Below are 140,159 nucleotides of genomic sequence, written 5' to 3' on the forward strand. Positions count from 1 at the left end.
GATTTTGGGTGCATGCAGGGAGAGAAGAGGAAGGTGAAGTCGCCTTGCTCAAGTGGAACTCCGCATGTGCAGCACTGAATGAAACACTATCACTCTTGGGTACCGATTCAGTTATAACAATGTCATCTACTGCAGGTAACTGGTGTGTGTGTGAGAGAGAGGCAGGGGGGATGGCAATCTATTTTACACACTTCAGGGATACAGTGCTACCTCAGGTTACATACGCTTCAGGATACATACGCTTCAGGTTACAGACTCCACTAACCCATAAATAGTACCTCAGGTTAAGAATTTTGCTTCAGGATGCAAACAGAAATCTGTGTGGCAGCAGTGGGAGGCCCCATTAGCTAAAGTGGTGCTTCAGGTTAAGAACGGTTTCAGGTTAAGAATGGACCTCCGGAACGAATTAAGTACTTAACCTGAGGTACCACTGTATTGACATGGGCCATGTGCATAGGAGAATCAACAGCCAAGCTCCCTGGAGGCTCTTAAGAGGTAAACAACTTCCTGCATTGCAGGGGGTTGAACTGGGTGGCCCTTGAGGCTCCTCCAAATCTATGAACTGAATTATGGCAGGTTCCAACATGACAGCAGCACAGCAGCACATCCATGCAAGCCAATGGGGTGGATGAATCGTGCCCATCGGACTGATGTTTGATAATTCCACTACCAGCCCAACAGCCAGCCACGCCAACACTTACCCGGAGGAACGGCGATGTTCATGCTTGACAACGTAATCAGTTCTGAGGTAGTATTTTATTACAATGACAAGCATCAGGTAGCAGGCTGCCAAAGTACCAAGGATGCTGGAACACACAAACGGAAAAATTAAAAGACTTTGCCTCAAAGGAGCTCAATGCTCCCCTGCATTCAAAAGGGCACCGTAGGGTATTTTACAGTAGGGATGTGGCAAATAGAAGCAAAAACAGCAAAACTGCATCCAGGATAGAGATTCTAATTAGACGTTCCAGCAAATGAAAAGCTTTTATCCTGTGAACTAGAAGATGCTTACGTTGCCCAGAAGGACATTCTACAAACAGGAGTCACCACTGGAAAGGTTCCTCACCTCGGTAACCACACACCTCAATTCTGATGCTGGGGACACCTGTAGATACACCTCATGACGTGCCTTAAAAGAGGGAAGGGCAGCCATAGCTCAGTGGTAGAGCATCTGCCTTGCAGTGGGAAAGGTCACAGGTTCAATCCCCAGCAATTCCAGGTAGTTGAAGAGCCAACACTAGTCACTGCAGGCAGTGCTGAGCTATATGGACCAAGGGTCTGACTCTGCATAAGGCAGCTTGCTATGTTCCTAATGGTGAGGAACCACTGGCTCTCCAGACCTTGTTGGATTACATTTTCCTATCATGATAGCTGAGGCTGCTAGGGGTCAAACAAAATTATTGTTTAAAATGAGTTCTGAACAACTTAATATTTTTAAAATTCCTAAGTGGTGTACCAACAATGAAAATCAGCACAAAGGCAAAAAAAGAAGATAGAACAAGAATCCAGTGATACAGGGTACCTATCTGTGCAAAAGGATAGGTTTAGACATCTGAAGCACATAACTGATGATGGTTCACATACAGTATCTAGTTGGTCAGAGTGTTGGGCCAGGACCTGGGAGACCAGAGTTCACATCCCCACTCAGCTGGGTGGTATCACGTGATTCGTCATGTGACATGTCACACGACTGCGCGCCCTCAATGTGGGGGGGGGAGGGCAAGTTGGTGCCCCTGCTGAGCCCTTAGGAGCAAGTTTGTTCACCATTTGGCCCAGTCTCCAGGCCACAAAGATCACAAGAACAAGAACAGCAGAGCTCTTACCTTGTGTATTTCTGGAATCCAATTTCCCTTGGAATTGAGAGGGGAAAGATAACCAAGGCACACAAAGCAGACAAGGTGAAGCGATGGTCCGTGAACCAATGCTGACGAGAGATGCCACCACTCAAGGTTTCATTAGGGTAGAAAGAATCACACACTGGGGGGAAAGGGAACATAAGGAGGCAATGAGGCTTTCCTCGTTGTCTGGCTACCAACCGAGACGTATCATGCAGCTACCAACAGTGGGGTGGGGGACTTCTCCATGGCGGTGCCATGTCTGTGGAATTCCTCAGGGGTGACTGGTGGCCTTCAGGGCTGGTGGGACAGAAGGCAGGGAGTCCCAGAAGTAAGCAGGTGGCACCAGAACTAATGACATGCAAAACCAACTAATTCAAGTTCTGCCTCCATCCACCTCCCTGCCGAGCTCTACAAGGGCAACACTGAAACTAAGGGGGAGGAAGCTGACAGCCAGGGCCATGCCCTGGACTCCTTTTAAGTAAGGAAGCAGGCAGGTGGGGGTTTGCGGAGAGCAGGCTGAAGTTGGTGGGGCAGCACCCTATTTTTCCTAATGGATTCTACTGGAATTCCCTCCTGTCTGGAGTAAGTCAGGCCCCTGACTCTGATGAGTTTTGAGCACCAGCTTAAAACTTACTGTATTTTTCTCTCTGTAGGACACACTTTTTCCCCTCCAAAAATGAAGGGGAAATGTGTGTGTGTCCTGTGGAGCAAATGCAGGCTCCTTGGCTTCAGCGATAGCAACGCGAAGCCTCCGAAGTGCAGAGGGAGAGCTCCCCCTGTGCTCCAGAGGCTTTGCGTTGCTTTCACTGAAGCCCCCGGAGCGCAGGGAACTGCCACTGCGCTCCGGGGGCTTCAGGCAGCTATCCGCAAGCCTTTGGAGTGCCGCACGAGTTCCCACTGCACTCTGAAGGCTTGCAGATAGCCGCCTGAAGCCTGGAGAGCGAGAGGGGTCAGTGCACACCGATCCCTCTTGCTCTCCAGGCTTTGCTTCAGTGGAGAGGCGCTGCACAGCGCCTCTCTGCACAGCGTCCCTTCAGCGAAGCGGGAGGAGAAATGGAAGGGGCTCCGTTTCTCCTCCCGCTTCGCTGAAGGGGCGCTGAGCAGAGAGGGGGAGAATTTTTTTTTCCTGTTCTCCCCCTCCTATGTTCCGGTGCGTCCTATGGTCCGGTGCATCCTATAGAGTGAAAAATACGGTACCTGCTCACTCAGACATTTGCTGTCTATTAATTCACAGGCTTGGTATGATGCATTAATGGCTTCCAGTGATTTTATTATATATTAATATGCCGATCGTGTTGTCATTAATTATGCACAAAAACAGCACTGGTATTATTTACACAAAGAGCCGCATAAAAAATATTATTAAAAGAGGAACAGCTGGGGAAAGAACTCACATTTTTCTAGCTGGTCTCCCACGACTCTAAGAAAGGCCACCGAGATCATGAACAGGTTCAGAATGAAGCAGACTTCGCAAAGCTTCCCAATGGCAGCCCCACAGATCTCTCTCACCACACCCTGGTACGTTGTCTGGGTGCTGATGGAGGCAGCATAACCCAGAATCACCAAGCCACTAATCAGGAATATCAAGGAACCCTGCCAAAGGGAGAAACACCCAGAGACAAAGAGGAGAGAGCCGTGAGCCTATAGAGGAGTAACAGGAATAGCCATGATCAGGGTGAACTCAACTAAGCCGGCAAATTAGGCAACCTTCCTAGAATTGGATGCTACCAGTGCCTACTAGCCACCATGCCCCTGTGCAACCTCCAGCGTGGGAGGCACTGTGCCTCAGCATGCCAGTTGCCAGAATACCAACCTGGTGCCCTCCAGGTATTTTGGGCATGCTGGCTGGGGCTGATAGGAGTTGTAGTCCAATGCATCTGGGGGAGGCTGGCCTAACATAGCAAGACGAAGCAAATGCCTCACACGGGTTTGTTTGCAACAGGACCATGAAGGTCAGAGATTACACCAGGAGTGATAATCTCAGAGGTTCGTGTTTATGGAAAGATAAGCAATGACCCAGGGTGATCCAGCAACATCATCATTTCATGGCCTCTGCAAACACTTACGTGTCCTTTCAAATCCATGGAGCTGGAGCACACCAGAGAGGGTTAGGAAAGGACAATTCAGTCTCTCATGCCAGATTTCTAAATCAGTTTGCTGTTTCATTTTACTCGCAAATTATCAGCATTTTTGTGTGCATTTCTTCTAACATAGACATTTATGCAAGCAATATTCCCTAATAAAGAGCGTTTTTGTCTGTTATATTCAGTAGCATATTGGAGAAACTCAGCCAGATGGGTGGGGTATAAATAATAGTTATAGATTATTATTATAATACATTTCCTTCACCCTGCACGCACACACACGTGGAGAAGCTCATTGCTAAATTAAAAGATGTGCGAGTTTTGAAGCGGAAATGTAGTTTTGCAGGACAGGAACCCAACCAACTGTTTTAGATTTTATTATTATTACTGTTATTGAATTTATACCCCACCTTTCTAGAAAAATATACAAGGTATCTTACATACACAACTGACACAGTAAAGAATAAGGTCAACGTACAACCTGAAAATGAAACAATAATGTAATTCTGTAATGTAGGAATCAAAACTAGGAAACTGTTTTCCTGCCCCACCCCCCGCAAAAGAGAAGAGTACTGCGTGTATTTGCAGAAACCACTAGAGAATCATCTGCACATCAGGAATTGGGGAGAAATCCTGTTCAATTCAAGTGAGAGTGCAAATCAACCAGATTCCCACTTTCAAAAACAGTAAGTGAACCTAAACACAGCATTGCCCCCAAATTCATGCTCCTCTGAATGTTGTGATGCAAGTGCTCCATAAATAAAGTGAGGTGGGGAATGTGCATTTGAGGGAGAAGCGTGCAAAATAATCCTCATATTAGGGAAAACAACATGCAAAAATGCATAATATTTAGGAAATTTGTTTGCAAAAATGCATCAGGCACAATTGCATACAAAAATATGCTGACAAATTTTCACGAAGACTTTTTAATGTATGTGCAAATTGCTGCAGAAATGGGGTGTCCTGAACTTATGAGTGGAAAAACAAGAAACTAAAATTAATAGATTTCCCCATCCCTATCCACATACCATGGCTGGGAGGGGAGCTTTGCAAAGCAAAAGAAGGCAGTACTAGGTAGATTAGAAGTAAAATAAACTATTAAAAATGCAATGAGGCTTGCTTCCAAATCCTCTTGGCTAGGACCAGACCCTCAAAGCCTCCACCCCCCTATCTATTCCAGCAGCCTGTCACTCTGCAAGAGATCTGGATGTCTTTCCTTTGGCACTTACCAGCTCCACAAGGACAGCCGGGGTGACTCCTCCAGCCTTATTGAACGCCCAGGGGAAATTCAAGAGCCCTGCTCCAAGGGCAGATTTCAGCATGATAAAGACAGCCCCAGCGGAGGAGAGATTGGGGCTACCTGACTCCAGAGTAGGCTTGGCTAACAGGGTGATGCTCTCTCTAGCCAACTCCTCCATATCTGAAAGAGAAGGAGGACCAGGGAGTGGTGGGGTTAGTCTCTTAAAGCTGGGCAAATCTAAGCTGACTTGAAACAGGTAACAGATTCCTCCGCCGATCTTTGGTGGGATCAATCCATTTATTTTTATTTTTTGCTTTGTAAAAGGACTAAATTTCAGAAGCATTAAGACGAAGTGAGGAATAGAGTGCAAGTTTCTTGTCCTCTCCACCCCCCAGTCTTGGACTGAAGGAATGGCATGCAATGTATATCCATGTTAAAAATGAGCCAAGCCGTGCTCAGGGCTATGTTTTCTTCCAGTGGCTGCTTAATGGAATTAGCAGGGCACCAAGAAAGTAGCAACGATGCTTGAGATTCTGCAGGGAGATGTTTGCAAACAGAGTCCAACAGAAGCAGTTGAAGGAGCAAGGAAGAACTGGGACAGGCATGTGCAACAGAGCAATGCAATGCCCTTGATTCACTGTGCAATTGTAAGCACAGCTCGCAAATGCTCAGGGACACCTCCAGCTACAAACAAATTGTGTAGCTAGTCTTTCATGAGCTTTACAATGTAACTGTTAGAGGTACAGCCAGGTTTCCATCCCCCCCCCCCCCCCGTTTTACAACCAAAAGGCTTTTGTCAATTAATAGCCACACCCTCAAGGGGAATCCAGAAATGCAGGCAGCTGCATCAGTCCATTATTTATATACATGCCCAGAGCAGCACTACAGTGGTACCTCAGGTTAAGAACTTAATTCGTTCCAGAGGTCCATTCTTAACCTGAAACTGTTCTTAACCTGAGGTACCACTTTAGCTAATGGGGCCTCCTGCTGCCGCCGCGCGATTTCTATTCTTATCCTGAAGCAAAGTTCTTAACCTGAGGTACTATTTCTGCGTTAGTGGAGTCTGTAACCTGAAGTGTCTGTAACCCAAGGTACCACTGTATAGGTAAAGGACCACTGGACGGTTAAGTCCTGTCAAAGGCGACGATGGGGTTGCGGTGCTCAACTCGCTTTCAGGCCGAGGGAGCTGGCATTTGTCCACAGACAGCTTTCCAGGCCATGTGGCCAGCATGACTAAACTACTTCTGGTGCAACGGGACACCATGACAGAAGCCAGAGCGCACAGAAACGCCATTTACCTTCCCGCCACAGCGGTACCCATTTATCTACTTGCAGTAGCGTGCTTTCGAACTGCTAGGTTGGCAGAAGGTGGGAGAGAGCAACAGGAGCACACTCCGTCACAGGGATTTGCCTTCCGATCGGCAAGCCCAAGAGGCTCAGTGGTTTAGACCACAGTGCCACCCACGTCCCTTACACTATACAGCACTAAACAGCATGATGACCAAATAATCAGAATTCCCCAACCTGCCAATAAACAGTCCATGTGGGCCACTTGCAAACAGGGGCGGCCTGTCATATTTTTCCACCTTCTGTCCCTTGCTGCGACCACACTATTTCTGCCACCACTGGAACTCCCCCCTCCTTTTACCAAGTTTCTGTGAGGGGGCATTCCACAAGGCCTTGGAGCTTGTCCTTTCTGTCCCAGGGTCAAGTGTGACAATGCTGCATGCTAGAATGCCCCCCCCCCTCGCCAAAACTTTGTGAGAGAGGAGTGTTCCACTGCTGGCAAAAGTGGTGGGATGGGCAGGGTGTATAAACCAACAAATGCATATATCAAAACAGGCATAAAAGAAAAATAAAGAAAAATCTAAAAGGCAATCCTATTTTTAAAAGGCAGGATTAAAACATCCTACCCACTCAAAGAGGCCACAGATAATTAAGAGCTAAAGGCCTGGCAGAAAGAAAGAAAGAAAGAAAGAAAGAAAGAAAGAAAGAAAGAAAGAAAGAAAGAAATGCTTTAGCCTGGCAGTAATGATGATGCCAGGTGAGCTTCCCCAGGGTATTCCATAAGTGCGGAGCCACCACTAAAAAGGACAGTTGTTGTGTTGCCACCCTCTGGACCTTCTAGAAATAAAATGTTGCAGTTTAAAAAAGGACTTACATGTGGTTAAGTTACACCGAGTGAAGGAATAATTCATATAACCCAGCAAATTATCAACAGGATGCTAAACTGTCGCTCCCAAATGAGAGAGGATGACAAGTTTATATTCAACTGTGAAATGAAGCCAAGACAGCATCCTAGCCCCACTTACCTGGGAGTAAGTCCCACTAAATTCAGTGATATTTACTTCTGAGTAGACATGGCTAAGATTGCAAACCTAGATGGTTTTGTGATGGGCAATTATCCACTTCATTAACTTTGCCTTTAAGACTTGTTTTTGCTGCAAAGGACGAACCCCTCAGAACATTCATTCATTTTGGAAGGGAACACAGAGGGAAGGAAACTGATTAGCAAATATCGGTTGATGGCTAAGATGTGTGTTTTTACTATGATACAGCTCCCGTTGCTTGGTCCCTGCTCCTGCCAACCTAGCAGTTCAAAAGCACATCAAAGTGCAAGTAGATAAATAGGTACCGCTCCAACGGGAAGGTAAATGGCGTTTCCGTGCGCTGCTCTGGTTCGCCAGAAGCTGCTTAGTCATGCTGGCCACATGACCCGGAAGCTGTACGCCGGCTCCCTCGGCCAATAAAGCGAGATGAGCGCTGCAACCCCAGAGTCGGCCACGACTGGACCCAATGGTCAGGGGTCCCTTTACCTTACATAATAAAAAATAACCCACCATATCTTTCTGGAAGACAGACTTAATGCAAAATAAACCAACTGCAAGAGAATGGAAAATATAAGACGGAACTGCAAGTGAATGTTGGAAGTGACTGAGGTGCGTTTGTACATCCCTAATCTGGGCTGTATCACTTAGGCTATGCTACTGCAAGTGGAAGGAGGGCTCACAGGGCACACAGAAAAATAAAATTCTACACAGCTAGAAAACCAGCAGATCTGATAAATGGCTAGGCCAAAACTCTTTGTCCCTGTTGCACAAATGAAAAGGGATTATTTCATTCCACTACTGTATGCTTCCTCGTAAAGCAGATATTGCCATGATTTCCACATCCTCCCTACTCAAATATTTATTTCATTTATTTAGATGGTTTATTTGCCACCCTTTGCACAAAGCACAGAAGCACTTACAACATGGCAACCATTCAAAGGAATCTTGCAATTATGCATAGGGCCCATTGTGTACTATATTACAATAAAAACTAAAGGCTGTATTCAACCAACTTTTACTCTGAGTAGACCCATTAAAATTATTGACCATGACAGAAATTAATGGGCCTAAGTTAGTCATGACCATTCATTTCAATGGGCCTACTCAGACACAACTCAAAAGTTTAAACCATACCATAATAAAACAAGGTAACAGCATATATCTCGAAGGAGGAACTGGCAGTAATTCCATATTAATTTCATCTAGAATAAAAACAAGCATGTTTTTGTCACAACTAAAGCAGCTTCTTCTCTTGAAGAGCATTTATCAACAGCTCAACCATCTTAATTCATTCTCCTATTTTCCAACCATGTGACCTTTTGATCTTGGTAAGCAGGATAAAGAGACTTTAATCAGCTGCTATAAGGAATTATTAATGGCTAATTGTGTCTGTCATCCCAATTATATATTTGCAACCTAAGGTGTTCCTGGCCATTTAAAGTGTCCTTTGCAGCCTTCATCATTGTGAGCTGCCACAAAGGAATGTGGGCATAATTGGCTTGTATGATTTAGAAATTAGTCATTGGGCTGTAAAAGGTGCACTCAGCCAATGAGAAAGTCTCACCGCGGACTGGCGCACTTTGATACAATTTTGTTCTGGTTTTTCAAAGGCTCTCTGGAACAGCCTCTAATCTTTCATTAGTGACACTGTGGAAAGATCCATCTGCCAATTAGCAGAGACTTGAAGAGAAGAGGGCGGCTTGCGATTCTCACTCTAAATGAAAATGTATCCTTGTAGTCAGAATCCCAACAAGGAGAGCAAACTACTGTATTTTTTGCACCCTAACACTCACTTTTTTCCTCCTAGAAAGTAAGAGGGAATGTCTGTGTGTGTTATGGAGGGAATGTCTATGGGTGTCATGCCTACGGATTTTCCTCCTCTAAAAACTACTTGTGTGTTATGGTCGGGTGCGTGTTATAGAGCAAAAAATACGGTAGTACTCACTGGAGAAATCATAGTACTGTGGAGTTGGAAGGGACCCAAACAATCATCTAATATCAACCTCCTGCAAAACAGCAAACAGCTAAAAATCCATGACACGTGGCCACCCAACCTCTGTTTAAAAACCTCCAATGAAGGAGAGCCCATCACCTTTCAAGGTTCCACCATTAGAAAATTATTTCCAATATTTAGTCAGGATCTCCTTTCTTGTAATTTGAAGGCATTATTTTCTGTCTTACTGTAGGTTTTGTTTCATTTTGAAAAATACCATTTTATTTTATGGTTTATTATTGTTTATATTTTGAATTAGATATATATGGGGGCACCAAAATATTTTAAGTGCTTAGGGCCTCTAGAGGTCTTAATCCAGCCCTGCACCCACCCACTGGATCAGTTCCTGAGAAACCTGTTTGTACATATGATGCCTGCAGAAAACAGTCTTTGGCTGTACAGCCCATCAGCCAATGGGTGGGTGAAGCCTCAGACACTTTGATTAACTCTTTGCAACCCTCTGCGCTCTGCCAAATATGGTCCCCACAGGAGATCCAGATCAGGAGATGGTCCATAGAGCCAATAGAGTTCCCCTTTCCTGCCCTAACACGAAGACCCAGATAGTTTTAACTGTACTATTTGAAAGGCTTTCCAGATCAAGTCCAGTTTAAAGGTAAAGGATCCTAAGAAGGGAGATGAGGTGGACTCTGAAATTGCCCACAAACAATGAGCACCTGGACAGGGGACTGAGAAAGAACACAGGACACCTGGTGGTCATAGTTTTCATAACTGTGTTCCCCACCCCAATTTAAATTGTAGCCATTGTTTCTAAAATAGGTATGGATTTAGAAGCAATGGCTAACATTTAAAATGAAAAACATACATGAGCATACATACAGATTAATATATGCATATTTCATGCAAATCTTTATTTTTTTGCAATGAGCAACTGATTACCTTAAGACCACCCTTATGCTCCCCTCCCTTCTTAACCTGCTCTTCTCTACATTAAGCCATTCCTCATGGTCAATACTTCCTTCATGGCCATAGCTACTTAACTCCTTTTATGCCTCACCCTTCCTCCAAGTTGCTCAAGATGGCATACACAGACTGAGTGACCCCAGTTTATTGCATTAGAAAGAGATGGACCATCCCAAGGTTGACCATCACAGTCCACAGAGGGATTCAAATCCAGGTCTCCCCAGCCCAAGTCCTCGGGGATGGGGAACATGTTGCCCTCCAGGGGTTGTTAGGCTCAAGCTCCCATCAGCCCCAGCAAACTTCACCAATGATCAGGGATGATGTTAAACCATAGTCCAACAACAGGAGTTCCTATGTTACTGCTCTAGCTGCATTACTGCCTTAGCTTTCCTAACATCAGACCAGCAAGCAGTCTTACAAGAAACCTTCCATTATTGCCCTTATTAACAGAGCCAATCCAAATGAATGGATGAAGTTTAGCCATGTTTACAAAGTACTGGGGGTGGGAGAGATTTTAAAAAGAGCACACTCACACAAACGAGTATCATTTCCAACTATGGGCAAATCTTTCAACTATAGGAGATGATATTGGAGAATCCAGCACAGAGCCTCCTCAGCTTCACTCTTAAGAGAAAGTGCTTTTCCCCCTGCTAGTTATTTATAATTGCACCAAGTAAAAAGTTTGGTATGCAAGATGTCAGCCTGATTAGAGATTATTTAATCATTTTTTTTCTGCCTTCGTTAAGCTGTTTAACCTCTGCTGTAATCCTGGCTGAGCCAATGACTTGCTGGGTAACCTCTGGCAGGTCCCTTGACCTTGCCGATCCTTTGTCAACCTAGCTGGAAAATTGGTTAAGCTGCCAACTTCACAGGAAGGAATGGGGGAGGCCAGGAGGGAGGAGACGACCCTCTTCACAAATCATCACCATGATACACACATCACATTTTTGAATCTTCTGACTATACAAGAAGCAGCAATATGGCTTCAGGATTTCATTTTATTTTTAAAAGAAGAAGTTTGAGCCTTTCCACACAGGACAGGCACACACTGATAATCATCCTCGTCATTTCCATTAATTTATTTGTGAACCACCTTCCACACATATGTCCCAGGGTGCTTCACAAGACATATCCTTGAAAGCAGTTAAAACAGCTATAAAAACAGTACAAGAACAACCGAATATAACTTCAAAAACAACACATAGTGGACATCTAGGCCCAGAGACCTTTTCATCAAGCTAGAAAAGCTTGGGAAACAATGTAGGAATGAAAATCACGGGAGACGAGTCTATTTCCAGAAAAATTGGATACTGTCTTATTTATTAATTAAAATTTATATACCAGTTGATTTTTTTGAAAAAATAAAAATAAACCCTCAAAGCTGTCATATCTCAAGATCTAATGGTAGGTATATGGGTGATTTTCAGGTTTATTAAATTTATATCCCAGCATTACTCTCAAAGGAGCCCAGATCAGCAAATATTTCCAGGTCCCAGAAATTTATATAACAAGAAGAAGATTGAGTGTGAGTGTGTGTGTGTGTGTATGAGAGAGAGAGAGAGAGAGAGAGAGAGAGAGAGAGAGAGAGAGAGAGAAAGAAAGAAAGAAAGAAAGAAAGAAAGAAAGAAAGAAAGAAAGAAAGAAAGAAAGAGAGATAGATTTCTCTATCCTAGAAAGATGGGACATCCAGCCAGGTGAGAGAAGGCCCACCCATTTGCTTCTGAATCAACAGAGTTCACTCTTTAAGATGCTGCTAATAGGTACTGTTCTTAGGGCTTGTCCCATGCCTAGAAAACATCTATCTGAGCACTCAGTATTTGCTTGACCCATGCTTTCTAGGCACAGGTCCCCTTGCCTCACACTCCTTTCCCAGGGAAAACCCACTCTTTAGCACTAAATCAGAGCAAATGTTGATCTGGAGAAGCCCCAAATTGCTGTTTGCTCCTCCTGAGAGAAGTTTTCCCCAGGGAAAAGTGTCAGGACAAGAAGAAGTGTGGATGAGCTTTCAGCTGAGCAGCTAAGGCCACTTTTAAGGCTTGACTGGTTCAGCAGGTTTTCTCTTACAGATCCAAACCTCATAGATACAGAATCACAGACCTGGAAGGGACCCACAGGTACCATACAGCCTGACACCCCTCCCCCAAAATAAAGTATAACAATATGCTCTCACAACGATGAGTTACTTTATTCCATAGTAAGTGAAGGTTACCATTTATGTCTATCAAAACACCACACTTCACAAAATCAGAAGCTGCCTTGATGCAAGCCAGACCTCTGATCCATCTAACTCAGTACTGTCTACTCTGCCCTAAAAAACAACATCCCTCCAGGAATTCAAAGGGTTACTCTACAAAGAGATGCCTGGGAACTAAGGGAGAGAAGATTGTCACATGCCTTCTGCATCCCTTACCCTAGAGCTACACCACACCCATAAGGGTCTTGAAGCATACATGTCCCTCCTTTCTCCACCCCTTAACCACCATGGACATTTTGCTTAGCTTGTAATGAAAGTATGAAACACAACCCTATTCCACCACATCCCTACAAGACAGAAGGTATCTACAACATAATTACAAAATAAATATTTTGAAAGGGATTCACCAAGGAGGAGGATTCCCGTCCCAAGAGTCAATCTTCCTCATTCTTTCTCTTGCAATAGATCTGTGGTGCTAAATGTTTAGGTTTAGTAAATATTAGGATTTAATTAGAACTTGTATGTTATAACTGAGATATGTTATAAGACAGTTTCATTGTGTATTAGAAGGGGTTTATGTAAGGTGTTTGAGGTGTTTAATTAGTGTTTATGTGTAAAGACTGTGTCAGACCTTCAGAATATAATCGAGAGCCATTTTGATACTTTTGAGCATCAGCAATTAGCATGTGAAGAGTTAATTAACCTAGGTAAATGTCCTAAGTGTGCACCAGTCTTTAATCCTAGTCATTGATGAAGTCAAGTGACCTTTGTTAGGTGATGCCAGAGAGGATTAACCATTACTACTTCAAAACATCAAAAGAACCAACCATTAGAATGCAAATGAATAAAGGAGGTTTAGGTTTTAAGAACAGCAGAATTAGGAAATATGGGACCAGGAAGGAGGAAAGGATTCACGCTTGTATGTGCCCAGAAGACCAAGACAGGTGGCAGAGCAAAAAAGGATGTCGGCGATGCAACTGTAAGGATAAGCTAGAACCTTTTGTGGTGCTGCTGCTGTGTGCTCATTTGGAGACTAAGGGTTGTATTTATGTGTAAAATAAACCCTATATTATTAAGACACTAGCCTCCATTGTGCCCAATCTCTCCAAAGGAACACAGACCCTGGAACCCCACTTGAGTTAGCAGTGATTGGAGGTGGCACTCAACTTTCGTAATATTCTATTACAGAAACTGGGGAGGTACATATGCATGCTTTGAAACATAGTATCTGCAGACTGGGATGGATGAATCTTTCCATTTGGCTTTCTCATTTTTCCAGTCAAGTTCAGTTCCCCACATTTCCATATTTTTTTGGGGGGGGGGAGAAAATTGAGAAAATTCATCCATGACCTAATGCACATTTCTTCCACTATTCACTTTTTGTAGGCTATTTCGCTGAATGTACACTCCAATATAATGCATTTTAGTGTTATCTTAACATATGCATGTTTATGCACACTTTCACACAACATATACTTTTTTAAAATACGCATACTTGTGCTGGAGAACCACACCACAAATTTCAGAGGTATTAATTTCAAAGGAAAGCTGCATTTCAGCTCTAAGGCAGTGTGAATTAAAGAAATTCACATATACAGTGGTACCTCGGGTTACATGCGCTTCAAGATACAGACTCCGCTAGCCCAGAAATAGTGTTTCAGGTTAAGAACTTTGCTTCAGGATGAGAACAGAAATTGTGCTTCGGTGGTGCGGCGGCAGCAGGAGGCCCCATTAGCTAAAGTGGTGCTTCAGGTTAAGAACAGTTCCAGGTTAAGTACGCACCTCCAGAACAAATTAAGTATTTAACCTGAAGTACCACTGTAAATACAAAACTAAATTTCCCCCTATTGTACAAGCGATAAACTTGCACACACGAAAGGTCTGCTACAGATCAGGCATCTCAAGCAGCACCATCCTGTATTCCCAGACATCCCCCCCCCCCAAAAAAAACCCACCCCAAAACCACCATTTCCCAGGAGGAGGCTCAAACATGCAGCTACAAGCCTTTGCCTGTTGTTTATGGACCCCCAAAAAGACGACCGGAGTTTTCTCCTCCTCCTCCTGGGTTAAAATACCAGTACCTCCTCTCTTCTTCCAAGCACTAGGCTCACACCCCGAGCAGGAGACAACCAGCAACACCCACAACACCGCAAACATATTTAAAGAAAAAAGGTGCAGGCAAAAGACAAGAGTTAGAGAAGCGCAAAGTTATCCGATCAGTTTCATTAATATATAGAGAAAGAGAGAGAAGCAAGCAACTATACCCATGTTGGCCATGAACACCTTTTCTGCAGCATTCAGAGAGGAGAAGAGATATCCAGGACTAGTCCCATCATGGAGGATATCCTTAGGAAACTCCAATATAGAGGAGGGGGTGATCTTTGCTCCTGTCTCCTGACTTTAGGAAGGGGGGGGGGGATATAGTTTGTCTTTCTCAGATTGAAACACAATCTCTCCCTCCCCATAGCCACTCCCTTCTTCCTGCCTTCATGTTCTGCTTGTGGACAGTGGGCTATACCTTTAGCCTCCAGCTGTATCCACTTGCTGGCTTAATCCTTGATTAGCTTAGCTCCATCCATCCCTTGCAGACCTGGCAGCTGAAGAAGGCAGAGTTGATTTTCTCAGCCAGGCTGTTTGTTGAAAAAATAAGAAAACATCTTTAAGCATTTTACAAACACTGGAGCTTGGGGAATATTCAGCAGGATTAAGCTGGCTCATTTGTTTCCCACCTCCTCCCTGAATGATGACATGGGGGGGGGGGGGAGCTGCACCAGTGGAAACTCTGCCTGCCTCAAGATTTTTATGCTACATACGCAGAAGTCGTGTCCTTGCGTCTCAGTGATAATTAATTGGTTTGTTAATTCTAGAATTTCCACTGTCTTTCCAAAAAGTCATCAAGAAACTGTTTAAAAAAAGAAAAAAGAAAGATAACTCCTCAGGCATTATTAAATAATAATCCAAAAATAAATCACAGCCCACACTAAAACTCAAAAGCAGTATAAATTCAATCTTTCTTTTTAAATTCAACCTATTTTTTTTCTGAAGATGCACACTGAAATAAAACCCATCTCCACAGCTCATGTAGGAGTATGGAGGCCAGAGATTATTCCACTCCTTGGATCATTACAGGTAAGATTGTCAACTGCCCACAGAAATATGCCAGTGATTTTTTAAAAGCAGATTTTCCAGCTGCACAAGTTTCCAGTCACACACTAAAAATAAAAGAAAAATGCCAAACCAAGAGAAGTGTGCTTTGCTCCTTGTTTCCTTTACCCTGGATCAGTGGCAGTTTCTCGACAGGAGAGAGTAGTTCTTATTTACTATACAGTGACTCCAGCAGACACATTTAAAAATGAGTACTTTAAAGGTATTTACCATTAAAGGATGCAAATGCCTATTACCTGACAGAAGAGGAAGATGAAGAGGTGGCAGCCCCAGCCAAAAGAAGGTAGCAGCATTTTATATGGTTTGGGCAGATTGTCTTAAGTATGAGTTACAGATAGGTAGCCGTGTTGGTCTGCCATAGTCAAAACAAAAAAAATTCCTTCCAGTAGCACCTTAAAGACCAACTAAGTTAGTTCTTGGTATGAGCTTTCGTGTGCATGCACACTTCTTCAGATACACATGCACACGAAAGCTCATACCAAGAACTAACTTAGTTGGTCTTTAAGGTGCTACTGGAAGGAATTTTTTTTGTTTTGTCTTAAGTATGGAAACTGAACACATTCTGCCCTTATATAATTGGTATACAGTATATGCTTTTCCTGACATTGCCTGCCTTTAAGTACTTAATAAGCACACACACGTAACACATTTAATTCCCCTCCACCCCCATTTATCAAACCACACATTTGTGACCAACTGCACATTAAAAAAATACTCCTTCAAACATGCCCCAGGGTATATGTGTGTGTTAAATATCTGGTTACATTGCCAGAATGCTGTGCAAAAGCGAGAATTCATGACTAGCTAGTTTATTTTATTTAGAGGCAAGCTGGGTGGGCAGCCAAGAGACCGTCTAAAGGAATTAAGCTACCAAGTACCCTTCTCTAGAAAGAGAGTTTTCCCAGCTAAAATCTGGATTGGAGACAGAGCTTTATTGGTTCAGAAAAGGGGCTTCTGCTAGCCCATTGGTATTTTTGGCTTCTTTCCCACCCCCGCCCCATCTTAAACACAGTGTGTAAAGCAGAAGTTTGGAAAGCTCCGTTTTTGGTGTGAAATGAGGATCCTTGCAGTTTTTACTTTTGTGGAGTACAAAAATGTAGATAGTGGGGGAGGAGAAAATTACTGTAAATGCATACAGTACTTACTTACAAGAACACCTGCTTTAGCTAATGTTCTGTCTTAATTTCCAACCAGTGACATATTTGCTCATTTGTTAAGACTTTGTATGTGCGTGTGTGTGTTTCAAATGACATACTCCAAGAGACTGTGGCTTAATGACTTCACCAGGGGTTGCCACTAGGTCTCAGATCTGGGCCCCAAAATCTCAAGGTCTGGGATGCTCCTGTCCCGACAACCCTTGAGTATCTGTAGCACCCAGGAAGACCTTACTCAGCCCCACAATCTCCATAAACTGATCTCATGGCTACAACATCCAACCACTTTTTTTTGTATTTTTGTCCTTCTCCCCACCCCACCCGATTTGTGTTACATCTTGCTCAATAAAGAACTCTGAAGAATTTAGAAGCTAGTCATAACTTTGTGACCTTTTTGGTTGGCCTTCCTAAAGATATTACCTTTCCAGCATTATCACCTGCCCACTGCTGCAGCTCTGAGGGCCCTTCAGTTGGCCTCTCAAACTGTGCCTTTAAGAGTTAAAAGCTTTACTGAAAGTCCCCTCATTTCTGGTTGGGCTCATTTTTTTTCTTCTTTTTTTAAGAGCCTGACAAGCAGATATTTGGCAGACGGTTGCTTTTCAAAGCATGCAGATGGGATAGCTTCAGCTGCTGAGTTCTTGAGCCTATCGCACAGTTGAGTTTTGAGGCATAGCAAAATGTAAGAAAAAAGAACTCGATAAGCTCCTGTTAAAGGGACGGTTTCAGTGCCTTGCAATTTGCATTTCATTTATCCCGGTTTTGAGAAATACAACCCTCCAGATCTCTCTGTCTGGCAGGATATAAAAGTAATGAAGTAAATAAATGCAACACCCTTCCACGGCTTTACTTTAGTCCTTGATACTGAGTAGTCACAGCATGATAATCAAGAGGTGCATGGGTGGTAAAATTTCTCTCCCCTCCAACATCTTTAAAAAACACAAAACTGAATTTACACATGCCAAATTGGATCCCAATTTGAAGGCATGTGAAATTACAGAAACTTATTGCAATATAAGTTGCACCTCAGCGCCAGACCATGTGCAGGGATCTTACCAGAGCTGCTGTCATTCAAAGAAGATACCACTGGGACTCACTGTGTCAAATGAACCCGGGCTCTGGTACAGCTCTCTTGAACCAACCACAAGTCGTAAACCATAAGCAAAACTTGGTTGCAGTTTGTGGTTTGGTTGCAGTCTGTTTTTGATTACATTCTAAGGAAAGCCATGGGTTAAGTTCAGCACAGCATCAGAATAATATTGGGGTGGTGGAGGTGGTAAGCCGCCACTATTTCCTGTCCCAGAGTCTGCATACTTGCATGCTAAGCCATGGTTTAGCTTAGTGTGCAAGCCAGGCAAGTCTATATGGCAGTCAAAACCCAATCAAAGTGCTTATGTTCACAAATGCAAAGGTTTGCTTCCTACCCAAGCTTTCAAGGAGGAAAAACTTCTATGCATTTTTGTTTCAGCTTCGATACAGGTAACATATTTATTGGAAAAAATTTCTCCACCAACAATGGTGAAATCATGCCAAAAAATTACAAAACATCATGGTAAGTTGCTTTATAAAAATAAACAGAAGGATTTTGCCACACTGATTTGTCCCCTTCTCCCTGTCAGTTTTGCATTTTTGTCCTTACAGCAGGATGTTGTGAGTTCTATTTCTCTTTGTAATATATAGTATTAGAAAATTGCATTCCATTCAGAAAAATGGTTCTGCTATCAGATAGCCAAGAGCCTTCAAGAGGCTCTTCTCCCAAGTTCTCCCTAAAATAAATATAGAAAATAGCCTCTAATGAAAAGGTTTGGTCAGTTTAAAAGAAAAGGAAAAAAAGGTCTCTTTTCCTCCCTTTTTGGGAAATAGAACAACATATCGGTTCTTTTTAAATAGTGCTCAAGGCTTTGGTGGATTCAGCTACTGAAAATAATAGTAGTTTTTTTATAAAAAAATCTCGTGATGATCCACTGAGTTTTTGTTTTGTCAGCAGCCGAAGAAAACACGGGTTCCTGCTTGAATCAGTCACCAAATGCCAGGCACAAGCAATCTTGATTAGTAACGATCATCATAATTCCATGAAGCAGCCAGTAGAAGGTAGTCTTTGGCAACTGTGGTCAAACAGATGGTGTCTTTGGTAGGTGACCCTGCTGTATAATTTGTGGCCGCTTGACTCTGGGCTTCCGTCTCTTTGGCCTGCTCTTAGCTTTGATCTGCACCACAAAGAAGGCCAGGACCACCATAGCACCGAGTAATGCAAAGACGGGTATCGTCCCTCCCACATCCTGGTTGTACCGTCCAGGCATTATTCCTGTATGGGAAAGGGAGGAGAGTAATGTAAGCAAGCTGAGGATGCATTAACCCATGGGCAAACAAGAGTTGTAGAAACTGCCAGTCTAACTCAGAGTAGACCCACTGAAATTAATAGTCGCGGCCAACTTAGGCCCATTAATTTCAAATGGGTCTAGTCTGAGCAGGACTTGGTTGGATACAACTCACTGATTTCAACCACGGATCACTTCCATGAAATTTTATTAAAGCTGATCACTAAAAGCATAGGCCTGCCTAAAGTTTCCCTTGTGGGGGAGACTACCAGTTTGAAAATCAATGTTAGAATATGAAACACTGAACCTACTATGTGCCCTCCTCTATTGATTTTACCTGGCTGTAAAGTATCCCAGAACTATGAACTCTTCCTTGCCTGTATGGAGAGTGGTACACATCTGGCCGCACCCACCACTAGCATGTGGCCCCTTGGAGGCTGCCCATGAGAAAATGTGGCCCCTTGGGCTAAAAATGGTTTCCCACCCCTGCTCCAGGGTGTTCTTTGAGTTCACATGGGGGGTGTCCCATCAGGGCTAGGCATCAGGGGGGTGTCCCATCAGTGCATAAACAGGGTATGTGCCATAGAGCATTCCCCAAGAGGAATTTCAATGGCAGACATACAGGGGCTCCTTATCAGACTACTCTACATAGAAAGTGGCTACAATGAAAGCTAGGAAATATGAAAACTACTTTTCCAAAATATCAAAAGCCAGAAATTTCACAAGCTATGCCTGTGAACACTGTGGGCAGGTGTGCTAGCACTAATTGTGGCCAAAAAAATACAAACTAAAGAGGCATAAATGAGCTGTAATTTTGATAACTAAAAGTTGGATCAAGATGATTCCAGATGTCTCTGCATTTCTTCTGCATAGGTGTGTATGCTTCTATCTCATTTAGGGTGGTGTGATGCACTGTGGGCAACAGGTGTTCCACCATTCTGGCACCTACCCCCTGGAATATCCCAGGCTCCACTTTCTCCAGGTGACAAAGGCCTTACTTGGGGTCGGTTCTGACGGAAACTTGGTAAAGCCACTTTGTCCAGGTCGATTGACAGTAACTTCTGATGTTTCCATAGGTTGCTGGAAAAAATGAAAGCATCCAGAACTATTTGTACACTGAACTACTAGTCAATCAAGATTGCTAGAAAACATTTTGAATATCTGAACATTTCAGTGGGCCTACTCTATGTACATCTTAGGTGGGATACAACTAGGATTGTAAACTAGGTCAGGCAGCGACTCAGCCTTGTTTGGCCAGAGCTGGGCAGTGGCACATGGAAACTGCAGAGACTGCCGCAGTGGACAGAAGAGCCTCCTTACATCTATAGGTCAGAAGGGGTCAGGTGATACTCCCCAAATCTTATGAAAACCCCTGGCCTGTCTTGATGGTCTGAGCAACTGGGAAGTCAGTGCATGCTGGGTACACACATTTGCTTCACCTGGCCTCAACTGCAAGGTCTGGCATTCCATGTTGTTTCACTTCTAGATGGTGGGCCTTAAATATTAAAGATGGCATTTTCATCTCCACAATTAGGAGAGCTAGAAACTACTTTTTGGGAGGTTTCTTGCGAATCTGGTGTGTGAATTCAGCTAACTGCTGGTTCTATGGGTTTTTTTGGGTATGTTTTTAATTCCGTTTTAACAGTATCATTCATATGCCTGGAAAGTTAATCAGACAAAATACTGTGTTGATTGAGTACCATATTTATTACATTCAAAACTGGAAACTGGAAACTAAAGGTGGATTTAGCAAAATCAGAAATTGCAACCTGGGAGCCGTTTCGTTCAGAGGCTGTGGCTTCGCCCAAGACAAATGAGGACACGCTGGGAGTGAGCGGGGCTTAGGGTCACGCAGGTGAGCCTCGAGCACCTTCGAATATCGATGAAGATGGTTACCTGAAATCATACAGCGAAACAGTTATACCAGAAGATAATTCCCTGCCTGCTGCCCGTGCTGTTTTCTAAGCATGAGGAACACATCTTGCCATTCCTGGAGTATACACGCCCTCCCAAATTCTACAGTAGGTGGAGGCACGGAGCAAGCGTTCTGGTTGGAGGGCAGATACATTTGCCTCATGCTTCTCATGGAAGGAGTCAACCTGAAGTGGGGGCCAGATATTGGGAGAGTGTCCAAGAGCCTGCATTTCCACTCCCACCACATTTGCATTTGACCCCTGCCCGTTATGAACCCTGCCAAACAGACCGAGGCAGGTAAGAGCAGTAAACTAACCTGGACCTTGTGTTCATCATCTGAGGTCCTTTCTCTGTGTGCCTTCTCTGAGGGAGATCCAGAAGCTGGCAACATGAGAATGGGCCTTTTCAGTGATAGATCTCCCACTTATGGAATGGTCACCTTGGGGAGACCTGCCTGGGTCCACTGCTGGCTACATTTAGGCACCAGGCCAGGCAACAACTCCCCCCCACCCCAGCCAGATTATTGGCCTTTAACTTAAGAGATTTTTAGACACTACAGCCTCTTAGTGTACGGAATGCTAGACTGCTTTCTATGTATATTAGTGTTTTTAGTTTGTTTTAGCTTTATAGTGCTTTTGATTTTTGTATTACAGTGGTACCTCGGTTTACAGACACTTCAGGTTACAGACTCCGCTAACCCAGAAATAGTACCTCGGGTTAAGAACTTTGCTTCGGGATGAGAAGAGAAAACGAACGGTGGCAGCGGGAGGCCCCATTAGCTAAAGTGGTACCTCAGGTTAAGAACAGTTTCAGGTTAAGAATGGACCTCTGGAACGAATTAAGTTCTTAACCCGAGGGACCACTGTACATTACACTGCAAGTTGCTTTGAATTTGCATTTTGTTTTTGTTTTTAAACAGCAACTAATAAGTCTGAGAATAATAACAATGGGACCATCCACCCTACTCCCAGGCCAAATACTACCACAGCTCATCTGTAGCAGCACAAATCAAATGAAAATCACCTTCCATTCGCTCTGGAAGAGCATAGCCTATGCCTGTTGGAGGTCGTTGTCTGTTTTCTGAATGGCTGAGGCTTGGTGGCATAACTCCATAAGATGTGTATTGAAGAAGAGAATCAAGAAGCCAAAAGCAATCTGGAATTTAAGAATAAAAATAAAAAACAAACCAACTCCACACATTAACTACACTGATTTACGCTTTTAAATCCACTGCTGCCACCTGTTTTCCCTTGACACTGTATTGCTGCTGTTTTTCTGTGCTATGCTCCTGAAGCTCAGCCCAATTCTTTTGCTGGGACTAAGAATGGAATGGGGAATGCTCTGAGCCTGGGTTTCAACTCCCATCAGTCCCAGGCAGTGTGGCCAACCGTCAGGGATGATGCAGCTTTAAACCATGTCTCTGATCTGCTCAGGACTCCCATTTCTATAATGCAGGCTCCTTCAGAGGTGGAACAATAGCCATCACCATGGTTTGTTAGTTCAAAATGCAAATGCATTTCAAACCTTATTTTCTGATTCTGGTGTTGCCTATCACAAACAATGGTTTAATGTGATGGTTCAGACACTAAAGGGAAGTTAAGCTTCCATCACAATGGCTTAGTGAGCTGTTGGGATGGAGCCTCAATGCCTGTCTTCTATGCCTTCACGGCATCAACCCTGTGAAAGGAGAAGTCTTATCCATGGCTACCCAGTGAATTTTAAAATGTTTGCTCTCTTTCATGTGAATTGACATGGTGCAATAAAGTCAATCTAAGCTGTTAGAAAGAAGGCTTTCGTTTACAAGAGCAATGTTTATTAATGCAGCAGAACAGGGCTGCCCAGAGGGGCATCATAATTGTTTTCAGCCTTTAAATTGGGAATAGTTATTTTTAGGCACATATCTTTTTGGCATGAACAAAAACTACTGTGCTGGGGAAATTTTAACTCGCCAAATTTTCAGACCTTGGAAATCTAGTTTAGCCTTCACAGACCATTTTAGAACAGTTCAAAAAACATTGTCTGACAATTCCCACCCAGGATAGCAGTTTGGTGGGAATGGGAGTTAATCTGCATAATCCTGATGTAACTGAAATGCTCACCTTTGATTTTTTTTAATTAAAAAAACCAGAGGTCAGACACGTTTTTAGGATTTACAAATCATATATGCGAGGAATTTTAAACACAGCTAAGCTCACTGATGTCACAGCAGGAGGTACTGCTTTCAATTTGCAACATGAAAGCCAGTCTGATACTGTATTTAAAGCTATCCTCTTTGACTGATACAAAGAACTCGGCGCTGAATTTAAAGGCATCCTCTGGATGCTGACCTGGTGTTTGTTTCCAAGCCCAACTGAAGGCACTCACACTGGTGTTCAAAGCCCTCCATGACTTAGGCCCAAATGGCCGAAAGACTGCGCTGTTCCCTACAGACCTTCCCAGGTGTTAAGATCAGTAGTGTCTCGAGGGGTGGTAACATGGGAGAGGGCTTTCTCTGTCACAGTGGTGGAATTCCCTCCCAACAGAGGGGCAACTTGTGCCATCGTTATTCAGCTTTCATTGTATGCTAAAGACATAGCGCTCCCCAGGCCTTTGATCTGTTTTACTTTTCTGTAGTGATATTTTGTTTTAAACTGCATTGTTTCTGCTGCTGTAGTGTATTTTGGGACCTTATGATGAAGGATGAGTAAGAAATCTAACAATTAATTATAGGGATCAAAATCCCTAAATTCCCTATATTTGGTATGAAAGCTAAAACACAGGAATTGCAAATTGAAGGCATCAAATGAAAGCTGGACAGTAAATAATTTCCAACCATAGTCATATATGGAGTAGACCCAATGGATACAATAGGTCTACTCTGAGTATGACAAGCCTTCAATATCATCCAGAAATGTAAAGCGTTTGAAAAAACAGTAGAAGGAATAGTTCTGAGGGTTCTATTAGATCTTCTGGTCCTATGAATTTCCCACCCCCACATCTTTGCATGGAACCATTCATTCAAGGAGTTTCTTTTTCAAGTCCGAGTGAAGTTATTCTGTCTGGAAGCTGGAGCAGGAGAAGAAATCAGCAAGTGGTAGGAAACCGCTAAAGACAAGGTTTACTCTTTAAGTCTTTAAAAAATTGCTTGTAAATTTACTATGCAAATTTGCTATGCAAAAGTAACAGCACTCCATGACTAATCCCAAAGAATCTTGCAATTATTAACTCTGAATCACCTCAAATCAGATCATTTCTTCTCAGTAAATCTTTTTTCCTAGCTTGTAAGATTGAGATTCTTTTCTGTCTCCTTCTCTCTCTCACTCATGAACAATTCTTCCACTAAAACTGCATTCCTGTGCCCAATTACTGGGAGTAAACCTAATTGCCCTTTGCTTCTGAGTAGACATACATAGGATTTTGCAATAAGAGACCTGCCACTAGCGAAGGTGGGATTTCAACTTGTTCTACTGCAGATATGAAGTCATTTTACCATATGGTAGGGTGGCTGTCCGCTGTGCATTGGCATTGTGACAACAGACTTTAACTTACACGAGTAATGGGATGCTTTCTTAGCAAACGTAACACACCTTTCTGCCTGTGGCTATCATCCAAGCAATTTGAATCACCGTACAAAACGATTCTGCCTCCACCTTCTGAAGGAACTTGGAAAAGGCCCAAAATGGGGACGTTTTCTATTATTGCAGTTTCCTGCTTTAAAACTTCAAGACCTAGAGGAAAGGGTGGAAAGGAAAATTGTCAAATGGCAACATCCCAATGATCTTGCATAACTTGGGTAGTCAAAAAGCACTGACTCTCAAACAAAAGATTTAAGACGCATTACACTTCTACAGGATGGGTGTGTCCGTGTGAGAACAAAATGGAAAAACCCTCCCATCGCCTTAATCCTATGTATCTTCATTTATATAATACTGCACCTCTGCACTTTAAATGATTTCCTATGGCTTCCAAAGGACAGAAGAGTTGTAATTCTCATGCACATTTATGTAAATGGATTTACAGTGGAAATGTGGAGTGTTGGGGAATGCCCATTGCTCAGTGGTAGAGCATCTGCTTTGAATGTAGAAGGTCCCATGTTTAATCCTCACAGGCACCTCCTGATAGGCTTAGGAAAGACTCCCTGCCTGAAACTCTCAAGAGCTTTGTAAAATGGTTAAACATGATCTAAACAGGTTGCAACAGGACTGAAAAGCCAAATACAATACCACCAAATTGCCATCATTCTTTATTTTGCTTCCATGAAAGATAAGGGCAAATAATGAGCAGCAAGCAATGGCTATACAAGAAGGCAAATGTACTTTTCATTATAATTGGAACTTTCTGGTTTATCAACAGTCATAGTTAATGGTTCAGCATAAAAGGAAAGAAGATTAGGAGACTAATTTGGGGAAACCATTTTTAAAAAACCAAAAAGCGACTTCCATTGTCCTTTCTCTGTTATCAAAAGAATTGTAGCAGAGTCCTTGTATCAAAGCTGCACGTGAAGAGAGCCACACGTGTGTGTTGGGAGAAGAGGTCAAAAGTGATTAACGGAATAAATAGCAGCTCTTTTTCTTGCTCATGAGAAACTGCAAGTTGCTTTTTAAACTCCAGTGATTTTACAAAGCAGCGCTCCTGATGCAAGGCTGGAGGCAGGAAAAGGGCTATAATGCCCAAGGGCTAAGTGCTGTGGCCCTCTAGATGTTGCCAGACCCCAACTCTAATCAGCCCCAGCCAGAATAGCCAACAGCCAAGGATGGAAGCTGTAGTCCAACAGCATCTGAAGAGCCACACGCTAGCCTCCCATGCTTTACTGTCCATAAGTAAACCCATACCCACCAGCTCTGCTCTCAGATTTTGGAGCTCTTTGGGCGGGGGAGTGTTCCTGGGATGGGGTGGTTCTTAGGGCAGGAAATCCACATCTGGAAACCCACCTGATTCAAGTTTGCAAACAACTTTACCCAAAGTTATTTGGAAGCCACTTAGACCTTCAAAGTGGTGAGTAAGGATGTGGCTGTAAGCCTTTCTGTGCAACAGTTTTGGACACTTTTGGACACTTTGGATGAACAAAGATCAGCATGGAAGGTGGCTCTTTGCTTTTATTTTACTTGAAAAACTAAGCGAAAAGTTAACCCCTGTCATGCCCAAAAGAGCTGCTGGAAGTTAAATTATACAATGAACCATAATTCCGTGCCTACCTAGGAGGAATATGAAATGAAATGCAGCTCTGTACCTTGATCCTTAAAGGTCTGTGCAATCACAATGCCATCTTCTGGAAACTTTGCAATACTACATCCAGAGGCGTAGTTCACTGCAAATAATAAAAAAGGGAGCAATTCACCAAGTCTAGCTTATAACTAGAATCTTGCAATCATAACTTGACTGGTGGATTCAAATCAGCCACCCCAACCCAGCCACACTACCCTTTTAATAGCTTTTGGGCCTATGCTGAGAAAGCTCTTGTGCCTTCCTTGTACACGTGCATATAGGATTGAAGCCTAAAACGTCCCACAGACTCCAACTCCCTTGTCTGCCTCACTATTCCCACTGCTATTATTAGTTATTGCTCTTGTCCTTGTTATTATATATATATTACCCGCTCTTCACAAGAAGGTCCCAGGGTGGGTTACAGAAATAAAAATAGTGCATTAAAATAGCTTAAAACAAACTACAATCACAACTAGGGTGGGTCATTCATATAAATGAGTCTCTCTCTCTCTCTGTGGATATAGATACAGATATCTCCAATGTTGAAGGCCAGGGTAAAGAGGTGCATACACTGAACACTGTACAATTAAGATGTCAAATGCACCTCTGTGGGAATGGAATCCCACAACTTAAGGGCTGGCACAAACAATGCACTATCCCAGGCCACCACCCACAATAGCTTCTGAGTGGTGGAGCTATCAAGGTGGCCCCCTCTGCAAACATCCTGTCCATCAGTCCTCTGGTAAAGGAAAAGAGAGCCTGCTTGGGTCAAACTACACAGGGCCAATGGACACCATCAACCCCATGAGGAGGAGAGTGAGGCAAGCAAGCAGAGATATCAGGGCCTGTCCCAGTTACACTGCCCTCTACCTACCCTACCCTATCCACCCTGCCGCCCGTGTGTGAACCTTACTTTCTGTATGATTTATTTTAGTATTTTAAAATTGTGTCTTGGTGGACTGGTGGCATATAAATGCAATAAATAAATAAGACACCCAGTTGACTTACTTTCATGACTTGCCATGGTAAAATCCCCTTCATACAGCCCGTCACTAAAGGCCATGCCCCATACCGAGAGAAGATCATTCAGAGCTGGAATATTAGCTCCCCCAGTATCAGGCATCCACCACTGCCTACAAATGCATCACCACAAGGCAAGTTATCACAACCCAGAAAACACTGTCATTTCTTTGGTGGGTAAATTTGAACTGCCACGACCCACACCTAATGTCCATGCTGACACAGTAATCACCAAAGACAACAGGATTCATATTTGGAGAAGCCTCAGATATGCAGAGGTTTTACGATATTCCATGTGCATCTGCCAATGACTGAATAAGTTTGCCTAGGCCTCTTTTAAAAAAAGAAAAACAGCTGAAGTTTATTATTATTATTGATTAAACTTCTCTACTGCCCTTCATCCAAAGAACACAGGGTGGTTTGCAATATAAAAGCACAAAAATACATACCATAATAACAAAACAAAAATAAGTCCCCCACCAGTTTTTGAACAAAACAATATTTCATAAATTCATTTAATTAGCCAAAGGCCTGGGAAAACAAGAATGTTTTTGCCTGGCACCTAAAGGTATGTAACTAAGGCACCAGGCGAGTCTCCCTGGGGAGAGCATTCCACAAACAGGGAGCCATCACAGAAAAAGCCCATTCTTGTGTTGCCACCCTCCAGACCTATCGCAAAGAAGGGACACAAAGTAGGGCCTTAAATGATGATTACAGGGTCCAGGTTGCTTCATATGAATGGAGGCAGTCCTTGAGGTACTGCGGTCCTGAGCCACTTAAATATTCAGATTTAACTTTTTCATTTTTGTACTAACATTTTAAAGCTTCCCTACAAGTAACAAACTACATCAGCCAACAACCACTTGATTTTGAAATCCTCTGACTGACCATCTAGAAAATTCTGAAATAAATAAAAAATCTACCTCTAGGTGAGCTGTATAAAGGACAATATAGGATACAGCAGGCAATGGCTTCAATCTGGCCAGTTCCTGAATATCCATACCTTGTGTTTTCATCGTAAAACTTGACTTTCCTCATCACTGAGGTGTTGTACCAATCACTGAATATTATGAGTGACAGTCCATTGTCAACATCCCTCCTCAGTTTAGTGATTTCTTCTGGAAAATACTCTTCCTCACTGTCCACCATCAATAAGGTCCCTGCAGGAAAAGGGGAACAACAATTCAGAATGACAAAAACCTGCCCAACATCACTTTGCCCCTTGCTTGCTCCCAGACCTTTTTATAAAGGGAGGTAGAACAATGCTTGGCCCAACTTTTTGCCTCAGAGAGCAGGTAGCCAATGATTCACATCCTGTCCTTTCTCTGCTGAAATACCGGGTTCTCTCTTTGACTAAAGACAGTCACATTTATCCTCCTTTCTTGGCTTCTGTGCCCCTTTTCAAGCAGCTTTCTGGCCAGGCCTACCTCCTCTCCTCTCACTCCCAAGTCTCATGTGGTGATTTTCCTCTGGCTTAAGGAAACCAGCAGCCTCCATTTGGCTCCCCTTCTGGTTTTGGCCTTACATCTTTTTTTGGCCATCCCATCCTCAATTTGAGAGCTTGGGCAAGCTCGCCTCCCCAAAACTGCCTTGATATATAAACAGCAAGCTCACAATTACTTACCATACTGACTGGCATCAAAACAAGTGAAAGGTGAACCGAGAACTTCAACGAAATACCCCATACTTCTCAGATGTTGGTACATATCCCTGAAGTTTGTGTGGATGTGGTCACCGTTCCTAAATAAACCAAGTGAAGTATGTAACCTGATTTTCTTGTCATATTATTTTCTAAGGTTTTGGTATCTTAAAACAATAAATGTGCACAGTTTATGGACAAAGCCTATCACTTGTGGTTCAGGACCATTGGCAGATAAGAAGGAATATACCGTATTTTTCCCTCTATAACACGCAGATTTTTTTCTCCTAAAAAGGAAGGGGAAATGTCTGTGCGTGTTATAGAGCGAATGTGTGGTCCCTGGAGCCGAAAAATCAAGCAAAAATCAAATCGCGGCGCTGCACGCTGCACAGAGAAGCGAAACCTGAAAAGAGGAAGCGGCTGCTTTCCTGCATTCTGCCTCAGGGTCTTACTGCCCACCCTCCTCTGTTTCGTTGCTGTGTTTGCTGAAACGGAACAAAGAGCAGGGAAAGCCCCTCCCCTCCAGGCAAGCAGAGGGGAATTCCTCTCTGTGCTGCTGGGGGAGAGGGAGAGAGAGGGGGGAAGGGAGATAGAGGGGGGAGGGGGAGGGAGAGAGGAGGGGAGGGAGAGAGAGAGGGGGAGGGAGGGAGAGAGAGAGAGAGAGAGAGATGGCTGGCTTGGGTGGGGGGAAACTTTTGCCTTTCTTTCCTCCCTCCCGCTAAATCCCTCTCCTGCATTCTTAGCCAGCTGCTTCTCTGCACACCCCTCTCATGTCCCTTCTTTGTTTTTCCTTCGCTCCCCACTTAAAATGTGGTTACAAAGCATAGATCCACATGGATCCTCAGGATCTTTGCATTGGGTCACCCCAAATTCACCATCAGATCACATAGCATGTCCATGGCTACAGCCTGCACCAAAAAAATCACGCACCCACTGTTGCCTGGGGCTGCAATGGTGCAAAAACATGGTTACCAAGCATGGATCCACAGGGATTCTCAGGATCTTTGCATTGGGTCACCCCAAATTCACCATCAGATCACATAGCATGTCCATGGCTACAGCCTGCACCAAAAAAATCACGCACCCACTGTTGCCTGGGGCTGCAATGGTGCAAAAACGTGGTTACCAAGCATGGATCCACAGGGATTCTCAGGATCTTTGCATTGGGTCACCCCAAATTCACCATCAGATCACACAGCATGTCCATGGCTACAGCCTGCACCAAAAAAATCACGCACCCACTGTTGCCTGGGGCTGCAATGGTGCAAAAACGTGGTTACCAAGCATGGATCCACAGGGATTCTCAGGATCTTTGCATTGGGTCACCCCAAATTCACCATCAGATCACACAGCATGTCCATGGCTACAGCCTGCACCAAAAAAATCACGCACCCACTGTTGCCTGGGGCTGCAATGGTGCAAAAACATGGTTACAAAGCATGGATCCACAGGAATTCTCAGGATTTTTGCATTGGGTCACCCCAAATTCACCATCAGATCACATGTCTGTGGCCACAGCATGAAGCCCAAAAATGATACATCCACTGTTTCATTCAGAATGTTTTTTCCCTTGTTTTCCTCCTCTAAAAACGATGTGCGTGTTATGGTCAGGTGCGTGTTATAGAGCGAAAAATACGGTAATTTGAAATACTGTGTGCATATAATAAAATATTAAAAAAATATTTCACAAGGTATGAAGAAGGGGGGGGGGGTTACCCTGAAGGCCACATTTCCTTCCAAGTGCCTGCAGTGGAGAGGGCCAAAGAAAAAACTACATTTGTACAGTAGGCTGGTTTCCATACATACCCCTCTGTATTCTTCATCATAAAAACAAGAGGCATTTACCAGAGTTTAAGGAAACATTCAGCAGGCATAAACATTTGGGTTGCAAAGCCAAGTCAGTGAGATATATGGCTTGGGGGGTTGTGCAACAGCTTAGCGTCATGGCTTAGCGTCATGTGTGAACCAGACCACTGCCATGTTCAATGACTTTATATCTTGCTTAAAGCAGAACAAATCCCAATAGGGATTTATTTTTAGGATATATTTGGGGGAGGACAAAAAAGGAAAATGCAAATTACACAAGTCATTAATTTGAGGATGTAGTTTACCTCTATTACTGTCACAATGACAAAGACCTATTTTCTTTCTAAGCTAGGATGAAATACTGTAATTTGTGAATGAACCAGATTTTCATGGAATGTCAGACCTGAGTTTATAATTTCCCCTAGAACTACAGAAGATTAGGCAAATCTCCATGTTATCTTGAGAATTGTATTTCCTATTTTGTCAATGTCATTACATGACAGTATCATCATCATCACCACCAATTATCCACCGTTTACCCTAAGGTCCCAGAGTGGGTTGCAGCATTAAAAACAGTATTAATAACAATTTCAAACAGTAGTAATGGTCAGTAATGCACAAAACACACACACACCAGTCTAAGGGATCATTCTTCATCCTCAAATTATCCCTTGGGAAATATCCTGGTGGATAGCGGAGATTGTGATATTGATCCCAGAGGACACGCTTACTACGTGGGGGTGTTGGGATAACTTTCACTTTTATTGGGAGTTTCACGGTTGAAGTCTGTTCAGCGCCAGCTTTCGACTGAAAGAAGTAGAAACAAAAAGGAGCCTGTTGTACTGCAGAATGCTCCCCCAAACAAAATCCAACTACAGAACATTCAACTGATAAATATTTTTTAAAGCTGTCATTCAAATACATTCCATCCCACCCCTTACCACAACCTGACAATCTCACAGTATAATACTGCGATGTAGTGGCTTGAATACGGAAAATACAGCTTAAAAACCCCAGTAAGCCACAAAGCTCACCAGGTGACACTAACCAGGTCACTCTCTCAACCTTGCCTATTTTGCAAGGTTGCTCCAAGACTACAGCACCACTCCAGCCTCCTTGGACAAAAGGCAAGATACAGACGCTGAACTATTTCAGATCTTGTGCTTGTATTTTCCAAACAGTATTTATGCCATGTACTGAAAGGAAGGATTTTGTGTTCAAAATCAGCTTGTAAGAAGAGATCATCAGCTGTCCAGAGAAGAAATCTTCAAGAGTCACACTAAGTGTGTCCAAGTACCTGGGCAAGACTAAAGCACTCCTTTGGGTCCCATGGACTTTAAAGCTAGATGATGCTGTTTCGTTCCTTTGTTGTTGGTGCCCACACCCCTAGCGTACATCAATATGCCCAGTAGGTTTAGATCTCAAGGCCAGCCCCACTTGGTATGAATTAACAAAAGCATTTATGAAAGCAACCACAGACTGGGTGAGGAACCTTTTTTGATCAACCTTCCAGGAGGGCATGTCAGTGGTGGACAGAGCTAGACACAAAACTGGGCAGAGCAATGAAGGTCCATTTTACCTTTGTGCAGCAGACTAGTTCGTGTAGACACACTCACCCCTCTCTATCCTCCATCCTTTATCCAGCCAAGCAAAAACATGCAAGGGGTGTGTGAAGCAGGTGAGAGGTGTGGTCTGGGGTGAGTGGGTGTGGCTGAGAAACAAGAGTATGGGCCAAATAGAGTCCTGAGTGAAAGACAGGCTGGGAGGGCTGCAACTGGCACCTGGACTATGTGTTTCCTGCTGCTGGTCTAAGAAAAGCACATGGTCTGGCAGAGCCACAACCTTCAGAATTCTATGTCAGTTTTCAGACATGAAAAGAGAACACACTTGCCTTTTGCTTGATCTTTAAGCACCCTAATTCAATCATCTAGCTACATTTCATGCTGCTGTATCAATAAGGGATGCTAAAGTTATATTACTAGCATGTGTTTCTCTCCTAGTTGCATTTATTTTTTTGCTCAGTCATGTGCCATACTGTGCTAGGGTAAACAACAGCAGATTACGGCTTAATAAACAGCAAAGTAAGAAATACCTCATTTTCGGCCGGAGAGGAAACAGTGATCATGACGTGTCCTTGTGCAATGCCTTCCCATGAGGCTGCTTTCTTTGCAACAGAAATAGAAATTGCTAGGTACCCTGACCAAGGCCATAAAACGGGGGAATAGGAGAAAGCCACCTCAATGTAATCTCCATTCTGTGGTAAATAGGGCTGCCAGTCGGGCTAGATAACACAAAACAAAACATGGCTTGGTTAAAACACTGATGGAGATATATATATATATATATATATTCATCAAGTGTTCTAATGAACAAAATGCATTACACAGCCATCAATAGGGATCATGTTAGTTCAGAGTCTCATATATATATATATGAGACTCTGAACTAACATGATCCTTATTGATGGCTGTGTAATGCATTTTGTTCATTAGAACACTTGATGAATAAATCACCACTTCCATGGGCAGCACTCAAGAAAACTCAGCAATGCATTTTCTGGATCTGCTCTTCCTTACTAAATAGGAATGACATCATGTTTGACCTGCAGGTTAACAAAGGTGGACTGGAGAGCCCTTTTGTGGCATCCTGGAGGCACAGGCATGAGGGAGAGAGAGCAACATGATGATCAGTATTTTGATATACGTTGTCAATTTCCAGAGTGTAGTGGAAGTATTCCATCAGAACTGGATGCAACAGTCAGGCAGACTGCTGGTCTTCCTGTCCCCTACAACCTTAAAATGCTTATGCTGAAAGCTTACAATATAAAAACATGGAATCATGTACCCAATTAGCACAAAGTTAAAGCCATTTAGGGATTGCTGTTGTTTAGTCGTTTAGTCGTGTCCGATTCTTCGTGACCCCATGGACCAGAGAACGCCAGGCACTTCTGTCTTCCACTGCCTCCCGCAGTTTGGTCAGACTCATGCTGGTAGCTTCGAGAACATGAGAACACTTAGGGATATATGTTGACAAAATGTTCTGTGCTAGAACACTGTTGAGCTAAAGAATGCACAAGCAGGTTGCTGGTAACTTTGTTGTGCAATATATTGCTGAATCTGTTGCGCAACAGCATAACTGATTCCTCTCTTGTGCAATACAAAAACTCAACTGTCCTCTAGCTCAAGAGGTTTTATGCCAGCAGACAGAATGCTGGATACAGCCCCATGTTACTGCATTCATCAAACCACTTAACTGTTCTCAAAAATTAATTGTCATGTTACCCTAACAGCAGATTTTGAAATTTCTTGTATAAAATTGAATGAGGGTGAATGGACTTAAGTTTCAATGGGATGCATATATTTAGGATCAGGTCTTCTCAAAACATCTCATTTACAGGAGGAAAGAGAAGCTAACATTCTGTAGAATAAGGTTCAACTCTTTCAAAGTCTACCTTGTCTACGATTCTTCCAGTGACTCCCATTCCATTAAGGATAGTAACGTTCACAATTGTTGGCATGCCTCCATAGTAGATAGGTTGGGAGCAGTACGGCCACATGTAAGGGCATTCCGTCAAGTCGATGTAGCTCGGACTCAAACTAAACAGTCAGGAAAAAATGAATACATGCATAAATACAGTTAATAAATAAACACGCTGTGAGCCTAAAAGACCAGTGTTTTAATCTTCTCCATTAAATCCCAGGCTTTAAAAATTAAAATTGAAACTGTAAATACACCAGGCAGAGTCAAAGATGCTCGTATTATTTTGAATCAATACAGTCATGGAAATAATAGCAACACACTTTTTTTTAAAGCATAAATAAATAGGGAAGACTGTTTAGTACAGAGGTGGACAGACCTCTGGCTTCTTGAAACTACTTTGTTTTTTACTAGAACCCCAAGATCTACTTGCCAGAACTAGGTGCAAAAGGCATAGACCATGTTCACACTCCCATTTACTGTACACTCAACTGTGTTTCCAGTACTCGATCGCGTGTTATCCAAAACACATATGCATCCTTTTCCTGCTCTTATCAAATACTACTGTTTGATGCAATGTGTGTCTATCAATGATACAGAATGATGGGACTTCTAGGGCATTCATTTTGGGAAAACTAAGATGGTGGCTACAATGGTGGCCTCTGGAATCCTGAAGGCAGAGACCTCAACATGTGTCACTAGCAGTGGTGAGTCCTAGCAGGCATCACCATCAGCAATGGTCCCCAGCCCAAAGTTACTGTATCATGATGCTGGACCACTTGCCAGGGTGTTAATTTGCACAGCAAAATGCACCTCCAGCTCTTGACCACAGTTGAGAATATGGTAGCCTCAACCATACACAAGCTTAGCTCATTCTTTTGCTGTTTTGTATTTAAAGTGCCAAAGGTACTAAGCACTGTATAACAGTTAAAAATCACAGGCCTTGCCTGCAGTCTTACAAACTTGATAATAAATATTTTTTGTAAACTGCTTGGAGATTTTCTTACAATCAAGCAGGACATATATTTTGTTAAACAGATAAATAATTTGCATTTTTATTTATCTCTAAGGTTTGCCTTAGACAATTCTAATTAGGCAAGTGTAAACTACTGAAACCAGCTCCATCAGGCTTTCGGTAGCAGCTATTACAGCAGGTTGCAGCTGTGAAGAGATGAGAAGCAGGGCCATCCCATCAGCTCTCCTGCAAGACCAGCTCTATCAAGCTCCTCCCATCCCTAAACTGCTTTCATAATAACTGGTCATTATAAGAACTATTTAAGAATTGGTGCCTGTGATTATTTACCACCACCACAACCCTTCCTGCCCTCTTTTGTGTTGTGAGCTTTTGATTGTAAGTCTGAGGGCAGGAACTGTTTTAATTGCCTCTACGTTTTTTAAAACCAAAAACCCCTGGATAAGCCTTTTCAGTGAGATGTGGGTTAAAAGTGCTCACAAACAAATAAAACAGCAAAACCTTCGCTTAATCACAAAAGACGTTCAGAGATGGAAAAAAGCTGGTCAACTTAAGTTATCTTGGCTGTGCCGATGCATTCTTTGGTCAACATATATTTCATAACATAACCAAAAAAAAGGTTTACTTTTGAGTTGTTAAAACATGCATTCAGTCTTACCTGGCCTGTGGTTTATAACTATTGAGAATCTGGTAGGCTCTGAGAAGATCAAGTTTGCCATGCCCTTGCTCAAACATGTTGACCCCAGGAAGTCGTCGTGCGGATGCAATAAGGGCCTGCTTCATACTAGCTGGATTCACCATTTCACGCTTCTGGACTGTGCTAAAAATGAAAAATAGTTGTAATGTTATACTATTGTCCTGGCATCAATCAAGCCAAGCTGAGGTTAAAAATGAATCACAGCCTTGTTGTAATAATTTATTTTATTACTGCAACCTTTTCTAGTACATTTTACTGAAGTAAACACTGGAGAAATTGGTATAAATAGTACCTTCTCTTAAACACACACACAAAAAGAAGTACTTAAAATTTTGCCGTCTCCTTTACTACCCCAGGAATAATTCACCAATTCTAACAGAATACCAAATGAATTGGACTGCACATTGGCACAGAAAATTGAAATACAAATTTTAGAATATAAATTCATAATACAACTTCTACCAGGGCTCAGACAATTTTGTTCTACAGTTCAATCCTATGCACATTACTCAGAAGTAAATCCAACTGGATACAAATGTAGAATTTTTAAACCCAGATTTGGATATCCTGTTCTCTACAGCAATGGTTCCCCACCTTTTGGTATGGCAACCCACAAGTGGTGTTTGATGATAGTAAGACATAGTCTCAGATAATTATTAATGATGCAACCTGCTTCTGTATTTTGCCATCATAGCAGTCACTGCTGAAAAGTCTATCTCACAAACATCAGCAGCACAGGCATTGCTTCATTATCAAGTTCAGGATACTCAGTAATAATGGAGTAATTTTGGTAGCATGAAGCCAACATTCAGAAAACCTTACTTCCAACAAATTATTTTTGAGGACCCAATCACATGACAGTTTAATAAGTTCAAGGACAACTTCACGGCACCATTGCAAATGGTTTCTAAATGCATTCTAACTTTTCTTCAGCAGAAAAGCAGTTGGCAAAATTTTGACAGAGCAAATGCCAAATCACCTCTGGCTTAACTATTAACTAGCCCTGGCGGATCCGGTGATGGTTTGCCACAAGATGCTCGTACAGGGAATTGTTTTGAGTGACTATTACTGCTCGCCTCTGTTGTGCAGGTGCCTGTGTGTCAGAGGCAACCAGTTAACAGTTGCTGAAAACAACTCCCTGCATGAGCACCTTGTGGCAAACTGTCACCGGATCTGCGGCCAGCCACCATAGAACAGTTCTTGAGTCTTTTCAGATGCTTAGTTACAAGTGACAAACAAAGCATTTTAATATAGCAATGAAACAAAAAGTTGGGAAAGGTATCATTATACCAGTTAAGGATTAACAGTGATAATTACTTGTGGTCTGTGGCCAACTTGTGCAAGCTTTGCAACTTACTTTCAGGCTGTGACTCATAGGCTAAGAAATACTGCCCCTAAAGCATCAAAGTCTCTCTCAGTAAAATGAAGGTCGCAGAAAGAGCAGATTTTTTTAGCTACTTCAAATTTTAAAATGTTGTTATGAAAGAATATAAGATGGTAGGAATGTTAGATGCAACAACCAAGCCTGTTAATTTTTTAACAAAACAATTCCAAATTCATAGGACAACACAGGAAATGGGTGATCAATTCATGCAATAAGCTTGCTTGAAGTAGGACACTGATTAAACAACTATTAGTCTAATGAAGCGGTTTTATATTGATTGTAACAATTCCTTAAAAATGTTAAACCTACAGCTATCCTTTGAACTTGAAACCTGTGAAGCCATAATATCCTCAGTTCAAATCCCCCTTCAGCCACTAACTCGCAGCAACATCAAGCAAGTCACTTTGCTTGCAAACTCTGCTTACTCTGAAATCCCAGAGCATGCTGTGTTTCCAGAACAGCTTCGGGGGGGGGGGTTCATGGCTAATTGAGGCTTACTGTTCCTAAACTGGGACTAGCCAACATGGTACCCACAGGCACACATGTGCCCACAGAGGCCTTCCCTGGTCCCCACGGGGTTCCCACTCCCCCCCCCCCGCTGAAATTGTTTGTGGAAACAGCATCCTATTGTAGTCAGCAGAAAAACTTGTGGTATGCTTCCATGTGCTGTCCACAGCAGTTTCTTCAGTTTGCATATGTACTCATAGGCCCCCAAAAGCTGTTGATCCCTGCACTAAGCCAATTCATCTTTATTTAAGTAAACCTTTGTGGTGCTTGCATTCTCACTAAGCACTTACCTTACTAGCAGGGTGACAGCACCTGCCACCACAGGTGAGGCCACACTGGTCCCAGAGAGAGAGCGGCATCCACCCTTCATGCCAGAACCTCTTACTCCGGAGCCGTAAGTAACGATGTCGGGCTTGACTCTGCCATAACCTCCAGGCAGTTCCTTGGGAGGAAAACAAAAGAATTTCTGTTATTTATACAGCTTTTGCCAACTTGGTATCCTCCAGATGTTTTGCACAGCAACTCTCATCAACCCCAGCCAGCACAGCTGCAGTTAAAAACATCTGGAGGTCGTTAGGTTGGCAAAGCTTGCTCCAAAACAATAGGCAAAAATCTTGCTGTTCTTTTATAAACTCAGCATTGGCCACAATTTTTCAGATTCTGAGATGATTGCCGATGCTTCTTGTTGAATGTCACTATACGCCCACCACACACACTCACTGCTGCTATCAGAAAACAAAAAAGAAAGGACAACAGCAAGATTTTTTTATTAACTTGAAAACTATTGTTTGCATATTACAAGGAAAACTGTCTACTTCCTGAATCAAAAGGTAACTTTGGGATGCTTTGAGATGTTACTGTAGTATTAATGTATCATATGCATCATCAACAAGATGATTTTAAAACTTAACAGAGAAAGATTCTGCATGTTGAATTTATTTTTATGTTCAATGTTATCTATGTATACAAACATTTTTATAAACATATTTGTATTTTTTAATTAAAACATGAAGCTGCAAAAACAGTGGGTTTCTAGTTCTTCTGGCACTAGAGGACTGAAATTACTATAAATGCACTCAATTCATTACTGCTGGTGCAACATCATCATGAGTAAATTTATTCAGTCACAATGCACTGTGTCTCCCAGCATCTTTGCAATATAAAACTTTCCCATAATAATGATAAACAATTTCCTACTTACGAATAATGGGCCCTAACCATTATTCTGATTTTTCTGATTATATTGATTTTTTATGCGAATTTCCTTATTTAAATTTATAGGCAATCCCAAAGACGCAAGTCAAGGAATAAGAGGAGGCAGGGCTGGAAAATTAGCAAAGCTAAGTAAAAGCCAATCCAGATTGAGTAAGTTCCCACAGCCTTTCCTGTCTTAACCCTGCACCGAACAAGTAGGTCTTGCATGCTTCCCAAAGCTGCTCATGCTTGAAGATGCTTACCCAAGTGGTCATTCCCCTTGATGAGAACCGAGCAATGTTATCTTCAAAGTCAATGCCGCCTACTCCAATCACATCCATCTGGTCAGCAGGATTGTTGAGTGTGCTGAAATTAGTGTTGAATTGTTATTTATCACAGCCCTATCTCAGCTTTCGACAAGAAGATGAGAACAAATCTACATAGTTCTGTTTCCCACCCTTTACTTAATCCTCCCAGGTATTTTATGAGAGAGACACATAAGAGAACAGGCCTTGATCACCTGGTGAGCTTCACAGCTGAGCAGCGATTTCAACCAAGATTTAGAATCAAGGAGTCAGACAAGGACTTATAAAACATATATTATTTATTTTATTAGATTTCTTACCTACCCGTTCCTAAAAGGACCCAGGATCGGTTGCAACAATAAAATATACAATCATAAAATGTTTGTTAAGCCACTTTGTTAAACCTTACCTGCCTTGCTAAGTACCTGTCATCAGAATGAGCTCTGTTGCCATAGAAACAAACCCATCTTTTTACATTTTTTTCTGAAGTGAAAAGGTGTTATTTTATCTGTGGATGTTACTTTGAAAGAACACATCATTGGCACTTACCCATATAAAGGGCCATCATTTCCAATAGCAGAGACCATGATCACATTGTTGGCTGTCAGCTCCCATACCTGGAAAATTAAGAAACTTAGATTGCTGAAAAATACTAACAAGTGATGATGATGATATATCATAATCTTTACAACCCAGAATTACAAACGAATAACCCCCTCCCTAAGAGTCTCAGAAACCAATCAGTAACATACTACTCTAGGTGGTACCTGCTTGTATCTCTCAGGAGATGCTAACAATGAAAACAAAGGAAAACCAGGTTAGACACCCCTACAGAGGGGGGGGGGAGAGGGAGAGACCCATTTTGTGACCTAAAATTCAAAGTAACTACACAAATCGATACTGAGTTGGAATGAATGAACTCAACAAATGGATACCAGATTGCTGTAAAGGAGTATTGTCAAGAACCACAACCTTAAATTTAAATCTTTCCAAAATCTCACTATTGTAACACAAGCTGCCTGGAGGAAATGTGAAATAAATTCCTGCTGTTCCAATTCCACATTGAGGCCCACATACAAATTTATTAGTGCTAACTCAAGCAGCCTTTAAGCCACAGTTCTCACTGACATAATCAACTTCTGTTTAGGCAGCACCACTGAAGGTGGGTAACTCTCTTCCAAAGAAACCTAGTATTTCCACACAGAAAAATGGATGGGATAAACTTCTCTGTGACATGACAGTTTCCACTGCAGAAAGATCTGTTGTAGTTGGAGGAGGAGCATTTGATCATGTGAACACCGACCTATTTTGAATATTCCTTAGAGGAAAGCATGGCTGCAAAGATAATAGTGTACGTCCTAAGACCCCATGGGATGCTCCTGCCATTTTTTTTTCTTTTCTGAGCAGCCTCCTGAACCTACCTACAACCCAAAATCTGTTTCAGGGGCTTGGGTGAACCTCTAGGACAGCAAAGAAGGGGGGAGTCTTTTTTATGTGAACAGAAGGAGCCCTTCCATTTGCAGAAGGGCTACTCGGGATTATTCTGCAATGCCTATAGAGTTGTACCTTGTTTTACGTCTGGGATCCGTTCCGGAGCCCCGGCCGCTAGCCGAAAAGGATGCAGGGCAAAGTGCCATGTCTGTGCACGGAGTGGTTTGCGTTTCTGCACATGAGCGAGCTGCAAACCCAGAAGTAACCCGTTCCAGCACTTCTGGGTTTGCCACAGACGTTCACCAGAATGGACGCTAGACGAGGCTGACATTCGCAGAGGTATTACTGTACAGTAATACTTGTAAAGGCACTACAAAATTAACCCGAATGCTTCAAAGGTGCAGGATACATTTACAAAAGCCACAATCGGATGCTACCCAGGCCTTTCCTCCACTTCACACATACCTTGTCGACAAAGGGATGATCCATGAAGTCGGGACCTCCAATGCTAAGGTTTAATACATCTATCTTCTTCAAGATCGCATAGTTAAAGGCATCCAGAAACCAAGATGTGTACGAGACCTATTTAGGAGGGAAACTCATTTAAAACACTAAGCACTGTAAGAAAAGGAAAAAAAATTAACAACCCCCCCAAACCACGTCACAACCCAAAAAATCTCACATAGCTCTTAGCATTCTCAATTATTACTTTATAGAGCCACAATTTTGCTTTTAAAACACAACTCGAGTTAATTGCATAATAAAAACAAAACCTTCTTTGAGAATTGCTGTAGGTGATTTCAAAATATGTTCATCTGAATGTTCTAGATTGAAAGTCTTCAGTAGTTACCAAACTGAACAGCATGCATAATGAAGCATCTTATCTTACAAAACTTGCACTGATGTTATCTGAGGCAGCATACCTGGTTGTTAGTGAAGACTCTAAATATGTGCAGTTCTGAGTCTGGAGCAAATCCCTGGCATTCTCTCATGCTAGCAATCACACCCGCTACAAAAGTCCCATGACCCAGACCTGTTGAACATAAACAATGCTTTAAAATAAAGCTCAAAACGCTACATCGCTTTTACAGATATTTAACACAGCCGCCTCTTCTTTAAAAGACTGGGAAATTCAGGGAGGAAAACCACAAATTCAGTGGTTACTAGACAGGATGGGTATGTTCTACCTTGCTGTCAGGAGACTGTATGCCCCTGAATACGCTGCTGAGAATCACAAGTGAGTGCAGTTGCACTCAGGTCCTATTAGCAGTTGGCGTTTGGTAGAATAGGATGTTGGATTAGATGGGGCTTTGGCCTGATCCAGCAGGCTTCTTCTTATGTGCTTTTGCAGTCTCTCCTCCCTTATAGTTAGATTATAAAGTTCCTCAGAGAAGGGATGCTTCTCATGTTGCCCTGTAAAGCACTCCATACACGGATGCCACAATGAATAATAAACCAGCAATGACCAGCTGTACAATTTTAAATGTGACAAGGAAACCCTTTCTGTATACAATAAGATTAACCCGTCTAGAATATTGTGATCCCAATCCACGGTTTCATAAGCACTCTGATTCCTGTAATGGGGATGAGTTTGAAGAACACTCCCCAATACGGCTGTGAGCCATTTTATGCACAGGAACGATATGTACATATGTACATGCACCCACATGTACAAAACAGCCTCTAGATCAGGGTTGCTGATTTAGAAGTGGCATGTTTAAATGGCACCTCCAAGTAAGGATTTATATTGTGCTCCTACATGCACTTGGGACTTAATTCAACCGAAAGTTGAATTGTTTCAGAAGTACTGGCAGAGGACAGAGGTGCACGTGCCACATGAAGTGATGTTGAGCTGGAGTAAATTCACAATTTTTACCATGTGCTGCATTTGTAATGGTCGGGTTTAAATGTTTCTTGAATTATAATAATGTACTAGATCACATGCCTCCAAGGCCCGCTTTGATGGCTGAAAAATGACTTAGGCTTTTACAAATAAATGTTTAATAAATGTACAGACACACAGACCTGTCTTCAGAAACCACTTGTATAGCAAAATAAAAGTAACAATGCAGAATCGAATTAAAAACACCAGTACTAATCACAAGCTGCACTGAAGGAACCCCGAGAGCCCTAAAGTAGGGGTGAGAAACATGCAGTCCGCCATGTTTGTTGGAGCACTGGGTTGTGCTCTTGGGAATTGTAGTCCAACAACATCTGGAGCTTCTCCCTCCCTGACCTTAAGGAACAGACATTGCATTCTAGCCTTACCTATATAGCACTGTAGCACACAAATGACAATTCATTTTGTGTGGAACAAACCCTAGTAATGAAATAATAAAATAATGAAATAATGAAATTCACCATCATCCAAGGTTCTCTCATTAGTCCAGTTTGTTCTCTCTTTTACATTTTTGAAGTGAGGATGCTTCTCGCTAAGTCCAGTGTCAAAGACAGCCACTTTTACACCAGCACCTATTTACACAGAACCAGATTTATAAAATTTATAAAGATTTATAAAATTACAGATGAGCAAGAGACGTTTCTTTTGTAATCTAAAGAACATATTCCTGAATGCAAATGGATACTAAGAGGTGCATAAATCTTATCCAATGCTTAGTAAAATGTTTTCTCTTCCTAACAGCTAGCAAGTCATACAAAGCTTGCTACATATTTTCATTGAGCCTAAATAATGTACTAAGAACACTTCAGCAGGGCCAAATTTAAAGGATTTTTATTGCTTTACATTGTAAAAATAAAAAATATCCTTTTCCCCACTTGAGTATTAGCATTCTGGAAATGATTATCAATATTTATGCAGAGAAGCCACTCAAATGTGTTGCAATGGCAAATACAATCTTATGCACTATTTTGACTTTGCTTTCTGAGGTATGTATTACAGCTTGAATAAAAATATTCAAGATAAAAATATTCCCAAAGGAAAGGTCACAAGAACTAGCCTACAGGGACCTAGACATACATTAAGAAACTTATCTCCATTTTATATTGTCATGGTTTCCACAAAGAATGTATTTATTATTTTTAAAACTTCCATATCATCTGCTTTCCTAGGAACTCAAGTTGGCTAATGAGAAATAACACAAAAGATATTATTTCACAACTGCAATTTGGGGAGGATGCTTCAAACCCCTAACCTTGGCCTTCTGAGAGCTGCAGTTCCTAGGGCTCCCTGGAAAGAGATAATGACTACTGGACCAGTTCAAGTCAGTGGTATGAATGTGCTACCTTATTAAGGGATACAGATCCTCCGGAAGACTACTTGCAAGGGTATATTTTCTGCTCATAGGAATGTACTTGCTAGTCATTCCCACAACAAAAGCACCATGTCAGAAAAATGAGCTGCACACTGATGTACTCAAGTGAGCAGCCTTATTCTTTCTGTGATCAAGGGTACAAATTTCCATGAATCTCAGAATACCTGTAAAACCCATTTGCCAGAGAACGTCCGCCTGAAGCGTCTGAGCGACTTGCCGGGGTATGGCTCTCAGCAAACGCCTACTTGAGTGCCTGCCAGTTGCGTGCCAAAATCCAGAACCCAACGACAAACTTGCCCTTCTCAGAGGACGAGACGACTGCCATTTCTGTGTCCATTTGGTTTCATTGCAGGGAAATGCTGGGTCAGCTAGATATTGGAGAGTTGAAATGTTTTAAAAACTAATCACATTGTCCAAGCAGCAGAATAATAAGATTTAAGTAAATACAATGATCTCCTGCCACTTCACTGGAAGAATGACTGAGCCTACTTACTTTCAGTGTACTTGAGCGAGCGAAATACTTTTCTTTGGGGGGTAACTCGTTTGATATTGGGATGATCTTCAAGTGTCTGCACTCCATCTCTCTGTTTCTCGTTGATTTGGATCACCTCAAAATCACTGGGGTAGTCACTGGCTGGGTTGTTACGGGGTACAATCCTCCAGTTCTCTATGTCACTGCTTTTCAGAGCTCTTGAAATAAATTTGCTTCTGGCTTGGGCTGAGAAGTAACCATTGAAAGCCACAATATACTCTGCAAAGAGACCACCACACATTAGAAAAGACATCTGAATCAGAAGTTGCAAGCATGGCATTTGCAGAGAAAGCTGCGTTATAACCCTTTGTCCCACTTTACAAAAAACAAACTAAAATATCCAAGCTCGCATAACCAAGTACAATACCAAGGCATAACAACAACCAGAATTTAATAATGAGGTTCTCAAAAGGAAGACCCCTGGTTTCAATTTAGCCTGTGGTGATGTAGCACAGATCATGGCACATAACACAGAATTTGAGCAGAGGGATTGGGGTTGGGGAAATTCACAGAAGATAGGAGGGCCTGTCCAGACAGCCATCCTTCCCCTGAACTATTGTTTTTATTAAAAAACCGAAGAAAAAATCTTTTGGCATTTCCCAGGGACTACAATTAAAACTGGCATAAATGTTAAGTCTCATTACCATGTTCCACTACCGTCGAAGAAAATTCCACTTTCAGTGTAAGACGGGAGCATTCGGAACACAGGTGGCTCTCATGAGAAGAATTCCCTAGTTTGGTCCCCAGATGTTGTTTGCCGCAGAGAAGGATCGCAGTCAGGAACAACCAGGTGTGTGTAAGCCTCATGGTCATAAAGGAATAAGGTTTCATCCTCAAAATTCCATGCATCAAGTTACATGTTGTTTTTCCATGAATCAGTTCCCTCTTTTCTTTTTGGTTTCAGAAAACGGTGCCTTTTTAAGTGGATAGTCTTAAGGTTTTGTCCAAGAGAAGCAGAAGTCTTGCCTTCATGGTCTTTACCAGTGAAGCCCAGTAAACAGGCTCATTTCTTTCTGCGTTTTTTCTCCATCTTTGATTAAAGGATCCTGTCACTCAGGATTCAACAGCTGAGTCCTGTACTCCATTTCGGATAGGTGATGTAAGGCCAAAGCAGAATTGCCAAGATCTGTTTTGTTGCTGGGTTGGGGTGGTGTTTTTAGCAATGCACCCTGCAAAAATAAACATCCAATTACACAAATGAAATATTTTCTAATTTAATATTTTGACAAACCACAAGGTGGTAATAAAATACGCTGCAATTTCACACTAAAGTGCAAAACATATGCCTGGATTTTACATCAGGTGGCAGCTAACTTTATGTTCCTCTATACAAAAAATAAAATAAAAATCCAACATAGAAAAATAAGTATCAGAGGGAAGGATCCTAGCCTAACCTTCTCCATGGCAGGCTAGTTTTCTATATGCAAGCAATCTGCACATCAGCAGCAGCAAATGTATTGTAGTAGCTATTTAAAATGCACACCAAATTTTTCCAATATATGAACAGTAACTAATACAATATATATATATTTTTGAGACAACAGAATAAAACCTCATTTAAACTAAAACTGAACTGAGCACACTTTTAAACCTCTCAGAACCTACACTGGTTCTTTCTGTTTGGAGTTCTCTTGCAGCCAAAACATACAGAACTGTTCTATATATAGACTACATATGGGTAAACATCTTCTAGGAGAAAACAGATAATCTCTTGATCAGAGTAGGTTGTTAAACCAGACAAAATATTTCTCAGGTAGGGGCTCACATGACAAAATGGTTCTCCTTGTACACAAATTACATGCAGGCAAGGTGTTTGTGCAGAGAACCATTTTGTCAGGTGAGCTTCCAACTGCAATCTGAAATGGTTTACAACTTTAGTGAGAACAAGACCACAGGGAGAGCAGGGAGATCTGGCAATTAAGAAACAGAAGGTGGTGGGGGGGAGAGATATATTGTGTGTTTTCCTTTCATTTCCTTGCCTCGTCTCCTCTTAAGGGCTGCTAAATGCATTATGTTTTTGAGTATATCCGCAAGTTATCCTAAGACCCCAGCATGTTTTCCAACCATACTGAATTTCTGCTTCCCTTCTTTCTCACTCATACACTGTCATAGCCACAAACACACACAACAACAACACCATGCCTGCATGATGTTTATCTCTGAGGAGGAACCTCCACTGCTTTCTGCCTCACGCCCTTCAAGAAGGCTGCGTAGGTGTGCTTAGCTGCTTACCAGCATAGGACATTTACAAGGGTTATTTTTTGGAGGGGGGTGATTTAGCATTTTAGAACATAACCTTAGCCCTCATACATCCCACAAAAGGGAAATTTAATCAAAGAAAACAAGTAAATGCTGATTAATAGAATTCCATTTCTTGCTGCTGTGGTAAACCTGTGCTGGACTGCACTACTTCAGAAATGCAAATGAGAGGATACCTAGTATCACTGAACCCTCTGCTATGCATTTTTTTTTTTTTAGAAAATCTACACAATGAAAATTAGGTCAAAGTGAAGACCCTGCTAAGAAAACAATTTATTACATTTATATGCCATATTTCCTGAAAGGAAGTGGAACAAACACATGGCTCCCCACCATCACCATTTTATCCTCATAATGCCTGTGAAATGTTGAGCCCATTGCCATAAGAGATGGCAATGGGCTCAACACTACCAAGTGAGTTTTGTGGCTAAGTGAGGGACTGAACCCAGGTCTCTCCATTCCTGGTCTGACACTTCAACCACTAAACCACACTAGCTGACAAGCTAGTTTTCTGTGTTGTCAGGTTTGTTTATTTATTGAATATGCTTTCATATTCCCCATCTACCAAAAGCTGCCAGGTCAGGGGAGACACTACCTTAAGGTACTTTTCCTTGATATGCTAGCTTTCTCTATGTGGGGGAGAGGGAGAGAAGAGAAACAGCACTCTTCCATGATCTCTGCTGAGGTGCTAGCTGCCTTCCAAACTGTCACTTTGCAGCAGCCATTCCACTAGAGTAGACTATATAAACTATTTTCATTCTAGCTCACAGTTACAAGAACTGTAAAAAAAATGTCTGATCATGCTTATTTCTTTCTCCCTCCACATCCCTTTTCACTTGTGCATTGTGTCCCTTTTAAATTGCATGCCTGGGGGCAGAAACTATCTTAATATCTATTTCTGTATGCTGCTTTGGAAGCCTTTATTGACAAGAGTGGGCTACAAAAAAAAGCTTTAAAACATGTAAGCTATAAATAGGGGAAAGTGTTCCACCTGGTTACCCCCCACCCTTGTGCAGTGCAGCCCAGAGCAGACATTAGTGTTTTTATTATTTACTTAAAGCATTTATACCCCAGCCTTTGGCCAAAAAAACTCTTAGGAGTAGCTTACACAAATCAGCGCCAAAACAGACCCTGCCCTCAGGCTCATAATCTCAAAAAGGCATGGACACACAAGGAAAAAGGAACAGGAGGGAGGAAGTGAAAGCAAACTGTAAGCTCTTAACATTTACAGTTCTGATTAGAGTTCTATAGCTCTGTGTATGCAGATTCTGGCTGTCTAGGTGAAAAGCAACTCCTCACCGAGGAGGAAAGTGGTAGCTCCATCCATCTTGCCCTTGATAAAGCGCTATCTTTCTTTCCTCAGATGCACAGGCTCTCCCACCACCATTACAGATCCAGGAGCAGAGGCGGTGACAATGTCCAGGCTGAGGAGGCAGGGCAACTGACTCACACACGCCTCTGCAGTTATCACTGGGCAGAGGAAAGGGAAAGGACAGCAACAGCCTCCACCTGCCTTGGACTCTGGCTTTGGGCCCTTGAGCTGATTGCGCCAAGCGCCAAGCGAATGCGCAGCGAGGACAGGCCCCCACCGGGTCACCTCGGCCCACTCACTCACTTTCTCTCAGCCTCACCTCCCTCACAAGGTGGCTGTGAGGGTGAAGCGGGGGAGAACCATGCACGCCACCTTGGAGGAAAGGTGGGGTGTGAATATACGTAATCCTCTACTGTCTGCTCTGTCTGGTTTCTGCGGGCTCAGACACCCCTCGAGACGTCGTCGCCAAAGCCCCACACGAGAGCCCCCGAGGTGGGCGCCTCTCTCGATGTTGGGGTGCCCCAGACCTTGGCGAATCAAGTCGTCCGACCGAAACGTGCCTTCACCCGATTTTGGGTGTGACAGGTCCGAACGCTCTTTTAAAAAACACCACCACCACAATAATAATAATACTTTTCGGCTTCTGCGAATTCCCAGGCCGCTCAGCGCTAGGAAGTCAATGAGGACAAGGGAGCGGGATCCGCTGCGCCCGGTGCTGCCCCCCCCCCCAAATCCACCCCCCTGAAACCAGCGGCGGTCCGGGCTCCGGCTGCTTCCTTCCCCCTGCTCCGTGAGAGGGAGGCCCGGGAGGCGGCCACAGAACGGAGACGCCGCGGCTGCTCCCCCTTCCTCCCCGTCCCTGCGGGCCCGAAGCCCCCCTCCAGCAGCTCCCTCGCCCGCGTCGACCCACCGGCCACCAAAGCTTCCGCAGGGCGCCCCGGGGCGTAGCGGCCTCCCCTGGCAGCCGGGTCCGGAGCTCCGGGTGAGGCGAGTACGGCTCCCGTCCCGCAGCCCCCCGCTAACCCCACACCAAGCAGCTGGCCTGGGCTGCGGAGGAGAAGCCGCCGTCCATGAACGCGAGCCTGGCGCACGCTGGGACTTGTAGTCTCCGCTGGCCCTCGCTTCGGAGGGCGGGCGGGCGCGATGGACTACATTTCCCAGGAGCCTCTGGGGCTCTAGCGGGCTCGTTTGCGGGTCCAACGGACGGAGGCCTCGTTGGTCCCGTCAAAGAAATCGAAACTGCCCTCTCGGAAGACGTAAACAGAAGTCCTTTGCTCTGACGGCGCCACAAGAAATCTGCGCCTTAAGTGCATGGTGGGATAGGGAGCCTTGCAGGGAGACTCGCGGAGCCCTTGCACTTTTAAATGCGCAAATGGCTAGGCATTATTTGGAAGTTCCGCAAAGCTAAGGGCACGTGCGATGTAATCCTGTGCCCACGTAGTTGGGGAGCTGAAGACATAGGAACTGCACTGAATCAGATCGTTGGTCCACCTAGCTCAGAATTGTGACATTGACAAACAGCCTCTCTCCAGGATTTCAGGCACGGTTCTCTCCCACCCTGCCTGGAAGTGACAGGGATTGATACTCAGACCTTCTGCATGAAAAGCAGTTGTTCTACCACTAAGCTATGGCCCGCGTCAATTAAAGTTTTGCTTAAATAACTCAGCACTTGCTTCTTCATCCTAGAATCCTATGTAAGCCAGTATCTGCAGAACTTGGGAAGGGTCTATTCAGCCAGCAATCTCCATCTTAGAATTTACCGGTAGTCTATAACCTGATCTCATGGCTACAGCATCAGTTTAATTTTCCAATTCCTTGTTTTCCCTCTGCTGCCCAAGCTGCTTCATGTAACATCTTGCCTGATGAGGAGAACCTGAAAGCTTGTCATGTTTTTATGACATTTTGTTTGTTCTGAATACAGGTTTTACCTATCTATCTATCTATCCATCTTTTAAATGTCACAAACACATTTTCCCACACACTGAATGAAGACAGGCACCTAAATATATTTGCGGAATTCAATATAATTGAAACATAGTATAATTCAATATTTGAGTTTATAGAGCATCATTTCATGGACAAACAATATATTGTACTATTATTTCTAGCTGGGGAGACCAGTCTTCTCTGGATACAAAAAAGCAGGTGTCTTCATCAGTGCTCACAGCTCCAAACTCAGAGCACTACAAAGCACACTGACAGGAGACCACACAGATAGAAGGGAGTCACTAAAAATCACAGTATCTAGAAAATTGCTTCAGGTGTTGCTTCCAGGGAAGAAGTCAAGAATACTCCACTTGAAGAGCAGTACCCAGTTTCAGTGTAGAAAAAGCCTTTGTCTGCCTGGTGCCCTCCAGATGCTTTGGACTACAGCTCCCATCAGTCCTAGTCAGCAGAGCTGTTGCAGTCCAAACCACTTGGAGGGCACCAAGCTATGCACCACATGACCTCTCTCTGCTGCCAGCTCTTAATGGGGGTTCAGTCCCCAAGCATCCTATTCAACTTCTTTAGCATTCAGGGGACCCCAGGATTGCCCACTCATGTCCAAGTCAGAAAGAATAACTCAGTACTATGTAAAAATCAGGACCCCACAGACATCATACAAAAGAATATCAGCTTCCTAACAACAGGGTTCTTTTTTACTGCCTGCGTAACATTCTTGATGGGCCCTGCAATGAGATAGAAGCAAGATGAAGTCTCTTTTAAAAGGTACATATCATCATCATCATCATTATCATTGAAGAAAATCCATCCAATGAGAGTGGGGTTTTGTGGTAACTGTCCAACTAGGCTGCTAGATGTTATCTGTTCTCCAGCTGATATTTTTAATGTAGTTTTTTCCTCGCAAAATTGCATTTTTTCAAAATGTGCCCAATTGGCTCATTCCCCTAACCCAGAGCCATTCTGGAATGATCTGTGCAAAAAAACCCTGGAAGACAAGAGAGGAAACACAGGTTAGAATTAGCACATAAACGTATTCCTTTGGCAACAAGCAATAACAAGATTAAAATATCAGCATGAAATAAAACCCAAGAAGATCTAACATGAAGAGTCTCCTTCAGACAGTGAATCATCCACATCTCCCATTCCTTCCTTTCAGTTCATAATATAGGAAGCTGCCTTCTATAGAGCCAGACCACTGATCCATCTAGCTTAATACTGTCAACACTGGCTGGCAGTGACTCTCTAGGATCTCTGGCAAGGGACATTCCCAGCCTTGCCCAGAGATTGAACCTGATACCTTCTGCATGGAAATCACCTGCTCTGCCACTGAGCTATGACTCTTCCCCCCTCCAACTATTAATTCTCTTTAAAAAAAAATATTAAGGGATGGAAGTGCAGCAGAAGACACGAATATGCTGGTTTTATACTTTCTTTAAAAAGAACTTTGGGGAAGTTTACTACTTGAGCACTTCAGCTATAAAAAATGTTAAAACTTAATAAAGCCAACATTTTGCATGGGTTATTGCAGCTAACATGGCGTCCTTGTCTATCCCACCTCCTGTAGGCTACGATAAGTATCGGGTGGTGCACACACCCCTGGTCAAGCACCTGGCATTACAATGATGACAGGTGACCCTTTTTGCCTGCACCAACAATCTGGTGATTAGCACCACATAAGCCCCTTTGGTCCAGCTATGTTCTACTTACCCTGTACCTGATGTTATATAGGACATCAAATGTGGGCCCAATGGGACCTGGGTGACCTAAGTAAGCCTATGAGCCAGAGGTTCCTCACCTCTCCTGTAAACTTTGGACTCTGAAGCACTGTCACATGTTCTGTTAATCTCCCCACCCTGTTGCGCCATCCTTGCATTTGCCAGTACCTTCTGTGGCAAGATTGGTGGCTGAGCATGCGAGGGTCTTCTATATGTGGTGGCACCCCATAGGTGGAACTCATTGCCCTAAGATGTTCAGCTATCTTCCTCTTCATTTGCATTGCAAACTGAAAACTTTCAAGCGCCCATTACTGGTTAACATATTGAGTACTGCCCTTTGTGTTTTTCTTCATTTGCTGCTGCTCCTAGCTTGATTATTTGTGTTTTAATGGTGGGGCATGTGTTGTTTGTATGCTTGCTTTTAGATTTGCAAACTCTTTTGAGCAACTTCCTTTAAGGAGGCGGAAAGTAGGGTGTAAATGGTTCCGAAGAAATAAAAATGTATGCAGTGCAGTACTAAGAGCAGTAACTGATGCATTAAGGCAGGTGTAGGGAACCTTTACCCCTCCAGGTGTTTCTGAACTACGGTTCTCATCATTCCAGACTATTGGCCATGTTTGCTGGGGATGATGGGAGTTGCAGCTCAGCAATATCAGGAAGGTCAAAGGTTCTCCACCCCTGCACTAAGGGAAGAGATGCATTTTCCCACCCACAAGATACTACACAAAGTACCACAGTCTCTGGGTTCAGAGTCAAGACAGCTTCATGAAAGAAAAATATGTTGGCCTGCAACACAGAGAATCATACACAGGTTGCAATGTAAGAACAGCACTTTGCTTTCTGTGCTTCTTTTATTTCTTTTGTTAAGAAAATGAGAATTAAACAAATAAAACTCTATAATAAAATAAACAAAACAGGACACAGCAATAAAATTACCATATTTTTCGCTCTATAAGATGCACCAGACCATAAGACGCACCTAGTTTTTGGAGGAGGAAAACAAGAAAAAAAATGTTCTGAATCTCAGAAGCCAGAACAGCAAGAGGGATCTCTGCGCAGTGAAAGCAGCAATCCCTCTTGCTGTTCTGGCTTCTGGGATAGCTGCACAGCCTGCATTCGCTCCATAAGACGCACACACATTTCCCCTTACTTTTTAGGAGGGAAAAAGTGAGTCTTATAGAGCAAAAAATACGGTAAGCAATTAGGTTTCAAGAGCATTAGCTGACGGTCAACACACACAGGAAGCTGCCTTATACTGAAGCTAGCTCAGTATTGTCTGCACTGACTAGAAGTTTCAGAGGCAGACAGTCTCTCCCAGCTTTATGTGGAGAGGCTGGGGATTAAATTTAGGGACCTTGTGAAGGCAAGGCAGATGTTCTACCACTGAGCTACATCCCTTCTCCAAGATCACGTTCCCCAGGATCATGGGTGAACATTTGCTTCAAACGGCTCATTAAAACCAATCCAGGCTGCATGGTTCAGCCACCAAGTTAAGAAAAGTTAAGAGAAAATGTAACACAGAAGCAGCTGAATTAATGATATTACCTGGATTGAATGGAGGGAGTATCCTGGAGTCCTTCTGGATAGTCCAAGGGTGGCAATAGCCTGGTGCGCGTATTCATCTGCAGAAGGCACAAACAAGCTCTTTTTGGATAACGTGGGGCTGTATTTTGACATTTTGGTGCAGACGAAAGCTGGACATAAGCACTGAACAAAAATGCCTTGGGGAGCATACTCATAATAAAGCGATCGGCTGAAATGGTCCAGGTAAGCCTGTCAAGGTTAAGAGCAGACAATTAAGATTCTCTGGATTTAACATGGGGAAAAGGTGTGGAGAACAGACATTGGCAGCTTAGACAACCTCTCTTGACCGACGCATGCAAGGCGCAACATAGATGGCTATGGAACAAAGCCTTACCAAATCAGCACCCATCCCCAGCTCTGTATGTCTTGCTAACTGGCCAATTGCAACTTAATAATAACTGCTTTGGCATAGCTTTGCACAACCAAGTACCCTCCAGATGATTTGGACTTCAATTCCCATCAGCTCCAGCAGAAACATCTGAAAGACACCAGATTGGGGAACACTGCTACTGCACATTTAGGCTGCAGTTATCTTGGGAGTCAGTCCCATTGAACTCAAGCAGAGCTTACCATTAAGTAGACATGTACAGAATTGCTCTGTTGGTTCCTTTACGAAACGCACACCAGCGCTTTACCATTCAGCTAACAGAGCAATCCTGTACATAGTTCCTCTTTAATAAGTTCCCTTAAATTCCCATGTAAGTGTGTATAGGGTTGCAGCCTCAATTTATAAAGCTGCCTTCACTGGAGCAAAGTAGAACGCTTAAGCCAATACATTCCTGAAGCAGAAAAGCCGCCCTGGCTGCTCCTGAACCCTTTAAATTTTATCCTGCCTTCCATTCCTATACATCTCTGAGCCGGAGTTGTAGGCATCTAATTCAACCCTGCCAGAGCCTTTGCAGCAAGGATGAGGAATTATCAGACTTCAAGGACATGTTCCAGCTGTTTTAAAACACTTGAAGGGCGTGCAAAGCAGGGCTAGTGCGCGATGGTCTGAGAAGAGGTTTGAGGGCCAGAGAGCTGCATACTTATCCTGGGACCTGAGGTTTCCCACTCCACCTTCAAAAACTTCTAGTTCTCAAAATCCTTATCCACAGAAACAGAAAAAAACATTTCCATGGAGAAAGGATTCATACCTATCTCTTAGAAATAATGATTCTGATAAGATAGGGGGTAAGAAGCCTTTCTAGCCTGGCAAGCCAGATTGTTATCTCCCTCCCCCTTTGCAGGCCATGTTTGACAGGTGGGCAGATGCCAAAGGAGCATATTGCCTGCATGGGTCTTCAAGTGCCCTGCACTTTGAACATGCAGTGATCAGCCAATTGCTGGATCTTCAGAAGCCCCGTTCACTGCACAGGGCAAAACAGAGCTTTGAAAGGGACTTTGCAGGCACCATGGTAAAGGGCAGGTGGCTATGGCTTGGCTGAAATGGCCTCATAGGCCAAACAAGGAGACCTTGTGGGCTTGATCAGGGCTGCAGGGCTGGAGGTTCCCCACCTGTCATAAGAGAACACATATATTTTTATATTTTGAAACTCACCTTGGAGGCTGAATATGCCGTCATTCGTGGGGAGGGGTGGTAAGAGGACATAGAAGAAACGTTCACGATAGCGCCTTTCTTTCTCTGAACCATTCCTGGCAACACCATGTGCACCATCATATTAGCTGCTCCAATATTGATGTTGATGAGATCCCAAATTTTATCCTCTGTCAAATTGGCAAAATAATCCGGGTGATCATAGAACACTCCAACGTTATTCACCAAAATGCCAGTCTCTTTGCCTAGCAGGGCCTTCTTGATGGCAGGGTACACCTGGCGGCCCCTGCTGAAATCTGCCACAACTACTTCCGTTTCGACCTTGTAGGAATCCTCAATATCTTTGGCAAGAGCTTCCAACATCTCCTTGTTCCGGCTAATTAAGACAACATTCACCCCGTGGCATGCCAACTCTTTAGCATAGGACTTCCCGATGCCTGAGGTACAACCTGGAGCAGATCGAGAGAGCAACGAAGATCATTTTTAGACTCTGAGACTAAATGCATTCACTTAGTCAACCGATAGAGCGTTTACAAAGGGCTTATGCATTTTTATGTCAGTATGGGGTCTTCCTAAAAAAAATCTCAACAACTTTGCAGGTGTCAGGAATTTTAATTTTTGAAATATGGCAACCCTAGAGAATCTGTGTGCTCCAACTGTCTCTTACCTGTTACAGCAGCCCAGCTTCCATACAGTTTGACTAAATCAGGCCTGCTGACCAGCCGAGGAATGAAATACAACCTGATCAGACAGTACGTGTTGCTTGCAACAGTGAGGGATGTCTTCATTATGTAGAAGGCTCCAATGAAAGCCAATGTCTCTATGACACAGCTGCAGGCCTGCCCAATCTCTCTGAGCAAGAAGGAAAAGCTGTCCACAGCAGCCATGGTAAAACAGATGTCTAGAAGGGAAGAAGCAAAAGATGTTTGTAAGGAAGGAAGTATGTATTTTTTCCATTGCTTCATTTAGCCAAATCATTGACTTCATATTCCAATAGGTCATAAGATGCTAAAAATAAAAATGACCATTTCATTTTGTTTCAGGAAAACCCAAGAGCATCTGCCACATATATCTATTATTCTTCGATTAACATAACATATCCCAGTAGAAGTCAAAGTGGTTGAGAACATTCAAAGCACAATGAAACAATAATAAACAACAACAATAATGATAAACCTCTCAAAAAACAACAGCATGGTAAATAATTAAAACAACCAAGTCAAGATGCAATCTAACGTTTAAAGGAGGATGAATATTGGAGGAGGGAAGTCACATGGGTGTATTATTTACAATTCTTATTCTTTGCTTCTCTTTCTTTTCTTTTTTTGTACTGTTTTTATTTTTTGGGATATTATATGTATTTTTTTGTCAGTGTGAATAAATACTGTTTGTTTGTCTGAAAAAAAAAAGTCAGCTTAAAATACCAGGGAAACCCCACCAAACTCATACAGTCAACCGTCCTGAACAAAACTGCCTTCATCTGTCTTGCAGCACTGCAGAATGGGATGGCTTTACAAAGCTTTGCTTTCAGAAAATGCCGTTCCAAAATCAAGTATGGAGACTCTGGCTCATGTGTTGCTATTTTACTCTTTTCAATGAGACTTCCACAAAGAGCTTATTACTCCATTGCCATTATCATCTCACTGATTTTTATTACGCCAAATTTTATGCAGCCTTCCTCCTTACAGTCTCAGACAATCTGGCAACAGCAAATTCGGCAAACACAGCCAATACCAATAGTGATGCTGCCAGTCAGGGTAGACAATAATGAGCTAGGTGGACCAACAGTCTGACTCAGTGTAAGGCAGTTTCCTATGTTTCCTTGTAACCCCTGCAGGCCATTTTGAAAGGTGAATGGGGCCCCACCTGCCAATCACCTGACAACATGCAAAATAATAAAGTCAAGAACCAATGAATAACAAGAACAATGCATTAGTAAGGTTGGATATTGTCACGGCTAAAAATTGGTTAAACCACAGAGCCTAGGACTTGCCGATCAGAAGGTCTGAGGTTCGAATCCCAAGTGACAGGGTGAGCTCCCGTTGCTCGGTCCCTGCTCCTGCCAACCTAGCAGTTTGAAAGTACGTCAAAGTGCAAGTAGATAAATAGGTATCGGTCCAGCGGGAAGGTAAATGGCATTTCCGTGCGCTGCTCTGATTTGCCAGAAGCAGCTTAGTCATGCTGGCCACATGACCCAGAAGCTGTATGCCAGCTCCCTTGGGCAATAAAGCGAGATGAGCGCCACAACCCCAGAATCGGCCACGACTGGACCTAATGGTCAGGGGTCCCTTTTCCTTTTTACAGTCATACCTCATGTTACATTTGCTTCAGGTTAAGCATTTTCAGGTTGCGTCCCAGGGCGACCCGGAAGTACCGGAAAGGGTTACTTCCGAGTTTCACCGCTCGCGCATGCGCAGACGAACAAAATGACGTCACACGCATGCGCAGAAGTGGCGAATCACGACCCGCGCACATGCAGGTTGCATTCTGCTCATGTTGTGAACAGGCCTCCGGAACAGATCCCATTCGCAACCAGAGGTACCACTGTATATAGAGTGGTCAATGTTAGTGTCGGGTGTGAGTTGGTTGGATGGATGGTAGAAAGATGGTTGTGTTTGGTGTGTGTAAAAAGCTGTCGGTCCTGGATGGAGAAGAAGACTTTAAGAATAAAAGCAGCAATACTCTACAAGAATACTCTTTCTCAAAGAGTTTTTTTACCTTTGTTTTTTTACAAACACCGACAGATATTATCATTATTATTAACACCACCAACAACAATCTGGTGCCCCCCCCCCAGATGTTTTGGACTACCACATCAGCCCCAGCCAGTATCTGGAGGGTACCAGGTTAACAAATGTTGTAAAGCCATTTCAGTCTATCCTCTATGCATTTGTCCCTGACCCTTCTGCACCCTTCTTCCATTTTTCTGCAGCCAAAATCATAACCTAACCTACTTAGGAGTAACCACCACTGACTTCACTTTTACTTAATTCTGAGCAGGCAGAATTAAGCAGATTAAGCCTAAGCTTAACCCATTTTTCATAGAACTTGGAATGCCAGACAATTTTCGTGTATGTGGACTTGCATCATGATCGGATGCATATTTACTCAGAAGTAAGCCACACTAACGGAGTTTTGCTTCCATGTAACTGAGGGTACAATTTGCACCTTTGGATGAAACAATAAAGAGAGAGGTCTCTGCTGTTCCAGAAATGATCTGTCAACTTTAAATTCCTAATAATTCCAAATATCAGTTCTGCTCTTTAGAGCAGAGAACAAAATAACATTATTAAAGTATGATATTGTTGATTCCCAACCCTCCAATCCCTTCTGACCTTTGAGCTTTTGCTTCTGAGTAATACTATAAATGTTTTACAAAAAAAAAACCCAACCATTGTCTTTAAAAAACAAGTAAATCAAATTCATGGCGCCAAACCCGTTTTGCCATATTTCATTTACCTGTTCGTTTATGCACCCTGCGATGTTTCTGCGCTGCTGTCTTGCTTAATGACCTGACTTTAGTTCAGTTGGAAGGAAACCTTCCCGTTCTCAGTTCCACCCGACCCTGAGGCTATGAGGAAAATCTGGGGAGCGGATTTTCAAAATCGCTTGGCAAGTAGGCTGTTCACAGACCTGTCAAGTCGCGATCCAGTTTCCACGTTTTTGTATTGCCAGCTTTAGAAGATCAAAAGCCCTTCGTCCGCCCGCACAAGGGAAGGGTCCTGAACGCGCTGTAAAAACTAGCAGCGCAGAAAATGCTGTGTTACTTCTGTTCCTTGCATGGATTCCTCGCTTGTACATAAACTTGGTAAAAGCCATTATCTGTCCTAAAGTAAATTTTGTCCAGATGAATCTAAGTTTATTATATTAATGTCAACATAAATCCCCTTAAAGGACTCAGAGGCATCACGAAAAGACCACAGAAAGTTAAAGTTTAGCATCATAACTACACTTCTGGGTTCCAGGCGAATATGGCTGAGCGGCTTCCATTTGCGTGACAATATGATTCCTCCAGGAGCTAAAACTGCAAACAAAGCCAGTCGAAATGCTAAAAAGAGGGGGCCGTGTTCTTCCGCCCGCCCACTCCCTCACAGCACACGCAATTTAAATCTCCCTTTTAAAGTTGTAAGCGACGGGCTACATTCAAGTTAATTTGTATACAGTAGTATTAAAACCTCAGCCTAAAAGCGTCAGAGGTTGGATTCGATGGCTTCTGTGACCCCCTCCAACTTTTATGATTCCTTCTAGCAGTGACTTGGGGTTTGGGGGTCTAGAAGCTTGTGGTCTTTCTTAAACCCCAAATCTCTGATAAAAAGAATCATTAAAAAATCTGAAGGAACCTCAGAGGTCATCTGATCTAACCCCTTGCCTATATTAATGTCTCCTTCTTCCTTCGTGAGTATAGGGGCCTTTTTCCGTGAACTGAACTCGGAAAGCTTCACTATAGAGAAAACGGGATGCTGCTCTGATTCTTTTTTTTTTTAAGAGGACCATTCGGTGGGAGGACGGGCGGGGCTGGAAGCGAGGCCCTAGTGCGTCACCCAGCTCTTCTCTCGCGCGTGCGCAGAGTCGTGCCTTGGTCGGCCCGTCGCCATGGCAACGGGGGGAAGCTGTTGGAAAGGAGCCGTTGACGGAAGAAGCCGGTGTGGTTGGGTGAAGAAGGGGCTCGGGCAGCCAGGCTTCCCCCGGTAGCATCTCCTTGGTGAGAGGAAGGATGGCGAAGACACCTTGAGTGGGCAGCGAAGAAGAGAAAGAGAGGAGGGTATTAAATGGGGACAGCAAGCTGGGGGGGGGGGGGCGTGTGTTTCAAACAAAGAGGTGCTGGGGCTAAGCAGACCTGTCTGGGAGCCCCTGCTCAGTTACGTGGCGTCCGGCTGCAGCTATTGCTCCCGAGCAGGGATTGTGCTCTGCTTATGCCCAGAGAAGTATTCTGTGTTACTTTAAGTGGGCTGCTGCATAGCGCAAATCACGCAGTGGTTCTCAACCTGTGGGTCCCAGATATTTTGTTGGACTACAACTCCCATCATCCCTGAGATCTGGCCTTGCTAGCTAGGGGTGATGGGAGTTGTAGTTCAACAACATCTGGGGACCCACAGGTTGAGAAAGGCTGCTGGGGGTGAAATTTAATTTTTGCAGATTTATTCAATGAGTGGTTTTGGGTGAAAGGAATTCAATTCTGCTATTGTTTTTCTTATTGGACAACTTGGTAAGTTCATATTTGATAAGGAAGCATGTAAACTGCTTCTGGAAAACCAAAGAATTTTAATTTTGTCTTCTGAAAGTATCGGCTAATACCTAAAATAATAACAACAAATAATATAGCTGCAAGTTCTTGGCAATCATTTTTAGGTGAAGCTGTGGTCTAAACCACAGAGCCTAGGGCTTGCCGATCCCCACGACAGGGTGAGCTCCCATTGCTTGGTCCCTGCTCCTGCCAACCTAGCAGTTCAAAAGCACATCAAAGTGCAAGTAGGTAAATAGGTACCGCTCCAGCGGGAAGGTAAATGACGTTTCCGTGCACTGCACTGGTTTGCCAGAAGCGGCTTAGTCATGCTGGCCACATGACCTGGAAAGCTGTTTGCGGGCAAACGCCGGCTCCCTCGGCCAATAAAGCGAGATGAGAGCTGCAACCCCAGAGTCATCCGTGACTGGACTTAATTGTCAGGGGTCCCTTTATCTTTACCTTTATGCAATTTTACTCTTTTACTTACCCCAACAAAACTACATTATATTAATTTAACCAAAATATCTTTTAAATTCCCAAGTCATGTTGCAACTTTTTAGCACCCCTCAATTTGGAATTTGAAAGGTGAAAAATTCAACAGCAAGCAGAATAACCAACAGCGTTGTGGGCACCTTGAAAAGCAACAAACAACACTACATCTCAGAAGTCAGGCATATAAGTGAGTGTGGGACTGCGGCATAAGGGGAAGACACATACCTAGGAGTAAGCCGCATTGAATGTGATGCCATCTACCATATGATGCTGCACTGTAATGTATTTCTACAGTAGGCTACAAGAGAGGGGAGAGATGGGACCACAGCTCTGCTGGAAGACTAGCAACATTTGGCTCCTCATTCCAGCTGGCCACTACAAGAATTATGCAACTGAGAAACGGGGCTTAGGTTTTACCTGTATTTCTTCCTACATCCTCCTAGTCCTTTTCCCATTTTTTTTATATAAATATTTATTAAAATTTTTGGATACAAATGCACAAATAATAAACAACATTACTTATATCATAACGTGGTTTCATCACTTCTTTGGACTCCCTCACGTCTCCCGCTCCCATTTACATCGTTAAAAGGTTTTTCCAAGCAAATTATCAACTTGTTTACAATCTTATATCCACTCATTTAAATATAATCTAGCAATTCTCCAAAAGGTTTATGTTTTCTTTAATCTCACTTATCATCAAATTCAAATCTAATTTAGTGGTGGCCAATTATTTATAATCTAGCATCCTTCTTAACATTCAACCAAATTACAATATTTTTGTAAATACGTCTTAAATTTCTTCCAGTCTTCCTCAATCCTCTCTTCTCCCAGGTCTCGGATTCTGCCAGTCATCTCGGCCAGTTGCATATAGTCCATCAGCATATAGTCCATCAGCATATAGTTGCATATAGTCCTTTTCCCATTTTTGTCACCTGTCAAATTATGAGCCCAAGTACTTGCCATCAATATTTGTAGGCTGTCCTGGGAGCTGCTCTTTGGCAGAAAAGCCGGATAAAAATGATGTAAATAATAAATAGTGGACTGTAATTTCTTATTAAACCAATGTACTATTAGTGGGGCAGAAGAGTTAATGGACCAGCATCTTGCCACCTGTCTATTTCAGGTATGAAGGGCTTCTGGCCCGTGGGCCTATTATACCCAGCTGGGGTTCTAATTTGGTCTGCTGTGCTATTTTTCCTTTGCCAAATGCAGGGACATTTATTCATCTACAAGATTTGTATACGGCTTTTCTCACACAATGTTTCTCAAAGGGGTTCATGGTCATCATACAAAATAAAAAAAAACACTTAATTTAAAACTATGATTTGCACATACAGTTATGCTTGAATGATCTGAATAAATACAAGGTAGAGAGTTGTGGGGCATGCTGTAACTTTCCTGTTGTCTCTCAGTAGGAACACTTCAAAATGCATCCACTCAGTGAAGAACCTGGGTCAGGAGAGGCTGTTGCAGGGGAAGAGAATGGTCAAGGCATGAAAGACTGCAGGCAGGTGGACACCTGTTCCAGCAATGAGGACAACTTAACAAAATCAGGTAGTTCTTGCTATTGGAGGCTGTGTGTGTGTAACTTTTGAACATGAAGTAATTTTGACAACTCCTTGGGCTAAAATGAATGACAAGCACAACTTTCTGCCATTTTGTTAATATATTTTTTAATTTGGCAAGATTTATATAACGCTTAAAAAAACTTGAAGTGGTTTGCATACAATAATATTAAATACCAATGTTAAGGTTTAAATTAATCTATTATTTATTATTTTTAATTAAGAATAGTAAGGGGGACTGAGTACTTCCCTGCTTTGCTACACAAGCATAGGAGTTTTTGTATAGAACTGAACAAAATGTGGCCAACTTTGGGAATGTTCACCATTCTTATCGCAATGATGCCCTGTCATTTTCCTGACCTTTTCTTTTCTTGCACTTGTAAAAGCTCCAGCAAGAGAGAGAGAGCCACATATAAAACTAAATTAATGCAGACATACACTGCAGTGCAAATACAGTCCCTACAGATACAGATTCCTCTGTTGTGAACAGATGTGTATATTCTGGAATATTACATGCATGCAACAAAATGAAATGAGAGGCCTCCCTCTGGAGTGCCCATCTCTTTGTTTGAGTTAGCAGATTTAAACATCCAGTGAGCCTGTTTCCATTTGTCTGAATTTTAGAACTACAGCCTCAACTCCCAGAAGGAGAACAAGGAACAGAAAAAGATCCTGCCAATGAGCAACTGAAGTCGGAAATTATTAGGAATGACTGTGGTAATGGAGAACCAGGTAAATTACATGAAAAATATCAGTACTATAAGTTACAGACCTATGAAAGATATTGCCACATTAAATTTCCCGTCAGGATCACATACTCCTCCTGGGTGTTACTATGGGGGATTTCTCTGATCCTTAGTCAGCAGGAAAACACTAGTGCATTGCTTGCCCTCATGCTCGAAAGCTAGATTAAGTGGCTGGTATATGGTGTGATGGACTGGGTGAATGATGGGACCATGTAACTTTTATTCTCAAGTATTCTCTAGCTGGGTTATTCTACTCCACAGTTGCAAACTGCAGCCACCCTTTGTGGGGGGGGGGGGCTGGGGGAGAGACTTACTCCTGTGTCTTTATCAACTGTCTTGGTGCTTTTAAGAGCATAAGAACTGCTTTGCTGGGTCAGACCAAAAAGATTGATTTCAAGACTGTGATCATTGGGAGGCTTCAGTTTTCTTGGAATTTAATTCTTTTTTATGTTCAATTTCAGGCAAAGGAGTAAGGCCAGTCAGACCATTCATTTCACATAGCAAAGGTGGGAGGAGGCCAGAGAGAGCCTGCAGCAATGTATCTTGTTTATTTCTTGATTACATTTTTATCTCCCTTTTCTTCCAAAGAGCTCAGTATGGCATATTGGTTATACTGCAGCTATCAGTAGGTATTACTGTATGTAACAATTAGCTCATTGAAGAAACTTTAGTTTCTGCCTTTAAGGTGAATTTCCTGGATCTATACATTTAAAATACATTCTGCAATATACTGTATTTTCACATATAATCTCCAAGCACCACAGAAGAGAGACAGCTCTGTGACCAACATACATCAACAGAATGAGGAAAATAGAAATGGTGACCAAGAGCCGGCGGCTGGCTCATCCTGTGAACAATCAAACAAACAAGGTGGTTTGAGGTAATTTAGTTTTTATTGGTGGTCTTACTTTAACAAATCAGGGAATTTTTTTATAGTGCTGCCAGTCTCTTAACCATGTCAAGGTATTATGAGTAGGCTCACAGGTTACCCTCCCCAACATGAATTCCCCAGTCACTTCCCTTAACTTTAGCGTCATGCTATGTCTACAGTGGTGCTATGGTTAACCAAAGTTAGCTTTTAATTGAAGTTTGAAAACTAGGGTTTTGAAGCTGGATCAGTGTCAGTAATGAACTTGATAACATAATTATAAAATCCAGACTACTTGTTGGTTTTGCACTGAGCCTTTGTGTGAAAATTCTCTCAAGAGAGCATGCATTTTATGCAACCAGCATAAAATGTCACAGATTTCAGATATGCAACAGCTGACCAAAAATAATACCCTCTTTATTGCTAAATCTCACCCCTCGACAAACTTTAAAACAACATTCTTTAGCTATTATTCTGGCTGGATTCAGTGTTCTGTATGCAGAGCCTCTGCTTCCCCTCTGAAAGTGTAATCCAAGGATTGGGGAACTTTCTGAACCTCGTGAAAGGTGATGCAATGGGGAGGAAGTTGGTGAAAATATAAATATTAAGCAGCACATCTGCCTTCTAAATAAGCAAATGGAGCTTCTAGAGTATGTACTCTACTCACACTACTTCTTAATGTTTTAGAATGACCAAAAAGGTACTGAGGGACCTCTGCAAACAGCATAAATTGTATGTGACCCCATCCTTGAACGACACCCTCTATCTCCATTACAAAGGTAAGGGCCAATCTGCTAGCTATATTGTAGTAAAAGAACTGAACATGAACGCCTGAGAACATAGAAATATAATTTGTTGAAATATTGTAGAATCTAAATCTAGGTCAGTGTATACAAATATTTTATTAAATGTTTCAGAATCAAGTGCATGTTTCAACTCCCATCTGTTCTGGCATTCTTTGTTCAACAACAGCCAGCAGATGCCTCTGGAAGCAAACCAGTAGAACATGATGGGGATAGTCTTCTCCTGTCTCCAGCATATACCAGTATCTGGTATTGATGTCCACAGTCTTAACAGGGAGGATACTTCTGTGATTTTTGTGGTAATTCTGTAAGTGAAGATCAAGACTCAAGCTAAAGTTAGTAAGCCCAGGTCCTATGCATCTTTATGGAGCGAATCTCACTGAACCGAGGGGTTTATTTCTTTCTTTATATGGGCCCCTCTCAGTTCAATGAGATTTAGTTCATCATAAGTAAGGATTTATAGCATCTGTAAATGGATCTTTGACAATATATTTAATTTTTAAAATCACCTGTGAGAGGCTCAGATTTTGATAGGAGCAGTGGCAGTGGGGAAAGGGGTGTTTAACTCATGGTTTTCCCAATCTGAATTGCTCCTCCTCTCCCACAGCTGTTAACCCTGCAGGGGCAGGGTGTGGGGGGGATACTGGTTCAGTGTTGCTTTCAATGTAACTAACTTTCAGTGGAGTATATTAGCTTGATTGGGCCCCTGGATCTTCTTACCTGCAGCAAAAATGAAAACAGGCTCTGCTTCTTTTTTAAGATCTTCTTCAAATAACAGTTGGCTAGTTGGTTAAGCCAGTATTTGTGTACCTATGTTTAAGTAATTTTATGTGTGCAATGCAGATATCACCCGATAGAGGGACTTATTTGTTCATGCATGTTCCAGTTTGTTGGTATCATTTTTACATTGTGGTGCCCAGAACTTGACAATACTCAAGCCTTGGAGAAAGCCAAGAAAAACATGAATGGAGCTAGAGGTTGTGGAGGGCAGGCAAAGCAAAGCATTCAACAGTATTTTCTTGTCCATGGGTCCCCACTTTAAAACCATATCCCCACTCCTTTTATTATAACAACTTCATTCTGAAATATGGTCCATGTTGCCATTGTGTTTACTGCATTTTTCTTCCTGCAGGATTTGATCGTCTGGAGAACCTGGAAGAATATACAGGATTGAAGTGCTTATGGCTGGAATGCAATGGCTTGACTAAGATTGAGAACCTGGATGCACAGACAGATTTGCGTTGCCTTTATCTGCAGCTGAATTTAATAAATAAAATTGAGAATCTTGAACCCTTGGAAAAGCTGGACTCTCTCAACCTCAGCAACAATTATGTCAAGACAATTGAAAACCTCTGTAAGAATTCTAACTTCACTGAAATAAGATCCATAACCTGAACACAGTGTTATTTAGTGGTGTTACTGTCATACATGTAGGGGCACCAATGTGTTAAAAACTCAGTGCAAAGCATTTCCGCAGCAATTTCTGGTGGCTTCTGTGGAGGCAAATTTTTTTGTTTGCATCTGTCTGTCTTGAGAGACAGGTGTGTGCCTCTGGGGATGAAGTCAAATCACTGTGTTAGCAGCACTGAAGTGACCTCCCTGGGATGTAAGCCTGGATGGTGTCTATGGAGGTCCAGGGCTGCCCAGACAACAAGACTCCCCCCCCCCCCACTCCCATCAGCCTCACTGATGTGATTCAAAGGAAATCAGGACAATATACACTGAGTCAAATGGAGCAAGGAGGAACATTTTCAGCACTGAAAGTCTTCAGTGCAAACCTTTTCTTTAAATTCCAAACAGTGGAGCGAGCCAGACTGGAAACCAGTTTGGGGGGTGGGGCGTGATGGTGAGTGTTGAAGCATTTTAACGCTTAGCTCCACACAGGGTCCTTATCTCAAACGAGCCCCTGTGCCTGTAATTTGTGAAGGGAATGACACAAGGATAGTAACACAAGGACACAAAATAAAACTTGCACATACTTCGGGCCTGAAAATGAACTAATGTCTATAGTCATATGCCCAAGAGAAGCAATGCTGCAGCCTCATCATGAAGTGTGTTTTATTGATCAACTGCAGAGTAAGATTACTTCCCCCTACATCTAATCTAAATGTCCCTTCTTGAAATAAACTCCTTGCCCCTTAAACTGTTGTCATCAGACGTATCTCTATACTTATATTTAACTAATAAGCATTCCTAATTACAATTCTGTGGCCAGTTAACCTGGACCCCTATACTCTGGGACTGAACTGGGCTTTGCGGTTCCAGTTTGGTATGACTGAGGACTTTCCAGTGTTTCAGAGGACAATATGTGGGTGTGTGCATTTTAATCTTGTACAGTATATCCACAAGCAGAACTTTCTGAGAATCTTGTCCCTATGCCTAAAATGGCAATCTTGCTTGAGCTGTAATTGGTCCTGGTAGCATAATCTTGTTGCCTTTGTTATTATTCTTTAATTTATTTGGCAGTCCCATTCATTTTACTTACTCTAACAGTATCCTTACTTTTCAACAGCTTGTTTGAAAGTTCTGCACACTCTACAGATTGCTCACAATCAGCTGCAAACAGTTGAAGACATACAACACTTACAGCAATGCCCAAGTATCAGTGTTCTTGACCTCTCTCACAATAGGCTAGATGATCCAAACATTTTAGATGTCCTGGAGACAATGCCTGATTTGGTAAGCAAAGAACAACTCAAAGATTGCTTTATCTGATCCACCATTTCTCAGGCACAAAATGATTCTGTTCCACTGATCTTACTGCGCTGTGGAAGGATATATGTTGTATCCAGTGCTTCAGGGACATTAACATGCCTTAATAAAATTTAGAGTCGGGTGGTAGGAGAGGAGTTACTGTAATAAATTTGCATAATCAGGAAACAAAATCCTTGATGGGTTATGTCAATATGACATAATGTCTCTGAGTGCACCTTTTTCCTTTCTTCTGCAGGAGTAAATGAGAAGAAGGTGCAGTTACTTCAGTTATGCTTGCAGTGTAGCTATGGGGATAAGTGAACAAAAGTTTACTCAAAGCTGATCCTATGAAAATGATTTAAATAGATATATATTCAACTATTTTTAGTTCCAGGATGGCTTCACATATTGTACAAAAATAATTTCTACTGTTGTATTTTAAATTGAAGCTGTTTTGCTTTTTTTTCTTTTCTTGCAGCGTGTATTGAACTTAATGGGAAATGAGGTAATAAAGAAAATTCCTTATTACAGGAGGACACTTACCATCAGATTGAAACATCTGACATATTTGGATGACAGGCCAGTGTTTCCAAAGGACAGGTAAAATGGGAAAGGAGAGAGTGGAGAGATGACCAGTCTAAAATATTATTAGTAGCCTAATCAATTATGACTATGTTGTCTGAAAAATGGATATATTAACAACTAACATGGGGCTGTTATAATACACACACACACACACACACACACACACACACACACACACACCAGAATGGCCTGTAAGATTCTGATCCTGATCCTAAACAAACTGCTTCAGCTCACAAATGTGACAACCCACAAAACAATCACTTCAGGAGAGCAAGCTTGTGACTGGGAAAACAGAGGTAGCATAATTTAAAGACAGTCTCATTCATTCATTCACTTCGTTTGTATGCCACTTTTTCACACAAGAGTCTTGCTCTAAGTGGCTTACAACAAAGAAACGGATGCATTTTAAACAAACACCACAAAAACAATTTCTTAATAACATAGCAAAACAGAAATATAAGAACACAGAGAAAACCACATTTCAATACACAAATATAACAAGATTACTTAAACAACATGCAGCATCCAATAGCAAAAACAGCAAGGGAATTTCACAGTTTCATCTTAGTCCTAGAAACACCCCTCCCTGATGTTACTCCCCAATACTCCACAACTGACCAATCCAAATTGTAAAACGTATGGAGGAGATCCTGCTTGTGGTACTGCCAGAGTGGTGGCGGAGGTGACCCAGGACCAGGCTTTCTCTGCTGTGACACCCTGATTATAGAACACCCTCCCTGATGAAGAGTGTGTTGTTGTTATTTAGACTGAAACTGAGGACCATTTTTGGTCACTGTACATGAATGGAAGGTGGGTGTCAGGAGGCAGGTAGTTTTACATGGTTTGAAATATAATTTTGGTAATTTTAATTTTGTAATAATTATATTTATGATGTTGTGTAACTGTACCAGGCTCCCTCCAGAGGAAGGGTGGAATAGAAATAAATAATAAATAATAATAATTTTACAGTCCCACATAGCAGCACTGTTCACACATTTTTTATTACTATTTTAGTTAGCCACCCCACAACCAAAGTTATCTAAAATCCATATAATGCCATCATACATAACAATGACAATTAATTAAGCACACACCAGGGAGAGCAAATTGCCCTTTCCTGCAAGTGCAGCTGGATGAAAGGCCCAACAGCAGCACTGCACACTTTCAGGCTGTGGAAACTGCCAGACATATGAGTCGGTTCATTATGTAGAAATAAGTTCCACGGAAATTAATGCAACATCATTCCATGTGTCTGATGGTAGTCATCTTTATTCTTTCCAGAGCCTGTGCAGAAGCCTGGGCTAAGGGTGGCCGTGAAGCTGAACAAAGTGAAAGAGAAACATGGGACACAAAAGAAAGGAAGAAGATCCAAGACAGTATTGATGCTCTTGCCGCAATCCGGCAAAAAGCTGAAGAGAGGAAAAGGCAGTGGGAAATAGAAGAAAGAGATGGAACATCAGCTGACAGTGAAGAAGGTTTGTGTTTAAACTTTTGAGCAGAACTACTGTGCCACCATAGCTCTTTTGAGCATCCAGTGGGGGTAGGGTTAGGTTTAGGGGCAGAAGCACACTTGCTGAACTTGTCCCCTCTTTATGCCCCAGTTAGTTACTACCTTCCATGCAGTCAAGGATGAACTTCCCAGAAGAGGAAAACCTTCATATCCTTTTGGAAGAAAACCAATAAATCGACTGATGTCACATTGCTCAACAAAAACCCAAGGATTAGGATTAGTTGCATGCACACTTATTCTCTTTCTGTTTTGGGGCTGTTCTAGAGGAAAACCCATCTTCAAGCAGCAGCACTGAGACAGACACTACAGGAAAGGACTCATGTACTTTGGAAGTGTTGGAAACAAAGGAGAAGATTGATAAATTTGTGAAGGACAGCATGGATGCCCACAAGGAGGCTGTGGCTGAAGGAGCAATTATAGGAGATCAGTCGGGGAGACCAGAGAGTGGTCATAGAGGTCATCATGAACAGAAAGTACAAGAATCGAGCTTTGACATGCATTCAGATTTTACATGCACTGCAGAAGGTATGTATGTATGCATCTATTTAGTTGTTAGTGCATCTTTTATCCTGGAAATCAAGGTGGTCCTCATGGGGACTCCCAGACACTCTCCCATCCAGATACTGACCAACCACAAACCTGCTTAGCTTCAGCAAGGTGGCTGCATCATGTGTCCTCAGACCATGCACTAGCAATACTAGTTGAAACACCATCCATATTTTGGTTGTAGAGTTGGCTGGGGAAAAGGTTCATCCATTTCATTTCACCAGGACTCTGAAGGTGGGGTTTGTTTAGTTAGGAAAGTTTATCCACATATATAGGTAACATTCTATAGGGAGGCTGCAAAAATGCTTGCATATTGCAGCATTTCACAAGAGGGACAATATTTTGTGAGTAACTTGACTAGCAGATCTTCACGTCAATTCTGAAGAGTCCCAGGAATGTGCAGCACTCATGTAGAAAATGTCTCTGCAATTAAGATTTTGTGCAAAGTCAGCCATATAGGTTGCAGTGGGGCACCAGGGCCCCACGGGATTTGACATCTTTCTGCAGGGCCTGCAAGACAGAGCTGTTCCACCTGGCCTTTGGCTTGGACTCAGTCTGACCCCTTATATGGGATTTAGTATCTAAATTTTCCCTTGATTTTTTTTTTTTTTTTTTTTTTTTTTTTTTTTTTGCTGCCTCATGTAGGACTAGCATGGATAGCTGGCTCGGGTGAATATCTGATGTTTCCTCCCTTTATAGTCTTGATTTATGGGCTACTACTAGAATGTGGCTGCATTTTAAGCTGTATTTTAAGACGTATTTTAATTAACTGTTTTTTTCCTTTTTTCTATTACGTTTTATTGTAATTTATATTTGGTGTTAGCCACCCTGAGCCCGGCCCTGGCCAGGGAGGGCGGGGTATAAATAAAATTTCATTATTATTATTATTATTATTATTCAGTGACAGAACAATTTTTGACAGCCTTTTACTAGGGACAGAGCATAATACAAAAGAGAGAGAGCCCAGTATAACCTTCCCATTTCTATACTTTTATACCTAGATCTGTTAAGCGTTTTGTCTCTTTCATTTTTTTAGAGATGCCAGTAGATATGATGGCTACACCTGGACTTTTGCTCACTGAACTTGCTGACCCTGCAGAGATAGAACAAATTAAGTTGGATGTACCAGAGAAACTTTTTCTTGATGTATGTATTAACTGAGGGAAGAAAGGGTGGGTTATGGCCAAGATGAAACATCTCAGAAATGGGTTTTGTATTTCCACAAACTCCTAAATTTTGTATTTTAAAAATTACTTCCTTCAGTAAACTCCAGAATAACTTTAATTTTTAGGAGCTACCTGATTTGGAAGATGTAGATTTGGAAGTCTCACCAGGAGAGATCTTCACTAGAAAGGTGAGTTATTCTAATAGCACAGTGCTTTCTTAATCCTGTGTTTTTACAGTTAATTTAGGTAAATTCTTAACAGAGCTACAGCCTTTTTTGAAGATCTGGAGACTCTAGAGATATTTTAATATTAGCCAATGTGTCACTCTAAAATTCTTTAGCTGATGCCACAGAGTACATCAAGCACATATGCACAGGCTTGTATGTTCAGAACAAGTTGAAGTGTGCAGATAAAATACATGGTTGTACTACTTCAAAATGTATGTAGGAGGTGTAGCAATCAATCATGGCCCAATGGGCATGGATGATGGGAGTTATACTTTAGCAGCATCTGGAGGGCCAAAGGTTCACCACACTTACACTAAGTGCTCCATTGCAAGCCCCACTTTCTGCAGAGATGAGCTCCACTCAGGAGCTCCAACCAGGAGCTCCAGCCAATCAGCAGCACAGCTTAAGGTTCTCACATGTTGCTTTGTAGCCATGACTTTACTGACATCAGATGTGAGAGAGCTAGGCATCACTGGAAAAACTTCCTCATGGGCCAAATTAGAACCACTGGCAGACTAATTTGGTCCACTGTTGAGGAGTTAAACTCTCAGTGTGCTTTGGAAAGCAACATCCCTTAGAATAGTGTGAGGGTAGAGAGTATCAAGACTAGACTGGGGGAAATGTATGGGGTGCCTCACATTCAGTTTTTTTATGGTAGCCCAAATCTCAGTTGTACGGGTGTACGGTATGTATATATCTCAATTTTAACTTATGAGCTATTGCTGCAATCCGCTCCGGTTGTATATTTTATCTTTATGAACGCTGTTTTTATTGTGTTATGTTACATGAGCTGGTCTTTGACCATAATAAATTATCTATCATCTATGCCAATACAGACATTTTCAAGTTGGTTGGTTTTTTTTACCTTTATAGCCAAGTTCTCCAAAGATTGAAGTGATTTCTGAAGCAAGTGATGACAGAGACTTCATAGTTGAAAGAAATACAGACACTTCTAGGAATATAGAGACAGAAGAGATCCCAATCTCTATCTTTTCAAACACATGTAAGATACCCGAAGTCTGTCCAAAGGAAGCCATAGAACCCATTGTAACAGACCTTCTAACACAACAAGAGGAAGTATTGGAAGCCAAAGTACAACCAGCAAAACCCTTGATCAAAGAGATTCCAGGGCCTTTGAAACAATTAACAGATGATGAAGCAGATGAGTTAATTCCAGACATTGTGGAAAACGGAGAGAGCCACAGTGTATCCTCTTGCACAGGTAAATTCACATAGACATGATTTTGGGTCCACCTGCTTGGGTTTTTTTTAAGCCACCTGTTCATTTTTTTAATAACGGGACAAAGCACCGTCAGTATATGTGCCCTATAGGTTCACAACTAGGCTCCAGTCCAACTATGTGCTATTCAAGAAAACAGTTAATGGTAGCTTCATCTCTTTCCAGGTCCACACATAGTTAATGTGGCTGGTTTATAATTACAGCTAAATGCTTACACCTAAAGCCTAACTTTATTTATTTATTTTTAAAGTAACTCATTTATTTCAGTGGTGCTATACTTGAAGTGATACTTGGGGCCTAATTTCAATGAGCTTCTATGGATGTAGAGGTGTGTATCTTTCCCTTAAGAGATGTCCATATATGGACATCACATTTACATAGGGGCTGTGCATAGAAGAGCTGAATATGTCTCGATCTGATACACATAAAGCTTCTCCGCAGAATGACTACCACAATTATGGATTCTGCAGGCCCTGTGCAAGCATGAACTTTATGAGTGTAGGCTTCATGCAAACATGGATTTTTGTTTGGGTTTGCTTGGTTTCATGAATTGTTATTATTTTATTTTTGGTATGGTTCATTTTTATGTTCACCACTTAGAAATTCTAATTGTTAAGCAGTGTATAGTTGCCTTAAGTAAATAAATATTATGGCCAATTGGTTGCCATTAGCAAATCTAGACAGGGGATGGACATGCGCAGTGGGTAAATGAGGGACATAATTCCACATATAGAAGTTAGTCTAAACTGAACCTAGAATCTGAGCCTATGGAAGTCTTGATACAGCAAAAATCCTCCTATGACTGGTAGGTATTGCAAAGAGGTGCATCCTAGAGCATAGAATTCACACACTGGTAACTGGTGAGACCCCACCATTGCTGTCCTAGCTGGACTGATCCCATTGGATCATTTGGGCTTGCCTGACACTTGCAAAGTCCTGCATCTGGAAGGGTGTTTTAAACAATGTTTCTGCACAAGGTAATTGAGCATTTCCCCATGTGCTTTAGCTTCTCAAATGTAAACATCCAGCGATTGTTTTTTTGCTGCTTGAAATATGAAATCCTCGCTCATTTTTAAAGAAATGAGGTTCACAGACACTAACACTAATAGTTAAGAGCTTTGAGGAAAGGGGCTGTTGATAAGAAATAGTGATTGGCTTAAAGCCATATTGTGGGTCTGTGGTTGAAGAGAGATTTGACCTGGGGCCTTCCTGGCTTATAACTTACACTGCAGGAATGAACTGCAGTGACTACTGAGCGGTCCAGTTTAGACCGAATCTTAGCTGTCACTCCTGTCTTTGGACTGGCCTAATAACTGGTCCTTCTCTTCAGGAAGGTATTTGGGGAGAGTATAGCTCCTATGTCCAGAAACTAACTGAAATTTCACCTCTTAACAGGGAATATCTCTGAAGAAGATACAGAGCAGCATACTCCTGAAAATAAATGAAGACGTGTTGTATGAATTTATAAAATAGAAGCCAAGATATTTCCCATTGCTCATTAGCATTACTGCATCACAGCGAGTGCTGTAACCCTAACATTAGTCACAAATGCTTTCTGTGACACTACTTGCAGGCAAGCAATCCTGGCAAGCAAAAGTCCAGGCTCTCTTCAATAGTTGTGCCTTACTTTTACCACACTGTGATCAATGGCAGAGCAGGCAGTGCCATGGTGCAGATGGGGGCCTTCTGCATTGGTCTTTCCAGGTGCTAAGCAACACGAGTTCACCCACAGTATGCATCTGTGAAAGTTCAATGCCACCAAGTCAGGTAACCAACATTTAAAGGATGAATTCAGTTTTCAGTCTATTTTCTTTCATCTGTTGAGAAAAGGTTGTTTTATCAGTAGCATCCAGCAAAAATGAAGATAATTTAAGTCTCATTTATTTTGGTGAGAGTTGAGCACATGCTTAACTTTCTCCCCCTGAAATCACACATACTTCACTTTTATTGGATTCTGCTCTAGGTTTGTAGAAAGTCATTGCCATTGTTTTGTTATTTTGGTTACATGTTTACTTTTATTTGTAATTCAGTCTGAGTAAATGATTTTATTCTCAGCTTCTTGCATCATTTGTTATCCGACTTGTGGTGGGGTATATTGAACACCCATGACATCAGCATAGACAGAGAAACCCAACAAGCTAGCCTTCACAGAAAGGCACCTCAAACCTCTTAAAAGCATCCACTCCCAATCTCCATCCAGAACTTTTGGCTAGAGTCCACCTTCCACATTTAGTGCCCTAGTCCCACCCCCACAAAGCATCACAGCTTCTTTTGTTCATTAGGAGAGTAACATTTGCTCCTGGCCAGGTCACCATCTTAATTTGGGGGCTCATGATCCTGATACGGCTACAAATATTATTTGCGGTATACAAGGCGGCCCCCCAAAGTACAATCACCTTGCAGACAGGTAGTGTTGCAAGGTCTTTTTAGGCCCTGTGGCTGCCGTGGTCACAGGCTGAAGGACTATCTGGTTGAACATTGCTTGTAAATTATAATTTGACAGATGCTTAATGAATGGAATACTTTACAATTGTTTCTGCTTATATGCATCTTTGCAAATCAAAACAAATGCTAGTAGCATGTGTAAAAGTATAAGTATCACCACCCTGATCTCCTATGTATATAGAATTATAAAAGCACACAGAGTTGTGACTGGATGGTTGATGGCTTCTAACAGAATGCAAGTGAGACATGCAATCCCTCCCCCTATACAAATGCATTAACTGCTATAAATATTTTTATAATTTAACCCATGGTGACAATGTTAAGGTGAAGCAACACAAGAACAACCCACTGAGTGGGCCTAAACTACCTCACAGGGGTAAATAAAACAGAGTAATCCCATAGATACCTCCAAGTTCCCTGGAGGAAAGGCAAGATTACAGTATGGGAAAATAGGGAGGCAAGTCTGTTTATCTAATATAGGATGCTATTGATATTAATACACAGAGAAATGAATCCAAGGAAAATAAAAGGCTGTGAAAGCAGAACTTTATGAGGACAAAAGAAAACCTCTTTAATTAGCATACCTTGTAAAACTTTACAAATGTACAGCATAGTGCAAAATTGCAGGTTCAGCACATCAACTTCAAGTATAAAATAAAATAAGCATAAAATAAAATAAGCATAAAATAGCCAAGAAAACCAATCACACACACTACCTTTCAAGAAAAAGTCATTGAAGTAGAGATAACTCTATTCCCCTTGATTTTCACTTTCTGAAGAAAACTAGATAAGAGGGGTATGCACTCTAGTGAATCACTTTATAATCAGAAAAGGGTTGGGAGCTAATTTGTTTCTCAGTCAATATCATTTTTTAAAATGCTGCACCTGTATCATTGCAAGTGGTGTCTTAAGAGAGCTACAAAAATGTATAAAACACTAGATTCTACAAAAATTACAGATTGCTACTAAACAGATTGTGCTAAAGCTGCAAAGGGAAGAAAATCATCTTGTCTACTCTTCAGAAATAATTCTGCCCAGCAAAGTTACGATGTGGAAAATCAGCTGAGAAGCGAGGGTACATGTGTGTGCATGTACACACGTGCTGCTGTGTGTTCCAATCTGTAATGTGTCTACACTTTGGTATATAGACAATGTGTGGTGTGTGTGCACTGTGGTATGTGCATTCATATACTCTGTGTGTGTGTCCATGTCAGCTGCTAGCATTCAGATCCCAGAGGGGTTGCGATGGAGTAAGGAAGCTTTTGGCACAGAAATGGTTAGCAGGCACACACGCTGGTGCTAAAGCATTCCTTCTACCTGCCCCTTTACAAATCATCACTACCACTGAAGCTATGCTTAATTTCTAAACTTAGGAGGTGCTAGGGTAAAAGTCAATGCCTCTCTAGTACAGGTATGTGTGGGATGGTGTGCTTGCTGAGGAATGAGGAAGGCATGTTGCACATGCTGAGAGGTACTCTGTTATGATATGAGGTACCATGTTCTAGGTCTAGGTTCTTCTAACAAATAGTTTATCAAGACGTAGCTCTTGTCTAAAATTAATTCTGACCTAAACACATTCTTTCTCTGTTCTAAAAGGTCTAAGTACTGACCGGAACTGGCTTAATAGTCATTTTCTCCCCACAAATTAACCATGCAAAATCCCATTCTGAGGGGGTAGTATAAGAGAAATCTCAGTATCCTCACCAAGCTACATGTGCCAGGAATCTAGGGAAACCATAGCCATTAAATTGGCAATAAACCTGATAAAGTTTCAGTATAGAAGCATTACAGTGTATTAGTAAGTAAAAATAAGGCTTTGCCGCTCTCAAAGTTTTGTAAAAGCCAAGGAAGCCAACTGATGCATTCTCACTCATCAATATATGTCTCACTTTCCCTTTATTTTCATCACACACAGTTTAAAGTATCCTGGAGGGAGTTTGTGTAGACATGGAGCATGCACAAATCTACAGCTAAATAGAGGAATTCTGGAGTGACTTCAGCCCCACAGCTTGCCTCCACAGGGGCATTTTATGGGAACAAGCTTTCTAAGAGATAATCCTGTCAGTGGGTACTTCTGAGACAAATGATTTTCCAGGTGTTACGAATGCTGATCCAATGTACCAAATTCCTGTAAGCCGACCAGGAACTGTGTTGAATGCCATGTTCATCCTTGCTGGACCACATGGCAGGCAAAGGAATCAACAAGATGAGGGCGGATGACAGTCCAAAGCAAGGCTTGGCAAGAAATATACACAAACATTTTAATGAGTGCCGCTGCTTGTGCTTTTCTTTCAATGCTAAATCATGCAACCCTATTACATAGGAAGTTGCTATCTGGATGCAACATCTCCCAAGGAATCTATCATTATCACTTTACTCCAGCTCAATAAACCATAATGTTATGCAAGATAATCCTTAGGTAATGATTTATGTAAATATCCCTAAACAGATACATTTTGGAACACCATGTAGCACAATTAGGTGACTAAAAATAACAGTCAAGTCCAGCAAACCATGGTTTATAAATCTCATTTCCAGCAAAGCACAACCTGTAAATCAGGAGAAAGCCCTGGAAATAAATGGTCACTTTTTAGCTCACCTCTCTGATGCACAATCCCTCCACTTTTTCCTTATTAGCCTTAACCATAATTCAACACATTACATTTGTATCAAAACTAACTATAGTTTAGATTAACCCTGTTCCCTTTTAATCAGATGTTACACACTAACCAAGGTTTCAAACATTAATTAAGAGAGAAATCTATGTTAGCATTAGTCATGCTTTCAAAGCAAGCAAGCAAGCAAGCAAGTGGTAAAGGAGAGAGTAAGAAGAGTTCATATTCCCAAGAATGACCCCGATATCTTGGGTTAATAAATTCAGGGTAAGATGACAAGGAAGGGTTATTTCAAGAGAGGAGAAGTTCCATGTGTTCTCAAGGCTGGATCTCACAAATGTATTTTGAACAGCAGGAATTCAGGGCTGCATTTGTAGCCACAGGCCCTATAGATTTCTGCAAACTGCACTCACACTTGCAATTTTAAGACATGCAATGACTCTCCAAGGATCACCCAGGATTGCAAGGTAAAGGTAAAGGTACCCCTGCCCGTACGGGCCAGTCTTGCCAGACTCTGGGGTTGGTGCGCCCATCTCACTCAAGAGGCCGGGGGCCAGCGCTGTCCGGAGACACTTCCGGGTCACGTGGCCAGCGTGACATCGCTGCTCTGGCCAGAGCCAGAGCCAGAGCCGCACACGGAAACGCCGTTTACCTTCCCGCTAGTAAGCGGTCCCTATTTATCTACTTGCACCCAGGGGTGCTTTCGAACTGCTAGGTTGGCAGGCGCAGGATTGCAAAGACAGGTGCAAATTGAAAGAAACAATTAAAATAAATAAATATAAAGCTACAACAATTATCTGTGAAGTCATAACATTTTTTCACATGTTCAAAAAAAAACAACAATCCCAAATTTAACAATGCCCATAGTTGGGAGTTCTGCAAAAAGTCAAGCTAGAAGAATATATATTAGAATTCTCAGCAGCACATCCAATTTTTCATTCAACCCTCCCCAAATAATTTTAATTTTAGCACAGTCCTTTTGTGTGAACGCGTAAGACATGCAGCTGGCTCCAAGCTAGATTTGGCATTTGTCAAGCTGGTCCTGATAATGTCAAGGTTTGGCACAACAGTCAATATAGCACTATGTGCTGATGTAACCGGAATGGGGAATTAGGCACAAATTAGAGACGACCTTTCAGGCTCCAATCGTAAAACAGGAGAGATGAGACAATGACCAGGATGGTCCCTGTGAGATCATGGGACCCAGACTGAACATGGGAAGATACGTACCTTTTTATTTAGGTCTAAGATATCTCATGAGAAAAAACTGGACACAGCATTGGACAGGACCAAAGCGGTGTGTAGGGATCACCTCCTCACTCACTGTCAGTAGCAGTTCAGAAATAAAAGCTTCATTTATAGCATGATGGGAGCTTCAAAAACATACAGATAATCCGTTTGACAGTTAACTGTCACTCACAACCTTGGACAGAGAAACAAAAATGACTGCATCACATTTGTGTATCTGTTATGAGTGACTGACTTCCACTTCTTTACATTCAGGCTGCTAGATGTCCCCCCCCCAGGGGGGGGGAGGGAAGGCATAAATAGTTTAAGCTAAGCAAAAGATCACTCATCATTCTCATTTGGGGAGATCAGGTTCGATGGGATGTAACTGAGATTGGGACTTTAAAGTCCACAACAGGAAAGAAGGAAGGTGCTGTTCTAGACCCAGTGTAAAAAGATAAACTGTTTGGTACATTCATAGTGTTGCTCCTCCAAAAGTGCAGACAGATGCTTTCCAGAATGACGTCTCTCCCTAAGAACACAAATAGAAAATAGAGAATATTTCTACCAGTGTATTAGTTAACATGAATTGGCAGAGATCTAAACAAAATGTGACATAACATCTACTCTCTCAGAGGAGAGGATGAACAATGAATAAGACAATGGTCCATGTGATAGGTGTCTGATATCAAGCAACCTAGCCAATGTTTTTATTTAGGTTATTGGATTGCTAAATTTTCAAATTTTAGAAGGCAGGTTAGACTGTAACAACATACAGCAACTCACTCTAATGCAGTGTTTTTCAACCCTGTTTCTGTGGAACCTCTGGGTTTCACAATCCTCTAGAAGCTCTGCAAAATTTTACAGTGTCCTACCTCAGGCACTATACGTTCCCCTCTTGTGCCAGTCACAAACATACACTGCCCATGACCAGGAATCACGGAAAGACACCTAACTCACCAAGTCTCAGATGGAAAGGTTCATTCTGATTTTCTTTAATGAACAATATACATTTATGAATATTCTTGAATTCTTAACTCCCCAGTGACATTGAATACTTGTTTGCAACTGACTAGAATTTATAACAGCATCTTTGTTTCCCATACGACATCAAGCCAAGATTAGTGAAAATTAAGGGTTGGTTTCACATTCCCAGTTACCATGCATTCCCAGCATTCCCAGTGATGAGCTTTTAATCCATGTTCACAAAACATTATCCAAAATGCACATTTATCCTGTACTTTGTTATAAAAGACTACTGTTGGATGTATTGTTCCACAAACTATTTCTAATGTAACTCCAGTCATGGGGTGAACACCTTTGCAGGGGTGAAGACATCCCTGACCTGGCAAGGGTCCAAGGTGCGCACACAAGCAGAAACAAATCTGACACTAAGGCAGAAAGATGTGCACTGCTAAGGGCAAAATGCTATAAAATGCACCCCAAAACAACATTGAGTTCTAAGGCAGCAATGTGAACACACCCTAAGATTAAATGCTTCTGGAGTCCTGGCTATGCAAGTGTTATGTGCAAACAGAGTTATTGAGATGGGGCTTGCATTGCTGAAAATTGCACAGGAGGTAGAAGGGAGCACAGGAAGCCAAATGAAAAAGCAAAAAGTTCATTCTGAAATGTCACAACTTGCTGAATTGCTTGCAAAGAGCTCCTAATTAGGGATGCTTCTGCCAGCAAAATCAGCCTCTGCATGGTAGACTGTCACTTCTCTGTGTGGAAGGTTAGCTATGAGCAGTACCTGAGCAAGAGGCATTAATTTGGGGATTTAACACTCGGGAGGACCTCTTATTAGCATTCTTCTCCAGATCCACAGTTGGCATCTGTGTCCTGATGCAAAAACACAAACTACAACAATGCACAATTATACAAAGGCAGGAAGAGAGGGGTGCTGTGACAGAGAAACCAATCAAGCAGTAACATTACATCTGCTGTCCTGGAAATAGCTGTGCTAGGTAGGCAACTATCATCACTAAATGCAGAGAGAGGCTGTCTAAGGCCCAAAGCAGCTGTGTCTGGGCACGTGGCTACTCTGTTCATGCTATTTTCACTAATATCTTTTGTACATATTACTTGACTGGTGAACAGCATTGCAAAATTCAGAGAAGTGCATTTATGGAAGGATGACTGTGTTTTGGTTTGCATATTGTTCAATCTCGTGCAAGTTTAGTGGATTCAACTTTAAATGCAAACTAAATCAAATTTCTCTCTCATCCTTAGGGAAATTTTGGGCTCCTAGGCAAAAGCCAACCCAGCCTTCTAGTAAACATATCCCACACCCGAAAGTATTTAGAGATTCACACTACTCACCTTAGAACATGGGCATAGCCAGGTTTTATATTGGGGGCAGGCTTTATGTTAGAGGGAGCAGAACCTCAGATAAGTATTTTGTACTGATTAACTTGATGGGGGGGGGGTGACTGACCTTCCCCACACCCTCCCTTGGCTATGCCCAGGCCCTAGAAATTTCCCCCTCCCCACTTTTCATGGGAATGAAGGTCAGGCGAACGTCTGTGTGGTTCTGTTTGTATTGTGTTGAAGGACTTTGTCCAGCCCTATCTCAGAGTCTCCTGCAAGTTCCTCCCAGTTCAATACCACAGGTGTTTTGGTGGTGTTCAGATGCCACTCCCACCCCCCTCCCATCCTGCGCATGCATGTCTTACCGAGGACAAATTGGCCTCCACATCATTCAAATTCCATTCACTTGCAGATATAGTGGGGTTGAAAACCTAAAACAAACAAGGTGTAAGATGAACCACAGCTTAAAAAATGAGGAGTATAAAAGGTTTTTGCTTCATTTGATTCCTGCTCTGCCCGCATTGGGGTGGGGGGAAGTAGGCTGTATGTCAAGACCCTTCTTACCTCTAGGATCCAGCAAGTAAAGATTCAAATTCTTGGTGAGGTGATAGCCTAGGTAATGGGCCATTAAGGGAACAAAGGAAGTGGATCTGTGCCAGAAACAAAATAGGTGTGCCTCCCTTCCTCAACTGGCTGGTAGTTAGAAAAACAAAGGCCAGAGTGAAGAGTGAAGTGATTTAAGCTAGGAGCTGGAAGCTGGAAAAGTGGCAGGCTTGTAAGTCAGAAATAGAGAGAACCATGTTTGATTTCTGCTCAAATCCAAGGCTGTGGCTATGGGGGAAGAAAGGCACTATTGGGGAGTTAATGCTGTCAGTACCCCCCATTGTAGGCTCAGGTTGTATATATGTATAAATAAACCATATATCCTAAATACATCACAGTCTCCACTCTGCCTCATTCCCAAGGAACCATGAACCCTGGGTAAGTGCCTGGACCGCCTGGAATCTCACTCAGATATCAGGGTAGCGTCAAACTGTATAATTAATTCTACAGGTAGGATTTCAGTCACGGTGATTTCTGTTGTTCAGATTGTAGGAAACAGTTTTTGCCAATTCTTCAAAAAATCTCTAGTTAACAACAACAAGAAGAAAAGAGCAAAGAAAGATATAAAATAAAGTAGATGTGGGTATTCAGAGCAGCCTGTGTGGGTGACTGAGCAACCAAATTCCACCTGTGGCTGAATTTTGTTGACTCACCCAAACTCTGTGCACCAGAGGGGGGGAGGCTAGGAAGAGTGTGATTGTGATGGGAACATCTTGTGGCAGGGAGTTCCATATGTTAATAATCATGCATTGTGTACATGTCTTTCTTTTGCCTGAAATTTTGTAAAAGAAACGGAAATGCCAAAATTTTGCTTCCTCAGATTTCATTAGCCAAATTTCTAGGTTAAACATAATAAGATGTTGCTCTGGAGGGTGCATTTTGCATTCGTTTTAATTCCACAAATCTCTGCCAGCTAGTGAGCTTAATTGAGCCAGCCAAGTCTCAACATTTTCCAGCAAAACCCGATAATCTCAAAGTGTGTATTTTAGAATCATAGAGTTGGAAGAGACCACAAGGGCCATCGAGTCCAACCCCCTGCCAAGCAGGAAACACCATCAGAGCACTCCTGACATATGGTTGTCAAGCCTCTGCTTAAAGACCTCCAAAGAAGGAGACTCCACCACACTCCTTGGCAGCAAATTCCACTGCCGAACAGCTCTTACTGTCAGGAAGTTCTTCCTAACGTTTAGGTGGAATCTTCTTTCTTGTAGTTTGGATCCATTGCTCCGTGTCCGCTTCTCTGGAGCAGCAGAAAACAACCTTTCTCCCTCCTCTATGTGACATCCTTTTATATATTTGAACATGGCTATCATATCACCCCTTAACCTCCTCTTCTCCAGGCTAAACATGCTCAGCTCCCTTAGCCGTTCCTCATAAGGCATTGTTTCCAGGCCTTTGACCATTTTGGTTGCCCTCCTCTGGACACGTTCCAGTTTGTCAGTGTCCTTCTTGAACTGTGGTGCCCATTTACCATTCAGAAACCAGTTAGTTCAATGTGTGTGAGGAGTTTATGGATTTGAAGAATTATATCTGCTCTAAGGGTGGCTTCTACCACTTTGAAAAACAAGAATGATGAAACTATAAAACTCTTATCATGATTAGACAAAAACTTACATCCAAAGGACTGGCAGCTTCAAGATTATACTGCTGGTTTCTCAGTAGGATCTGAAGGCCTTCCAGATTCAAATCAGCACTATCTAAAGGATCAGAGATTTCTGCTCTGTGAAAACACAAGAGGAAGAGTTGCCCACTGGGATTCAGGTTAAGCATTTGTATAACAAGTGGATCAACACTCTTCCCCCCCCCATCTGTTGTCCAAGGAACGAAAGGCAAGGGCATGGTGTTTTGTCTTCCCCCATTTTATCTTCAAAACAAGTTTCTGAAGAAAGTTATAGGATTCTCCTATGAGTCTCATGCCAGGATCCACTTTGTAGCTTAACCTGGAATTAGGTTAAGCTATAGACCAAGAATGGGGAGCCTGTGGCCCTCCAGATGTTGTTGGACTCAAGCTCCCATCAGCCCCAGCTGGAATGGCCAATGCTCAAGGATGATGGGAATTGTAGTCCAGATCATACAGAGGGCCACACACTCCCCATCTCTACCATAGTTATTTTTGCTGTGATGAGTACCTAAAGAATCAGTGTTTTGCTAGTTGCATCCTCAGGATCCCCTAAGGCACAAGCAAATATTTGCATAGCTGCAACTACTAAAGCCTTCATGCAATACTCTCCATCCACAAGCAATGAAACAGTGTGGTGCTAGAGCACATAGTGGCGCTCCTCCCCTCACCTGTCTAGAGGTGCCCTTCTGCCTCTTCTGTCAAGTGTCTGCAAACTTGCTGGCTGTGGCACATCGCAGCTCCCTCTGCCGTCTAACACAGACTGAACCATGGCAACAGGCAACACAGGAGGGTCTGAGCAGACATTACAGCCAATCAAGGGGACAGCAGGATCTGTGGATGCGGCTTTCTGCTCAGGGCTAATGGGTTCTTCCTTGACCAGCAGGAGGCAGGTTTCCCTGAACCAAAGACAAGTTTCAGCGCCACCCTGATGCTTTTTTCCTTTCAACTCACTCCAGGGCCAAAACTAGGGACACAGCAGAAACCAATGTGCATGAAAGTCAGTTCCTTCCCCCATATCAAGGGGAGGGTGCAAAATGGAGAGGAGAAGCAATGGGCATGAATACAGTGTGGTATGGTGGTTAGAGTGTTGGACTAAGCCTGAGAGGCCAGGGTTCAAATCTCCAAGCAGCCAGGAAACTCACTGGGTGACCAATCACTGTCTCTCAAACTAGCCAACCTCACAGGGCTGTTGTGAGGATAACATGGAGAAGACGAGAACCATGTACACTGCCCTGAGCTTGTTGGGAAAAAAGGTGGGATATAAAGGCAAGAAAATAAATAAATATTGGAAATGCTAATTGAGAGAATGGGGAAAGGGGAATGAAAGGCAGAAGTGGCAGGGGGAACCTTTTTCGATATTCTCACTATAGGAAGAGTCCATCCTGCAAAAGCAGCATTATAAGCAGACGACTGAGTATAAATCCACCACTAATGCATTATTATTGCACCAGTGACACAGAATTATACAATCATTTAATTGTAGAGTTGGAAGAGATCCCAAGGGTCATCTAGTCCAACCCCCTGCTATGCAGCAATCTCAACTAAACTATCCCACATGTTGCAGAACACACATGGGGATGGGGTGGCGACAAAAACCACCTGTCTGGAGGAGCCCCTAATGCAAAGCTGGTCCTGGCCTATTCAGTCTCCTGTGGCATTTATTTATTTCTGTCTCCTACATCCATCCATGTTGCTCACTAAAACACTTGATTTTTCTTACCTCTCCCTGTTGGAAGCAGGCTGCATGACCACAGCATTAGATGGCGACACTTCAGTAACATCAGATATTATTGGCCCTCCAGGGACAGCAGGGCTGTTTAAGCATGAAGCAGGTTCCGCAGATGGCTGCAGGCAAGGATGGGGGGAAAGACATATTTTTTAACAATTCAACAGTAAAGCGTCGCTGTAATGGTCAGCGGTGCAGTTGGGTAATGTTAGACTATAGACTTAAATTATGTGAGGGCCCCCGCTCTATATACCTGCACCAATTGGGCTATATTAAATTTGAGACCACTTCAAGTCATAGAATCACAGAACTGTAAAGTTGGGAGGGAAGCCAAGGGTCAGCTAGCCTTGCAATGCAGAAATCAGAGCTAAACAATTCCTGAGAGGTGGCCAACCAACCTCTGTTTAAATATCTCCAACGGAAGAGAGTCCATTCACTACCTTACAAGGTACTGAACAGCTCTTAACATCACCATCAGAAAGTTCTTCCTAATGTTGAGTCAGAATCTCCTTTCTTGTAATTTGAATCCTTTGGTTTGGGTCCTACCCTCTGGAGCAGCAGAGAACAAACTTGCTCCATCCTCCATTGGCCAGTCCTTTAGATAACTGAAGATGGCAATCATATCACCTCTCGGTCTACATTTCTCCATCTTAAACACAGCTAACTCCTCTTCGTCATAAGGCTTGGTTTCCAGACCCTTTATCATCTGGGTCTCACTCCTCCACACACGTTCAAGCTTGTCAATATCCTTCTTAAACTGTGGTGTCCAGAACAGGACAGTCTTCTAAGGTTCTGCTTCAGAATGTAACCAGCTGCTGGAGTGGGAGGGGGGAGTTTCTGCTCATTCTGCTGAGGCAGCAGGGCAGCGGCGAAGGAGGCTGCCCTCAAATCCTGCCCTGATGGAGCCACTGGTAATTGTACTTTTTCTCTTGCCAATTGAAACTATCGTATTTTTTGCACCATAACACTCACTTTTTTCCTCCTAGAAAGTAAGGGGAAATGTCTGTGCGTGTTATGGAGCGAATACCTGTGGGTGGCGGGGGGGATCTGCTGCAGTCATGAGCAGAGGATCCATGGTTCCCCTTCCTTCCCTCCTCCATGGTTACAAAGCATGGATCCACATGGATCCTCAAGATTTTTGCATTGGGCTACTCTAAACTCACTGTCAGATCACATGTCTGTGGCCACAGCATGAACCACAAAAATCATATATCCACTATTTCGTTTAGAATATTTTTTTTCTTGTTTTCCTCCTCTAAAAACTACGTGTGTGTTATGGTCTGGTGCGTGTTATAGAGCGAAAAATACGGTATACAAATTGGCTTGGGAGGAAGGTCCCACTTAGTGTGGAACAGGCACACATTACATAGCAAATTCCCAACCTCCTTTTTGCCTTGTGATGCTAATGTCATGACATATGCAGGAGGAAATCCATGTATACAAAAAAGGGGTGCTTAACACTACCCTTGCACCCCAAATCTCCCCTGAAACCATTTAAAACTCTCCACCCTCAACACACAAATTACTTCCATAAACAAAGGTTTGGGGACACATGTTTCCTGAAGGAAAGTGTTTTTTTTTCTAGTCAGGTTTATTTTGTTAACTTTATTGCTCACTTTTTTAAACAAAGTAACTCCAAGTGACTTACAATACAAAAGCACCAAACAGATAGATACATGGAAACTGGGATAATAGAAAACAAAGAAAAATCTAAAAGGCAATTCTATTTTTTAGAAACTGGATTAAAACATGCCCCCCTCTGAGGCCACAGATGATTAAAAGCCAAAGGGCCTGGTGAAACAGAAATGCGCTGCCTACAAGTTGCTTTTGCAAAACATGGAGGCATTCTTGAGTGGAACAATCTGATTTAAATGAATTAGAATTTAAATTTAACTAAATAATTGATTAAATTTGCATAGATGCGAACATGAATAAAGCAACTACTGTATCTTGAAGCGGGGGGTGGGGGTGGGCGGGGCAGAAGCATGACTCCTTTGCTTTGAGATGAAGCACACAGGCCCTTGTTTCAGCAGGGACCATTTAAAAAGAGTAAATGTTTCCTATATGTGAAAGAATGTCTGCTTCTTCATAGATAGCACCTGCTGTCACTCACAGTGTTTGCAAGTATCTGTACTGAAAGGGTAACCTAGTGTGGCAAAGCATGTGTTTTGCATGCAGTAAGTCCCAGTTTCACTCCCTGGCATCTCTAGTAAGGGCTGGAGAAGTCTACCATCTGAAATCCCAGAGAGCTGCTGCCACTCAGTGCTGTACACAACAAATACTGAGCAAGATAGATCTGCGATCTGACTCAGGGAAAAGACAGCTTCAGGTGTATGTTTAAAAATAATTAAAACTTTTTTAAAAAATGTTTGATTAATCGCTAGCACCTTGCAAATAAATAAGAGCAGGCAAGAAGACTAAATTAGATGGATGTCATCCCAAACTCACCGACTGGATGAAATAGGAGTCATGAATGGGATCCAAAGACAAATGCTTCCTGAACTTTGTCATTTGTGGAGTAGAGTTGCCATCATCCAGCATAAGAGGTCTGTTGAGAGAAGGAAGCCCAAATCCTTAATCTCAGTCACTCTGATGTGTGACTTGTAAGAACACTATCAAAAGCTCATTGGTTCTGGGGGGTGAGTATTGAATCTTTCCGGGGGCAGCTAAAGGAAAGAACAGCTGGCGCTTCTTTGGGGCTTTAGGAGGCTTCTCAGCTGATCAGGTGGCACTTGGAAACACAAACACACGGAAACTGCTCCATGAAGTCCAGGCTCCCCACTCATTCAAAGCAATTTCCACAACACCAGCCTTCTTCAACCTGGTGCCCTCCAGATGTTTTGGACTACAACTCCCATCAGCCCCTGCCAACACTAGTCACACCACCCCTCGCTCACAAATACAGCAGCTTGTCCTCTGAGCCCAGAGCTGTGGGGTTGCTACTCCTGTAACTAGAGTCCTAAATTAGACCTCCCCTTGGTCTACTCCAGCAAGGCAGCTCTAATGTTCCTAGGCTGTCCATATGGCAAACCATCACAGGCCTTCCCTAGACTTTGCATCTGTTTACAGCCACCTAATAAGCTCACCTAATAGGCTTGGCAGTCCCATAGGTGCGCCTCCCCCCCAACCGCCCCCTGTAATGATATTACTGGAAAACCTCTCTGTGGTTTCCACAGGGGACCTTGCCTCCACTCCCCTTTCTCTTCAAATTTTCTTCTTTCAATCCCCTGTATACCACTAAAACAAAGGTCACAGCAAGCTGACAGGGTGGTTCTCCAAGGGCACTGAATGAGACCTGTCAGCAGCTCTGACTCATCAGTTCCCAGCCCCATTCATTTTTCTGTCACCATGGTGCCCAGGTCTGGTGACCTACCACGCCACTTGGAGCTGAGCAGGGAGGGGGGGTTAAAATGAAGGGTGAGCCCCCAACTAGTTTCTTGCCCGTGCATGTCCATGCAGTCACATGAGGGTACTTACAGCTTTCTCTTTATTCCAGCATTGCTGGGGCTGGATTGGAGCTGGCCGAAGAGAAACTGAATCAGCTGTCAGGGGAAATCAAGGTCAGGTGTTTGTCAGTCAGCACAGTGATTCAGCACTCCACCGTCCACCTCTCTGCTCACACAAGGAGGAGCTCCCTTCCAGGGGAAGGAGGGCTGCAAGCATCTGCTTTGCATGGAGAAGATACATGCTTTGCATGGAGATCTAGGTTCAACCCCCAGCATCTGTAGGTAGTGCTTTGAGAAGCTCCCTAACCTGCAGTCCTGGAGAGTCACATCCAGTCTGTGTAGACAACGCAGATCTAGATGGAGCAATGATCTGACTTGATGTAAGGCAACTTCTTATATAAGGCAACTTTCACGTTTCCAAAAATGAAGGACAGGGGCAGGCAAGATGAGACAGACCTGGCCATCTTCCTCAACATGAATGTAAGCATACATCAAAAGTGTGCACTCTTCAATGAATGCAGTGAACATGCAACACTTGGAATAGGAAGGGACTCTTGGGGAGGGTGGTCATATTGATAGATGCTACCCTGCCCAGGGGCAACAGAAGGCACCCCAACTTTGTGCCACATTGGATCAGAAACCTGGGTGATTCCTGAGATGAAATGTAGCTATCCTAGTCCTGAAGCATCTGCACAAATTAGGAAAGCTTGTCTTCTTCAGGCTGTGAGGGCAAGGACAGGTGGAAATGTGTGTGTGCATGTGTGTATAAACATGAGGCTTTGCATGGCTGGAATGTAGCCTATTGTACAGAGGCAAGAGTCCATTCTATTGCTCCACCCACTTTTGCCTCTAACCCTGCCCAGCATTGGCATGTGGCACCTAAGAGGTTGCCCATGTGGGAATGCCGCTCATGAGAAAATATGCCCTTTGGGTTGAAAATGTTCCCCACTCCTGTATCAGATGAGCCCATCTGTCGCACAGAACCACATTCCCCTGAGTTCCTTGAGAAAGCCCTGACCATTGACCATGTGCCAATTTCCATGAAGAAGAAGAAGAAGAAGAGTTTGGATTTGATATCCCACCTTTCACTCCCCTTCAGGAGTCTCAAAGCGGCTAACAACCTCCTTTCCCTTCCTCCCCCACAACAAACACTCTGTGAGGTGAGTGGGGCTGAGAGACTTCACAGAAGTGTGACTGGCCCAAGGTCACCCAGCAGCTGCATGTGGAGGAGCGGAGACACGAACCCGGTTCCCCAGATTATGTGACTGCCGCTCTTAACCACTACACCACACTGGCTCTCGAAGCCAACCACCCCCCAATCTGCAAGTAGCAAATACTCCCCACCACATTATTGGCATCAACAGAAATGTTACCTTGTTGATCACTTTCTCATGCTGTGAATGATTCTGCCTGAGACACACAACTTCCCTCCACAAAACTTCATTCTGCCTGGAAAGAATAGAGAACGGCAGGCTGAGGGCACAGTCTCTCAATGAATCACAGGAAACAGTGAATGTGCACTTGTAGGCCTTTGTGATTCTGGCAGCAATCTCAAACACACCTACGACGGAATAAGCACCACTGACCTAATCTGGAAATCATAAGTGCCAGTAACTTTTCTTTCCCTTACTAAAGGGAGGGGAAGGTTGTCCTTAGAGCACCTTTAGAGTTTTATATATAGATATCTAACTATGAGGCTGCATCTATTTTTGTTGTCTTCTCTCTTTGGGTCCATTCGGACCCCTGCCACAACTCCTGCCGAGATTGGGCACAGGCCTTGGGCTCTTGCGCTCACCCAAACTGGAGAGAGTCTACAGTTATTTGAATGTCAGGCCTTAATCTTTGACATAGAAATCGTAGGTCTGACATCTGGAGTAAAGATGGGCCCATATTCAGGTAACTGCCATAGAATCATAGCACTGTGGAGCTGGAAGGGACCCCCAAGGGTCCTCTAGTTCTACCCCCTGCAATGCCAGGATGCTTCTGGTAGCATTCACTTACTGCTTCATGTCCTGCACCTGACACTCCATTGTCTCTTGCTGACCCCGGAGGATCTGGATCTCGTACAGTAATCTGCTAAGGTCTTCTTGGCGCATCTTGGTTTCTTCACTTTTCACAATGGATACCTGCAGAAACAACCAAAGAAAGAAGCAGAAATAGAAGGATACATTGTGCAAATGTGTGAGGTAGGAAACACAATCCAGGGAACGCTAAATGCAACTAAGGCCCTCTTCACCCAGTGCATTCCTGAGCTTTTGCAAGCGTACTCCTAAAAATGCAGTGGGTGAATGTCAGGGAAACATAAATACATTTGCTGGCAAGTGTTATTTTTATCTGGTGAGGACACCTTCCCTTGTCCAGAGCCTGGACTATGGCAGGGGCAATCCCTGATGTCACATGATCTCTCCCAGGTTTAGATAATCCTACAGAGCTCAAGCTGGGAAGGAGGGTGGAAAATAAAATAACAACAACAACAATATAATGCTCGCTGTTTTAATGGGTTTGTTCACTGAATATTTTAATTGTGGATATTGATTTTAATGTTTTGATGCAATTATTTATTGCATATTTTAATGATGTGTAACTATATTTTGGTAATTGGTTTTATACTTGTAAATCGCTTAGAAGCTGTTTTGGCAATTAACTGGTATCTAATTTTAATATAATAATGATAATACCATGTAGTGTATGCAGCTGCCCTAAGTCCCATTGGACTCAATGCTGCTTTCACTAGGACTTGATGGGGATGAATGTTTTCTTTTTTTTGTATTGTGCTACTCTTACGTTGGGGGACGTGGGTGGCGCTGTGGGCTAAACCACAGAGCCTAGGACTTGTCAATTGGAATGTTGATGGTTTGAGCTCTCGTTGCTTGGTCCCTGCTCCTGCCAACCTAGGAGTTGGAAAGCACATCAAAGTGTAAGTAGATAAATAGGTACTGCTCTGGCGGGAAGGTAAATGGCATTTTCGTGCGCTGCTTTGGTTTGCCAGAACCAAAGCGGCTTAGTCATGCTGGCCACATGCAACCCCAGAGTTGGCCACGACTGGACCTAATGGTCAGCGGTCCCTTTACCTTTACTCTTATGTTATGTATATGCCACCTGCATGGTAAGAGGTAATTCCTATCCTCTCCCAAGCAGGCCGTACGTAGCACATGATCACAACAGCCTAATAGTTACTTGCATTTCCTACCTTCCTTTTGATGTGCTCAAGGAGGTGTTCATGGCCTTGTAGGAAATAAAGGTGCTGGAACTCAGTGTCATCACGTTCAGGCTTGACAAGGCCGCCTTGTTCAATGTTCACCACTTTCCTAAAGCCATCTAAATGGACAAACAGAAGCCTGGTGAGAAGCAGGAGGAGGGGTGGGGCGGGGTGCTGATTTACACATTAGGTATACATCTTTGACTGCACAAAAGTGTGGATGTGGCAAAAATGTGCTTGCGAATCAGTGTGCCAGTTCTAGAGGACAGAGAAAAAAAGCATCTGTCAAAATCCCAGATCAGCAATAAGTCTACATCTTCAATATTTCCACTATTCCCACTTTGTGTGGAGCCCCCAAGAAGGTGGGAGGCAGTGGAGAATTCTCAGTGTGCCTACCCTGCCTCTTCCAGATTAAAGGAGTCCCTGGCTGTGGACCCAGAAAAGCGAGAGACCAGTGGTCTCTCTCCCCGACCTGCCCCCCGTCTCTTGCTTCCTTCATGTTGAACTCTTGCTAGCTGCTGATATATAACTTTTTATTTATGTCACTATTATTTTTATCTCAATTCTTTGAAGAGAAGTGAGATTTAAAAACTGGTATCCCGTTTATTTCACCTTTAAACTGTGCCTCTTTGTGATGCTGCTCACCAGTACAGAGTACCTGGCACCTTTTTTCTTCTTCTTTTGCTGCTCTTGGCAGCCATTGTATGTGAATATATCATAAACTTAAATGCCTCTAACAAACATTAACTTACTAGGTTGCCAAATACAGAAGTCAGCTCTAGTGCTTCTGCTTTTTAGGTCTGGCAATGTACTAAAACCACATTTGGCACTAAAACCAAAAGTACAAAATTCATTTTAATCATGACATTTCCTCCATCATACAAGCAAGACTGTACTTTCTAAATCTTGGGAATGTTACTTACACATGTTCAGTTGTCGCACAAAGCTGGCCATATTGTTGTGTTTGAAATACTTAGGCAGCACCTCCTTGGCAAACCGACTCTGATCAAAAACATGGAAGCTGGAACCATTCTTTAAAGGAAAAAAAAGAGTTAAACAATGTTAGCTACCTGCTCATTACTGTAAAGCTCTAATGCTAAACAGATTCTACAAATATGTGAAACTGGATTAATAACAAAACACCATTTTCAAACAAAGGACAGGCTGAAATTTGCATCCTGGCTGCCATTTCTGAGGTGTGTTTGTTGGTGCTTTAATTCACATTTAAATACTTGAAAATCTAAGAGTGAGGCTTGTGGTGCCTTAGAGATGTAACAATATTTTATCATGACATTTCAGGGAGTCAAGCTCACTTTATCAGATGCATTAAGCAATATCTTAGTGGGCAAGTATAGAAAGGAGAAAACTGTATGTTGAATGACAATGCAATGCAAAAATCGCAGTCACTAACAAACAATGCCTCTTGGCAGAGAACCACAGGCGACGAATGTGTGGGGCTGTGGGCGCTCCAGCCCCCACAACTTTCCCCATGAAGAGGCAGGGCACCTACAAATTTTTGTGCAGGACCATGCACGTCACGGGTGCAGGTGTGGGTGCACCTGATGTCAGCATGCCTAGCTCCCCCCCCCCCCAGGAAAGCCATTGCGCCCAGCCCAGCCAGGCACACTGAACGAACCATCTTGTAAGCCAGGTTTTATTTTCTCAGGTGTGCAATTTGGTACCTCAGCACCAGACAGGCACTTAAGTCTGCTGTCTTCATCGTGAAACACCAACCCATAAGCAGACCTCATTGCTGCAACATCCAAATAATAATAAAATAATAATAATAATAATAAAATCTCCATCCAACCCCCATCCTTCCCACTTTGTGTATTATTTTGCCTGATGGAAGTTTTGAAGAACTGGAAAGGTCGCCACATTTTTGTGACTTCTTGGTTTGTCCTAATAAAATTACAGTATCCCTTATCTTTGGAACTTTTTTTCTTATGGACCACAAGGCTTCCCTTGGTTTTTTTTATTATGATCTGCCAACAATACAAACACTGTAGCGTGTAATTAACTGTGGTTCAGTGTCGGCGGTTCGAATCCCCATGATGGGGTGAGCTCCCGTTGCTCGGTCCCTGCTCCTGCCAACCTAGCAGTTTGAAAGGACGTCAAAGTGCAAGTAAATAGGTACCGCTCTGGCAGGAAGGTAAACGGTGTTTCCGTGCGCTGCTCTGGTTCGCCAGAAGCTGCTTAGTCATGCTGGCCACATGACCCGGAAGCTGTACGCCGGCTCCCTCGGCCAGTAAAGCGAGATGAGCGCCGCAACCCCAGAGTTGGCCACGACTGGACCTAATGGTCAGGGGTCCCTTTATCTTTATGTCTGTGAAGTGTGTTATTTATTTAAAATCCCAAAATGTGTACACACAGATACTCTGCATATATGTATGTAGATATAACACATACTCTTAACTGTGGGCTTGTTCACACTTTGCTCATCCTGCACCTAGAAAGCGTGAGTCCAAGAGGTTTTTCACTTGTGCTGTGCTTCCTAGGCACAGATCTGAGTGGTTTTTTGTTTGCCTCACAGGTTTCCCTGGGGAAACACGCTCTTTACTGCTAAATCAGAACAAACAGCAATCCGCAGAAAACCTGATTGCCATTTGGGCCGACTCGGCACTAAACCGTGGGTTTTCTCTGGGGAATGTGCCTGGGCAAATGGAAGCATGAACAGGCCCAGTGTGTGGATATCAATATAGCTCCTCTTCCCAATTACAGTATAGATCTCGGCACATTACACACTACTAGTTTACAATTCTAAATAGGGATCAAGCTTCCTTGCTAGAAGGTGGTGGTAGAACAAGCCCCCCCCCCCAATACCCATTCAGCAGTAATTGTGTCCACCACAATCTGAGGGAGTCCGCTCCACTGTTGAGCAGCTCTTACCATTAAAAAGCTCTTCCTTTACTGATGGCTGCAAGAGTTGTTATAGCTAGGAAGTGGAAGTAGCAAAGTGAATACAAAATGGAAGAATGGTATATAGAGGTGTGGGATATAGCTATTAATGATAAATTAACATGTGCCATTAAGGTAAAACAGAAAATATGCAGGAAAAATTATTCTGAGGAGATATGGAAGGTATTTGTAGAATTTGTACTGTTAAAACGGAAATGGGTCAAACCACCGCAAGAGGGGTTGAATTTTTGGGAGGGTGGATATTTAACAATGGAATGGTCTTGGGGGTGAGGTGCACATTTTTATTTTATTTTTATTTACTATTACTACGTTGTTAAAAAAGTGTCTTCCTAATGTTTCTGACCTCCTTAGTCAGAAGTGGAAGTTAGCAGTCCTCCAGTGAACTGCTGCTGTTCAGACCCCAGTAACCCCAGTACTGACAAAATAACAGTTTTACTCAGTTCTTTTTTTCTTTAAAAAATGTTTATGGGTACTCTCATTTTCCTACTCATATTGAAACACTGCCCCCTCAATGAGACCAAACTTAGATTCACAAAATGTTTAGGGGTTTGCGTACCCCTGCATACCCCCAGAAAAAAAGAACTGGTTTTACTGGCTGCTGCAGTCAAGTGTAATTCTATAGTGCAAGTAGCCCACAAGCTTCTGTGAAATATGCACCTCCACTATTTTATCAAATGGTCCATTAAACAAACTTTAATAAAATGAGGTCTACCGTATTTTAGTGGACAGCAAGAGACTGAACTGACCCCAGAGGGACTCATCAGGTAAGGGTGGAACTGGGCAATTCCATGAAAAAGTCAACTTACAGAACCATTTTTCATTTCCATATATAGTTATGGTGTTCTGTATCCCTGTAAAAATAATTTCCCAGTTTCATTATCTGAAAACAGTTTTTCCAAGTAGCATCCAGCTGCATGGGACACAAGGTGACCCAGAATGTCTCTATTTCCCCATCTAATCTTTAGTTAAAGACCTCTCCAAGTAAATAGACAATAGGCTCACAATCCTTTATTGTATTGACAGTTTTGCTTTCCCATTTGGTAAACTGAGAAGAAAATTTGTGTTAAGAACACAGTCAGATGAGTTTAGGACAATAAAACCTAGTTGGTTGAGTGGCTTATGTTGGTCAGAAAAACACATGCGCGCGCTCTCTCTCTCTCTCTCTCTCTCTCACACACACACACTACCAAATGAAAATAAAAGTGATGTTCTGGTTTAACTTTATTCTCTTCTTTGATTTCATTAGCATCAAGATGTGATGCTCCCTGAAATGTGTTTTACATGCAAAGTTCTTGTGATCAACATTACTCCATAATGTGCAACTTATATAGCATATATGTTGTGTGTGATTTAACTCCCAATTCATACCTGCCTAACATCTCATGTTATGTAAGACAACAGATGTGTGTGGCAGGGGCCTGTTTGACATGGCTTCTCCAAAATGGAGAAGTTTTGGGTGAAGGCTGTAAAGGGTCTTCTAGGCACAGAAAGAGCTTTTAAACCCCATGCCACTGTCCTAGATTAACATGCTTCCCTGCTCATCCTCCTCAAGCAGGTAGAGAACTTGGGAAACATTTGACCATGGCTTGCCATGCTGTACAGATTCAAAACTGGGGCTAACAAGCAAGTTTCAGAAACCACAGTTTCAAATGTGGCTTCTTTGAATTTAGGACTACTTAATGCTAACTACAGTTTATTGGTTTATTGGTTCAGACAAAACACACTGCAGTTGACTAGAAGCAAATGCTTTTAAGTCCTCCTGTGATCATGGAAGAGGCTGGAGAGGATGATAGGTTCATTTACATCTTACCAATCTGTAGTTTAGTGAGGCAGTGGGAAACCTCCAGCATGTTCAGCCTAATTAGACCCACATCATCAGGGCGCACTGGGCAAATCCCACCCAACTTTTCAAGGCCTATCATCATGTATGACATCAAGTATGGAAAAGTTCACGCCATGGCCAAAAAGAAGAACTGGGAATGCACATCAAGTGTACTCCTAATTCTTTTCTTTAAAGTCGAGTCACCTAGTGTTGTGGTGACATCAGGTTACTGGCGAGTGCAAGAGCACAACATCCAGTCTGCTGGCCAGATCCTCTTAAACACCCACAGTTTACTGGGGTGTCCAAGTGCAGTATGAGGGAGATCAACTCATTCCCAAGTAGGATTAAACATTTGTCAACACATCATATTTGTGTGCTTGTGCACATATATGTATCTAGAGCAAAACAGTGCATTTTAAACTTTTTAAAAAAAATTACCGTTAAAACGGTTTTGCAAAAGGACAGCATTCTATGTTAGTCATGGAGCAGACCGACATAAATCATTGTGTTTACATAAGTAAAGTCTGTTGGTTTCAATGGGTCTAAGTATGACTTAGCTGAGCACCACCCAATGTTTCAGAATTTACATTTAATGTATTTTTTACTTTTATGGAATACAGTTATCCATATTGAGAATGATAAAACCAGACCATGAACCAGTTCTCAGTTAGAATTTGCTCAAGATGCAGGCAGGATTTTTTCTCTTTTAAATTCACAAACAAGAGTGGTCTGAAAGGAGGGAAGAGAATGAACCAAGGAAAGTACCCCGGCTCACTTTCTTTCTTTCCATCATTACTCCCAACACAGAACTAAAACATCCACCCTGAAAATATGATTTAAAAATTCTCACCCACAAATTTAACTACTGATTCTAAAGTCTGGGTTGAGACATTTAGTGGGTAATTTTATAGAAAAGTCCTGCAGATTTGAGCACCGCCACACTTAGAGGCATTCAAGACATATATCCCATGTTCAGAGGTCAGGTGAAACTAGTTAAATCCTACTAATTTCTGCTTCCAACAAAAACAAAAACAACCCCCCAACCCCCCCCCCCCCAGCAAACATTATATTTTCTCCATATCAGCCAATGACCATTGACACACTTCATTATCTGTAATCAGAATAAACTAGCAGCACTTTTAGGTTATAAGATAAATGAAACAGCGGCCAGTAACGTGCAAAAACTAATTTTTACAGCCATCAAGAAACACTTCACAAGCTATTAAAATGTAGAAAGTGAAAGTATAACTGATTGGAAATTAAAATCACCATGGAAAAATAACCTTTGAGCATACCCTCCAACATTTCTCCAGTGAAAATAGGGACATCCTAAGGAAAAGTGGGACATTCCAGGATCAAACCAGAAACCAGGGCAGCTTCTCTAAAGCTGGGACGTCCCTGGAAAATAGGGACACTTGGGGGGGTCTGTCTGTGTGCTGCACTGATCCTCACAGCTTCCCCTTGCCCAACATGGTGTCTCCTGATATTGCTGGGCCCCAGCTTCCAGTGAGCCAGGGTGGTTTAGTGGTTAAGTTAAAGTCTCAGACTAGGACCTGGGAGACCAAGGTTTAAAACTCCCACAAAGCTCACTGGGTGACTTTGGGCCAGTCACTGCCACTCAGTCTAGCCTACCTCACAGGGCTGTTGTGGGGATTAAATGAGGACGGAGAGAACAGTGTATGTCACACTGAGCTCCTTGGCAGTATGAGCAATGGTCACAGATTATCAGGCAGCCAAAGAAGGTATCTGGAAGGCACCAGGTTGAGAAAGGCGGGAAGGCCCATTGCCTTCCTATGCAAGGTGACAGCTATGAACAAACAGTTGTGAAATAAACAAACAGGTGATCAAAAGAGCTCCAGGAACAACTTGATAGGGGAAGGCAGCTACAATTTCATGCAAACAGTAGGGATGGGCAAATCTGACAAATGTCAATTTCTCATTTAATTTTTTGCATCAGTTTGCAATTTGTTGGCATTTCAGTGCAAGTTTCTCTTAGTATGCACATTTTTGCAAAACAATGTTCCTTAATATTTGTATATTAATTATTATTTGTGTAATTATTTTAACTAATATATACATTCTTATGTGCACTTTACCAATTTTTTGCAAACATTCCTTGGCTGGAGAATTTCATTGCAAAATTTGGAGAATTATGAATTTGAAGGATGGCCATGTCTTGGTTCAACGATTGTTTAGGAAAGTGCGAATTAGTTTAAGCTCACCTTTAAATGTGAACCAAATTGAATTTCTCCACCCTCACCAGTAGAGAACCAACTGATGTAGCACCATGCAGAATGAAGTGCTGAGGTTCTGGCCCACAGTTTGTAGGTGGGGAGTTGCATTTCCAAGTGCTCCCCAGTGGGGAAAGCTCTTCACAGACAACAAACGAGCACATCACGCTTAGCACACAGCCTTCTCCCTCAGAGGTAGAGTTTTCTCCCTAATATACTAAGCTTATTACATTCAGGAAACTTATGCTGGGAACATGGAACAAACCAGCTTGACACTCCAGCCCACCTACAGTCTGAAGCACTGTAGCCCAGAATTCCATCATCTCAAGTCTGTCTGATGCACAAACTAGACCTTACATTTGAGTAACCCCACTGAACTCAGCACGGCATAGAAGTAAACATGCATAAGACTGGTTAGGTTAGGTACCTGAAAAATACCAGTTGTACGCATCACTCTCGGAGATCACTGCGTGGTTTCTGGCTAACGAAGCCCCTGTAAGTTGCATATGACACACAGTGTCCTACAAGGGCTTGTCAAACACCAAACTAGCAGCTCCCAACATTAGTTGTACTCACAATACTCCAACAGATGAGATGGTTGGTCTCAGGATCTTCTACCAATGTCCACAGCTTGGTGAGGAACGCTGGTACGTTGCTGGGGTAGCCATCCATAGCCAAGGAAGTGGATGAGTCCTGCATAGTTTTTTGTGGTGCTCTGACTACACTAGTGCCATGATCTCTTGCCCCACAGCAAAGCTCCCTTTCCTTTCTGTGCGTGTGTCAGAGGGAGAAACAAACCCATTTAGCGATCCAGGCAGAGCCGAGAAAACATCCTCCTCCCACAAAAATCACATCAGCAATGCTGCTGGCTCTCTCCCAAGCCCAGCACAATGGGCAGGCATGGCCAACCCTCGGGTTGAACAATGCACAGAATGAAAACGCACCGCTATTTGCATTGCACAATGCCGTGAATAAAGATGCAGCATCATGGAAAGAGAATACACTTGCTTGCACAAACACAGTAGGCCAGGAGGTCAGCAAAAGCCCTGGAAAGGGCCAAGGGCGGCTCTTTCGCCTTCCCCATGGCGCAACTTGGAGGAAGCGATAGTGGAAGCAAACCTACCTGAAGGCCACCTTAAGTTTTATTTCATTTTTTTTTCTTGTAGTTTCCAAGAGGACAAACACAGCAAGGAGAATTCCAACAGTAAGGAAAATGTTTCAAAGTATTTATTACAATAGAGACAATTCACAGTAGCAGAATTGAAGGTGTGCCACCTGGGGACTAGTGTCACTAGGCAGAGTGACTGACAGTTGAGGCGGTGAACATCATCCCTGTAAGTGCCTCAGAGCCCACCCTCTGCATCTGATGCCCCTGCTCACAAGCAGCTCTTCCTCCATCCAGCCATCAGGTAAGGGCTCATCCACACTTACCGTTCCTCTGCTCTTTCCAGGCACATTATGTGATTTAAAGCTCCATGTCTGAGTGCCCCCCCCCTTGTTGCTCCAGAGCTCTTCTTGCAAAAACCCGCTCTTTAAAGCTCAATCAGAGTAAACATCAATCTGTGGAAAACCCAAATTGAGGTTTACTCCGATTCAGCTCTAAAGAGTGGGTTTTCGCGGGAAAAGCTCAGGGCAAAAGGTAAATGTGGATAGGCCCTAATTGACTGCAGGAACCTTGGACTCAGCTGGTTTCAGAGCCATGATCTGCAAATACAAGAGCCCTAAGCAGATGTCCCAAACTCCCAGTTACATACAGAAGGCAGAGAGATGGGAAGAACTCCATGACTGTGTTATCCCCACCTATCTTCCATAGTGGGAACTGATGCATGTAATTCCATCCAGAAATGATGTCCAAAGCTTGGGTGTCTGGAGATACGTGCATCACTAGAAAGTAATGTGCACCCATGTCTGCTGCCGCAGCTGCACAACTAACATTCAAAAAGTGCCATTTGCCCATACCCCCATCTATATGGGAGAGCTGCATCTATAGGATTTCAGCCTGTGATGCTGCCATTCCAGGCAGCCATCCTCTTGACAAGGATGATAATCGGCACCCTAACCAGGTAGACCTCAAAATTCTCAGAAACTGAAATAGTGACCTGACACTGACTATCCTGGATCAGAGACACTCCTGAAGATAAGTCAGATCTCCAGATCAGAGCTGCAGTCTTCGGATAGCATACCTCTAAACCCTGGGTTGCATGTAGCTCAGTTCTACTCAGACCCATTAAATTACTGGACTCCATTTAGTCACATCTATTAATTTTGATGTGTCTACTCTGGAATAGAACTTAGCTGCATACAAAACCTATGGTAGGGGAGTTTGGAATGGTATTGCCACCAGAGTCCAGAAAGTGACTGACATACAGTGACTGAAGAACATGTTTCCTTCTTGGCAAGGCTTTAAAAAACAAGGCTTTGTTTAAGCAACAAAGCTTAAAAGTAACTAACACAAACAGACCTTTTACAAACCTCTGTCAGTCAACTGTAGGACAAGAGAGCTCCTGCTAATTTCTGCCCCTTGAACCATCACACCACCTTGGACTTACTATGGTTGAGAATATACGCTGCAAAATAAAGTTAGGTTCTCACCAAAATAGAATATCAAGTAAAGTGTTTAAAATTGTTTTATGTGCAGATCTTGGTGAACTGTGATAAATGCTATCTGTGATGTCTGAGTTGCAGGGGGGATACTAAAATCTGCAGTTGTATAAAATTTAAAATATACTGTATCCAGGAGACTAAGAGAGACTTCAGTGTTATTCACACTGATTTCAAGTAACATGCTTTTATCTTCAACTCTAGGTTGGGCTTGTGGGTTTAAAATTTACAGCTACCCATAGGACTGACTCCTGCCCTGCCTATTTTTAATCTGTGTCCATATTGTGGCTCCGGAACAGGCTCTGGACTCAGTGGAAACAGCAACAGAGTACTTTTATGCTGTTTATGCCAAATAATGTTGCTGCTCTTTCAGGACACAAGTGTGCATGAACTCTCATTTTGGTCAAATCACGGAACGACTGCTGGTGGAATATCAAAAGAGAACTTCTGTGCCGACAGGGTGTATTTTTTCAAACTTGGGCAGTGTAAAATAAAAGCTTCTACCACTGCTTCGCTAACCGCAGAGTAACAGTGAACCTCTTTCAGATGCACACACTTTCCTGCCAGTTCTATTAGTGAAGCGTTGAGGTCAGCAGAGGGGGCGTTGTAAAGGACCAGCCTCTCCAAAGTCCTGCTGTAGGTGCTGGCAATGAACTTAACCTGATCAGCCATGTGCAGAGGTGTGTCAAAATGCAAAGCGGCCACAGGGATGGTTGGCTTCAGTACCACAAGCATCTTCCTTATAGGGACTGTTGGAGCAAACTCCAGCCTCACACGGAACTGTGGGTGCTTCTCACTCACCATAGCCCAAAGCTCTTTGGGAATGTTGACGTCCAGGCCTTCATAGAAAAGGTCCAGAAACCGGAACGGCCCTCTGTTCGGTTTCAGCAGTTCCCAAAACATCTTCTCAGATAAGCTGGCATAGCAGACCCCCAAGGCAGATAACTTAGGGCAGGTCCTCAGAACATCAGAGATGGTGTCTGGCTTGAGAATCATTGGACCAGGTGCTTGGTTGTTGATGAACAAGGTGTGCAGGTTTGGGCTGCTGGATGCAATCATCTGAACAGTCCCATTGTCCAGAGTGAAAGGCATTTGCCGAAAGTCAATATACTGGAGATCAATCCCATTCCTGCTCTGGCAGATACTCCGGATGCTATGCAGTACATCTTGGCCGGAATAGAAATAGGGGCTTATTCCCAGGCATACAATACAGAGCCCCTGCAACCTGCAGCTCCGACAAGCCAACGTGTCCAAGATGCCTGTGGCTTGTCTCCGGTTCAGGTCCAGGGACTGCTCAACCACCAACTGCAGGTGTCTGATGAAGCCTAGGAACGGCTGTAGCCACTGCAACAGGCACTCATCGTCCTCATCCTCTGTGTCAAAACTGAAATAAGAGGTTGGGGAGAAGTCATGAACTCCTGCAGTGCTGAATTTGAGTTGTAGCAGATGAACACTTCTAATATTCCTCTCTGGAACACTGACTAATTTGCATTTCTTCTAGATCTAGGAGCAAGTTAGACAACTCTACAGCTGTAGCATCACCCCCCCCCCCCAGCAACCTTTTATTTAACTATGTTTAATAGCCTTTCTTCCAAGGAGCTTGAGGCAATATCCATGTTTCTTCCCCACCCCCTTCATTTTACCCTCAGAACAACCCTGTGAGGTGGGTTCGGCTGAGAGATATCGTGACTGTCCCAAGGTCAGCCTGTAAGCATAATAGTTTGACCAACTATTAAGTCTGAGCTTTAACCATTTTCAGGTATACTTTGTGCCGCCGCCGCCCCCCCCCCCCCATTTTAGAGGGAGAAATGTACACTTAACGCTAATTTGGATTTTTCTAGGTATAAACAGTGTGGCTTGGAGCATGTTTCAGCTTTCTAGGTTAGAATGAGTCAGGGAGGACCGACTATCCTTATATTATAATCAGACACCTCTAGCAAATAGAGTTTGCACATTCTGTGAGCAAAAATAAATGCTTGTTTGTGGACACTACTGCAAATGTGCACTCAAAACCATGCAGGAAATGGAACCCACCAGTTACAACATGCTCTCCATGCAGCTTGATTTAATCCTGCACTAGGACACTATCCTCTATTATGACACACACCGTGTTTTTACTGAGAGGTGCAAAAAAATATTTCGTAAACAATTTTTGTACTTTTCAGTTAATTTGGGACCTTTGCCAAATTCCTAGGATCTGGCTTTCCAGGAAGTACTCTCACCATTTCAATACACCTGTGAAGGTGTCCCAATGTCTTTCATTACACCCATAGCAAGTGTCAGTGGCAGGCTGCCGCCGAGTGCTCCCTGAGAGCAGGTAGGCTGCAGTCTGGCACAGGAGAGGGGGCCACTGGTATATGGGAACATGCATCAGCCAGGAGGCAAGAATCAGAGGCAGGGGAAGCTTAGAAGCTGGAGGGTGGAGCACAGGATGGGTCAGAAGTAGAGGGGGGAAGAGGCAGGTCAGGCAAGTGCAAGGGCCAGGTGCTTCCCACTCTCTCGTGCACCACTGTACCCCAGAACTAGGAGGGAATTGAAAAGCGATGAGCAGAGGAAGTTTCCACACAGGCGCAGTCTCCATACATGCAGCCTGTCAGAGGAAGGCACATAAACTGGTAGAGGGGGAGTGCCCCCCCCCCCGTTGCTGCAAGTGCTCCACAGAGCACTAAGCTGCCTAGGTGCTAAATTGGAGTGCGTAGATATCCAGAGCTGTAGAAGTGTCTGTATTATTTTTGACAATACCTAACTACAGTATCTGATGTGCACATTCCTTGGCTGGGAAGTGCCCTTGACAGAAGGGGAGATTGGGGGCGGGGTTTGCGTGCGTATGACTACTGAGAGTCTCATTCACCTTTAAGTCCATACTGACCGAACTTGTGGAGGAGAGAATAAGCATGTGCCTTCCAGCAGAGAATGAGAAGGCGGCTTTAAGCCAGGGAACCTGTGGCGTTCCAGATGTTGTCTGGCTACAACTCTCAGCATCCTTAATGGCTGACCATGCTAACTGGTGCCTGATGAAAACTACATCATCATCAACAGTAACACACACGGTTGTTAGCAGGAAAGGTCAACAACGTACATGTTCCTTTTTGACTCTACAAGCAACCAGCTGCAAATGCTGCCTCTTACCCGATTTCTGTAAAATCCCAAACAGAACTGGAATGCACTTCTGAAGCCCAGCGCTCACACACATGCACAACGTTGAATCTGTCTCTGGCAGGCAAGAAGGAAAATATGTGGGCCAGAATTTCCCCTGGGATACAGTTCCAAAGGACTTTCGCCAGCTTAGGCATCCTCTGGAAAAGCTGACTGAAGACTCTAGAGTGCCGCCTTCCTCACTGAAAGACAATATCCCAAAGATGAAAGGCATCAGTTCAGTACTGTCAACACTGACTGGCAGCAGCTCCACAGATTTCCCAGCATGTGACTACTACAAGCCCTACCTGAAAAGGTCAGGGATGGAACAGCGTCAAAATTCGTCAGAATACATCTTCCAATTTTAAAACCTGAGGCATTGCATTTCTAAGTCAGATTGCATACAGGCTTTCTGAAGCAGTGGGGTGAAACTAAAATGACAAGTTGTAAAGCATGGAGCAGATGGGAGAGGAAGGAATTATTACATCCATAGTCCACCTTTACCCCCAAGGGTAAATGGTTCTAGTTCTCTCCATCTAGGCAAACTAAGACCCGGGGGCTGGATCCAGCCCAATCACCTAAATCTGGCCCACGGACAGTCTGGGAACCAGCATATATTTTACATGAGTAGAATGTGTCCTTTTATTTAAAATGCATCTTTGGGTTATTTGTGGGGCCTGCCTGGTGATTTTACATGAGTAGAATGTGTGCTTTTACAGTGGTACCTCGGGTTAAGAACTTAATTCATTCTGGAGGTGCATTCTTAACCTGAAACTGTTCTTAACCTGAGGTACCACTTTAGCTAATGGGGCCTCCCACTGCTGCCGTGCTGCCAGTACGCGATTTCTGTTCTCATCCTGAAGCAAAGTTCTTAACCCCAGGTACTATTTCTGGGTTAGCGGAGTCTGTAACCTGAAGCGTATGTAACCTGAGGTACCACTGTATTTAAAATGCATCTCTGGGCTATTTGTGGGTCATAGGAATTCATTCATTGTTTTTTCAAAATATAGTCCAGCCCCCCACAAGGTCAGAGGGATAGTGGACCAGCCCCCTGCCGAAAAAGTTTGCTGACCCCTGATCTACAGCTCTATGAGGTAGGCTGGGCTGAAAGCCAGTGACTAAGCCAAGGTCACCCAGGGCTGAAGCAGAGTGACTTGAAACTCCAGGGAAGCAGTCCAGTGACTCCAACCACACAGAGAAACTTCAATTGCATACTTATGTTTTATGTGAACCACTTGAAAGAGCTTGCCCATTAAATAAATAGCAACAAAGGGAATAATTGCTGAAGCGATGTCACCCACCCACCCAGGGGTGCCAACTTGAATAAAATATTGGGGGGGGCCAGGTAAGTACCACCCCACAAAAATTGATCACATGGCATGGCACACACACACCATTTGAATGGCAACACCCATCAACTTTGGGGGGGGCGGTCCCCTCAAATATTTTCGGGGGAGAGCCCAAAGTACCTCAGCCCTTAGGTGTTGGCTCCAACGCACACAGCCATCTAAAGGAGCTTCCGAGTTTCCTTCCATCCAGGTTCACAGAAATTACACAATTTGAAATTAACGTTTGATTTATAATTCTGCAGGGCTGCCCATTTCATGCCACTCAGCGTGTTAGGGAAACCTGACAGGAGCAAGCACTGAATCCGTCTTAGACAGAAGCGAGTCGGAAACGCCCAGAAAGCAAACGGTACACTTTCCCTGAAAGACCCCCTTCACCTTAATCTCGGAAGCAGCAGGGAAGCCCCGCACCTGCGTCGCTTGCAGCAACCTGAAGAGCGAGCGACTGCAACGACGCCCACCCCGCACCCAGCAGCAGCCCAGCACGAAGTGAGCACGGCGCGCCGCGCGCGCTCTTTTTCAGCCGGAGCTCCGCGTGCCTCTCCCGCCACACCTGCGCGCAATTAACACCTGACCGCGAGGCGGCAGCCTGAAGTACGCGTGCGCGGGGCGGGGGTGGTGGTGGTGGTGAAAGAAGCGCCTCACCTGAAGAGTTAACTCTGTCGCTTCCGGGCAACAGGAATTGACCACGATGGGTCGCTACGCCGAGAGGACGGTAGAAAAGAAACAAAGCAAACTTTGGTCAGATGCTGTAATTTGTTCTGTGCCCACCGCAGAAAAGGGTGGTGAGGGCGGCTCCGGCTGTACTTGAAGGCAGGGCCGGATTTAGGTTTGATGAAGCCCTAAACTACTGAAGGTAATGGGGCCCTTTATATGTCCAGCTGTCCTTTCCCAACAACAAATTGTCACTGTTTTTTGTGTGAAATATATGCTATATGGTAATTTATGGACCTAATAGATATCTAAAGTCATTTGCACATAACAAAATATGTATTTTATCAAAGCAATTGTTGAACTGATACTGAAATACAATTCCCTACATCATAGGAGCCTACACAACACAAAACACTGTTGCTGTTTGTAGGTTTTATTTTATTTTTTATCTTATATTTTGGAAATGTACATCCAGGTGTGTTTTTTCTTTAAATTTTTTTAAAGAAAGTGGGGACCTTGGCTATAGCTTGTTTAGCTTATACAGTGGTACCTCGGTTTACATACACTTCAGGTTACATACGCTTCATGTTACAGACTCCGCTAACCCAGAAATATTACCTCGGGTTAAGAACTTTGATTCAGGATGAGAACAGAAATCGCATACTGGCGGCACGGCAGCAGCAGGAGGCCCCATTAGCTAAAGTAGTGCTTCAGGTTAAGAACAGTTTCAGATTAAAAACAGACCTCCAGAACGAATTAAGTTCTTAACCCGAGGTACAACCGTACATAAATCCAGCACTGCTTGGAGGCTCCGCAATCATTGTTGAGGGGTGGGACATTTAGGGGTGCAACCACAAAAGTGAAACAGATTTTTAGCATTCAGAAGAAAATAGATGCAGAGCCAATTTTTATTAGTCCAGTAGATACTTTCTTGAGAGTAAACCCCATGGAACTCAGTGGAGCTTACTTCTGCGTAGAAACAAATTGACAGCCAATGCAGCTGTTTTGGAGCAAGAGATTATACACGTCCCAAGGCAAATCCAGCCAATAATCTGGCCACTGCATTTTGGGCCATTTTGAGTTGTCTCCAAGGACAGCCATGTGCAGAGCACATTGCAACGATCCGCTCTGTCTCTTCTCGGAAACAAGTCCTGTTGTGTTCTTTCCCAACCCCCACGTCTTTATCTCTGTACAACAGGAGCTTGCACTTTGCAGGAGTTCTTATTTTGTATTTAAAGAAATCTCTGGATGTTTGGATAATGGATATTATCCATGATAGTTTAAATACATTGCTCCTGGCTAGGGCAGTTCTTTCTCTGCCTACCAGGGGAATAAATAAGCCAGGTGTGGCTTACATAGAAGTAGCTCGTCATGATAATATTTGCTGTTTTATTCAAAGGACTGATGGCACCTCACATATGTGATGATTAATTATATTGAGCACAAGTCCAGCTCCCTGCTTGCATCAGGTGGGGGTGATGTTCCCGAGACTTCTTGCCTCAGTTAGGGGGAAGGAAGCCTTACACATCATGGGGGCAACAGGAGAATGGGAGCTTGGCTTTGAAGGATTCCTTAATCCTCGTTTGTTAGGCTGCAGCGCCCCCTTGTGCCTATACACCATTCTTGTATGCCTCCAATGTGTCCCCCCCCCCTTTCGTTTTAATTTAGAAGCTTTTTAGTTTAGTTTAGACCACTTGGGCACTTGTGCCCCTCCCCCCCCGGATGCTAGACTCCACTCCAACTCCCATCATCCCTGGCCATGAGTCATGCTTACAAAGGCTAATGGGAACTGAGTCCAGCTTACAAACCAAGAAAAAGCTCCTCTTGCACCATTATTACATGTCTTTAGGCACCAGGCAATAACATTCCTCTTTATCCAGGCATCTGGCCATTAAATAATCTATGGCCTGTTAAAGGGATGGGGCTGTTGTCACGATTGTTTTATCATTATGCTGTCTATCATTGTGTTTTGTATTGTGTTCATAGCTGTCAAGTTACAGATTTGAAAATAACTGACCAGCAGCCTCGAAAATAAGGGATCAGCAGCCAAAATAAAGGATTTTCCAAGCACAGGTATGTTCAACTTCTGAGCCCTTCCGAGCCAAAGGCAGAAAGCCCAGCCAGCAGCCAAAAGAAGCCTCAAGCGGTGGTTCCCACAGCACAGCAACCTGGCAAAGGGGATGCAGCAAGGGAAACCACCATCACCTCTCTGCTGGGAAGCGCTGAGCAAAGGCGAGTCCCCAGGCAACGCGGCCGATTTGATCGGCACAAGGCATGCAAGCTCCACCCCCCAGCCAAGCAACACAGTTGGAGCCTCCCTCCTCCCTGGCTGGCAGGGAGGGAGGGAGAGGAGCTACTTCCTTTGAAACCCGGGAAATTTAAGGGACATCATCAATAAGGGACAACAGCAGGACACAGCGCTGGGATAAGGGACTTTCCCGCCAAATAAGGGACGGTTGACAGCTATGATTGTGTTTTTATGGTGATGGTCCATAAAATGTGTTCTTAATGTTGTACACTGCCCAGGGATCTTTTGATAAAGGACAGTATATACCGGTAAATTGAATAAAAATAGTAATTTCTGATCTTCCCTGACACCACCCCGATGAAGAGGATTTGAACTTGAGAGAGGGGGTCCAAGCTGCACAATAGTCATGTTTCTGACAAAAAATCCCCACATGAATATTATTAAGCAGAACTATAAAAACACTGCATTTCGTATACAAATATTTATTGTGAATTATGATCATATCACAGATTTAAAGTGCTATGATTTTGCAAGAATCTGAAAAATATATGCCACTCTGTAAACATTGTTCACCTGTTTCTAGGGCAAAGACTGTGATTTGTTCACATTAATAGGTAATGGGACTTAGGATGCAGTCCTAACCGTACTTACCTGGGAGTAAGCCCCACTGAATACAGTACCACTTGCAGCACAATCTTAGCCATATCAGCTGAGAAGTAAGTGTGTAATTCTATTTGGATTCTGTGTTTACCCACCTTACTCCTGAGCAGTTGCCTACTCCAGCAGTAAATTTAGCAACAAAGTGAGAGGAAATGGAATTGCACCAGAATCCTAACCATGCCAACTCTGGAGTAAGTAAGTGTGGATTACTCAGAGGTTAGCAGGGCTAGGATTGCAGCCTCAGTGGTGTGGACAGTACTGAAATGTACACCCCGGACATTACCAAAGGCCTAAACTGCTAGTGTCTGAGAGGATAGGTGTGAATGTGCCTTTACTGCAGATGGAAAAATCACTGGATTATTGTTGGTTTCCAAGTGCTGCGTCCCGTGGTGACCTTTAGAGTGTACTTTCTCAAACCCTTGCAGTGTAAAAGAAAGGCCTGTACCACGGCTGGGCTAACCACACAGTAACAGTGGACCTCTTTCAGATGCACACACTTTTTGGCTAGATCTGTTAGCGAGGAGTTGAGGTCATCAGATGGCGTAGTGCGGATGACCAGCCTTTCCAGAGTCTTGCTGTAGTTGCTGGTGGCAAACCGAATCTGGTTCACCATGTACGTGTAAGTGTTAAGCTGCAAACTGGTTACGGGAATATTGGGCTTTAGAATCCGAGGGATCTTCCACGCAGGGACTGTGTGGTCGAACTCCATCTCCACCTGCAGCTGTGGATATCTCTCACGAACCATAGCCCAAAGCTCTTCCGGGATGACGGGGATGTACTTGTCCAGGCGCTCGCAGAAAATATCCAGGCACTTGAAGGGCCCTCGATTTGACTTTACCAGTTCCTGGAAAACATCCTCAGACAGGCTGGCATAGTAGACCCCCAGGGTAGATAAGTTAGGACAAACCCTCAGAACCTCACAGATTGTCTCTGGCTTGACGTTGCAAACCAGCGTGCGGTTGTTGATGAACAGGGTATGCAGATTTGGGCTGCTGGATGCAATCAGCTGAATGAGCCCGTCGTCCAGAGTGAAAGGCATTTGCCGGAAATCGATAAGCTGAAGGTTGGTCTTATTCTGGCTCTGGCAGATTCTCCGGATGCTCTGAATGATGTCTTGGCCGGAATAGAAAAGGGGGTTTTCTCCTTTGCACACAATGCACAGAGCCTGCAACTTGTGGTTCTGCTTGGCCAGCATGTCCAAAATCTGAGTGACGTTCCTCTGGGTTTTCTCCTGAGACTGATCAAAGGCTATCTTCAGGTGTTTGATGTGGCTCAGAAACTGGTGCAAGCTCTGCAAAGTGCCTTCGCCATCTTCATCCTCTGTGCTGCAACTGGACAAAAAAATGATGGGGGATTTTTAAAAAAATTCAGTTTAATATTTGCATCCTGCTTTTCCAACAACAAATGTTGAGCTCAAAGCAGCTCACAAGAAAAACAATCGCTTTAAAAACTAACGAACATGACAATCACTAGAGTAATATCAAAAGCACAGTAGCATATAAAGCAAAAATAAAAAAATCCCAAATTCATCACAGCATTAATACAATTCAATAGAAACTCATAGTGATCCAAAGTATCAGGAATGTGCTCATTGATATAGGCTCTCTGATATGGGTTTTCAGACTCCTCAAACTTCCCTGAGGAAGATACAGATGAGAAGGAAATCTCCAGTCAGTGGGGCGGCTGGAGGTGGGGTGGAAGAAGCTCAGGACTCCCCCCCCCCTAGGCCCTCCAAACCTGAGGCTGTAGCTGTCCCAACTTCCTCATGGACAAGGCCCCCATCCTTTCCATATTGCAGAAGTCAGCAGCTATGAATTGGCCAAGGAACCTTTAAGCCAGCACAACCAGCTCCTCAAGGAGGGCAAGGGGAGGCTGCAGTAGAAGCCTTGTCAGCCTACAGAAAGCCTCAGGTGGCCCCAGCTCTCTGCTGAGAACTGGCTAGAGAGTCCGAACCTTGCAAGAAGCAAGACTGAATTGATGAGGGAGTTCAATCTTGCTTGGGCAGCAGGTCCCACCCACTCTATCACCTTGGGCCAATGTCTGCATACGGGTAGGACAACCCACCTGCCAATCATTTGATGTCAAGATACAATCAAACATGGAAAAGTGGGCTATTCTCCACAATCCCTCACTTGAAAACTGGCCTCTTGGGGTGAGGTGATAAATATCTGACACTGTAGACAACTTCTGCTCCACTAGAACCAATTGCAGCACAACAGGATAGGCTTCCAAATGGGAAGAGGCACTTGATAGGCTTCCTCAGGAGGAGGCGGCCTCTCCTTCACAGGAGACCTTCAAACAGAGGCTGCACTTTAAGCTCTCCCTTCTTACCTGACCTCTGTAAAACTCCAGACGGAGCTGGTAGAAACTGCTGCAGCCCAGGGCCGGCACACATGGAATACTGTGTGCCGATCTTTAAGAGGCAAGTAGTAAAATATATTGGCCAGGATTTCTTCAGGGATGTAGCTCCAAGCGTCGGGGGCCAACACTGGCATTCTCCTAGGACAGCTGGTTGCAAATTTGGGAATGTAGCTTTCTTTGCTGGAAAACAAACGCACGCAAGATGAACAAACATCAGTCTATGAAATAAGCAGAAATCACGTGAAGGAGTCCAGGAAAACACCACAATAAATGATGCATTATTCCTGAGGTGAAAAATGCCAAAGGGTGGTACCCAATGCTAGTCCTACTCAGACCCACTGAAGTTAATGGACATGACTCTGAGCAGGCAAATTAGTATTGTGAAAAGGGGCTACACATAGTTAGGTCGTCAGGTAAAACATTTCATGCAATAACTTATGAACTTATCACGTGGACACCCTTCACAAGAACATGTCATTGTACGAATATCAAGAGGGCAAAGTTACTCCGTCAGTCGGCAACCTGGTTGTGTGCACTAAGCCTTGGAGGCAGATAGAGAATCAATGACATCATTCAGTAAAAAGTCAGGCAGGAGGAATCATACGAATATCCACAAGAGTTCCCTATTCAATTTTTGTTGTCAAATCCTAAAGGAAGCCACCTCCCTTATCAACTGCTTGTTGCTTTTGCTGCAGGTTCCATCTGCAGCTATCCTAGATGGAGGTGAAATTAAATTCAGAAGGAGGGGGCCACCGGGGGCACATTGGAAGATGGCCGACAATAACATCTCTCCGACCCACACAAGGTAATTAAGAGGCTGCTATGGGAAGTATTCAGTCTTCCTGGCCCCCCCAAGGGGATGGGGGGGACTGCCTTGCCACCGGTGTCCATAATTCACCCCCGGATTCGAAAGAAGGGGGTGCGGACACTTGGCACAAGCCCTTGTGTGAAGTCGGCTCTTCCCGGACGCTGTCTCCAATCAGCGCACTGGTTGCTTTAGCTCGAAACATATAATTGGAAATATATAATTGGAAAGAAGCTAAAGCACATACATCAAGCGAAGATTGGGAGTTAAGACTGCTGATTAATGGATCTATGGGAGCGGAGCGACGGGCGGGACAAATAAATCAAGTGATGAATCACCATTAAAAGACTGGTATGTTTGGTGCGAAACGGAAAGGAGGGTGGAGGAAAAAACTTTTCTTTTTCTTTGCCTTATGTGAGTATTAATAACCCTCCACCCCAGAAAGAAGAATCGTTGCAATTTATTAATCACAAGCAGGAATTTAAGAACTGTGTGGAGTGAATTATCGATCAAAGAGAGGATTGGTAAACATCGTCAAACGGAGGAAAGTTTTATGACGCAGTTTCAAATGGCGTAGGGCCAAGACAGGCTTGCCTAAGAAGGAGGGGGGAGGAGGACCAGGGTCATTGGAATGTGAATGCTTATAGGAATGTGATCTAGACCTTGGCAGAGCCCTCTGAGATATGTCTGGCAAGCCTGGGAAAATCAACGGACAGACCGAGGGAAAGTCTCTTTACGGAGGTGTGGAAATGGCAGCTGTCCTTATGTGATATGATTTTTGGAGAGTGTAAAACCCACATAGAGGATGTTTGTTTTCAACCTGCTTGTGAAGATTATCAGAGATCGCAAAGAAAGGAATATATGATAACAACAAGAAGATGAGGAAAGTAACAAAGAGACTCTCTGGACAGAACTGGATAGAATTGTCTAATTAAAGCAGCAATATAAGTGATGTTTGGACACCTTTTCGGAGCTTCAAGTATGGGTACTGTCAGGGAACTGCCATCGGAGGGACAGGTGGTGGAGAGGCTCCAGGAGAATAGGAGAGACTCTACAGCAGAAGAAGGAACCAGTAGGGGGAGAGCAGGAGTTCCAGCGGAAAGGGAATCGGGGGAGAGGCTCTGGGATACTTCTAGTGAGAACAGTGAGGAGGTAACAAGACCCCCTTTAGCAACCCCCACCCCTCGCCGGAAGCTGTCACGCAGAGAGTCCAGGAGGCGCATGTCTGTCAAACAACTTTTATGTTGGAGTAAGTTCCGTAGACGCCCACTGTCGGATTCTACCAGCGACTGACGGAGTCATGCTTTGGGAGGCTCCGTTAGTGCCTAGGTTTGGGTGACCAGCCAAACCCCAGAGGGATCAAGCTTTTACGCACAAGCAGCTCATTATCCCATCATAGGTACCCCCAACAAAAATTTTAAAATTTGGCTGTATAATTTGGAACTAATGTGATTTGGAAATAATGTGATTTGATTGGCCTGTTAATAAAAATTATATTTTTTTAAAAAAGAAATTAAATTCAGAAGGAAAGCTGAACCCATCCAAATTCAAAACATGAATGCTCAACACTGGGTGGCCTGCTCCCTAGCTCAGTGGGAGGGCAGATGCTTTGAATGCAGAAATAAATGCCAATGAGTTAAGTAGTCACATTAGGACTAGAACCTGATCTCATTTGGAATGATACTGTTTCAAATTATCTTTGTTTGTTTGTTTTTACTTATTTATTTACTAAATTTATATCTGGCCCTTCCTCCCAAAGGGATCCAGGGCAGCAAGTACAACTCCAGGACAGACACAGACTGGGAAATAGCCCTGCTTTAAAAGGCTCATTGAAAGAAGCTGGTCTTCAGTAGCTGCTGAAAAGACAGCAAAGATGTCGCCTAATATTTAATGGGATGGCATTCCAAGGGCAGGTGCTACAACACTAAAGGCTCACTTCCTACATAGTACTGTGTGGAACAGATCTCCTGATAAGATGGTATCTTCAGGAAGCCCCTACTTGCAGAGTGCAGTGATTGAAGGAGGTGAAACGGCCTTTTAGCTCGGGACCCAAATATATTTTGGCCTAAATCTCTCAGTATGAACCTCCCAGGACCCTTCAACCTTCACCTGAAGCCCTTTTCTAGGTGTCCCCTCTGAGAGAGGCTCGGATGAAGTTGCCTTATACTAAGTCAGACCTTTGGTCCTTCCATCTCAGTATTGTCTGCCTTGAGTCTACAGGCTGCCTATCTCCAAGCCATACCTGGAGATGATATCTAGGAGTTCTTGCATGCAAAATAAGTTCCTCTGTTCCTGGCACTGGGTGGCTGCATTTGGCAGAATGGAAAATAGTTTGGATTTGATATCCCGCTTTATCACTACCTGAAGGAGTCTCAAAACGACTAACATTCTCCTTTTCCCTTCCTCCCCCACAACAAGCACTCTGTGAGGTGAGTGGGGCTGAGAGACTTCAGAGAAGTGTGACTGGCCCAAGGTCACCCAGCAGCCGCATGTGGAGGAGCGGAGACGGGAACCCGGTTCCCCAGATTACGAGTCTATCGCTCTTAACCACTACACCACACTGGCTCTCATGCAGAACTACGGCTCTCGAAAAAGTAAGACTGAGTAGAAATGCTCACATTATTTTTAGGCACTTCAAGGATGGAGAGGGAAGCACCATTCCTCTGCTAAGCAGTTGTATACCCAGGAAAGAGTATTTTGCATCATACGTACCAGGAGCCCCTGGATGTGCTTTCTTCTTCTGCCTGCTCAAGCCACCATGTGCTCTCTCCTTTCCTCCCAGGCACAAAGAGATCAGTCACACTCTCAAAGGTCACAATGAAGGCGTCTGCAACAGGAAGGCCCCATAAACTCTGTTTCCATTCTGAAACCATGAAGTCACTTCCTTGTATTCAGTACAAGGTTGTTGTTTTTTAAAGCAAGGGGGGGAGGCTTACGCAAAAGGAAGTTGTGCCTGATTTTAAACACTCCTTGCCCCACCGTTTTTGCCACTCCTCCTATAAAAAGGACGCGTCATTCATGTGCTGTGTCAAAAGTTGGAAGGGAGGGGAAGGATCTAGCAAGTCAATGTGCGCAGGGGAGGGCCACTCTTTTTTTTTTCTTTTTCTTTTTTACAAACACCAGTGAAGTAGCATCAGAATCAAATGGCCCTATTGAGCTGTAAGGAAACTCCACAAACCAGGGTATTGAAGGAAGGTTTTGAGTGGGTCATCGCAGGGTACTGCCTTGCCCCAGTACTTCTCGCCATTTTTAAAAATCCATGTCTGAGGTTCTCAGCTGAAAAAGGTTCTTTTCCCTGACTTCTATAAAGGGTTGGGGTGAATCTTGATCACCTTTGCAGACAACACAAAGCTGGGAGAGATAGGTTTGTGATAGGAATTTTGAGGTCTTAGATATATGGTAATGTTCATAACCACACATGCATAGATCAGCACAGGAAGATCGACCTGGAACCATTTTGATTCCCAAACTGTCCCAAACTGACCAAATGTTTTCTCTGCAAGGTCAAAGGAAAATGGAAAAGCCTCCCCATTGTCTTTTCCTTCACAAATCCTATCTTAAGGTTATGTCTGTGTTTGAATAGGATGTGAGCCTGTGACATGGCCCAGGAACTAAGTATTTATCATTACAAAAGATTGGCCAGGCTCCCAAGGCAATCCAATCAAGTAACCTGCTAGACAGGAGATAAACAACATTCAAATTTCTGTTTAAACTGCCTTTTCTGTGATGTATGTATGATGTTTCTGGGGGTGGTCTTGATCTACAGGGTGGCAATTTCAAAAGTCTTTATAAGGCTTTGCACACCATTTTTCTGGGTTCCTCCTCCTCTCCTGTGGGTGAGGGGAGCACCCTGTTGCAACAGATCAATAAAGATCAAGCTTACTAGCTGCTTTGCTTCTCAGTATTCTCTGGTTGGCCTCTGTTATTCTTTCCTACCAATAGGGAACCTATGTAAGGACTCTATATGGGCTCTTGGATACCCCATAAGGAAAAAGAGCAATTTTTGTTTACAACAGGTTGAACCCCTCAGAAGACAGGAACTATTAGTGAGCCCTTGTTAGGTTCAGTAAGTCAACTGGCTCCAAATCCAGCTAATAGTAGCATCCTCCAGGCCACAATTTATCAGCTTCTCTGCAAGAACATCATGAGGGACTTTGTGTAAGGCCTTACTGAAATCAAGATATGCCACGCCCACCACATTCCCCTGAGCCACCCAGCTTGTAACTCTTATCAAAAAAAGAAATGTGATTCATCTAGCATGGCTTGTTTTTGAGAAACCCATGCTAGCTCTTAGTGATCGTAGCATCCTTTTGCTCACTGATTAAAAAGACAAGATGACTTTGCATATGAAAAGATCAGCATATGGCACAACAATTGAAACAAAACGTGTCCAAAACAAACATGGAGAAATCTAAATTTCCCACTGCACATTTACACTTGCATCCCTCCCCCAACACCCGCCCCCTGCCCCAGATAGTTAATTTTACTACTGCACTGTTGAGAAAGGAGTGGCTTTCTCCCACCCCAAGGTAAAGTTCATGATGAGTCAAGGTAACCGTTAGTGATTTCTGCTGCCTCTGCCCAAGAATTCCTTGTCAGTGACTCAGCAAGGGAGAGGCAGAATTCTGAAATAAAATAACATAAAAGCAAACCCCAGGGTGGGGAGGGGAGAATAAACAGTTTATATGTTGCTCTTTCCATGAGAAGCTGGAAGTTCCCAGTGGCTCTTGAAGGGGAATTATTTCTTTAAAAGAAAGAGCATTGCTGCCTTTCTGTTCAATCGTTGTTATTTATTTACTTATTGCATTTAAATGCCACCTTTTCTCCGCAGAGCTCCAGGCGGTGCACATAGGTCTCCCCTCTCTCCGTTTTATCCTAACAACCCTGTGAAGTAGGTTAGGCTGGGAGGCAGTGACTGGCGCCCAAGGGCACCAATGAGCGTCATGGCTGAGCAGGGATTTGATGTGCTCAGTGCTTCCCAGGTGCCACAAACAGAGCTTGCAGGGCACTTTGCGCAGCGCTTTCCAAGCACCTGACAACCCGCTGGTTGCCAGGTGCTCTTGGGAAGTGTTCTGCAGGAGGTTTTGATGGCACTTACAGTAGGCGGTGCCTGGAAAGTCCCTTTGGGCCAAGCCCTGCCTTAGCTGGCCCACACCTGATATATACGACAACAGGCAAGTGGGCATGGCTTACCTGAAATGGCCTCATAGCCCAAACGGGGAGGCTTGGCAGACCAAATTTTACCTGCAGACGGGAGGTTCCCCAATCCTGCCCTAACCAATACTCCTTAACCTTCCCAGTACGGGGATATGAGAATGTTTTACTATCCTGTTAATTGTGCTGATTTAAATGTGCTGACCTTTAAAGCCCTAAACAGCCTCGGCCCAGTATACCTGAAAGAGCGCCTCCACCCCCATCGTTCAGCCCAGACACTGAGGCAGTGGCGTAGCGTGGGGGTGCAGGGGGGGGGCGGCTGCACCGGGCGCAACATCTGGGGGTTAGGGTTAGGGGGCACAAATCCACGGGTTAGGGGGTGCAAATTACTTGCCTTGCCCCGGGTGCTGACAACCCACGCTACGCCACTGCACTGAGGTCCAGCTCCGAGGGTCTTCTGGCGGTTCCCTCACTGCGAGGGTACCAGGTAAAGGGCCTTCTTGGTGGTGGCGCCCATCCTGTGGAATGCTCTCCCATCAGATGTCAAGGAAATAAACAACTACCTGACTTTTAGAAGACATCTGAAGGCAGCCTTGTTTAGGGAAATTTTTAATGTTCGATGTTTTCTTGTGCTTTTAATATCCTGTTGGATAAAAATAGAGGTTCAGTAGGTATCATGGAGTTGCAGAAGCAGGGATGCAGAGAGGCAGTGCGGCTCCTAAAGGAACATCACCCACCCACCATTAAGAAATAAAAAATCCAACCCTCCCTCTCTCTTAAACCTTTCTGCAGGGCAGACTTTCCCTTAGGAGTGCAGCCATTATAGCCCTGCCAGTAATGCTTTAAACCGAGGCTTTGAGAGCTATCCTTGACCTCTGATGCACCGGCAGTGCGATTCCTGAGACACTTGCTGCCCAAGGCTGTCCACAGAATGACAGATGGCATGAAAGACTTATGAAAACCATATGTCAACATCATTTACAAGGCAGACCTCCCCTTACTGGAGACGGCAGGTGGTTGTTTTTTCCCAGGAAAACGCCAAAATCTCTTTCCAAAAGTATGCTAAGCAGCTGGCCTCTCAAACAAGGTGGAGGGTTGTTTGTTTGTTTTGTTTTTTTGTTTTGCTGTGATTGACTGCTCTTTATTAAAATATTTATATACCTCTATTCATTTTTTTTAAAAAAACAACAGCTATAAAATACAGCAAGAAAGACATACAAAAATGTCGAAATCAGCCAACAGCTATGGAAATATGTGATCTTAATTGCCTGCGTTAAGCCCAATGGAAAAGAAAAATGTTCAGGAGGCACTTAGAAGCTAAAACAGAAGGCACCTGCTGAATCTCTATTGGCAGATTATTTCACAATAGTGGGCTGATTTATACATCTTTCATAAAATATCAGGGCAATGGACAGCAACATAACCCCCCCCCCGAAAAATCATTAATATGACTGCCTTCCTCAATAATTTTTAAAAACAATTGCGCATAGGACTGCTGGCTGGAAAAAAAAAAGTTCTTCAAAGAGACTCCTGAAAGTCAGGAGCCAGGTGGCCTGTTGCATCTCTGCTAGAATAATGTTCCAAAGCATGGAACCGGCAACAGCCTCCACAGCACAGGGGATACCTAACAGCGCTCCTCAAAACGAGCTCCTGATGATCATTAGACATCACAGCCCGCCAGCAAGTTCCAACCTGCCCGTGAGAGCGCAGCAGGACAGGCTCCTTTTCCCTCTGCAGTCCCCTCTCTGCCTTGGAGCAGCTTTCAGCTAGCAGATCTTCCCAAGAGCGCTGAGAGATCTCCTCTCCTCCTCCTAGCAGGAGTGGAATTAATCTATGCGAGCATATGCACTCTGCTGATGCTCTGGGACACGGCGCTTTTGCTTTCTAAAAACAAGGCGATCAAACAGCACCTTGGTCAGAGCTGTGAGCTGCAGCCAAGGACGAACTGAATTCCCACCCCGTTCCTTACCTGAGTTCAGACGACCCCAGCCCCCAGGCGGCCTCTCCTGTCAAGGCCACGGTTCGGGGCGCCCACTGATTGGCAGCCTGAACTTCCTGGTGCATAAAAACGGGGCGGATCTTTCTGTACCTTCCAAACAAGCAGCCCAATGGGAAGCGGTGCTCGATTTGGACTGGCAGGTCCGCCAGCCGGTCACCGCTGCCTCTCGCAAACCACGTTTGGAGGGGGAGAGACTGTGGTTCATTCTTCTCCGGGGAGAAAACTGCCAAAAAGGAAAAAGCAAAAGCTCCACCAGGTTGGAATTAGGCTTTCCCCAGATCCCCGAACTGCAAAAACAATCCTGTGAATTCTTTGCAAGCTTGAAAGTCGGAGGGGGGGTTGTGGGTGGGAGAGAGCATATGGGGTGGGGGGAGTGACTGGCATATGGGGGGGCGGTCATTGCTCAGGGATCGGGTCATCTTCCTTTAATAGCCACATGATCAGGAAAGTGCAAAGTGCCTTTTTGCTCTTTCCGAGCGGCTAATGCGCAAAGGCGGAAGACGCGCACTGTAGCTCACTCTGCGCTCGGGGAGGAGGAGGAGGAGGACCGGCTAGGATCGGGCAAAGGGAAGAGGTAATGGTCGCTCTCCGCCTTGGGAAGCGGGTGGGCGCTAGCGCAGGCTCCGGCTGCTGAGAACTCGATCCGAGGTAGCGATCGGGAGCCCCGTTGGCCCAAATCGTTCCGTGCCTCCCGCTGCCTAGCGCGGAGATTTCGCTACGGAGAAAGTGGGTGGCAAGGAGTTTCCCCCAAGTTTAAAGTGGCCAGTTTTAAAAAGTGGGGAGGCGAGTTCAGAAAGGTGCGGGTGGGGAGTGGAGCGACGATGCGCAATTCATCCGTTTTCATTTGCCAAGGCCCAAGAGGCCAGTTTCGGTTCCGTGCGTTCCGGGAAGCGGCTTCGTTCCAGGAACTGGGCTCGGGCATGTTTTGCTCTCTTGCGCGGCCCGAGGGACGGATCGGACCTGACATTCCTACGTACCTTGTGCAGATGGGGATCTCGCTTTTGTAACAAAAGGATTTTGAGAGGGTTCAAGAGAGAAAAAGTGGGATATTCCCGTACTTCTAGGGACCCGCGAGGAACCTACCCGTATTAGAAACTTCGGTTTACGAAACTGGGGGCGGATGTGTGTCTGTTTTGGATTACTTAATCCGGAATAAATGCACTCATCAAAGCAGGTCAGGTTTGTCCTGATCGGTAAAAACCTGGCAATGAGAAACGGAGAAGTGTTCGTTTTGCTTTGGCAATAAAAATCAATGCCACCACTTCGATATACGATACGATATCTTTATTGTCACTGTCCCTCCCATACAGAACAATGAAATTGAAAATCTACATAAAACATTCAAAAACCTCTAAAAACTCTGAAACCCCATTTTAAAATACAATATACTATAGAAGTATATTGCATATATATATATTCGAAGTATTATTTAGCAGGTATATAGAACTTTGTTCGGAGTGTTTCTTATACAGTATCTCAGTGATTTTTTACAACAACCCTGCAAGTCTGATCAACATTATTTTCCTAGTATTGCAGGGCAGGGGAAATGAGGAGACTCAAATGTAGGCAGTATTCATTCATTCATTCATTCATTCATTTTGCATTTGATACATTTCAAGACTTGTTTTTAGGTGCACCTGACCAAAATGTGGCACACTCTCTCTGTTTAGAGGTGCAAATTTGAGCAAACAAGAAATGCGATATTGGTGCTGATGACACAAGGTCAGATAGTGCTGAACATGGCCTCTCAGAACAGCTGGTTCTATAAACAAACCTCTCGCAAGGCAAAGGAGAAGACATTGGAACTCTGGCAACAGTTGGATCCTTCTGTTATAGGTCCCCAAATATGTACTGCCTTCTGCTTTATTATAAGCCATTATTAAACTTGGTTATGGGGGATACACAATATATACATGAGCCTGGGGAAAGGACCTTAAGAGAAGCATCAAAGAAGTACAATGGGATCAATTATGGGCTAAGCCCCCTATGGAGTCTGTTTTGGCGCGAGTCCAGGAAGCCACCCTTAAAATAGTTGTGTGATAGCACTGGACTCCCCAAAGGTTTTCCCATATTATTTATTTGATTGATTGATTGATTGATTGATTGATTACAACAACCCTGTGAGGTAGGTTCGGCTAATACTATAGATGATAACTGGCCCTCGGTCACCCAGTGAGCTTTATGACTGAGTGGGGATTTGACCCCTGGTATGAATCTCACATCCATTTGTTTTAAAAGTTTGGTTTTTATATGAATAGTTTATATTATTGTATGTAGCGATCTTTGGATTGAGTGCTATATAAATCTTGTTAAATAAAAAAAAGTCAACAAATTCTTTCGTTTCTTTTTGGAGACAGAAAGATGGGAGACGTCTCTGATGTTTGGGTGGGAAGCGCCTACCTGTTTGTGCAGTCAACATCGGAAAATGTCCTTCTTCCTGTGATGTATGGAGACCCAAAGCAGAAGCCCTGCGTGTTCAAAGCACTCAAGTTGGCTCTAGCGGGTATGTATTCTGTGTAGCCATTAGTGCCCCAAGACAGCAACTCATTGAGGATGGCATCATTTGCCTGTTGTCACTCAGCATCCTTACATCTGAGCTGCTCTTGGAACTTAAGCTTCTCTTAAGTCCACATCTTTGCAAGCTGGTGAGTCAGACCATTGGGCTCAGTACTGACTACTCTGACTGGCAACAGCTCTCCAGGGTCCCAGACCTGGAGATGCCAGAGATGGAACGCGGGACGTTCTGCATGCCAAGCAGGTGCTCTGCTTCTGAGCTACAACGTTGGCCCTAAAGATAAAGGGAGATTCCAGTCCTGGTTTAAACCATCTAGGAAACCATCTTATACTGAGTCAGACTATTGGACCACCTAGCTTAGTATTGTCTGCACAGACAGGCAGCAGTTCTCCGGGGCTTCAGGCACAGGTCTTCTCTAGCCCTTCCTGGGACCTTCTGCATTCAAAGCAGATGCTCCGCCGAAATGCTCGAGTCCTTCCCCAAACATTGCATACTACCCTGCAGTTCTAGAACACAGCAATTTGTCTTCCACGCTCTGTTTGCTAAGAGACTTCCACTCATTGGAACTCTCCAGGGAAGTCTCTTTCCCAGCCTGTATAATTTACAGGCCTAGAAGGTCTCCTTTACTTTAGTCATAAAGATAAGAATAAGTGAAAAATAGAGAGGCTTCTGTCTGCACTCCTATCTTGCAGCATCACTTTAGGTCTTCTTGTAAATGTGCTATTTCTCTCTGTGTGTGTGTTTGCTTGTTTTCTGGAAGATTATACAAAACTTATTATTAAAATAATAATAATAATAATAATTTATTATTTATACCACGTCCATCCGGCTGGGTTTCCCGAGCCACTCTGGGCTGCTTCCAACCGAATATTAAAAAAAATACAGCCTCAAACATTAAAAACTTACCTAAACAGTTGTCTTTTAAAAGTAAAATAGTTGCTTATTGCCTTGACATCTGCTGCTCTTCCTCCCGAAAGGGAGCCCAAGATGACTCAACAGCATAAAACACAACTGAAAAATATATATCTGCAGAGCTGCTGTCATTCAGTGTATAAGGTACAGAGCTTGATAACCCAGTAGTCTGACAGCACAAAGTGGCTTCTTGTGTTTGGAATCTTCCCCAGATTCAACGGGTAGCCTCAACGGGGTAGATGTGCTGAAGGTCCATTGCAGCGACCCTCACCTGATAATCCAGCTCAAATTCTGCAAGAAAGAGAACTGCCGGAGATTCCTGCAAAGCTATCGCGAGGGACACCTCCAAGACTCCCTCCAGAATCACCTCAAACTTTCCTTGTCCATGTCCACCTTAGTCCCTGTCCAGATGGAGCTGAAAACGGGCGCCGAGAAGCTGGACGCCATGATCCGGGAGGAGGAGCGGTGCCTTGAGTGCATCTACCATGAAAAGGTGCGAGCGAGAGAAAAGCTGGGCTGCGTGGGTGGCTATATGGCAGGAGCCTGGAACCTTTGGGTGAGCTGGATTGTTACTTGTCCCTGTGGGCCAACTTAGACAGGTGTGCAGGACAGCCCACCAGCCAATCACCTGTTTTGACATCCAATACATGACAGGTGGATTGACTTACCCACTGAACAAAGTCTCTTGTCCAGAGCTTTCCCAAGAACCTGAGAGCCAGCTGGGCACTTGGGAACCTCAGCGCAAGGGGCGTGGCTCATCCAAAGGCTGAACACAGGGCATCACGAATGACGTCCCGTGTGGGACGGGCAGGAATAGTTTGGGAGAAGCAGTCCTGTGGACCCAATTGGGACTTGTGCTGCACCCAGTTTGGTCTGTCGGCCAGAGTTTCCCAACTCCTGCTATTTAGCGTCCAAGTTAGATAATTAAGAGGAAAATTCAGCATGCGAACCATCCGAGTTTTGCGACAAGGAAAGCTAGATTCTGCAGCTTGGGCAAATGTGCCCACTTTTCTTTGGCATAATATGTCTTTATGGTTCTTTCTGGGAAAAGGCAAGGGACAATGTGGGACATTGAAGCCCCATCTTTTCCCACCCACAAGCCCTGCAATTCTTCACAGATGTCAGCAGGCATTGCTCATCCACTTTGAACTCTGTTCTTTAACAAATAGGACTAGAATTATTATTATTATTTAAGTGACAGCTTACCTTCTTAGGGAACTGAGTTGACCCACAACTCACACTCACTTTACATATGTGAGTGAAAGCTTATGCAGGTGGTGGGGCGAAATAAATAAATGAAGAGTGTGGAAAACCTGCTGTTCCCTGTTCTCCATTTATTTGCTTTTTTCTGCCCACACACTCAGTGAGTTTTCCTTGCTTACTAATCTTTGGGGAGGTTACAGGCTGGTGCTGAGAGCACCCCAGGGCCCTCCTGCAACCTACCCAGAGCCCAGTAAGCAGCCCAAATATATATATTTGGCAGCGCACCTGAATGTAGGATCTAACACAGTACACATCATGGATGCTGATTTTTTAATAGGGCTTATTACTGAACCAGCTAGTTTGCAGGTAAAATTAACGGGGCAGATGATTTGTGGGTTTTTTGGTATGTTACTTATTGTATTTACTATGTTTATATCTTGCCTTCCCCCATGGAGCTCAAGTCAGTGTATATGGTTCTCTCTCCCTCCCCATTTTATCCTCACAACAACCCTATGAGGTAGACTAGGTTGGGAGGCAGTGACTGGCCCAGGGTCACTCAGTGAGCTTCCTCACCAAGTGGGGATTTGAGGCCTGGTCTCCCAGGTTCTAGCGCAGCATTTTTAAACCACTATATTACATTGGTTCTCCATTTCAGCCTAACCGTCTCAGGGATGAAGAGATCACGGAGCTGGAGGAATCTCTCAGGAACTGTTCCTTTCTGGGCAAGATTGACAACACGGGTCCTTCTTTGAATTCTTCACCTGCATCTTTGAATTCTTCGCCTCCATCTTTGAATTCTCCACCTCCATCTTTGAATTCTCCACCTCCATCTTTGAATTCTCTGCCTCCATCTTACAGTTCTGTGGAGATCTCAGGGTCTCTGCCAAAGGGAGACACCTTCACTTTCCAGGGCCAGCAGTTCGGTAAGTGTTTCCAAGAGGAAATTGGGAGAACTTGATCACTTTGAATAAGAACTGGTTACAAGACAAAAAAAATTAAACACGTGTGCACTGAAAGGAGAGAGCTGGACAAATTTGTCTATGTCATCTCAAGGAAAACTCTGAAAACATGGTGTTATTTTGCAGCAGGACTGTTTACTGTTTATAGTTTCGTATTGTAAAGTTTCTGAAGGGGAAGAAAAAGATCAGAAGAGTCGGGATAGTAGGAGAGTTGTCTAGCCAGAAATCACACAAGGAGCACTTGCAAGGTTAGATGTTGTTTGAGCACCTGTTAGGTTTCATCTGAGAAGCTTCAAGAGTTGGTGTTGCTGCCTCACCCTTCCCTGAGCTTTCATTGGGGTCCTGTTCTGGAACAGCAGCTGAAGAGTCAGGTGTCCTCCTCATGGATAGGGCTTAAGGAGAGTTCTGCTGCTGGATGGACACCACACCCAGGTATCGCTTCCATTCAGCCTTGCCCTTGGTGGTGATTTTGGTGGCTCAGAAATGAGGGGATGTGGCCAGCAGTTGAGGCTGCTCTGTTAAGGCAAACGGGACACTTCCCAACCAACCTCAGCCTGCTCTCAGCCAGCCTCCACCTGCCTGCCTGCCCTCGGACTTACAACCAGTATTAGAGAGTGACCTCAGTTGCCAGCTTTGACTTCCTGAGTCTCAGTTTTGCCCTTGGTAAACACAGCAGGAGGAAGGATTGAGACAAAGCTCAAATTAGTTGGCTCTGTCTGCCATTGGCTCTGGCCCTGCCTACTATTGACATCCCTGCTTTCTGTCCCAACAGTCCCAATGAGTATCAGCCACCATTGGAAACCAGTCAGGGCATATTGTGTTCCTCCAAGCTTTCAGTCTCTCTGAGTGGGATATTCTCCCAGGCAGTGGTCTTGGGAGGTTTATTGGTCAGTAGTAGGGTCAACAGCAGCAGCATCCTCTACCTCAGAAGTCTCATGCAGTCCAGGGCTGGTCCTGGCAAGCAGGTAGTGAGGTGTGTCCCCTGTTTCCACATATTGGGAGGGTTGGGTCCAGAGCTCTCCATATTTAGAGCAGTCCCATTAAAAGTAATGGACCCATTGACTAACATCAGTCCGTTCATTTGGATTCATCCCTAATTTTTTGTTTTGTACGGAACAACATGTCCCTGATGAGTTAAGATTTGTTTTTTGTTGTTCCCTTCCCAAGCCAACAGAAAAATCTCTCCAGACGACCACCAGACATTTGCCAAACTCGTGTCCAAGAAGTGGAAGCAGGTGGGCCGGTCTCTGCAGGTCAACTGCCGGGCCCTTCGGGATCCTGTCATCGACAACTTGGCCATAGAGTACGACCGGGAGGGCCTCTATGAGCAAGCGTACCAGCTTCTCCGCAGGTTCATTGACTCAGAAGGCAAGAGAGCCACCATAGAAAGACTGGTCGCCGCCCTGGAGGAGAATGGCCTCATCAGCTTGGCTGAGGAGCTTCTGAATGTCCACCAGAATGACAAAACATTGTAAGAGGACATGGGGGGCAGTCCTCCACACTCAGGTGCCTTTCTACACCTCTTGACCGCTCTGTAGCCATTTGATGCCAGACCAGCTGTGGCCCTTCCCACTGGCAGAACCTGCCCCGAGAATAACCAGCACAGGACTGAGGCTGAAAGTCAGTGTACTACTTCAGTGCTGAAATATGGATGGTCTTGGGAAACATCTTTCATCTTACAGTAGCATCTGGACAAAGGCCTTGGCGGATTCAGAATTTCTCAGCAATGTAATAGCAGGAAAAGGAAAAGATGTGTGACTTTCAGGAACGGTCTAAATAACTGGCTAGGCTGTGCCTGAGTAAAGGTAGTTCTCAGCACTTACTGACTGTAGCATCAAATAAGGACGTTATATGGAAATGTGCATACAAAAGCGAGCTATCCTCAGATTAATGATCTGGCTAGGACAGTCATATTGTCCAAAGTCAACTTTAAAAAGTGGTACTTTCCAATGCAGCCAGTTCACACAATGGGTTGCAAATCATTGGCATAACTTAATCTAGCATGCAGTTGAATGTGTGAACTGACTCTTATTGGAAATAGGAGCTAGGAAAGGGTTTTTTTGGGGTGGCAGGGGGTATTAGATCTGCAATGACCTATTCATTCCTACAAGCCCCACTTGATGCTGCAGTCAGCAGAGTTGAAACTGCATGTGTGAACCAGCGCTAGGTGGCATTTTCATGAACAGACTGCACCAGCATTTACACCTTTTATGGAGTTATTTTTGAGTGTCATAGTAACTGTGCTGCTGTGATGCTTACTTACAGGAGCATGTTGTCTGCATTTCCTTGCACAGAGGATCCACCTCAGTGACATTATTGTATCCCAGATTCTCTTCCAGGAAGGAACAGTAGGCTTTCTCTTGTCTCATTGTTTGCTTTCAGTCTTATGGCTGTGTCTGCTTTAGCACCATTTCCCCCAGAAAATGAGGCATGGCTGGGTTGGTAGCTGTCCATGGTTCATGATGACAGCTGTCTCCCTTGGATCCTCTGCACATTTATAGATACCTGTTCCACACATAATGTTAAACCACTGTTTATCAACCAATAGTTTATTCAATCATGGCATAGCATTATGTATAAATCCTGCCTTCCAGCTTAACTATGGTTTGTTCACTGCCAACAAACCACAGTCTGAAGCCATGGTTTATTGTTGGCTTATGAACCTTGGTTTGTTTTAACTATGGCTTAGTGTTATGTGTGAACCTAGCACCCTTGACTATGGTATGTTTGAGCACCCCATCACAGAAATTTAGTAAGCTACAAATGCACAAGGCAAGAGCAGCTGGAAAACAAACCAAGCTTTTGAAAAATAAGCCATGGTGACTGTCTGTGGGATAACTTGTGGTTAACTCTTGGTTTGTTAAAGAAAGCACGGTTTAAACAAAGCATTATGTGCAAACCAGTCCAATAATTGCTTAGAGCAAGGGAAGGGAACCTTAGATCTGGCAGCCCACTTTTCATGTACTATCTTACTGGCACAGGTGAAAGTGTCATTGTTTGTGTGGGCATCATTGTCAAAAGATGGACAATGTATGAGATTCACGAATACCTGTAGCTACACAAGGGGAGCTGTTCCAGAAGCAGATACGAGGGCTAGATATCAGAGGATGCACAAAGCAACCTTTAGTGCTAAGAATGTCTGGGTCTAGTCATTTGACATTCCATTTTGCTTTCGGCACAATCTGGTATAGCATACAAATGAAGGAATGGTTAGTGCCCTGAATCTGTGAATCAGAACACAGGAAGATGTCTTGTACTGAGTCAGAACCTTGGTCCATTTAGTTCAGGATTGTCTCATCAGTTGGCAGAAGTTCTCCAGAGTTTCAGACAGAAGCCTTTCTCAGCCATCCCTGGCAATGCCAGAGACCTTTCCCCCTGCTACTGGCCCTTCTCTACGGGTATAAACATCATTTTAAAAACCTATCACCTTTATCATTATTTACTGGTGTCTTCAGTTTTTTACAAATACATACGCAAAACATAAACTCAACAAAGACAAGTGGTGTGTATCATTTGGGCGTAAAGGCAATTGAGTAAAAGAAGAACAACATTCTGTAGAGTCAGCTTGGCTTCATTAAGGACACAATGCCTCTAGACCAGCGGTTCTTCTTGCTAGCTAGGGGTGATGGAAGTTTTCGTTCAACATCTGGAGACCCACAGGTTGAGAAAGGCTGCTCTAGACCATAGGTGTTGTGGTAATGTGTTTCCAAAACTGTCTGAGGGTCTGGCAGTACAAGGGTCCCTCCTGCCTTGCCCAGTTACAAATGTTATAAAGGGAAAATATGTGTTTACGAAGGTATTCACTGACTGTGTCCTGAACCACTCAATTCTGCTGCATTAATTTCTCTGGAAGATAGTCTGCACTTTGGGTAGAACTGAAAATCTAGTGCATGATGGGAAATGGTACAATTAAAAAAACAATAAAATTGCCCAATGAAAAGTGATTTCCTCCAAGCAATGGGAGCAGCATTAGAGCTTTTCCATGATGGAAGTTTGCAAGGCAACCTACATGGGATTTCCCCCAGTGTATGCATCTCCCTCATCCAGCCAATGATCTTTAGCTTCAGCAAAATTGCTTCACCATGTGGAAGAGCAACCCTAACTCCAGGGAAAATATTGATAAATTAAAACACAATTGGTACAGGCTGATATTTTTGCAAAGTGTATTTTTACCACTTTTGTATTGCCTTGTTTTCTGCACTGTAGGTTTTCTACACAATACTCTCTTCTGATAGACACTGATTTTTAATGCCATGATTTGTATCTTTTGAGAATCCTGCTTTTATATCGCAGCACTTTCCTCAATGTGTGTCTTGACAATCTTCAAATTGTGTCTCTCCCCACCTTGTTGTGGCTTTCATTTTTAAACACATGCAAGATCAGGCAACAATCAAATAAACACGCTGCTCAATGTTTAAAAGGGAATGCACCCGTGGAGATACCTAGAATCATAGAGTTGGAAGAGACCACAAGGGCCATCGAGTCCAACCCCCTGCCAAGCCAAACACCATCAGAGCACTCCTGACATATGGTTGTCAAGCCTCTGCTTAAAGACCTCCAAAGAAGGAGACTCCACCACACTCCTTGGCAGCAAATTCCACTGTCGAACAGCTCTTACTGTCAGGAAGTTCTTCCTAATGTTTAGGTGGAATCTTCTTTCTTGTAGTTTGGATCCATTGCTCCGTGTCCACTTCTCTGGAGCAGCAGAAAACAACCTTTCTCCCTCCTTTATGTGACATCCTTTTATATATTTGAACATGGCTATCATATCACCCCTTAACCTCCTCTTCTCCAGGCTAAACATGCCCAGCTCCCTTAGCCGTTCCTTATAAGGCATCGTTTCCAGGCCTTTGACCATTTTGGTTGCCCTCCTCTGGACATGTTCCAGTTTGTCAGTGTCCTTCTTGAACTGTGGTGCCCAGAACTGGCAAGAATTTCCTCTCGGGAATTTCTTGGAATCCAAAAGAGAGTTTCATGTTTTTAAATAGTTTTAACAGCGCTTGAAAGTTTGGAGCAGTCTCAAGCTGGCCGTGGGAAGACGACTTTGGTCCAAGATGAGCGAAAGGATTTACTGGCATGGGTTTTGTGTGTGTGTGTAGAGAGAGAGAGACACCCTTAGGGACTGCTGGCCCTGCTCACATTGCTTGCCAATTGCATCTAGATTAAGACAATTGTAGCAAAATATAAAGCAGTACAGAAGGCAGTTTAAAACTGGCACTGATGGTCAGAGAACGCCTGGGCAAAAAGGTAAGTTTTTCATAGATGGTGGAAATACACCATTATTTGGTACCCACCCTAGTCGTCCATAAGACTACGTGCTTTGATCTGCCCTAGTACTAGGAAGGCCCAATCTGTCCATTTCAGTTTCCTTCACTTTCTTGCTACCTAGTTTCAACATAAAATGGTTGGTGGAACAGACACTTTAAGCAGTTCTTCCCGTTTCCTGAGTGCTAAGACCTCCTTGCAACAGCAGCATGCCAGAGTGAGAAGATGCTCCTTTGCAAGGTGAGTCAAGGAAGACATGCCCAGATTTTGGTGGGCTGGCGGGGTACCTTAAGCAATTACATGGGCTGGAAGCAGCCTGTGAGTTTGCCTGCTGTGATGAACTACAGACCACTGAAAAAAAGGAGGAGGAAAAAGCAGACTCTGGGATAAGGACGGGAAAATCTTTTCTATTTCAGTTTCTTGTTTTTCAGACCTGCTCCCCACATTTCTATATCGGTTTGTGATTTATTTATTTTTAAGTCCTCATGAAAATTTCTCCTAATACAGTGGTACCTTGGGTTAAGTACTTAATTTGTTCCAGAGGTCTGTTCTTAACCTGAAACTGTTCTTAACCTGAAGCACCACTTTAGCTAATGGAGTCTCCTGCTGCTGCCGCATCGCTGGAGCACGATTTCTGTTCTCATCCTGAAGCAAAGTTCTTAACCCGAAGTTCTATTTCTGGGTTAGCAGAGTCTGTAACCTGAAGCGTATGTAACCTGAAGCGTATGTAACCCGAGGTACCACTGTATACTGATTTCGGTATGCAATTTTGGTTAATATAATGCATCTTTGTATGTTGTTTCCACCAATCTAGGCACACTTCACCCTTGCATATCCATTTTTTGGATGCATTACTTGGCTGGAAAGGTGCATTGCCAAGCTCTGAGAAATGTGAATTTCAAAATCCAGTTCTTGTATAATTTTGGAAGGTGGAAATTAGGTAAGTCCACCTTTAAATGCAAACTACATCACATTTTGTCCTCAGTGTGGGGTCAGTAGACTAACCAATGTCCCCCAAATCCCAATGGCTATACATGAATGAACTTGTTGGAACGACACTTTGCAACGCTAGTCATTTCCTCTTTTACAAGGAGCTAACTTTATTGGGGTGTAGCATGCTGGCGCTCAGTCTGACCAGATTTCATGAGGCAATCTGTCGTGTGAACACACAAACATGGACCCTTCGCATGTGCGGCCAACTCTTCTCCGCCTCCCGCCCCCTCCCTGCTGTTGGCATGCATCTGAAGCAGGAGTTCTCCAGAGCTCTCCTGACTCTTTTTGGACAGAAACATCTGCTCAGGTCATGTGACCAGCACTTGGAGGCCAGCTGAGCTCCGTTTCTCAACACACCACTGAGGGGGCTCTCTTGCCAGCACAGACACACAGAGAGAGACAGGGTTTGGAGAGAAGACATGGGGAGAGGAGGAGGACCCAGCCATGTTTGCACACAATCCGGGTGCTTCTCCTGAAAATGCATGGAAAGGCAAGAGAGCCAGGATTGCTTAACTCAGCTAGGATTTCCTGGGCTATATGATCAGAGGCTGAGGAATGCCAGAGCTAATCGGATCCAGATGTGCCTACTTGGCAACCTTTTATCCAAATGTTACCGAAGGGAGATGCAATGCTACTGACAAGATTGCACTGGATGTAAGTACCAAGCCTTTCGGTTTGTTCAGGGAGCGTTCTGTACAGACCCATTTGCAAACAGGAGCTGGCCTGCCCTCCAGCTTTAACCTAAACCTCTCCCCCCCCTCCCAGCGCCTACGTTAGATTTCTCATTGCCATTCATGAGCAGCAAATGAGCTCTCCTCCTCCCCAGTCTGCACATCTGGCTCGCTCGCTGCAAGAGGCATACCTTACCTGTGTCGGCTAGACGGGGAGACTGTGCAAATGCTGCAGTTAATATATAGGGAGGGGAGAAAGTTTGTGCATGCGGCTTTTGTTGAGATCCTTCTGCACAGATTTTCCATTGGGGGGAAAAAGAAGAGCCAAGGTTGGTGGCAAAGCACATGCTCTGTCTGCGTAGCAAGATTCCAGAGTCAATCTCTGGGAAAAGACCCCCTTTCTGAGATTCTGGAGAGCCACTGGCAGTCAATATATTATTGAGCTGCATGGGCCAGCTTCCTCCTACTATATACAGTGGTACCTTGGGTTACATACGCTTCAGGTTACGTATGCTTCAGGTTACGGACTCTGCTAACCCAGAAATAGTGCTTTAGGTTAAGAACTTTGCTTCAGGATAAGAACAGAAATCGTGCTTCGGCGGCACAGTGGCAGCAGGAGGCCCCATTAGCTAAAGTGGTGCTTCAGGTTAAGAACAGTTTCAGGTTAAGAATGGACCTCCGGAACGAATTAAGTACTTAACCCGAGGTACCACTGTACATGCTATGGAACTGGCGAGCAACCTCAGGACCAGGATGCAGCACTTTGGACCCCTCCATCTGGTCCTTGGGACATTCATCCCTGAGACAAAGGCCTTGTTTGCCCCTTCCTTGAGTGCTTTGCTGACTGGAACACAGCCTTGAATTGTGACCATGTGTCTTGCTTGCCTGGAAGAATGGATGGAGAGGGGTGTGTGGCTGAAATAGAGATTATGCTATGTGCATTTCTCGGTCCATTGTTGCCTTTGGCCCTGTCCTCTGATGGCAAGCGGCCCCTGGGTGGTTTTCCATGAAGGTATGTGGCCCTTGGGTTCAAAACTTTTTTCCATTGCTGGGTCCTATGCAATTAATCCACACACATCCCTCCATCCATGCTGAACACTCTGCCCTGCTGTGGTGCTTCAGGAACTGTATTCAGAGGCATGTCACTCTTGATCCTGCAGACAGTATACAGTGCAGGCATCCTAACCAGCAGTCATTGTTAGCCTTATCCAGATGTTCAATAGCATCTGGAGGGCCACCTGCTTCTCTTCCAGAGTGAGCAGACTTCAGGCTTGCCTTATGATGCTCTAGAAACATGTTCACTTATCAGTAAGGACAGGCCTCTGGGCATGTGCCGAGCCCTTTCTAAATAAGCCAGAGCACTAACATTGCAATTTTTGCTCCCATAAGCGGAGGTACTATAAAAGTGCTTGTAGAGGAATTTGGGTAGTAAGCACAGCATATCTTGCTTTTTTATGGAAGGGCTGTTGCAATACAGAATTCTTCCCCCTGCTGGGGGCAGCGATGATATGGGGATGCTGGCATTCTGCCTGGCATTCAGATGCTGTCAGTTAAAGAGTTTACTTTTTGATTTCTGGCAGTTGGGGAAGAATACATAGAAAGCCTTTACTAGTAGAGTGGGCATTTTTTGTTTTATGAGTTTGTTTTTGCAATACCACGATGGTTTTCTGTGGCGGCCTTCCCATCAAGACAGCTCTCAGGGCAGTCTACCCAGAGCCTGCATTTTTCACGGAACCTGGCATCCACCCAAAAGACACGTTGGAAGGAGTCTGGCTAAACCAGGAGGCTTTAGGGTTATCGCCTGGAGCTTAGGAAGGGAATCTTGATGTTGTTGTTGTTTAGTCATGAAGGAGATCTTGATGTTGACGGAAGGCAAAAGGGCCAGTCAGAGAACAGGTTTGTAGTGAGCACAGCAGAGTCACTGGGGGAGTTAATGCCAGAATATAATTTATTCTGTAGATAACATATTTGTTTCCATTTCCCGAGCTCCCTTCCCTTCCCCTCCAAATCTCGGAAGGCCCCCAAATGCCCCTCCCACTATGAGCCAGATATGCAGAGTCATGGCAGAGCAAAACATCTGGATCTGCTTCATTCCATCATTCTCTTCCTTCTGGGATTTCCTGTTGCACACAGGAGAACCAAAGTGGCTGCCTTACATTTTTATCTTTGCACGGTGAATGGCGTCCCCCACCATGGGGGAATGGTATAACCTGGCCGGGGTGACCATGTGTCTTACTTAATAGAAGAAAGCCCTATGTTTCAGAGTGGGCAGGCTTCAGGCTTGTGAGATTTTATCTCTCTTTTTTACTAGTTCCCTGAAATCCACTATGTGGGGGTTGGTGCAAAAGGCATACACTTAGAAGAAAAGAATTCTGAGCTTAGCAGTATGTTTTTGAGTATCAGGATTGCATTAAGTTTGTAGTCCATCCACCCAGAAATCGACTCTGGGTTACCCCAACTTTTTAAATTTCAGCAGTAGAATTTAGCATGCAAGTGGGGGGGGGTCATTTTGCTGCTGTTAAACAGATGTTTTGTCTTTTGAATGATGCTTCATGGATCTCCTGTCCCATAAGTAAAAGAAGTTACAGGCTCTGAACCAACCAGATTTTATTGACTTTCACAAATTAAGCTGATGGCTGGTCTAAATATTGGCAGGCTTATATCTGTAAGTCATGGAAACAGCAGATTTCCATCTTGGACCAAGCTTATTCCTGAGCCCATGAAACTAAACAGAGAAAAGCAGCCAGAAATTCTCTCTAAGGTTGCCATTAGCATGTCAGATCTGAAATAATACTGGGCCAAATTTGCATGAAAACAAGTCAGAACTTAATTGGAGACAGGAGTCAACATTGCTGGGTTCTGGAATCAGGGTCACAAAGTTGCATCATGTTCCAGAAAATGTTTGGATGTAATATCCTGGGCAGGAAAGATCTTTTTTGAGCATATACTGAGTTCTTACCATTCGCCATGATATAGTGTCAACCCCACACCCAATCTCCTGTCCCTATACTGACACAACCTATTAAGAGATTTTGTACTGCTACATCTTTTGGGACAAGGTCTAAACAGAAAAAACCTGATTTCTTGACAAACTGTTTTATTTATTATTTAAAGAATTTGTATTCCACTCTCCAGCTAAAAAAAGAGGCTCCCATAGCAGCTTACTGGTCACTTAAAAAAAAGAAAAGACAATAAAAAAGACACCAAACAAAAGGAAAATGGATTTCTAGGAAGGAGGAAATAAAGAAAACTTGAGAACAAGTTTGAAGCTTTACTAAAATGTATGTATGAAATTGTGAGGAAACTTAAAGTAGGAGCCCCCAGTCCAGACCCCTCATGCCAACTCTGGTTGAGACCACCAGTAGCTGGAGCTAGTAAAACTGCACACCAGCAATGGTTTGGGCCTGACTGAGTCCTTTTATACCAGGGCAGACAGTGACACTTACTTTGGCTTTCCCTCCTCAGTGAACTTGTAAAAGAGGATCTTTGTGGTAGAGGGTTCCAATTTATGGGTGCCCTTCTTCCCGAGGTTGCATGTGTTTCCCTCATTATTAACAACTGGGTATTTGATGATTCAAATATTCTCAACAACCTTGAAATTATTCACTGTGCCTTTTTGAACGTTTCCAGAAGTTTTAAAATGTATTAAATGGTCTTAAACAACAACAAAAATCAGTGTTTTGATATTTTGTGGTTTAGCATCCTGGACTCCTTTGCAACAAAATGTAGAAGAGAAATTTAACTAACTAAATGTGCTACAGACTCTACCCTGACCTCCCGTTTCTTTTCTCTGCAGATGGATGTAGTCTATAGACAATTCCCCTAACACAATACTGCATATGTTTCTTAGTGGAGATTTCTGGGAACAATGAGAGTTCAATTCAAGGCTGATGCCATTTGCACACTCGTCCTCGTGGTCGTCCTTTTCACCATGCTCTATTCTCAACTGGGCCACACTTCCCTTAGAGAAGAAAAGGTGAAAGGTCAGAAGCCACCATTAATGGCGACACGTAGGGTCTTCCACGTTCCCATCGCCCTCCAGAAACAGACTGCAGTGGAGAAGCCTAAAATGATTTCTTCAATGAAACCTGGCGAGGGCAGAAGCCAAGATGCCATGGTCACTACTCTGCCCCCCTTGACGCAGCCTGCTTTTGATTTTAAGCGTTACCTGAGGAACAAAGACAACCGGAAGTTTGACCTTCTCATTAACCAGCCAAAGAAATGCAAGAGGAATCCAGGGGGCCCCTTCTTGCTCATCGCCATAAAGTCACTGGTAGAGGACTTTGACCGCCGGGAGATTGTACGGAAAACTTGGGGAAGAGAAGGGCCAGTCAATGGGGCGCAGGTGCAAAGGGTTTTCCTCCTGGGGATCCCAAAGAACAAAACAGCGCTGCCAGCATGGGAGAGTCTTGTTCACCAGGAGAGCCAGATGTATCGCGACATCTTGTTGTGGGACTTCCTTGACACTTTCTTCAATTTGACCTTGAAGGAGATCCATTTCCTAAGCTGGGCTCGTGAGTTTTGTTTCAGTGCTAAGTTCATATTCAAAGGCGATGCCGACGTCTTCGTCAACGTGGAAAACATTGTCAACTTCCTGGAGAGGCGTGATCCATCCGATGACCTATTTGTTGGGGACATCATCTATAATGCGCACCCAATCCGAACCCGCAAGAGCAAATACTACATTCCGGAGACAATGTATGGGCTAAGCATGTATCCAGCCTATGCTGGGGGTGGCGGGTTCTTACTTTCCAGCAGCACCATGAAGAAACTCTCTCAGGCTTGTGGGGAGGTAGAACTCTTTCCTATTGATGATGTCTTCCTAGGCATGTGCTTACAAAGAATCAACCTGAAGCCCACCTTGCACGAAGGGTTCAAAACCTTTGGAATAACCAAGCCCTCTGCTGCTCCAAACTTGCAGACCTTTGACCCTTGTTTTTACAAAGATCTCATGGTAGTCCATAGCCTGAAGGGAGCTGAAATCTGGCTAATGTGGAACCTGCTGCACAACCCACGGCTCTCTTGCACCCAAAAGAAGCATGTAAAGAAGGCTTTCCGGTGGAAAATCAAAACTAAAGAGCCTACCAAAGATTATGCGACCTAAGGATTGATTGCATGAGTGAATGAACATCACACAAGCCTAGCACTGCTGATGCAACTTGCACATTATCCGACATTGCTTGAAACCTACAGTGTTTTAGGCGGAGATATCAAGTGATGGAAATACTTGTTTAAGCCAACCCTAATTTCTACAGTTGTGTTAGTGGGGAAAGTATATGGAGTGGAATCCAATGTAGTTCCCTTTGTTTGCTCACAACAAGTTTGCAATCACAGAAGCAGCCCTTAGGAACATAGGGGCGAAGCAAGCTGCCTTCTACGAAGTCCGACCAGTGGTTCCTCTAGTTCAGTATTGTCGACACTTAACAAGCATAACTCTCAGAGGTCCAAACATACGAAATACGTATTCTCAGAATATGCTCAAAGAAAGCCTGCAAAATTCACCCATGTGAATACGTATGTTTAGAAAGGTCTGCAAAGGTTGTAAAGAGTACAGACTTTGCTATACATGAAGTCCCAGATTTGATCCCTCAAGAACCTCAAAAAGGTCTGGGAAAGACCTGTCTGAACCCCTTGTGAGTTGCTGCCAGTCGGTATAGACAATACTGAGTGAGATGGAGCAGTGCTTTGGCTCTGAATGATGCCTGCTCATGCTGCCAGATTTATTTGTTAGGAATAATAGAGCATTGAGAGGAAGGTCCACTGTTGCAGGGCCATTCTGATGTAAATGCCTATAGAAAGAGCTTGTTTATACAGATACCCACTCAACTTTGTTCACATATGCCTAAAGCTATTACAAGGACAATCTAAAACACTGCATTTGAATGTCCTATGCTGTGGTTTCACTACAACGCGCAAATCAAATTACTCTGACTCTGTCTTCATTTGTGTACTCTGTTGTTTGCAAAAAAAAAAAGGAAACAAAAATCATTTCACCTCCTAGCTCATCAAAACCTCCATAAATTATGTTCATTCTCAAAGCAAAACACAGAATCTTTAAAAGTGCCAAATTTAAAATAGCAGTTTGGGATCTGGCAGGGAGATAAAAGACAGTGTGCGTAGACTTTTTGGTGTAATCAAGCTGGATCCAACCCCGTTCCAAAACTGTCTGTTGCTTAATTTATTGGACTTTCAAATGTATGTGTTCCCTTCACAGTGTTTACCATTTAAAAGCAGACACAACCAACACAGGACAATATAATCCACAACGAATGCAGCTTCTCTCAGATGGGAGCCTCAGCTTGCAGCAGGTGTTAAAAGATAATGGTGTATTAGATCCTGGATCCTGCACATCACACATGTTCTAAAAACCGATCTTGGCCAGGTTCAGCATATGCATTTCACAGTTGCACTTTCTCAGGGTTTGGGGCAAGAATCTTTCCCAGCCCTGTCTGGCTCAGCGGCTTTCCAGGGTTTCAGGCAGGAGACAATTCCCAGTCCTAGCTGCAGATGGCAGGTATTGAACCTGCATGAAAAGAAAGTTCTCTACCACCAATCTCTGGTCCTTCCCTGACACTGGGAAACACCCCGACACAGGAAGCTGCCTATTGGTCCAGCTCAGTATTCCCGACACTGACTGGCAGTGGCTCTCCAGGGTTTCAAACACTGAGTCTTCGCCAGCCTTCTTTGGATATGCTGGGGATTCAACTCGCGACCTTCTGCATGCAAAGCAGATGCCCAGCCTCTAAACTACAGCTTTTTAAAAGCTATGATTTATGGTTTATTGTGATTTGTGAATGAAGTCACTACTTTACTTACCTGTATATAAATATGGGGCAAAATGAAGACAGATCCCTTGGATTGTACAATTAGTCGGATCCCTTTCTGGTCTTAAAAAGTCACTCAGGGCTAAGGCACAAACTGAGAAGTGTACTCGACTCTAGAAACACAAATCTCATTCGAAACAGCAGAAGGCATTTTCTTTGTCAGATCCGACACCAATGCAGTAGTTCAGGGGAGAGTGGGAACAGAAGAGAGTATCTTCAAAGAGGGTGTGGCTGGTTGGTTGGCACATTCACACACACACACACACACAACCTCACTGCAGCATTTTGCTGCAGACCCATTTGATGTCTCTCTGGTTTCTATTTGAACTCAGTAAGGAATCCTAATATATTCATTGCCGTAAGCACTTAGCAAAAGAAAAAACCTGCAACCATCTTTCAAATCATTGTTTGAAAGTGATAAATCCCCACCGTGACCCTATCAATACTGAATATAGAACAAAGGTTTTATTCAGGAAGACAGGCTAGCTAGCACCAGCAATTGAAAATCTGATTACAGCTTGATTATTTCACTGCAGAGAAAAATCTGTTTCAAATTAGGGGGGGGGGGGAATTGTTCCTGGAAGAAGTGATACTGAGCTAGGCTGATGGTAAGAGCAGGGCAGCAGGGAGGGAAAGAGAACAAACAACACCAAGGGAACTGGAACAGCTTACTATACTACCCCACAGGACCAGACCAGCTGAAGGGGGGAAGGAAATGGCCTGCATGAGGAAGTAAATAGGATCTGTAGGGGCATCGCTTCTCTCTGCAATTCACACCACATGCAGTTTTTGTTCATGAGCCTCTGTGGTCCCATCCAACTTGCTAACACATTGAGTGACTGTGCTGAAAGCAAATAAGTTGCTGTTGACGTACACCATTGCACTGTTGCGTATGCATGTCAAAGGCACAGCTCCCTTTACTTTGAAAGATGACTACTTGAATTGTGGAAGACTCCATCCTAGAACATCTGCTTTGCATGCAGAAAGCGCCATTCAATCCTCTGCATCTCCAGGTAGGGTTGGGAATCTCCCCTGCCTGAGACCCTGGAGGGTTACTGCCAATCTCTGTAGACTATACTGAGCCAGTGGACAGATGGCCTG

The 140,159-nt window shown here is 43.6% G+C and overlaps 9 protein-coding genes across 27 annotated transcripts in view; 3 read left to right on the forward strand and 6 right to left on the reverse strand.

Annotated features, from left to right (window-relative positions):
* Positions 1-15,332, reverse strand: part of SLC38A8 (solute carrier family 38 member 8) — a 25,313-nt gene extending 9,981 nt beyond the window's left edge. The window contains exons 1-5 of the mRNA XM_083749962.1: positions 14,865-15,332; positions 5,152-5,342; positions 3,233-3,431; positions 1,824-1,977; positions 702-806 (exon numbers count right to left, since the gene is read on the reverse strand). Of these exons, the coding sequence (XP_083606088.1) occupies positions 702-806; positions 1,824-1,977; positions 3,233-3,431; positions 5,152-5,342; positions 14,865-14,877 (662 nt within the window). The 5' untranslated portion in view covers positions 14,878-15,332. The remainder of the gene's footprint in view (positions 1-701; positions 807-1,823; positions 1,978-3,232; positions 3,432-5,151; positions 5,343-14,864) is intronic.
* Positions 15,333-18,372: 3,040 nt separating this feature from the next.
* MBTPS1 (membrane bound transcription factor peptidase, site 1) lies at positions 18,373-49,325 on the reverse strand. 2 transcript variants are annotated; one of them, XM_083749896.1, is made up of 23 exons: positions 49,051-49,325; positions 45,214-45,738; positions 44,531-44,788; positions 44,202-44,405; positions 43,127-43,237; positions 41,689-41,798; positions 41,231-41,347; positions 39,884-39,951; positions 39,293-39,395; positions 38,126-38,277; positions 35,906-36,067; positions 34,249-34,393; positions 32,890-33,078; positions 31,432-31,604; positions 28,977-29,092; positions 28,356-28,512; positions 27,341-27,465; positions 26,358-26,435; positions 24,715-24,855; positions 22,172-22,303; positions 21,004-21,130; positions 20,184-20,314; positions 18,373-19,221 (listed from the first exon to the last, which is right to left on the reverse strand). In XM_083749896.1, exons 2-23 carry the CDS (start codon positions 45,416-45,418, stop codon positions 19,028-19,030), a joined length of 3,198 nt encoding a protein of 1,065 aa, XP_083606022.1. In that variant the 5' UTR covers positions 45,419-45,738; positions 49,051-49,325; the 3' UTR covers positions 18,373-19,027. The 2 variants fall into 2 exon arrangements, 1 of the variants encoding a protein (XP_083606022.1); XR_014566990.1 differs by lacking the exons at positions 18,373-19,221; positions 20,184-20,314; positions 21,004-21,130 and adding an exon at positions 21,658-21,939 and having other exon boundaries at positions 22,017-22,303; positions 49,051-49,260.
* An 801-nt stretch (positions 49,326-50,126) lies between these two features.
* Positions 50,127-59,424, reverse strand: HSDL1 (hydroxysteroid dehydrogenase like 1). 2 transcript variants are annotated; one of them, XM_083749996.1, is made up of 5 exons: positions 58,380-59,424; positions 55,588-55,821; positions 54,924-55,369; positions 53,345-53,421; positions 50,127-51,069 (listed from the first exon to the last, which is right to left on the reverse strand). In XM_083749996.1, exons 2-5 carry the CDS (start codon positions 55,805-55,807, stop codon positions 51,021-51,023), a joined length of 792 nt encoding a protein of 263 aa, XP_083606122.1. In that variant the 5' UTR covers positions 55,808-55,821; positions 58,380-59,424; the 3' UTR covers positions 50,127-51,020. The 2 variants fall into 2 exon arrangements, with proteins under 2 accessions (XP_083606122.1, XP_083606121.1); XM_083749995.1 differs by having other exon boundaries at positions 53,345-53,572; positions 58,380-58,531.
* Positions 59,425-59,484: 60 nt separating this feature from the next.
* DNAAF1 (dynein axonemal assembly factor 1) lies at positions 59,485-77,438 on the forward strand. 7 transcript variants are annotated; one of them, XR_014566991.1, is made up of 15 exons: positions 59,499-59,682; positions 62,052-62,193; positions 62,829-62,936; positions 63,707-63,830; positions 64,506-64,597; positions 65,754-65,975; positions 67,134-67,300; positions 67,794-67,915; positions 69,182-69,375; positions 69,675-69,935; positions 70,993-71,102; positions 71,248-71,310; positions 72,223-72,571; positions 73,985-74,356; positions 76,950-77,438. XR_014566991.1 is itself a non-coding variant. In XM_083749923.1 (15 exons), exons 3-15 carry the CDS (start codon positions 62,067-62,069, stop codon positions 74,032-74,034), a joined length of 1,989 nt encoding a protein of 662 aa, XP_083606049.1. In that variant the 5' UTR covers positions 59,504-59,682; positions 60,686-61,078; positions 61,551-62,066; the 3' UTR covers positions 74,035-74,643. The 7 variants fall into 7 exon arrangements, 5 of the variants coding, with proteins under 5 accessions (XP_083606047.1, XP_083606045.1, XP_083606049.1 ...); XR_014566992.1 differs by having other exon boundaries at positions 59,504-59,682; positions 62,055-62,193; XM_083749923.1 differs by lacking the exon at positions 76,950-77,438 and adding an exon at positions 60,686-61,078 and having other exon boundaries at positions 59,504-59,682; positions 61,551-62,193; positions 73,985-74,643.
* HSF4 (heat shock transcription factor 4) lies at positions 75,581-99,494 on the reverse strand. Its single transcript, XM_083749967.1, has 14 exons — positions 99,330-99,494; positions 92,705-92,813; positions 91,773-91,900; positions 90,584-90,708; positions 89,956-90,031; positions 88,614-88,678; positions 87,585-87,684; positions 85,131-85,255; positions 84,079-84,306; positions 83,404-83,509; positions 81,552-81,617; positions 80,630-80,736; positions 78,377-79,408; positions 75,581-78,163 (listed from the first exon to the last, which is right to left on the reverse strand). The coding sequence occupies exons 1-12, from the start codon at positions 99,450-99,452 to the stop codon at positions 80,680-80,682; spliced, it is 1,308 nt and encodes a 435-aa protein (XP_083606093.1). The 5' UTR covers positions 99,453-99,494; the 3' UTR covers positions 75,581-78,163; positions 78,377-79,408; positions 80,630-80,679.
* Positions 99,495-100,007: 513 nt separating this feature from the next.
* Positions 100,008-106,977, reverse strand: LOC310849608 (F-box/LRR-repeat protein 8-like). 3 transcript variants are annotated; one of them, XM_083749973.1, is made up of 3 exons: positions 106,481-106,977; positions 104,484-104,692; positions 100,008-102,738 (listed from the first exon to the last, which is right to left on the reverse strand). In XM_083749973.1, exons 2-3 carry the CDS (start codon positions 104,645-104,647, stop codon positions 101,763-101,765), a joined length of 1,140 nt encoding a protein of 379 aa, XP_083606099.1. In that variant the 5' UTR covers positions 104,648-104,692; positions 106,481-106,977; the 3' UTR covers positions 100,008-101,762. The 3 variants fall into 3 exon arrangements, with proteins under 3 accessions (XP_083606099.1, XP_083606098.1, XP_083606100.1); XM_083749972.1 differs by lacking the exon at positions 106,481-106,977 and adding an exon at positions 106,214-106,381; XM_083749974.1 differs by lacking the exon at positions 106,481-106,977 and adding an exon at positions 104,798-104,974.
* A 2,226-nt stretch (positions 106,978-109,203) lies between these two features.
* Positions 109,204-119,801, reverse strand: LOC310849601 (F-box/LRR-repeat protein 8-like; the record flags this gene model as incomplete). Of its 5 annotated transcripts, XM_083749961.1 has the most annotated exons (6): positions 109,204-110,728; positions 111,729-111,938; positions 115,276-115,390; positions 115,808-115,914; positions 118,281-118,360; positions 119,687-119,801. In XM_083749961.1, 2 exons carry the CDS (start codon positions 111,890-111,892, stop codon positions 109,747-109,749), a joined length of 1,146 nt encoding a protein of 381 aa, XP_083606087.1. In that variant the 3' UTR covers positions 109,204-109,746. The 5 variants fall into 5 exon arrangements, with proteins under 5 accessions (XP_083606087.1, XP_083606085.1, XP_083606086.1 ...); XM_083749959.1 differs by lacking the exon at positions 115,808-115,914; XM_083749960.1 differs by lacking the exons at positions 115,808-115,914; positions 118,281-118,360 and having other exon boundaries at positions 119,687-119,785.
* A 38-nt stretch (positions 119,802-119,839) lies between these two features.
* TRADD (TNFRSF1A associated via death domain) lies at positions 119,840-129,454 on the forward strand. 4 transcript variants are annotated; one of them, XM_083749983.1, is made up of 5 exons: positions 119,840-119,972; positions 122,070-122,219; positions 123,356-123,636; positions 125,002-125,269; positions 126,473-129,454. In XM_083749983.1, the coding sequence occupies exons 2-5, from the start codon at positions 122,078-122,080 to the stop codon at positions 126,778-126,780; spliced, it is 999 nt and encodes a 332-aa protein (XP_083606109.1). In that variant the 5' UTR covers positions 119,840-119,972; positions 122,070-122,077; the 3' UTR covers positions 126,781-129,454. The 4 variants fall into 4 exon arrangements, with proteins under 4 accessions (XP_083606109.1, XP_083606108.1, XP_083606106.1 ...); XM_083749982.1 differs by having other exon boundaries at positions 119,886-119,972; positions 122,074-122,219; XM_083749980.1 differs by lacking the exon at positions 119,840-119,972 and adding an exon at positions 120,131-120,290.
* A 2,431-nt stretch (positions 129,455-131,885) lies between these two features.
* B3GNT9 (UDP-GlcNAc:betaGal beta-1,3-N-acetylglucosaminyltransferase 9) lies at positions 131,886-138,159 on the forward strand. 2 transcript variants are annotated; one of them, XM_083749969.1, is made up of 2 exons: positions 131,886-132,217; positions 136,031-138,159. In XM_083749969.1, exon 2 carries the CDS (start codon positions 136,103-136,105, stop codon positions 137,336-137,338), a length of 1,236 nt encoding a protein of 411 aa, XP_083606095.1. In that variant the 5' UTR covers positions 131,886-132,217; positions 136,031-136,102; the 3' UTR covers positions 137,339-138,159. The 2 variants fall into 2 exon arrangements, with proteins under 2 accessions (XP_083606095.1, XP_083606096.1); XM_083749970.1 differs by lacking the exon at positions 131,886-132,217 and adding an exon at positions 135,375-135,515.
* Positions 138,160-140,159: the final 2,000 nt, after the last annotated feature.

The sequence above is a fragment of the Podarcis gaigeae genome (assembly GCF_964106915.1).
Source record: "Podarcis gaigeae genome assembly, chromosome: 8".
Lineage (NCBI taxonomy): Eukaryota > Metazoa > Chordata > Lepidosauria > Squamata > Lacertidae > Podarcis > Podarcis gaigeae.

What these genes read in the sequence shown, in the direction of transcription:
- B3GNT9 (XM_083749969.1), top strand. Translation starts at nt 136,103, where the DNA reads ATGAGAGTTCAATTCAAGGCTGATGCCATTTGCACACTCGTCCTCGTG.
- HSDL1 (XM_083749995.1), bottom strand. Translation starts at nt 55,807, where the DNA reads ATGGCTGCTGTGGACAGCTTTTCCTTCTTGCTCAGAGAGATTGGGCAG. An exon ending in AAGCTGGGCTGCTGTAACAG is followed by an intron (nt 55,370 to 55,587) that starts GTAAGAGACAGT and finishes GATCTGCTCCAG; the next exon opens with GTTGTACCTCAGGCATCGGG. An exon ending in CGGCATATTCAGCCTCCAAG is followed by an intron (nt 53,573 to 54,923) that starts GTGAGTTTCAAA and finishes TAACCTTGACAG; the next exon opens with GCTTACCTGGACCATTTCAG.
- DNAAF1 (XM_083749921.1), top strand. Translation starts at nt 62,067, where the DNA reads ATGCATCCACTCAGTGAAGAACCTGGGTCAGGAGAGGCTGTTGCAGGG. An exon ending in CCTCTATCTCCATTACAAAG is followed by an intron (nt 64,598 to 65,753) that starts GTAAGGGCCAAT and finishes TTCTTCCTGCAG; the next exon opens with GATTTGATCGTCTGGAGAAC. An exon ending in ATCAGCTGACAGTGAAGAAG is followed by an intron (nt 69,376 to 69,674) that starts GTTTGTGTTTAA and finishes GGGCTGTTCTAG; the next exon opens with AGGAAAACCCATCTTCAAGC.
- HSF4 (XM_083749967.1), bottom strand. Translation starts at nt 99,452, where the DNA reads ATGCAGGACTCATCCACTTCCTTGGCTATGGATGGCTACCCCAGCAAC. An exon ending in TGTGCGACAACTGAACATGT is followed by an intron (nt 91,901 to 92,704) that starts GTAAGTAACATT and finishes TTGTCCATTTAG; the next exon opens with ATGGCTTTAGGAAAGTGGTG. An exon ending in TTGAGCACATCAAAAGGAAG is followed by an intron (nt 90,709 to 91,772) that starts GTAGGAAATGCA and finishes TTGTTTCTGCAG; the next exon opens with GTATCCATTGTGAAAAGTGA.
- LOC310849608 (XM_083749973.1), bottom strand. Translation starts at nt 104,647, where the DNA reads ATGCCTAAGCTGGCGAAAGTCCTTTGGAACTGTATCCCAGGGGAAATT. An exon ending in TGGGATTTTACAGAAATCGG is followed by an intron (nt 102,739 to 104,483) that starts GTAAGAGGCAGC and finishes CTCTTATTTCAG; the next exon opens with TTTTGACACAGAGGATGAGG.
- TRADD (XM_083749983.1), top strand. Translation starts at nt 122,078, where the DNA reads ATGGGAGACGTCTCTGATGTTTGGGTGGGAAGCGCCTACCTGTTTGTG. An exon ending in AGTGCATCTACCATGAAAAG is followed by an intron (nt 123,637 to 125,001) that starts GTGCGAGCGAGA and finishes TCTCCATTTCAG; the next exon opens with CCTAACCGTCTCAGGGATGA. An exon ending in TTTCCAGGGCCAGCAGTTCG is followed by an intron (nt 125,270 to 126,472) that starts GTAAGTGTTTCC and finishes TCCCTTCCCAAG; the next exon opens with CCAACAGAAAAATCTCTCCA.
- MBTPS1 (XM_083749896.1), bottom strand. Translation starts at nt 45,418, where the DNA reads ATGCATGGAATTTTGAGGATGAAACCTTATTCCTTTATGACCATGAGG. An exon ending in TGAGAGAACCTTGGATGATG is followed by an intron (nt 41,799 to 43,126) that starts GTGAATTTCATT and finishes TATGTTCAACAG; the next exon opens with GTCTGGGTCATGGGACTTTT. An exon ending in GAGTCTTCACTAACAACCAG is followed by an intron (nt 41,348 to 41,688) that starts GTATGCTGCCTC and finishes CCTCCTAAATAG; the next exon opens with GTCTCGTACACATCTTGGTT.